The sequence below is a fragment of the Labeo rohita genome, chromosome 5 (assembly GCF_022985175.1).
Source record: "Labeo rohita strain BAU-BD-2019 chromosome 5, IGBB_LRoh.1.0, whole genome shotgun sequence".
In the NCBI taxonomy this organism is placed as follows: Eukaryota; Metazoa; Chordata; class Actinopteri; order Cypriniformes; family Cyprinidae; genus Labeo; species Labeo rohita.
In genome coordinates this window covers 34,613,210-34,738,224 of record NC_066873.1, presented here as the reverse complement: position 1 = coordinate 34,738,224, position 125,015 = coordinate 34,613,210, and the positions used below count along the sequence as shown (strand labels likewise).

The window sequence follows — 125,015 nt, the reverse complement described above, 5'->3', positions numbered from 1 at the left end:
TTAGCTCCTCAATAATTGAACGAGCTCTTATCTCAATATAGTCCTTCACATGCGCTGCAATCTCAAAAGTCCCATTTGATAATACCTGGAAAATCAAAATCAACTGTGTGCGGTAGATCCTTTTCCTATTTTTAGGAACAGACTTCCTAGTGCTGTTTGGGAGACAGGCACACACGTTGTCAGTTTAAATCTAATCTGGCATACACGTATCACAAATCACATTTCTATAATTCAAATCCATTGAAGGATTGTTAAGTTGCATTATTTAGGTCAACTAGAGTGTGACTTTGTTCAGTTGTGCACAAGTCAAAAGCATTTCAAAACAAACGTCTTGGTTAAACAAAAAAGCACACCAATGTGATAAACAGTTTGCATCTTGTTTTCATATTTCATTGAATATTGAAAAAATAACCCACAAATAATTTTTAAAATTACTTTCCATAAAAACTGAGGTGCATAAACTCAAATTAATGACGCCTACAATCAATCAGTCCCAAAAAGAAATATAGCATATACAGTGATATAACAAATATAGTGATAATATAGCACAACAAAAAATTTGTAAGCTATTTTTTGTAGGCCGGTCATTTTTGACTGCAAACAACACAAGTGTGACTTTGTTCAATTGTGCACAAGACAAAAGCTTTTTAAAACAATCTTCTAGGTTAAACATTAAAGCACACTAATTTGATAAAGTGTGCACATTTTGTTGTCATATTTTATTGAATATTTTACAAATTACTCACAAATAATTTTTTTTTTTCTCAAAAACTGAGGTGCATAAACTCAGATTAATGACACCTATAATCAATAATTTCCAAAAAGAAACACAAAACCTGAAAATTGAATCCAATATTTGGTAATAATACAGCATAACAAGAAATGTATATGCTATTTATTGTAAGCCGGTAAGCCGGAAAATATCCCCCCAAAAAGTACAAAAATGATTTAGAAAAAATGTGGGCAAGCTGTTGTTATACCCCGTATGAGCAAAGTCAGTTTTACCCCAATGAAGTAACATTAACTTAAGGGGTGGATCTAGAAAATAAATTTTATGGTGGAAAAGGGGTGGCATGGGGTCTATGAGGGCAACACCAAAGCAAGCCCCCATGCATAGTTTTAGGGGATTTATAGTCTGTCATACACAGTTGTGTTCACAAACATTGCATTGCCATTAAGTAACAAACTACACTGCTTGACATGAGAAATAAATTACTTACTTATTACTTATCCATCATGGCACCAAGTCAATGCACAACACAAAAAAAAATCTCAGCAGGTTATAAATGTTTCTGAGCTTGTATTACTAAAGAAAACATGCAGTTCTAATTACATAGGCTACTTTAGATGGTATAAATCATGTTTTAGTGCAAGTTTAAGAGCAACAAAAACTTTTGAATTTCCTAACATTAAGATGAAATACAATATTATCAAAGCACTGAAACTGGATCAGTTTTGAAGACAATGTTTGATTTTCTGTCATTAACATAGATGGGAATGTCTGTAATCACCCACAACACACTATCGACCATATATAGCATGATGATATTGAAACGAGCGTTCGGAGAATCTTCTGCCAAGCAATTACTCGATGAATGGACCTTTATCGCACTGGAATTGAACACCGGAAGCGCTTGTCGAAGCAGTGTATCGATTCTTCCGGTTATGTGTATTTTTCAATATGCTGTAATCACTACTTGAATAAAAGCCTGTTAAAGCATCTGCAGGCTGATTTCAAAATCCGGACATTTTCAGAGACAGGCGAAGAAATATTCTAATGATTACTGTGCACAGAATTTTCCAAACGCAACGGAACTTCTAATTTTAATCCAATTTACCGATCTGAGAAACTCGTGGCTCGTAAACATGCATGATTTCACCACACTGCGTCGGTGCGTGCAGTGTGTGCGAGACCTGATGAATAAAATCAGAATCAACATGTTTATTTATTTGTATTAAGTTTTAGTCTTTATTCTGTCATTTTTAATTCGCAGTCATTTCACTGTATGTAATTCACGTTTATGCCGAAATTCTTAAATAATACTCAAATCACGCTGTCAACGCGTTATACTGTCTAGAATAATTAGCTAAAATGTTCAACATTGTTATTTCTTTAAGGCAACGCCCGCGCATTCAGTCATCTATTTTAATACCGCTCTTACGAAAATTAACCATGGTATGTGTAGTAAAACTATGGCAATACAAATGGAAATCAGTCCACGGAAAAAATAAAAATATAACATGGTTACTACATTTGCTATAGTAAATCCATGGTTAATTTAGTAAGGGTGTTTATTTAAAATATTATTTTAATTAATTTTAATGTAAACTGGTATAAAATATGATGAGAAAAACATTGTTAATGAGAAGACGAAATTGACTGCAGCAGGTTAAATTGGTTTATTATTCAGAATACACATTTGAAAGAGAAATATATTAATAGGAACATTTCAGCAGGTGATATGAGATGTAGGCCTAAACATCCTTAGTTTCGAAATGCTTCCTCCACGCGAACGTTCTCCCGCGTAATATTTTAGAAGGACCCAGGGGCGTCGCTAGGGCTAATCATTCGGGGCTGGAGCCCCAAATTTTTTTTTTTTTTTTTTTTTTGTATGGCCCTATGATTTCCAAATTTGTCAAAGTTTGAATGAATTAATCAAAAGTTGGTCATTACACTTACATCAAGTCGCGATATGGACTAGTATCTGTAAATATTATGCAGCAAAAGACTATTTAAATATGAATCCTGCATGTTCTGCGTGTCTTTTTATGAATGAACGGCGCGGACGCGCGGTTTCTTTACATGTAATACTGATGCGCGTGTGACGCTCGCAGTGATTTCAGCGCCTGCCGTTTCACTAAATGAGGACATAAATACATTAACAACACCTCCAGAACTGCTCTGAGAGTCACTTCATGAGCATTTCATTGTTTCATTTGAGTAAAACAAGCGTCAAATATACACACAGAAATTTACAGGTATTCACGGCAACCCGTCAAAGTAAGAGTTCGGTTTAACTATTTAACGGAGAGTGGAAGCTAAAGCCGAATTGCAGGAAATGGAGGCGCCAGCGCAATTACTTGCATTTTTTTTTCAGTGGAAACAATTTAAAATGTTCCGTCATTTTTGCTCGTAAAGGTAAGAGTAATACATCATTCGGAACTGTTAAGGGTCTTTTGTTTGTGTGCACTCACAATATCAACAAAACGTTGCAAACGGTGCTTTTATTAAATAAAGAAAACAAACATGATGCGCTTTCTGTTGCCTCAACAGGAGCGCTTCACAAAAATTAACGGAAACTCAGCGAATACATACCTCACAGACATGATACATATATCTATAGAAAGCTTGAAATTATTACTTAACGAAACAAAACTAATGCTCTTTCACAAAAACAAAAACTCTTTCAATAAGTAATCTGTAAAGACGCATTTCTCTAAAGGCGCGTCCAAAGAGGAAATGGTGAGTCAGGATCCGCAACTTAATCCTTGGGACACTGACTCAGAAAACACTGATCTGTTGATAAATAATTAAAATATCTCCTTTCTATTTCCCCCGGACACATTCATTATAATTACGTTTGCCGGAGCTGTGTGGGAAGTTTCAGCCCATTGCGTGCGCTTGAACGCGGATCTTCCAGCTGCGCTGATTTGCTGTATAAATTGACTCATTTATAAAGTTAAATAAAATATTTTTAACTAACAACTATACTATTAATATTGTTTTTAATATTAAAATGTAGACCCCCCCCCCCACACACACACACACACACACCCTCCCCGGGCCCCCTTCTTTTGATACGTTCCGCGATCAATGGCTCCCACCCAACACCACTAGCCCCTGATGTTTTGACATCAGCCCCGGATGTTTTAAAATCCTAGAAACGCCCCTGGAAGGACCTTAATTCATCCCACTCATCTCATCCGTGTTGTGTCCAGTGATGGGAATAACGGCGTTATAAATAAACGGCGTTAGTGACGGCGTTATTTTTTCAGTAACGAGTAATCAAAAGAATTACTGTTTCCTACGTTACAACGCCGTTACCATTACTGCCAATAAAATACGGCGTTACTATCGTTTATTATAATATTATTATAATTTTATTTTTCAGTTCATCTGAATGGATGCGCAGCGTACCTGTATTTGACGAGCTGTAAACTCTAGTGTGAAGGCACACGACTAGCCGTCACTTTGTCTCACACACCCAAAGAAAGATACAGAGCGACAGAGTCTCATACCATGCAGAATTGACGCGCTACGTGTAAACGATATTCTTTATTGTATTTTCCTCTCAAAACAACGGAGCTCCTTTGGAATACTTCAGCTTTTAAGAACTGCTGTTTCTCCGGTAGTAGGCGGAACTAATGTGCAAACAGCAATCTCATTGGCTGGCGCTCACCTATTATCGTCCCTGTTTTGATTACAGCAAATCAGTTAGAGCGAACGCAGACAACGTGATTAATATTCATGAACCCAGCAGCTCATTAAATCTTAGTGTGTTTAATATTGTTATTAATAGTAGAATTCGTGGTAGTAACAAGACGTTCATAGAAACACTAAATTACAAACAATATCACCACCAGTCCTAAGTTCAGTCAACATGACAAACATGCATTCATACATGGTTATTCTAATTACTAAAGTTCTAATGGCTAAAGTTGAATGCTAATTATAATTATAATATTATATCAAATATTTAATATTAGTCTGGTGAGTAAACTAAAAATGTTTCTAATTTCATTAAAATTTCATTCATTTAACATATTTAATATTGGGGTCATCCAAGTTATTTAATATATTTATTTATTTATTTATTTATTTATTTATTTTAAGCAACACAGTAGTTACTTTCCCTTTTATAATGATGTAACTCTGTTACTAACTCAGTTACTATTTGTGAGAAGTAACTAGTAACTATAACTAATTACTTTTCAAAGTAACATTCCCAACACTGCCCACAACAACATTAAAATAGTGTAGATTAGTGTACAATGTTTTATATTTATTTTATAGTTATATTAAATTAGATTTTTTTAAGTAACGCAGTAGTTACTTTGTCTGGTAATTAGTTACTTTTATAATGAGTTACTAACTCACTATTTGTGAGAAGTAACTAGTAACTATAACTAATTACTTTTTTAAGGGTACGTGCCCAACACTGGTTGTGTCAGGAAATCGTGAACACTGAGACAGTGTGTCGTCGTTTAGAATAAAAGCAGCCAAACACACTGCTGTAACACCGGCGAAAGAAAGGAAAGAGAGGATTCTCCCATTAGTTTTCATTGCGTTGCGATGGGACCGGAATTGGGAATACACTGCTTCGCTTACCAGATATAGGAAGTGAGATAAATGTCTATTTCAAACAAATCCGGACGGGATTAGACTTCTCTTTTAGACTTATTAGACTTTTGAGTTAGCCGCGAAGCAACAATTGTCTGATTCATGAACCAATTTAAAAACAATTCGTCAGTAAACTGGGCCGCGCTTTGTGTTTTTTACTCAAAAAGAATCGGTTCATAACAGTCATTTGTAAATGAAGCCGACTACACTGGGCGCGCTGCGTGCACAGTTCTTTGAAAGTCATGTTTGCCATTATTTCGCCTTACGCTGCCGTCGCCGCGACTGAAATGTAGCACATGAAAGACTGTTTACATTTATATTTTTTTCTGCCATAAAAGTTAATATGACCCGAACACCACCAGAGGGTCAGGTCAACAACTACCCGCAAACTTGCATTCAAATCTGGCTATAGTTTGTAACACCAACTTTTATGGACACAACCAAGCGCTGACCTTCAGATGTACGTCACAATGAGCAAAAATAGGCAGTCGCAAGTTCCGTTTTTAGTCAGTTTAAATGACTTGACCAGCCAGAAGAGGATGCAGTGTTTGCTCCACCCAAGGTTTTTTCCTGCTTTTCTTTTTATTAGGTGGGGTTGCATTGGCTGGATTACAAAGAACATTAAAGCATTATTCCTCTGCTTTGGAACAGTAGCACTTGGCACAAAGAGCTATTGAGTTTAAATTATAGTTTTATTGCTTGATCATTAGAGAAATAATATTTGAGTAAGTAGCTAGTTAGCTTTTGTCACATTTCAAGAGAAATCTAGAATGAGGCAGTTAACTTTTTGTGGCCCCTAAAAGTTTTCTGCAGGGTTTAGTTCAGCTCTATACTTTTGTATTTATATTCCTGACATGAAGCAGACAGGTGTATTACAGCAGTGCTTTTTAGTAGTTAAAGTAGTTAAGTTAAAATCGAGATTTAAACAACTATTTCAATATCTGGAATCTGAGGGTGCAAAAAACTCTAAATATTCAGAAAATCACCTTTAAAGTTGTCCAAATGAAGCTCTTACTAATGCATATTACTAATCAAAAATTAAGTTTTGATATATTTACAGTAGGAATTGTATTAAATATCTTCATGAAATATGATCTTTACTTAATTTCCTAATGATTTTTGGCATAAAAGAAAAATCAATAATTTTGACCCACACAATGTATTTTTGGCTATTGCTACAAATATACCCCAGCGACTTAAGGCTGGTTTTGTGGTCCACGGTCACAAATGGGTGCACTACTCCTATAAAGTGTCATGAAACAGTGAACTACATTTTCTGAGATTTTAATAGTGCTGTGTGTATGTACACTTTGTAGAAGACAATGTTTTTATCAATTAATTCTAACTTTAGGAGAAAAATGCTTTTTTGAGCTCATTTTGAATTTTGAGCTTTTTCGTCTTTCAGGCTTAAAATCTTCATTGTGTCAATGTTTTCTTACAACATACTGTACAGCGATTACTTATCTGTGCAGGGTTATTATAGTTAACTAATTCTAAATTTAAAACCATTATTAGAGCTAACTAAATCTAAAACTAAAACCCCAAAAAAACTTTTTGTTCAACATGATGTACTTAAATAACTTAAACTGTCATAAAAACAATAAAAACTATACAGACACATAAAAACAAAAAAATAGTAAAAATGGCAAAACACAAAAATGCCTAAAACTTTAATAAAAATTTAAATAAAAACAAAATTTAAAAGTAAAAAACTAATCCAAACTACTAATAAAAAACTATAGTATCTCAACAATACTAAAATAACACTAGCACCATAATTAATTATGAGACTGCATGTCCTTATTCTCTGAGATGTTTCTCTTAATTATTCATTAAAGCATGTATTGATGACAGAAGCTTCAAACTGAGAGACTGCTTACAGTAAGTGTGAGAGACGCGTTAAGAGAAAACAAAAGAAAAGAAAGATCCATATACCCATAAGTCTCTAATACAGCGTGGGAAGATTTGCTGGAAGCTGTGATGCTTTTAACTCAATTAAAGCAGAATAAATGAGGCAGTCATGACCTAATGGTTAGAGAGTCTGACTGTAAAAAATAAAAAACACAATTTGTTGAGTCAGCTTAAAATAATTTGTTACCCTGCTGCCTTAAAATTTTAAGTTCAGTCAACTAAAATAAGTTTAGTCAACTTGAAATGTTAAGTTGTACTAAGTAACAACTTAGATATTTGTGTCTGCTAAACGTAACAGATGGGTAAGTAACCCAGCTGCCTTAAATTTTTAAGTTGATTCAACTCAAATATCTAAGTTGTCACTTAGTATAATTTAACATTTCAAATTGAATAAACATTTTTTAAGTTGACTGAACTTAAAATTTTAAGGCAGCCAGGTTACAAATTATTTTAAGTTGACTCAACAAATTGTGTTTTACAGTGTAATCCAAAGGTCATGGGTTCAAGTCTCAGGTTTGGCAGGGATTGTAGTGAATGTGCAATGACTAAGGTGAGACCACTGAGCAAGGCATTGAACCCCCAACTGCTCCTTGGGCAACTGCTCCTCCTCCTGTGTGCGTGTACCTGGTATTTATCACATTATGGGGACCAAATGTCCCCACAAGGATAGTAATACCAGTGAGGTCCCCATGAGGAAACAGGCTTATAAATCATGAAGAATGAGTTTTTTTGAGTTTTTTTTTTTTCTAGGGCTATAGAAAATACAGTTTGTGCAGTATAAAAACCATTACGCCTATGGAATGTCCCCATAAAACATGGAAACACAACTGTGTGTGTGTCTCGCTTTTCACTGCTGTGTGTGTGAACCTGGATGGGTGAAATGCAGAGTGCAAATTCCAAGTATGGTTGACCATACTTGGCCACACATCACGTCCTTTTCCTTTTTTCCTTTCCATAAAATCTGAATAAAGGATCAGAAAGCACTGTTGTGTTGTCTGCCCCCCTTTTCCCCCCTGCACTCCACAGCACACCACACTCACTTGCAACATTTAAAAACTGTGGTGAGAACTAACCACTGCTGTGACAGCGAGTTTCTTAACCATTTTGGGGGTAATTATTGCATTGAATTGTTAAAAAAGATCAAAGAGTCAAGAGTCTGAATCATTCTGAAAAATTATACAGTAGTTTTATTCACAGAATCTTAGATGGTAATGATTATCCAAACTCAGGTACACCATAAACATGTGCTTAGGGTTAGTTTAGGGTAGTATTTGATGTGGATGTGACATAATCCATGCATCTTTGAAAGGTTTAAATGTAACCTTTTTTTTGTGTTTGTTTTGTTTTTTTGGGACTAAGACGTAAATAAGTGTGTATGGATGAGGTGGTGTAAATGCATGCTGATTGGTTTGACTGTTCTGTGGTAAGCAAAAATTTCCTGTTAACTAGGTTCACAGTGAAGTGATGACACACTCGTAATGTCCTCCTGTGACTATATGTTTGTATGAAGTTGAATCTGCATTGAATGGTGCATAAAGGCTGATAAGGTATGTCAAACTATTTATATTTTTATGTTGTATTATATTCTAAAAACCATCTGGTAAAAAGATTTTCTAAATTTGAGTCTAACGTGGCTCCACGGACCTGTAGTTTATCGTCATAGGGGAAAGTTTTTGTGAGGTGACCTGCTTTACTGTGTTTAGAGCAACAGGTTGAACTAAATATCTTTTAAAAATTGAATAATGAATGTTAATTAGTATGGCTGTGGCATAATTTATGGAAGGATTTCTATAAAGAATGGCCAGAAATATTTCTGGTCAAGCTCAGAAACTTAAAAATAAATAGGTACAGGATGACCTAACAGGACGGAAATAAAGAGCTTAAGTTAGCCACTGCTCAGTGAGAAAATAAAGTTAGCTGACATGACAGTGTCATCACTGTTATTTTTTGAAAATGTGATACTGTAATACCGTTTCTGTAATTCAATAATAATTTTATATGTTTGAATGAATGAGACAAATCATTCAAAATCACACAACATCACAGATTATTTTAACTTCACACTTCTCAGTATAATAATGTATAATAATGTTACTTCCTGAAGGGTGATGTCACCACTGAGAAATGGAGGAAGTGGAATAGTTAGGTTTTTATAAAAGTTTATGTTGTATTTTCGAAGTAATATTGAATACACAAAACCCTATTAAAAATTACATATTAAAACAGTATTCACAAGAAAACAGACATGGTTTGGGGAAAAAAAGAGAAACAACTTGAACATTTCCAAGTGAGGAATGATTTAAAATCATCACTAAATTATTTTATTGAGATAAAAGAAATCTCGTTGTATTAAAACAATGGAGGCATAAAAATGTACTCTATAGGAGGAATATAGTCGCTACATTTACTATAGCACTGACTATTTAGGGACTTTCTACATGCAGTCTTACCCGGTCTCAGCATTAGATGACAGCACTGAATTACATCATGTAGACGGCCAAAGCTTTGAGTTTGTTTCTTCAATTTATTTTCCCAAAACTCAAAAACTCAAGAAAAAAATCAAGAAGTGAAAGCAGGGGATCTTGTTGATGAGGAAAACAAAAACAGTTGTGGAAGTATTTTGTGGAAGTATAGCATGTGCTGTCATGCACAATTATTGCTCAAGAGAGGGACAGGACACGGGTCCATTATAAATGCAAAAGTGACACAGCTGTCAGATGCCAAATGGGTGCTGGTGCAGTAATGCTGGAGAGATTGTTATTAGACTGAGGTGAGAGAATATCTTATTTATGATTTATGAAAACGTCAGTGTTTTCCTTTAAGTGTTATTATTATTATTATCATTATTATTAAGAGAACCAAATCTAATGTAGCTAACTTGTATTTTAATTTCAAAAACTTAGAACGTTAGTTTTAAAACAGAACTGAGCAATAATAATCTAGGACCAGTGAATGTGCTACTGCTGAGATTTATACTTGTACTTAAGAAATATTTAATTAAGACATTTGTTTTGTTGTCTGCTTACAGGAACTCAACATAAATTAAAATGGATTCAGCAGATTTTAGATTTGATTATGAATACTATTATTATGACAACGTCACCTCCTCCGGTAATTCAACTTCTGAAGAAGTTTCTTTCAACGTCCACACCACCACATGTTTCACACAAGTTGTTTGTATGTTGCTGCTGGTTATCAACGTGATCATCTGTTTGCTGGGCCTTGGAGGAAATGGTGTAGTCATCTGGATCGCAGGGTTTGGCATGAAGAAGTCAGTCAATACTACTTGGTATCTGAGTCTGGCCGTATCTGACTTCATATTCTGCGCATGCTTGCCTTTTAACATCACCTACAGCGTCACATCAGAATGGATCTTTGGCCTCTTCATGTGCAAGTTCACATCCTTCGTCATGTTCCTCAACATGTTCAGCAGCATCTTCCTCCTCGTCATCATTAGCGTGGATCGCTGCGTCGCCGTCATGTTTCCTGTTTGGGCGCAGAATCACCGCACTATCGGAAAAGCGTCTGTGTTAATCGTACTCGCATGGATCGTCTCTGCAGCTTTGAGTATCCCGTCTATCGTATACCGCGATGTCCAGAGTCACCTAGGCACAAGCCGATGCATCAACAACTACACGTCTAGCCAGTACGGCCATGAAGTCATTGCCATGAGCCGTTTTGTTTTCGGATTTGTGATCCCATTCATCCTCATTATTGTTTGTTACACCGTCATCATCCTCAGACTCAGAGCCACTCAGATGGCAAAGTCCAACAAACCGTTTAAGATCATGACGGCTCTCATTCTGACCTTCTTCCTATGCTGGCTGCCGTACCACACGTTTGTGCTAATCGAAGTAAACCAAACCTTCCACGTTGAGGTCATTATTAATGGACTAAAAATTGGCACCACTATCGCTGCCGCTAACAGCTTCCTAAACCCCGTTTTGTACGTTTTCATGGGCAATGACTTCAGGAAGAAATTCAGAAGCTCCATCTTATCAAAGATTGAGAATGCTATTGGAGAAGAAGGCCGAACGATCAGTCGCTACCTGTCTCGCTCCAGCTCAGTGGATGCTAGGACATCCACTCATATCTAAACAATAAACTGGAAGTACTTTTTGCTTTGTTTTTTTTCAGCAGGGCTGTCAGTTTAATGCATTTATCTAGTATGATTAATTGTAAAGTAAACTGAACTAAAATAACACATGTAAGTGTGCCTCCTGACTGTACATTCCATACTAAGGAAAAAAAAAACTTAAAAGTTTTAAATAGAAAAAAAAAGATTATTAGTTAATGTTTTATAAGAAAGTATGATTCATGTTTAATTCAGTGTTACTTGAATTTTCTTTGAAATTGTTTGTAAAATTTAATAGCAACTGGATGAAAACCTACATTTTTTAGTGAACTGAGCCAGAAGGCCCCAAACTTTGCTACAAATGGCCAAAAAGTAGAATCCGAAAAGTAAATGTTGCATTATGTCCATCAGGATAAGACAACATTTGGCTGGGATACGGCTATTTTAAAATCTGGAATCTGAGGATGCAGTTCTTAGCAATACATATTACTAGTCAAAAATTCCATTTTGATATGCTTAAGGTAGGAAATTTACAAAATATCTTCATGGAACATGATCTTTACTTAATATCCTAATGATTTTTGGCATAAAAGAAAAATTGATCATTTTGACCCATGCAATGTATTTTTGGCTATTGCTACAAATAATACCTGTACTACTTAAATTTTGTGGTCCATGGACACTTTTTTTTATTATCCCACATTATGGTCACAACTTTGACATCTCTGAGCAATTTAAGCTTAAAATGCCACCTTGATTGTATTTTACTAGATGCACTGTTGCATTCTAAACTGCTAGAGTGCAGCAAAATTACACATTTGAAACTACATTTAACCTGACTTTCACCACTGCATCGAAAACATAGATGCGAAAAAGGTGATGCAATAACCAAAACATCTGAATAAAAACATTTTATATGTACACAGACCAAAAATGAGGTGAATGTGGAAAACCTGTTCCGTTCTGACCTCTGAAGTCATGTTTATGATCAGTGATATGGAATTAAAACTGTATTTTGACTTTCTTTGAATATATATTCAGTTATTTACTTGTCTGCCAGAATTTTTTACTTGTTAAAGCCTTCATTTGGGGGTTTGCAATTAATTTAAATACCTTTTGCAAAGTTATTTATAGTAAGTAAATCAAACCATTTTTATGCAAATGGCTTCCTGTTGCAAGCTAGCATTCTGTAATTTTCATAACCACTTGTACAGATCTGCATATTTCTTCTCCGTGACTAATAAACAGTTTTGGTTTGACTGCAGTTATCATGCTATTAGCTTTAAAATATAAACCACTTCAGCATCCAACCACAATGGTAAAGGCAGTTTGATGCATGTTGGCCCACTCACTGCGATGGCGCTATATTCTCAGTTTTAAAACCTCAAACCAGCACATTGCTAACTATCAGATACAGATACGCAGAGCAACTTGAATAGGGTACTTGTTAGTGTGGCTGTCGACAGTCTCAGTTCTCAGAAATTTGTTTTTCATCTTACAGAGGAACTAGGTGCTAAAATGTTTGGCCAATAGCACAGTTTTCGCTTATCAGCAAACAACCCAGCAGCACAAGTTCATTTTTGAAGTACTGCAAACAGCACTGTGAGGCTTACTTTGTAAGGTAAGTTATCTTTAGATATTATGAGAACCAATGCATCAAAGATGATATATGTATTTGATCATACAGTGAACACTTGTTTCAATTTTAAAGACAGAGAGCAGCAATTAAGATGCATGCGATTAACAATTCTATGTTACAGTAGAATCAGGTATTTTACAAATTTAGGATTGCAACCACTTTTATTGTGGTAGATATCAGATATAATACAAAATGAGAAATACTACACCCTACTCACTCAACAAACATACTGAGCAGTCATACGTTCTACCTAAAGTTGTACTTACAATTCAAATGTGAATACCATGCCACTTGTGTTCTGTGGTTCAGTTTTAATGGTGAAATGTTAAAAAAGTAACAAATTAGGCAATTTCCTTCATACAAACAGGCATGCATGTAACCTATCAAAGGAAATTTAAGGTCAAAAGGATTATTAGAAAAGTGCAAGCAGTTTACATGCAAAAACAAGGGAAGCCATGGGAGAATTCTGCTAGCGTTGTGCTTTTTATTGGCCTTTTTTGACAGTTCTGCCTGTCAGAAAAGGACTGATTGGAAATGATATATTATACGTATCATGCAGAATTAGTTTTGTTATTTTACTACTGAGAGGATGTTTTTTAAAGTGACCTGCTGCAGATGAAAATTAGCTATTGGTTAACTCTGGTACATATCAGTTTGCATCAAATTGAAACTTTTATCAGAATCAGAATAGCTTTATTGCCAAGTATGCTTGCGCATACAAGGAATTTGTTTTAGTGTCATTAGCTTCCAGTACACAGAGACAGCAACAACATACAGACAATAAAAGGCAATAAAAATAATATGAGAATAAAATACACATACGTAAATGTAAACAGACTAACTTTAGAAAAATAAGATGAGAATAAAATACACATATGTAAATATAAATTAGAAAAATAAATTGGGAAATAAATAAGTGGTATGTACAGATGCGCTATAGAATAGAATAGAATAGAATAGAATAGAATAGAATAGAATAGAAAGAGGTAGAGATGCAGGGATGTGCTAGAATGGGGAGGTAACTAATAAATAAAACGTTATTGCACATTTTTATGACATTTTTACAAGTGGAGAGAGTGCAGGGGGGTTCCTCCTGAAGTCTACTATCATCTCTACAGTTATTTACATTATGTAAATACATCATCTACATTATGTTTAATATTGTAACTTGCAATGCTGAAAACAAATGTTATCTATTTTATCTTTTTGTTTTCCTTAATGTCTCAAAGTAACCTGATGCAAATTCTAGGAAAGGCAGTTGAATCTGAAATGTTTTGCATTAAGTGTATGGTAATAGTTTTGTCTTAGCCACTTTAAGCATTTTCAGAAATATGCTAAATGACTTCACTTTAAATATATTTGGATAAATTGCTTATTTTTGTTACAGAACTCTGCTTCCTGTTCAGTTATAATGGAATACACGGATTCATATAATTATGGTGATATTTTAGAAGTCCTAAGCAATCAAACAAAAGAAGAGCCTTCTCATGTGGAATTACATCCTCAGCACTGCAGGGAAGCAGCGTGTGTAATCACAGTCATCTTTAATGTGATCATATTCCTTCTTGGCCTCACTGGAAATGGTGCGGTGATCTGGATTACTGGATTTAAGATGAAGAAGTCAGTGAACACCACCTGGTATCTGAGTCTGGCATTGTCTGACTTCATTTTCTGCACTACTCTCCCTTTCACCATGGACCACATAGTTAAGAACAGCTGGAACTTTGGGCTCTTCATGTGCAAGTTCACTGCTTTTGTTATGACCCTCAATATGTACAGCAGCATTTTCATCCTGGTCATCATTAGTGTGGATCGCTGCATCACCGTCAAGTTTCCCGTCTGGGCCCAGAATCAGCGCACTGTACAGAAGGCGTCTTTAGTTGTTGTGTTAGCTTGGCTTGTGTCTTCTTTGCTTAGTATTCCATCAGCCAAATTCAGAGAGACTAAAAATGCAACAACAGTCATATGCTATAACAACTTTGAAGGTCACCACAAAACTGTCGTGTTCACCCGCTTTACTTTTGGGTTTTTGATTCCATTCCTGACCATTTTCACCTGTTACTCCATCTTGATCCGCAAACTTAGAGCAAACCAAATGTCCAAATCCACCAAGCCCTACAAGATCATGACATTACTGATCGCAACTTTTTTCATCTGTTGGTTGCCATTTCAAATAGTTTCTGTTTTAGAGTTGCACAAACACGAGCACGACCCTGTCTTTCACACAGCCCAAAAAGTATCTGCTTCTCTTGCCTGCGCAAACAGCTTTCTAAATCCGTTCCTTTATGCTTTCATGGCCAAGGACTTAAAGAAGAAATGCTATTCCTTTCTTTCAAAGATTGAGAGTGCCATTGATGAGGAGACCAGAAGTGCTTTCAGGGCAACTTCAATTACCAATTCTGTGGATATCAGACTTTCCACTACTGTTTGAAATTTTAACACGAGTCACAGACTAAAGATATTTCTCTTCCAAGTGTGATTGTAGAATTCTGTATTATAGAAATGACAAAGCATTAACAAGGAGTGCAATCGTTTTGTCTGTTTTATGTTTGAGTTCTGAAATTTACAATTATATTTTACTAGTTAAAAACAAAACAAGAAGGAAAGAAAAAAGACAGCTGAAAAGTCATTAATAAATTAATGTAAATAGAGGTTCAACAAAAGCTACTTTACAAGACAATATATATTAAAATGCCTTTTTTAAGATTTTGCAGAATTCTATGACAGCTATTTAATGTTTTCTGTTTGAATCTTACTGATTAACACATATAGTATTACCATTATGTTACTAACACATAAACATAAAAATATATGGGGGGAGGGTTGAATGTATTTTATGTATTAAACATCATTTTAGCAAGATCTATTTGTTTTCATGCATGTAGAAATATATAATAAAAATCTTGTTCTAACCATTCTGTTTCTTTAAGTGCTGGTAATTTTCTTAGTTATTTAATATGTATGTCTATAAATGAAATCCATATAAAATACATTCAGAAAATGCTTCAGCATTATTTGTTTTTGATATAGTAAACATCAATACTTCCTGCTTATAAGCATTATAAAAAATACATTTGCATGTATTTAGTAATTTATGCTTTATTGCGCATTCATAGATTTATAACGCTAAAATTGTCATTTAAAAAACACTTCCTATAACACCAAATTAGTCTGATGTACGGCTGCAGACTGCAACTCAGATAGTTGCAATGTGACAAAAGATAAAAATCTAAGCCAGTAGTTTAAAACCAAGTTGCCTTGGCATCCATGTGTTGTTTATATGTCATTTTGGTTTACTTGAGACTGCTCAGTCATTTAGTTGCAGTCTGCAGCGCTTCACCTTTGACCATTTAATGTACTGTGGCAGCGGTTTATTTTATAACCGCTGAGTAAAACAGACGGACTACTGTTTCAAAATAAATACCACACATGTTGTATGCCTTTAGTCTTAGTCGATATGATCTTATCAGCAGTAATCTTATCAACAAAGACACTTCATTTAGCTTTAAGTAATGGCCACTCAAATGCTGCTTGTATTACACATTTCCTGCAAAAACAGCACAAAACAACAAAGAAGTTGATGAAGGATTAATAAAACTTGGTTTATGGTTTTTAATATCTATGACTTGATGCAGTGTTTCAGAAAGTATGTTGCTGGCGAAAAACATTGCAGCCTGGAAACCTGTTTGTTTGTGCTATTTCCTGAAATGGTCTTAAAACCTATTAACTGTCTCTAGGAAGTTGCATAACAACTAGCATTTAACAGAGCCGTAAAGAGAGATTCAAAGGTTTTTTTTGTTTGTTTGGTTTCCCAGACATTTCACCCATCTGCCATTGGCTAGACCCAATTGGTAGACCCACCCCAAACTAAAAAAATAAATATACAGTATGTAATGAATATATGTCACACATAAATAATGTTGGGCCTCTAAGAATTTGGGGCTTTACAATTTATTGATCAGGACATCCGACGCATCATCCAAACAAGTGCAAAACTTTTCTTCATATTCCCACAGTTTTCTCAGCTTACAATAATAATAAAAATCTTGTTGCAATCATTTAATTTACCTTTGCATTGCTAGCAATTACTCTCTAATTTCCATAATTATTTGGTAGAAATCCCTTACATTCACTCTATACAAAATACATTCAGAAAGACACTTCAGTTTTGTTCCTTTTTGAAATGAAAAGCATGTAATGCTCAAATTTAAAAGCTTTTCAAAAATATAGGTGATGCTTTGTCTTTTAAAGTCATTCTCCTTGTGAGCATTACAAAAATATATATGTGTATTTACATATATGTTAATGTTATTTGTCTCTAGCTGGCAAGCAGAAATTTACCCGCTGGGTTCTTTTTATATTTTTTGCACATTGCTTCACACTTGCTTTCACCCCTTCAAGATTATTTCATATATTATAAAGCTGATTTGCTGTTTTCAATAAAAAAAAAAAAAAAAAAAAAAATCTGCAATTAAAACACTAAAAACAGAAATAACAATTCTGAACATTTCTACATGGAACAAATTAATAATTGCATCCAATACCTGACATCTAATGATATTCTGGGAGGAATTATTTGATTTTGAAGAAAAGATATTGAATGTAACTCACACAGTATGCAGTGCAACTACTCTCATAGTCTAACCTGGGACATAAATTGGTAAAGGAGTTTTTCTTTTTTTTTGGGGGGGGGGGGGCATAAAGGGATCGTTCATCCAAAAATGTCATTCTGCACTCTTAAAAATAAAGGTGGTTTTGGTTCCACAAAGAATCATTCAGTCAAAGGCTCTTTAAAGAACCTTCTTTTGCCACAAAGAACCTTTTGTGAAACAGAAAGGCTCGTCAGATGTTAAAGTTTCTTTATGGAACCATTTAGACAAAAAAGGTTCCTCTATGGCATTGTGAAGCACCTTTACTTTTAAGAGCGTGTCCTCATTTACTCATCTTCAAGTGATTTCAAGCACTGATACATAACTCTATTTCTCTGTGTCAAAAACGTAAATAACTGAATGAATTTTCATTTTGGGAGAAACTACACTATCCCTTTAACGGATTAAATTAATTGTGATTGAGAAAAGAGTAAGGGTTAATGTCGTTTTAAGCAATTTACAAGAAGCCCCCATTTTTTTTACTCTGTGAACACAAGATGAATTTTTTTGATCACCCACTGCAAATACATCTTAAAACCTCAGTGAGAAAAAAAGTTAAATCATTTAACTTGATGAAACACTCGCAATGCAGAAGTGTTCTTAACACAAAACAGAACTTGGTTGCTTTCATTTAAATCAGTATCTCAATAAGGCCTGCAATTTGCCTTCAAATCACTGTATCATACATGTTTTCCCATGCATTTTTCTAATACACTTGGAACAGCTGGAGTATTTTTTGTTGTCCATATGACTATTTCACTAATCAGTTTTTAGAAGCATTAAAACATCTGAAGGGAATTTCCAGATAACTGTGGTAACAGGAAATGAAATAGCTGTCCATATATTCCAAGTGAGACAGAAGTGAAGGGATGATAGTGTAGTCCAGTAGGAAAAAGCCAAATTTTAATGAAAAACAGATGCCATATGTTTATCTAAACAGCTGTTCCAGATGGCAGTCCTTTCATAAAAAGTGAGAACAGTCATTTCCCGTAGTGAACTAAAATTGTAGTTACCACACACTTATATTGGCCTAAGGAAGATGGATCCATGATGATTAACCTTAAAGCCAAATTGTTGCACAAGCCCATGTCTTATTAAGTAGTGTAGCTTATTAATGAAAGGGCAAACAGTTTTTCAGCAGTTCATTTGTGCAATACATCCCATTCTTAAAACTGAACAAGGAGAAGGATGAGAACAAATTTCATATTCTAGGGGAAAATAGGGAATAGCTGAGAAAAAAACAATGTGTTTTGACAAAAAAAAAAAAAACCATGAGTGAAGAGATAAGTATCATCTGGGCCTGTACTCTTCAGGTACACCAGACAGGTTTCTCTTTCTGAGTGCCGTGTCCACAGTCTTAATAAGCCCGTCGATGGTGGCACGCATCTCTGGCGTATAAGGGTCATATTCCAGCTTCCTCAGGCCAGAGCGTTTGAAGTTCCCATCTTTCTGACCTTCTACACACAGCAGGCGGTCCTCTGAGACTTCCAGGCCCAGAAAGATGACCATGCCTTTTAGCTCAGAGAAAAGGTCCCGTTTTAAATCCTCAAAGTGCACCACTTGAACTTTCTTTCCATATTTCAGCCAGTCTAGTGTGTGGGATGCCCACCATGGAGCGTAGTTCTTCACAAACTCTGGCCACTCTGATTGAGAGAGAATGAAAGAGTTGAACGTCGTCTTTAACAGTAACATCTTGCAGAAACATGGCGCCTAAGACTTAGTGCATTAGAAACCTTGACACATATCTGCAGACACGTGACACCCCTGCACACTGCCAAACATAACACGATGCTTTTGTGAAGGCCACAGTAGTGGAGCTGCATAAGTATATTTATAAGTCAATCATACTCTGAATTGAGGAACTTGTTCTTATTCAAATAACAGAATATAACACTCTGCTGATTCTCATCAGCAGAGAGAAAGAAAACAATGCAACTGCTAATGAAAAGCTGATGTCTTTTTTCACAAACTAAATGAAATCATCATAATCATGATGATAGAGGATGTAAAAAGAATGGAATACAAAAGGAAGAAGCAAAAATGCTGATTTTTTTTTTAGATGCTTCTGCGTTTTGGTTATTGTGACGCATCAGAAAAAATGAATAAGCTTGTTGACACAGCAACAAGTAAAACAATAACTGAGCAACATGGAGTGTTAAATGTTAATGTTAATGTGTTAAAAACACACACACAGGCAACTTCATAAAACTGTTAAAAAATGAAACAAAAACAGAAAGATGCTCATTTTAAAAACCAAGACACCAAAATGTCACAAGCATCTGCTTCTCTGTGGGAAAGAAATACTGTGAAGAAGCAGAACAAGAGAAACATTGCTTAAAAAGGGATTTCATTGGGGTAAAGACGACTTTGCACAATCTATGAACTAACTACTAACATAGTTCACAAACTTTTTTCAAATGCAACAACACTTTAAATAAAATGCAACTGCAGTGTGTTTTGGTTTAATGGTTATAGTCATAACTATTCAAAATGTAAACACCAGAAACCTGTATTTGGTGCCCAATAACAGATTCATGTATCTATAACATAAGCATTACATAATATATAAGTCTTTAAGAGGTTTCTCAAAAAATACGTCAAAAGGGAAAATAAAACCACGTTCAAGACAGTCATGGCTTTTTATGCCTGATAAGCACACACTCTCGACCGCAGTAAAGCAGACTAATGACACACAACAACAAGAACAAAACAGAAGTGCTTTTAAACATGTAGCTTAATTATACAAACTGAGCTGTTAGCCTACCAAACTGACCTGAAGGCAAAAAATGACATGACTTTGATACAAAAAGACCATTTTTTAATATGCCAGCAGCTGAAAAGAAAGATAAAGGAACAGTTCACACAAAAATGAAAATATGCTAAAAATGTACTTACCCCTCAGGCCATTCAAGATGTTTAAAAGTTCAAGATGTTTAATGTTTAAGACTTGCTCACCAACAGATCCTCTGCACTGAATGGGTGCCATAAGAATGAGAGTTCAAACGGCTGATAAAAACATCACAATAGTCCACAAGTAATCTACGTGATTGAAAAGTGAAGAGCTGAGTGTCTGTAATAAATACATTAGAAAGACATTTTTAACTTCAAAGCATTATTTCCAGCTAAAATACGAGGCCTTTATGCATACTGCTTTCTCCAGTAAAAGAGTCATCTCATCTCAATAAAGAGAGAAATATGCACAGATCAAGCACCTTTTACAAGCTAAAACAGTTTAAAATATTTAAAAAATAGGAATATTATTTTACATCAGGGGCTTTCACACACAAAGAACCTTTTTATAGTTCCATGAAATACTGGTGGAAGTAACCACTTTTTGGCTTGTTCACACCACAGGAACTATTTGGGTCTAGGACTAAGTTTGGAGGAACTAAATTAGCTTTTACTTCAGAGAAAGGTCTAAAACAGCACTAGGTACTACCGGTGACATAAGTGTACGTTGATTGGCCAAACAATGAAACACATGACACATGGCTACACAGCATTTTAAAAAAGCCATGTAAAACCATTAAAACCAGTTGCCTGCAGGCTGCAGCCAGTGTTAATTTTGTTTATTTTGTTAAATTTTGATATTTAGTCAAACTACACTAAACGTAAAACAATTCAGATGACTAAAATATGACTAAAACTCTTCTTGAGTAGCACAGGTATATTTGTAGCAATAGGCAAAAATACATTGTATGGGTCAAAATTATCAATTTTTTTATGCCAAAAATCATTAGGATGTTAAGTATTATGTTCCATTTAGATATTTTGTAAACTTCCTTCCATAAATATATGAAAATGTAATTTTTGATTAGTAATATGCATTGCTAAGAACCTCATTTGGACAACTTTAAAGGCGATTTTCCCAATATTTAGATTGTTTTGCACCCTCAGATTTTCAAATAGTTGTATCTCGGCCAAATATTATCCTATCCTAACAAACCATACATCAATGAAAAGCTTATTTATCAACTTTCAGATGATGTGTAAATCTCAATTTCAAAAAATTTGACCCAAATGGCGTTTTAGTCATAAGGCTAAGACATAAGGCTAAATCAAAATTTGCTGTCAAAATTAACACTGTCTGCAGCATTGTGTTCTTTTCTTGGCCTTAATTATATGTAACACTGCAAGTTGTACTAGGTGTAGTTAGATTTTCATGTTTTTTTATCATAAATTGTGCAATTACATTCCATCTCCATTATCACAAAACCCAGGACACACAACAAAAACAGCTCCAATCACGGCGTCCTCCATTCACCAGTTGTTGACGTTTCCAAATGCCATGCATAAAGACTACCGGCTACTTCAGATTTCCTGCAGCGGGTGCAAATGCAACCAGGAAAACGAGGGAGAAACGGGTTCTCTAGCAACCACCCTGTTGGCTAGTTCCTAGAATTACGTGGTGTGAAAGCTCCTATTATTATGACTTCTTATAATATACTTATTATAATTATTATGCATTATCATAGATTACTGATGGGTATTTTGACCAGAAGCGATGATTTGAAGCTAAAATGCTTTGATGATAGATGTTCAAATGATAGATCTGTTTCTAACAAACACACAGCTTTTTCACTTCACAAGATGTTAATTGATGGATTGGAGTCATGTAGATTATTGTAATGCTCTTATTACCAGTTTAGATTCTCATTCTGACAGCACCCATTCACTGCAAAGGAGCAAATGATGCAATGCTACGTTTCTCCAAATCTGTTCTCAGCAAGAAACAAACGCATCCACATGTTGAAGTACATTTCCAGCAAACTTTCATTTTTTGGGCAAACAATTCCTTTAACAGAGAGCATCAACATCCACATTTTTAATGGCTTTATGCAAGAACTACTCTTTGTATTATGCACTGAGTGAGCAATTATTACGCTTTAGAACAAGCCTTCATCTCTCACCTTTCCCCCTCCAATGAGCTTGAGAGGCAAATCCAATATGGCCGCCATACTTTCGGTTAAACTCAGCCATGAGGGCTTTATAAGGGTTCCGGATCATGAGGATGCTGGCATCAAAGGCCTCGATCTCCTTCCTGCCACTCTCATGGGTCTTAATACATATGGTTCTACCACTGCGCCAGTGATCTCTCTCCCCTTTGAAACCTGAAAGATCAAAGAGAGAGGAAGGCCATCAGCAAGCAAGAGACAAAAAGATGGCCTTAGGGAGAACCAAAAGTTAAGTTAACCTTTGTTGTACAGTGAGCCATCAAAGTAGTAGCTCCCAGTGTAGTAACCCGTAGCCAGCTCAATAAGGTGACGGGCCCATGTATTTCCTGCACCTGGGAAACTAGCTAGCGCCATCAGGTGCTTGGAACGAGTGGGTAAAAAGCGCCGGTCCATACAACGATTATCTGTAGAGATAAAGGAGAACACGTATCAGACCAAACATAAGATACTAAATTGAAAAAAAACCTGTAACGCTCTGAGTCAAGGCTAAAGGATAGCTCGCCTAACTCAAGCTGCAGCAGAAATGAGCCAAACCGCACACAGGTCGCATTCCACATCTTGAGCTTTATTCTCCTGGCAACAGTGTTACTTATTAAAAGAAGACAACTTAGATGAGCAACAGAAATTAAAAATAAAACCATCGCACCCGCACACATGCAGTACTCGTGGCATCTGTGGCTGCAGACTGTTCACCGAACGGAACTCTGCTCTTAAAGGAGCCACAACATTTTTACTCGTTACAAACCCTTAGAACTTAAACTTTAATTTAAGTTTACTGGCTTTAAGTATGAATATGTTAGCCTTAAGGTTATCTACAGGCCGGTGTGCTCCAAAACAATGCCAAAATTCGCATTTAGAAGATATAAGCATTCAAAACTAACATCTCTAACTTCTGCCAATAGAGGGTATGCACGTGATGTCACCGTCAGCTAAACTGAGTGCGGCTCTGCCCACTGAGTGGCAAAAGGCCTGAGTGGCAGCATTGGTTTCAGTGCGATCGCTGTGAACGAACACACAAAACACCTCTGAAACCAGAACGAGCTTTGCGATTGACTGTACAAAGAGATTTGACAAGAAACCTGAGGTATATTTTTACAGGCTGCCAAAAGCTACAGAAAAGAAAAGCAAACTGATAGCTGCAATTCAAAGAAATAAATGGATTCCTGGTGGCGAAACACAGATTTGCAGTTTCATGTTAATACATTGAATATTGTGGGAAAATCACACCCTATCGCCATATATCATATTGACAACTCATCAATTAAATATTTACCATCTTAAATTCTGCATAACTGGATGTTTTTAAATAAACACTGACAAAAACTATATTTTAAGATTTTTGGATCATTAGACCCTTTATATAACATCGATATAAGTGATCACCAGGGTTTAGACCAGCCTATTTTGTATTAACAAAATGTGTTCACAGGCAAATCTGCTTTGTTTATTTCCCCGGCGAGAACTGGTATTTTTTGTATGGCACATAGTGCACTATATATGGGAAAAGAAATGATTCAGTGTAAATATGCTTTCCTTTGGGGCGAATGAAGTCTGGTTTCATGCTCTGCGCACACACAGTCTGCTCTGGTCCAGAGACACGATAGCCCGGAGCGGATCATATGCGCAAGTAAGAGCAGACCACAAAAGGTATCGGACCCATTTGAATTCTACAGATATAGCAACATGGATGAGGCTATCATACACTGTCAAATCCGGCTTTACCGAGCTCAGCAGCTCTGGTACAAGCTGTGAAATAAACAAAGAACTACTGGCTATTTAAATAAAGGGGCGGGGCTGCTTAATATGTCCCACCGTGTCTTCCTGCTTAAGTTGAAATTAAATCAACACATGAAATAATGCTGTGTTTCAAAGCACTTCAGTGGACCTTTAAAGTTTCCATTACGTTGCATGACAAGTATATTAGCATATACGTCAAAGCTACCATATATGGACAAAAAAAATGTGAAAACAATAGTCTTCAAATCATAGAATCTTTGCATTCTGTAAAAGACAGGTAAATGTCTCCATCAGGTTTGAGAGGTGTGATAAACAGCACATCATCATGAACATATGCTGCTATTTTGATGAAGTGAGACAAGTTGATCTCAGAAACCACTTCTGAAAACAATCTGATTCAGTCTTTTTAAATGTTGGCTTGCTTAGATTTCAAAATTGGTTTGAAGCAGTACATGATGACCATTCAGAATTTGCACCACAGGGTAGATGACTTTTAGACTGAAGAGGAAATGAGATGATGCGTTTGCTTACATTTGCTTACTATCCTTATCTGCGTAAAAGCTGTAAATAAACCTATCTTTGCTGTCCTTGTGCCTAATTAGTCATGACTTTGCACAGATAATAACAAAATTAAAAGTCAAAATGCCAAAACTCTTTTTTTTTTTTTTTTTACTTTTTAGTTTATTATTAGACTCCAAATGCTTAACGCAAAAACATTTTTACTTTAAAGGGTCCTGTTTGTTTTTGCTTTGCAAGAGTGTTTCCATGGCATAAATTATCTTCTATAGTCAAGCCGCCTTTATTTATATAGCACTTTTTACAATACAAATTGTCAAAGCAGCTTGACAGTATTAAACAGGAATATAGTGTATCAATAATGTAAAAGTTTCAACTAAAGTTAGTTCATCTTTGATTTAGACCTTACAGATTCTTAATGTACGTGATCAAATAGCTTATATAAATGGCAAAAAATAAACTACAAAAGTCAATAAACTTGCAACCGTGCGTTCTTATATATTTTCTACGCAGAGTGCAAATGCAAACGCCTGTGCATTTATGTGTGCATTTCATTAGAGCTCTCACAGGAGGTGTGAATTTATGTAATGTACAATGAGCTTACAAAAGCTTACAAATTGCAGTGTGCATCTGAGTGAAGCTTTGATGCTTTTAACTCATTTTGAATTCAAAGATGCTGTTGTGTTATGCCTCCCCTCTGCAGTGCACCCCACCACTCTGCACCCACTTTTGCAGCATATTTAAAACCTGTGGTAAGAGCTAACCAGTGCTGAAACTGGGGTTTCATGACACTTAAAAACCAGCATACCTCCCTCCCTCAGAGTCAGCTAAGTGATCCTATGTGGTTTTGTGGCTGAGCACGTTTCTGTGCATTTCGGAAGAGGGGTTTACTTGCACAAAAGGACAGTTGCGCCATTTAAGTGTCACATGCACGCATTTACTGAAATCATCTGCAGATACCTGTAAATGCATGATATATTCTATGAATTTAGTGCCACATTTGGTGAAGCCATCACCTTTGACCACTATTGAAACCAAAGCTTACTGTTAAAAAAGAAGTCACATTGTTTTGTTTTTATTTTTTTACTTGACAGCAAACTCAGAAGAAACATAGAGGAAGTATGAACTTAGCAAACGTGAGGGGTCGACCTAGATAAGTGACACGCAGCCACAAAAGCTCACTTAGAGCTCATCACAAATCTGAAACAACTAGAAGACTGAATGTGCTGATGCAGCACAACCAGGGCTATATTTTGTGCTTCTATAGTGACCTGACATGTTTGTTCTTATCCTAAAGAAAAAAAACTATTTTGCATGTGGGCTGCCTGTGCATTGGCCTGAGCACAATGTTTTGGTCCAAGCAAGCTAATGTTACCTTGCACCTGGGTCTGGTATACTACAAAGAAGTCATTGTTTCCACAGCTCTCGAAGTCTTCTCCTGCACAGCGCTGGAGACACATTTCCTCGTCCTCACGCTCGTGCAGAGTGAAAAGAGGAGTAGGAAATCCACAATGACATTTTTCACCAGCCAAGGCTGCCAGAGAGAATTCCTATTACACACAAAGGAAGAGATCATATAGGACAGACTATAAACACAGTAATATGAGAGAGACCAGACGCACACATACTCACCTTCTCTGTGCACATGTCAACACACTTGTCCACTGACATGTTTTTAATAATGGCACTAGCAGGAAGCGCCAGAGTCACATTGTCTGGCCTCTTGAAACATCCCTTAAAGATAGCACTTCCATCTAGAAAGCAAAATAAATAAGTATGCATTTTTAAAAGGTAAAACAGCTACTGTCTTGTAAAAACAAAACAAATACACTGAACCCAGGTGAAAAAGTGCACTTCTGTAATGTACTTAAAATGCACACTAATTTTGTACTTAATATACTAAAAAAATTTATTCTTTAGTACTTTTTAAGATAATCTTAAGAACATCTTAGTGTACTCAAATGTGGTATTTTAGGACACTATAAACTAATTTAGGTAACACTTGTAGTACAATTGACCCCCATTAGTGTATGAAAGGACATTATGGAAGTGCATTTTTTCACCTGGGAACTTTAAATTGTATCGGACACTATTTGCGCTTAGATAATGATCTTATCAATTGATTTATAAAATTCTTGGGCACACAATGGTTTCATCAAAGGCCAAGTTGTTCCTGCACAACTATTGTACTCCCTCGCAGGGTTTATCACATAACCTCTCATACGCATACAGACATCCTGTCACATGAGAAAAGTGCTTATTCAGGATGCACAGGGTGGAATGTCACAAGTTTCAGCCTGTGCTATTTTTTGATCAATAAACATGCGGCATAAGGAAATGGGTGAAAGACGTGCCATAAAGATCTGGAAATTAATATGAATTTTGTTCTATGAGTAGTTTATTATAAAAACAAATGTATAAATATAAATAAACACAAATTAGAAGGAAAAAACAAACAAACAAACAAAGTGATAGAATTTTTCTGCAATCACTACAAGGAAAAGAGTAGAAATCATTCTAAATAATCACTCCCCGGAGAGCCTGATGGTGGCGTATCATGCTTTGATTATAAAAACAGCTTAAAGATAGTAACCCTGGACTACATTTCCCATGTTCCATTGCACTGATTACTGGCTCACCTGCAGCCAATCACACACTTTAAATACCAGGCCCTAAACACTATTCATGGCTGAGTATTGTTTGCGCTTATCCCTCAGTCAATGATAGCAACTTTAAGGAGCCAGTTCTCTGTTCTAGTTTTTAGTCCTAGTCTAGTTACATCTTGGTTTGCCTGGTAGCCTGTTTCCTGATCACCTGCCTGTCCTGGATTTCCTTTTGTCCTGCTGTTTCGGACTCTGTTTGCCCCTCCTCTGAACTATAGCCTGTCTATTGCATTACCCGTTCACCACACCCCCTGGATTACGTTATTAAGACTGTTATTAGGAGGATAACAGGATTATATTCAGGAGTATCTGGACATTACTTATTATTCTGATCAGACGGACTGTGTTTTGATGGACTTTTTTTCTGTGAGGGCATTAATCAAACACTAAAGTCTAAGCTTATTTGTTCATTACTCAGTCAGTTTAATCGATAATGCTCTGGCGACTGTTGGCTCTTTGTTTAATGGCTATGGTAATGGCTAGGGGTGGGGGAAAAAAAATCGATTCTCAGATGCATCGCGATTCTCTCTTCAATGATTCTGAATCGATTCAGAATATTTCTGCAAGTTTTTTCCGCAAGTGGCATGTGTGCGTGCTAGAGACATGGTGGGCTTCATTGCACCGAATTTGCGCTGTGAGAAGCGGCTTTCATAGCCGCTGAACGCGGAAAGAGCTGCGCTGGCCCAGAGCGGCAAACGTTTAACTATTTTGAACTTTAAACACAGCTTGCGCGCCAGTGGTCCACTCCACTGCGCGTGTGCTTTGGTCAAAGTAGAAACAAGCCGTCCTCGTGCAGTGCAAGCAATTGAACTGAATGGGTTTCATAGAGCAGCGCTTTCCGCATTCGGTGTGAAAGCCGCTAGACACGTGCACATTGCTTGATAGTGTGCACTTTGTGTTTGTTGTAGTGATGGGTCGTTCTTGAACGATTCGTTCATTTTGAACGAATCTTTAATGTGACTCGGGACGAACGAGTCGCCTCGGGGAGTGATTCGTTCAGTCGCGCATGCGCAACATCCTATTAGGTTCTGTACTGGAATTAGTTCACCTGTTTTAGAGTCGTTTGTTCACCTTACGGGGCTGTCACGTGATGAACGAACGACTCAAACCCGAAGACTCATAAGATGAACTAATCAATTCTCCTTCCGGCTCAGACTGCATAGGTTAACATTACGGGGATGTCACGTGATGAACAAACGACTCAAACCCGAAGACTCAAAAGATGAACTAATCAATTCTCCTTCCGGCTCAGACTGCATAGGTTAAAATTACAGGGATGTCACGTGATGAACGAACGACTCAAACCCGAAAACTTGTCAGAAAGATGAACTAATCATAGACTAAAGACCCAGGTAAACAATGAATTAATCTTTTTTTGTTTCTTATAGCATTATAGTTTTGTTTTGTTTGTAGTGTGATCAAACCCGTTTTGTGTAAGCAGTAGATGTGTTAGGGAGGTAAACAATGAATTAATATTTTTTGTTTCTTATAGCATTATAGTATATTTTGCTTGTAAAATTTGAACAGTAAATGAAAATGAACGAAATGACTCGAAAAAAGATTCGTTCATTTTGCTGAACGAGACTCAAAGGACCGAGTCGGTAAAATGATCCGAACTTCCCATCACTAGTTTGTTGTTCTGAAGATCGATTGCGGCTGCGGTTAAATGCACGTCCATTTTCAAATAATTTTATTGATGTTTACACAGTCATGTTTTCAGAGCAGGACAAAACATCTGATATATCAAAATAGATCTGTGAATTAGCATGAATACAGTCTGTTAACACTGCCTTTGTCTACAATCTTATCAGTTATAATCAGATGGCAATAATGCTGAGGAAAAAAGAAAAACCTATAACTATTGTCTGAAAACTTTCGGATACTTAAAGAACACTTATTTTAAATAAGTATTTATTTTAAAAAGTAGCCTGTTTATATAATAATAATAATAATAAAGTTTGCACAAAATAAATTTTATATAAAATTTCGATGAAAATGTAGCCTTAGAATATGAGAATATGCTGATCGCAACTCTGGTGATTAAACCCGCTTGTGAAATTGTGGCCTCCCCGGATTTCATTTAATGGCGGCAACAAGCGGAGCCTGTTGGCAAGATGGCGACAACAATGACGCCCTGTCATGTCACTGCTGCCATCTCTGAGTCAATCACATCTGATCTTCATGCGTCACGTCATTATACAGCTGATTTTTCTTAGTCAAGTCAAGTCACAGCAGATCTTCCTCAGCTTACAGCTCAGTTACAGCTGATCATCCAGAGTCTGGTCACGTCTCAACTGATCTCCCAGAGCCTCGTCACATCTCAACTGATCTCCCAGAGCCTCGTCACATCTCAACTGATCTCCCAGAGCCTCGTCACATCTCATCTGAACTCCTAGAGTCTTGTCACGTCTCAGCTGATCTTCCAGAGTCTTGTCACATCATGCCTGTCATCACAGAGCCACATCCTGTCATGGTTGTCTTGCCACTCTCCACAGTACTGTCAGTAGAACTTGTTATTAAGCATCAGAGGTTGGCATCCAGCGTGGAGGAACCAGCGCTCTCAAACCCTTCTGTCCCAGAAGTAATCCCCATGTCTTCAGCACTTCCCATATGGGGATTGCGTTCTGGTGTGTTTAGGCTGCATAAACTACCGCCGGTGCCTGCTTCAGACTCCCCAGAGGTAGCGGCATATGCTGCAGAACCTCCTGAGGCGGTGCTCTGGTCACGGTGGTGGGGTCCACTTATGAACTCTTGTCCTGTCCTGTTACGGCCACAGAGGCAGTCTATGAACTCTTGTCTTGTTTTCGACATGCCCATGGAGGCCGTCTATGAACTCTCTCTGTGCGTTTCAAACGGGATATATCGTCCACCGAGGGGTACTTCAGTGTGAAAACAATCATGGTCACCAAACTGAAGGGTCGTTCCAAACCGAAGTGCTCAAAACTAGCCATTTCAAAGAGTCAGTATATCCAGTGTCAACCCATTAATCTGTTTCTGAATTATCTGTCTGTCCAATTTCAACTAATATGTTTGAACATTATGTCAGTCCTGTTTTAGTCAATGAGTCTGCTGAACCATTTGTCTGTCCAGTTTCTATTAATAGGTCTGAGTATGAATTGTCTTCCTGTCCAGTTTCAGTCACTGAACAGTTGGCCAATCTAGTTTCAGTCAATGCTTTTGAATTTGAACTAATCGCCTGTTGAGTTTCAGTTACTGATTTTGGTTATGAAATGTCTACCAGTCCAGTTTCAGTTAATACATCCAATTTTGAACTGTCTGTCTGTCTATGTTGAGTTTTGTTTTGAATTGTCAGTCCTGCCAGTTTCAGTCAATAAGTATAGTTGTGAACTATCTGCCTGTCCAGTAACCACCAAGGCAGCCATCAATGAACTTTCAACATTGTCTGCCATGGCCAAGAAGACTGTCAAAACCTCAGTCCTTAGGAACATAAAATACTCTGTCTGTTTCTTATGTTTCAGTTCCTGTGGGGTCTTAGTTTCAGCCCTGGTTTCCTGATCAGCATGCTCTGCCGTAGGGGTCCACAATCCCATCTGCTCTATCATGGGGGTCAACCACGCCGTGGTGGTCTTCTGCTCCGTCTGCTTCGCTGTGGTGGTCTTCTGCACCGTCTGCCCCAGCCTGGTGGTCTTCTGCTTTGTTTGCTCCACTGTGATGGTCTTCTGCCCTATCTGCCCCGGATCACATCTGACATCTGATCCACTGTGGTCTCCCAGAGTCCCATGTTGAAATTAACTTTAGGATTAATAAATGCTGTAGAAGTTTCGTTCATTATTAGTCAACTGAAGTAGTTAATAATAACAAACAAAACATAGTGGAAAGGCTTAACCTAATTTCATTTAAGAAATGAGCTGGTCTTATCTATTAAAGTCACACGTTTCTTTCCGCTTTTGAGATTGCCATCAGTGTTGAGACATATCTGTTTGCCTGTCCAGATATAAGTGAGTGTAAGCTTAAAGATGCATGTGTGTATGTGCAAGTGTATGTATGTGTCAGGATACTCACATCTGCAGGCCAACTCCTGGCTCAGCTCCAGTCTATATATGGACAGTTAATTAGGCCCTCCACAAAGGTAACTTTTCTCCCCTTTACACTCCTTATTTCATATACTCTCTGGAAAGCATGCTCAATCAGGTTGATCTGTTTCACAGATGATGTTGTATCCTTTGGATCATGAGCTGTTCCAAGCCTTCCCCATACTTTTTTCTTTCTGTCATTCTGGTACAGGTTGATCTTAATTTCAGCCATCCAAAGAATGCTTTTCCAGAAGTGGTCTAACTATGTTGTGAACCCTCTGTATTTGCTCTTGTGAAGTCTTCTTTTGATTGTACACTTTGACAGTGACACGCTTACCTCCTGGAGAGTGTTCTTCACTTGGCTGGATGTTGTAAAACGTTTTTTCTTTACCATAGAGAGGATCATACAATCATCCACCGCTGTTGTCCTCTGCGAACATCCAGGCCTTTTTATGTAGCTGAGCTCACAAGTTTGTTGCAGATTGGATATTGCATTTTTAAGTTAGTGTAAAACAAGTCATTTCCTGTTGCCAGCAGGTGGTTATGATAGGAACAGAGTATTGGCCTTTAGATAGGTTCAGGCCAGGACTCTTATTGAACGTGCAAAGTTTGGGGCAGATCAGACAATGTATAACTGAGTTACAACACCTTTTATTTCCACGGCGAAACATTGAACTTTGTCAGGCCGCAACGAACACGCCCTCCAAAGAAAACTCAAGATCTTCACAATTTAACATCACAAAGGCCTTTAGATTAGACTGACCAAATATAATGTTGATGTCATTAAATCTCCATGAGGAGTTTATTAGAGCGTAAAACATGCCACTTACTGTTGCCGGCAGATGGCGCTATGGCTACAACTGAATATGGTCACGGGCATATATTCAGAACAGGACTCTTATCAAACATGCTAATTTTGGTGCAGATCTGACATTGTATGCCTAATGACATCCTTTTTCATAGCTAAACGCCACAGACAAGCTCTTTAGCAAGTAACTCAAGAACGCAACACATATGCATTATTGCATACATGTTCACTGGTTCAAGATGTATCCTAGTAGTTTCTGTGGTGTATCTGAGGTGGTAACTGAAAAGTTGTAGGTTCAACAAGGTTTTTTTTCATCATCTCAGCTGAAGTGGTTAATAATAAGTGGTCAAGATAAAAGCGAGTGTGATGCTTGAAAATGCACACACACATGTATGTGTAAATGTACGTGTGTGTCAGGATGCTCACATCTGCGGGCCGACTCCTGGCTCAGCTCCAGTCTATATATGGACAGTCGATTAGGTCCTCCACAGAGGTTGCTCTTCTCCCCTTTACACTCCATATTACATTCACTCTCTGACACGTTGGGCGCCTGGATCTTATGGCCACAGTAGCACTCTGCTCCAAACTCCAGACCCGCATAGAGATAACCTCTGAAAACATAACAGAGAGAACATGTCATTACTATTTATTAAATTCATTGCAATGTCAAGGTACTGGAATGCCAGACAGTGTTCCAACATGCTGAGTTATGGTTCTTATGAAGAAATGCAGTGAGAGTCTGCTTATTCTGTTCCCAAAACTGACTCTTCTCTACACTATCACAGTTAATAAAAGTGCCCAAAATATACACAAAATGTGAATAAATACATGCAAGAAATGTTTCCACATCTCAACAGAAAGAGAAACTGTACAATAAACTTTTACAGAGCATACACAGAACACATAGATAAGTCGGGTAATATTCACACATAAGCTCAGATCAATGAGGCCTACAATCAATTAGTTCCAAAATTAAACATTGCTAATAATATGGCATAATGAGAAATTTATTAGCAATCTTCTTTGTAGGCTGTTAATGTTTTGATAGGGAAAAGGTACAATAAGTCCAACTCTATAAAAACACTTTAAACAATAGCAATGAACAAATACACATAAAAAACAATGGGAGGTCCAGGATAAATTCGCAAAGGCATTGTTTTTAAACAGATAATTATTGACACATACACACATATGCATTACTGCATATGTTTACTGGTTTATGATGTGGCCTAGAACTACTAGTCTACATCATGAAACAATGAACATTTGGTTCAAGTACAACACGTGGAACAAGTATCTGGGGTGGTAACTGAAAACATGTAGGTTAAACAAGTTTTTGTTGTTTTTCATGAACTGTCATATTTGTGCTCTTGGCGCTGCTCAAGGGGGAGTGTAATAAGTGTACTGCAGTTTCCTTTACACTGACAGTTTACAGAATGTGGTACACATGGGTGTGTATGTAGATACAGATCTTGTGAACGGCAGAAGGCTTGCGGTTTATTGTTCTAAGATCTGATCTGATCAGCAATGTTTCAGAGCTGGACACAAGTTCCACTGTTTTGCTTAAGAAATTAGTTTCGATTCAGCTAATGCCCTGGGTGAAAAGTTTAGTTTCCGAGGGCTAGGCAAGGCAAAGTTTATTTATATAGCACATTTCATACACAATGGTAATTCAAAGTGCTTTACATATAAAAGGAATTAAAATATTTATAAATAAGCACAATAAAAATAAGGAATTAATATATATATATATATATATATATATATATATATATATAAAAACACTCTTTGTTTGAGGTTTAGCTGTTAAATCTAAAACATCTGACTGGATCGTAGAGTTACTGTGCACTCAAGTCCTCAAACCCTCCTTCTCTCCACAGTTATTTTCAGATAAAAAAAAAGTAAGAGCTGTTTCAAGCTGATTCCCTTGTTTAAAAGCTTTAGAAAATTGTTGTCCATAACACTTTGAAACATGATATTTGAGGTCAGTTTTAACATGGATGATTTTTTATCAGAGGAGGACAGTAAAAGAATGTCTTTCTTCAGTTTCTGCCTCATTCCTATTCATGCTGTGTCTACTAATGACTTCAATATGTATGGCAGGATTCTTGAATGTTACAAGTGGGAGCACAGCACTGAGAACAAACAAATGTGCTGTTTCAGTTGACTCTCTTTCAGATTGCTCCATCTGTAACTCTCTAAAGCAGTCCCGATGACAAAATCCCTCAACCCTTTTTCCTCCCTCTCTCTTTCTGTGGCTTTTCCAAAACAGAGATTGATAAGATAAGAATCAATAGAAAGCACGTAGAGATGAGGAACTGAATGAAGAGGAAGTAAACAAGAATGCTAACAGGAATGAAAAGTGAAAAGCAACAATAATAGTTCACCCAAAAATAAAAATTCATTTTCTCATCCTCAACCTGCATGTCTGTGAAAAAAACTGTTCATGAAATCTATTTTCATGAAATAACAATGAATGGTGATGCAACAAAGATGCAAAAGCAGAATAAAATTATCATTAAATTAGACCATAAGACATTTCACGACTTCTGAGAACATTGCATTGGGTATGAAGCAAACCAAAAAGTCAGTATATTCACTGATAATCGATCAAGTGAGCTGTTGTGAGTGAAGTTGCAAAATGGTTTGTCTTTTCATATTATTCTAATGTATTATCTTAATTATGAACACACTGGTTTGTAGTGCAAACAGTTCCACCATTTACTGCACATTGTTATTCTTTTCACTATTTCCCTATCGCAGCTGATCAGTCTCACGTAGCCAGACCTTCAGACTGACAGCCGCGGGCCACTTTGAATGACCAAGGCCCGCCCAAGAGGCCATATGATTGACAGTTGCAGCAACCAATCACATTTCATTTTGTGCCGCATCATGTTTAGGGGCGTAGAAATGTCGCCACAATAACAGACTGGTGTGTAACTATTTTAAAGATTCTATGATGTGAACTTTAAAATTTTCACATACTTTGGAAAATTCAGCGTTTAGTTGATCCTGATAAGCGCTCGTTGTCACAGTTGTCACAGTAAACACGGTGGCTTTCTTCTTGAGAGGGTTTGGCACCACTGCATTTTTGTTTCCAGGCGGAACGTTAAAGAACGCAACACACGTCTCCCAGAAATCCTGTATTATCTAACCAATCCGATGACGACTTCGAAACTCCTGAAGTGTTTCCAGTTAAGTGTGCCTTTTGCATCAGACGTTTAGCCAATGTTCCATGGACGTGACCAGGCCCGTAGCCAGCTATGAGGTCACCTAGGTCCTCATTTGGTCCTGTAATTTGTATTTAGACACACTTGTGGCAAATAACAGGTGTGGGCAATATAGTAATCACACTTGCAACCAGTTAAAATGGAGAAAAGTTGACTCAACCTTTGTGTTGTGTGTCACACTGAGCATGGAGAAAAGAAAGAAGTATACAGAGTTGTCTGTGGATGTGAGAGAAAAAAAATATGGAAAAACATGGACAATCTGAAGACTACAAGTCCATCTCCAGAGATCTTCCTGAGATGTTCCTGTGTCCACTGTGCGCAATATCATCAAGAGGTTTGAAGCCCACGGCACTGTTGCTAATCTCCCTGGACGTGGACGGAAGAGCAAAAATTAATGAAAAATTACAACAAAGGATTGTTTGAATGGTGGATAAAGAACCCAGATTAACTTCCAAACAAATTCAAGCTGATCTGCAGTCGCAGGGTACAACAGTGTCAGCTCACACTATCCATCGCCATCTGAACGAAAAGGGACGCTACGGTAGGAGACCCAGGAGGACACAAAGACATAAAAAAGCAAGACTGGAGTTTGCCAAAACTTATGTGACAAAACCACAGTCCTTCTGGGAGAACATACTGTGGCCAGATGAGACAAAAGTAGAGGTTTTTGGTAAAGGACATCATGGCACAGTTTACAGAAAAAGAAATGAGGCCTTTAAAGAAAAGAACACAGTCCCTACAGTCAAACATGGTGGAAGTTCCAAGATGTTTTGCAGTTGCTTTGCTGCTTCTGGCACTGGATGCCTTGACTGTGTGAACAGTATCATGAAATCTGATGATTACCAAAGAATGGGGCACAACGTAGTGGCCAATGTCAGAAAGCTGCGTCTCCACCAGAGGTCATGGGTCTTCCAGCAAGACAATGACCCAAAACACACTTCAAAAAGCACTCAGAAATGGTTACAAACAAAGCGCCGGAGAGTTCTGAAATCTCCAGCAATGAGTCCAGATCTGAATCCCATAGAACACCAGTGGAGAGATCTTAAACAGCAGTTGAGAGAAGGCATCCTTCAACTCTGAATGACCTGGAGCAGTTTGCAAAAGACAAGTGGTCCAAAATTCCAGTAGAGTGGTGTAAGAAACTCATTCATAGTTACGGGAAGCAATTGAATTCAGTTATTTTTTTCCAAAGGGGGTGCTACCAATATTAAGTTAAGGGTGCCAATAATTTTCTCCAGTGCAGTTTTTGGGTCCTGTGTGGAACTGTGTCAGATTGTACTTTTCTTCTCAGTTTTTTGAGTTGTTCCAATGCAAACAAAAAAATAAACATGTGAGTACCAAAACATTTGCAAATGCAGCAATTTTCTGAGAGAAGTAACTTGTGAGTGAGGGCGCGGGTGCAGCCTTAGTTTTCCCAGATCCAGCTATTATAAGCATTTTTGGCCTTGTCTTTTCCATTTAATTTGACACTTTCGAAACTAATTAACTAGAAGTCTCGCCCATAGGCTTACTTCCGCTGTGAAGAATAAGGTGGAGAGCCTTGGAAAACTTGAATATATGAAGAAGCCTAATGTTAAAAGTGAGATTGCTAGACTTGGAAAATAATGTAAATTAATAAAGTTTTCAAGAGCCATATACACTTTTTTATAACAAATACACATTTTCCTAGTTTTTATCAGGTAGAAAAATAATGTGAGTAAAATATTTGTAAAAATCCACATATTTTATCATATTCCTTATTGAGTAAAACACAGCAGCTAGAATGTAATGTCAATTTAGAGACTAAAAAGAGTGCATTCAGCTATCAAAACGTCTGGAATCATGATTTAATGATTTTATTTTATTTTTTTAAAATGTACAGAAACTACTAGTGTCAACAGAAAAAAAGTTTTGAAAGCACAACTAGGGCTCAAGGGCCTTTAAATATTGAGGTGAACAATGGGGGGCTTTGGAGCCAAAAAAGGTTGCGAACCACTGATCAACTGATTCATTAAAAAGATCCGATTTTAAAGTTCAGTGAGTAATGATTTCAATTTAGAGCAGTAATATGTCTTGATCTGACTTTCACTCTAATGTAATTTACACTAATACATTGCATCCTTTTGACAGCTTTAACTTAGTCATTGCTATTCCACAGAAATGAACAATCAGTGCAGTTCTTTAGTATCTCTCCGTGTGTGTTCCAAGGAAAAAGAAACTAATTCAGATTTAGAAAGTTATTTGGGTGTGGTAATCTTTTTCATTGTTGGATGAACATAGTTGATAGTTTAGCTTCAACTCTAATTAAATATCTATTCAAAGGGCATTAAAATGTGCGAGACGTGAATTTATATTGTATTTATTTACAGAGGTATATGATGTCACATTTCACACTTTTCTAGTAAGTTTCATCTGTGTGTGAAGACGTTGCAGGCAGCGGCGCAGCGCAAATCCATGAATGAATGTTCCGAAGTGAAGTAAACTTCAACGGATTTCCCCTGCTCAGGGAGTAGGGAACAGTGAACACTGTGTAGGGATCATATCAGTCGGAACACAGTTCATGCACGTAGCTCTCTTCTAACAAGCTGGTTATCAGAATCACGTTTATTACATGTTTATGATGACTGAATGTGCATTTTTTATGTATCTGTATATGATAACATGGGCGCTAAGTTTTAACCAACATTAAAAGGATATTAAAACTTGATCATTTGATTTGTGGGGAACTGTTACCTGCTTATCACCACAAAGAAAGTTTTAACAAACATTGTGGTTTGTGGTTAGGGCACAGGAAAGATCTTTAGCAGAGTCATTTGACTTACAGTCAAAAGAAAGTCATAATCATGATAGCACTGTGTGTGTTCTTTTACAGTACATGGGGGAAAAAAAGTTTCAATTGACTTACCTCTCAGCGCAGTTGTCCTGGCAACGGAAAACAGTCATTTTTTTGTAGTCAAAAAAGGAAACCCCTCTAAGAGCCCGTTTTTGCGTGTCATCAACATAACAGCCGATGTACTTTGCTAAAAAGAAAAAAATGTAACAAAAAAAAAAAAAAAAAAATCACTGCTAATTCGAGTACCAATTTAAGAATGCTGATTTGAAAACTCTTGATCCTGTTGATTCAAGAAAGGAATAACATTCAATGCTGTAAAGCACATTTAATCATTTTTTAACATTGAAACACAACACCATCTAGTGGCCAAACTGTAAAATCACAACCAGATCTACATGACACTACTCTGGACTTTTTTTTTATGAAAATTCATTTTAAGATCGCAAAGCGTCATATTAAGGTAGTTCAAATATGCTGAAAACTTTTTTTAAAAATTGTATTATACATTTTCTATTAATAAAAATAACAGATAATTGTTATAGATCTATACGTGTAAAATACAGTGAATGTTATTACATAGTTTTTATTCTATTACACTAGTTAACATAATATTTGGTATATTAAAGTATATTTAAGACTGCAATAATTAACTAATTTGCGTGTATTCTAATGTTTATTCAGGCGCAATGCTTTTCCCCATTGACTCCCACTGTAACTGTATTATGCAAACACAATTTTGCTTGGCTTTAAAAACTGAGGGAATAAAACGCAATTATCAACATTCGTTCGTAAAGAGAATATAGAGCACAGAACATTCCATTGAACGTTAACATATTGTGCATATTGTGATTGGTAGATACCATTTGTGACCCTGGACCACAAAACCAGTCATAAGGGTCAAGAGATTTATATGCTTACATTTTATTTATATGCTTTCCATTAATGTATGGTTTGTTATGATAGGACATTATTTGGCTGAGATACAGCTATTTGAAAATCTGGAATCTGAGGGTGCAAAAAAATCAAAATATTGTGGAAATCACCTTTAAAGTTTTCCAAATGAAGTTCTTAGTACTGCATATTACTAATCAAAAATTAAGTATTGATATATTTACGGTAGGAAATTTACAAAATATCTTCATGAAACATGATCTTTACTTAACATCCTATAAAATCGATCATTTTGACCCGTACAATGTATTATTGGCCATTGCTATAAATATACCCATGCTACTTATGACTGGTTTTGTGGTCCAGGGTCACATATAGAGAACGCTGTTTCATATGTAAACATCCTGTGACATAAGGCATTATAAAACATCAACAGTTTAGATATTGTCACATTGTTCTGGGCATTTTGTTCTCGAAAACATTCACAGTCTGATGCACGATGCATCATCTGCTTCATCAATCTCATCATTTGTGACATACACACACACAAAAAAATGACCCAAAATGCCCTGTTGCATGACATCCGTTCTTCCTCTGTAATCTCACCCATTAGGACTTTATGTATTTTCTAATAGCTGAGATGGGCTGTTTCTGACTGTCACATACACACACTAACCAGTACAACATTACAGTAATTGCAATTGTCTAAAAAGCAGCGAGTAGGATCACAAGCTGTGAGTTAATCGTATTCCAGGTGCAGAGGGCAAGCTCGGTAATCTGCTTTATCTACCAGTCGAGCTCTATTCACTCATTACTGGATTGCCATTCTGTGAAGCAGCTAAGTGCATGGATGAAACTCTCACTAGCAGCACGACTACAGAGATAATGATGCTCTGCTGTACTCACATGATGAGGTCTCTGCATGAACCGTTTGCTCTGGACATATGATGTATAATGAAGAGGGGAACAGGGATGAATTCTAATGGTTTCACATAACATTTACATAAATCTCAGTTTTACAAAATAACATAAAACTGTAATTAAATTAAAGGGTTAGTTCACCCAAAAATGAAAATTCTATCATTAATTACTCATCTTCATGTCGTTTCAAACCCATCTTCTGAACACAAATTAAGATATTTTCCATAAAATCCGAGAGCTTTCTGACCCTGCATAGACAGCAATATAACTACCACATTCAAGGCCCAGAAATGTAGTGAGGTCATTGTTAAAATAGTCCATGTGACAACAGTGGTTCAACCTTACAGCCGATGATCTAAAAAAGATGGACGTTTTACGTCAGAACGCCGGCCCTTGCGTCAGCAGCACCACACACGTGTCGTGTTGTTGTTGTGATAAATGATAATGGTTCAAAACATTATGTCACATGGTCTATTTTAACAATGTTCTTCCTACCTTTCTGGGCCTTGGTTTGCTACGATAGGACAATATTTGACTGAGATACAACTATTTGTAATCTGAGGGTGCAAAAAAATCTAAATACTGAGAAAATTGCTTTAAAGTTGTCCAAATGAAGTTCTTAGCAAAGCATATTACTAATTAAAAGTTCTGATATATTTACAGTAAGAAATTTACAAAATACCTTCATGGAACATGATCTTCACTTAATATCCTATTGATAATTTTGTCCCATATAATGTATTATTGACAGGATTTTTATTTTTGGGTGAGTTGTCCCTTTAATTTTAAGATAAAATTAATTATAAATATAATTATAAATATAATTAATTGTAAATATATATATATATATATATATATATATATATTATAAAGTGTCTATTACTAAAATGTTCTATACATTTAAAACATATAATAATAATAATAATAATAATAATAATAATAAAATACAGAACAAGAGTTTAGGGAACACCGGGGCTAGTTGTCACAAAATATTTTTTTTGGGACTAAAAGTGTTGTGAGCTCCCCAGTCTCCCTTAAAACAATAACTACAGTAATAACAACATTACTATTACTACTACTATGACAGACCATGAAGATTGTAAAAGTTATAAAAGTGTCCTGAAGGAGGCAGAGTGGAGACAGGAATGACACATGCAAGAGAAAAAAGGAACATTGTATGTCAACATGACCTCAAAATTGATCCCCTTGTGCTTTAATACATATCCATGGTATTCATGATTTAACGGTGCATGTTATTTAAAAAACCTAAATATAATACTTATATGTAAATGTCTATAGGAATATTAAACAAATATAACTTTCTTTGCAATTATTCAATCATTAGTTCTGTCAAATCAAGTTCTGCTTTCTTTCCACTCATTCAGTATCCTGTTTTGCCCAAAAATACATAAGATTACAAAATTCAAAAGGATTTTACTTTCACACGTCTTACATGTTTTAAGAACACTACTTTGTAACCTCACACTTCCTCTCTCTTTCTTATATCTTACGTCTCTATATATTTGGTTATAAAACTAAAGGTTTCTATGTACTTGTTTTAAATGAGTTTTTGTGTAAAATGCTAATGTGTTTTTAATGCAGATCCTAGACTCTCGCAGAAAGACCACAAAAGATACTGCAAGATAAGAGAGTGACAGTCATGCATTTCCACCTCTGTACTTTCAGCCCATGCGCTGCTGTTGCTATCGCAGATATTGCAGAGTAGAGAAAAGGATGTTGGGGGTCTGAGATCATGTTCCTGTCTTTGACTTCCTTTAGATTAAATGTGTCTTTACAATCATGAAGACACAATCTCCACAATTATTATACAGCGGCTTCCTCTTTATCAGAGATTGATGGCTAGTCATACCACATATGACTGGCAAAGTTGAAGAGTGCTAAGTTTTACTAGAGGCCCTTGAGAGTTACACTTGAGAACCATCTGTTCAAACCTCTTAAACCTCACTGAGGATAAAGGTAATGACCCAAGACTCCAACAATCCACTAATTGGCTTTCTTTTGCCTTTTTGTGGGTTTCTGAGTGAACTATAGTCAGTTAGCACAGGGTACTGTGGTGAGACTTTGCCGGATGCAGTTCACCTTTCACACTTTTCACACTTTTAGTGTTTAGAAAAACACTTTAATTTTGCAGGGACCCACATTGGCAATTCTATCAAGCCGTTTCTTATGGTTTAAAGTTCACTATGATAGAAGTAACTTGCACTTGACAAAAAAAAGATTGCACATGAAAAAGAGGTTGTATTTCTGCTTCTTGCATGCAAGACCTTCAGCACACAACCTTGAACACACTTTCATAAAGGACCAAATATGATGCAGGTCACATCATGTATATTTAAAGATATCACCTCATAGAAGAAGCTTTTATTTTAAAGATTAATGAACTGACTTTACGTTTATGTACAGGAATATTGGGTGTGATTTTTCCAGCTCCACAAGACTTACTCATAACTAACCCATAAAACATTTCCCTTGGATCATTCAAATGAGGTTTTATTAAAAGCATCAAGGTTATTTTCTTTATACTGCTTAATCTGGTAATTAAACAAAAACAAGATTTTAAGACTATTTTTGTGCTGGCTGCTCAGCAACAGGATTTAGGAGCTATGAAACATCAACCAAAGGCTATGAACTAACAGCTCTCAAATGTGCTACTCTACAACCATTAGAAAAAACCCACACACATTCATTATTTACTTCAACAGTCAGCAAAAGGGCACTTCATTCCTCCAGCTTAAAGCTTTAAAGACACAGGCGTCTTGCCATACTCCACTGAGCTTCAACCAAGGCCTTCATACCATGATGACTGTCTGCAACAACTGACCACTGACATGCTGAATCATTCTCTTCTGATCTTGAAGGGCCAGTCAGCTTATTCTAACTAATAGCTGTGTTGTGCTTCACAGGCACACAGTGTTTACTTCTCACAACACCCTGGGCACTTCATCTGACAAAAATGAGCTCATTTGGGAATTGGGGTGCCCTGCAGCACTTGAGTCACACAGATTATCTTTGAATATGATGATATCATGTAAATGCATAGAATTCTAAATATACAATCTAGGACGTTATAAATCCATGTTTAAAGGGATCATGACATGGATTTTTTTATTATTATTTTAATATGTTACTTGAGGTTTACTAATAATGCTAATAATGTTTTTTGCAAAAAACAAAACAAAACAAAAATAAATAAATAAATACATAAATACGAGGAAAAATGATTTTTTTTTTTTAATTGTTTTTAAGGGACGGGTCCTTTAAGGATTCTCAGTAATCGGCCAATGTTATGATTAGCTAACATATAAATACAAAATAAAAATACATTAAATCAGTTCATTATTTATGCTAACAGTAATATTAAAGAAAGTTTTTTTTTTTTTTATATCGGCATGTATCCTTTAAATATTTTCAATTAAGTGTTGCTTTAAAGGGGTCATCGGATGCCCATTTTCCACAAGTTGATATGATTCTTTAGGGTCTTAATGAAAAGTCTCTAATATACTTTGATTAAAAATTCTCAATGGTTTTGTAAAACACCCTTTTTACCTTGTCAAAATGAGCTCTGCAAAAATCATCTCATTCTAAGGGGTTGTTCCTGCTCACCCCGCCCCTCTCTTCTCTCTGTGGAATGATGAGCTTGTTTACTTTTGCCGCATTTAGCTGCGTTTAGCTGCTAAACTACCATGTTATAAGGAAAGCCGATTGCAAAGATTCATAAAAAAACGGTTATACACACTTCTGCTGTAAGCGAAGCTGGATCACGAATGATCTGCGCGAACAGACGGATATATGTAGATATGTAGATGTAATCTACTGCATCTTCAGCGGCTCAGATGTCGGGAGTAAATGACGACCACTATGTTCATTATTACATCCAGCAACACAACACCTCAATCGCTCAATCGGAGATATTCTTGTCTAACTTACATCCCTGCTTCGGCATCCAAACAAGGAAAGTTACTGGACTGTGACAGCTGGTCTGAGGTAAGAGCTCATGACAATCAACTATCATGGGAGCGGCCTCTGTTGTTGTGACGGCACACCGACAGGCATCTGAGAACGGCTCGATTTGAAAAAGGGGATATTATTTTTACAGATTAATTAAAAACCGCTGCATGGATTTTTATCATTATAAGGTAGATTTGTACATACACTGCCAACACACATTAATGTTCAAACAACATGAAAAAGTGAAGTTTGCATCCGATGACCCCTTTAAAAGGGTCAAATGAATAATTAAACACGTCTGATTGGCCATTGCATATCACTGCTCATAGAAAATGATATAAATATTCACGGAAGTGTTTGAAAGCAGCCACCTATCAGCAAGTACGAACTGAGTCTGTATTAGTACTAGTACAGAACTGCAGAAAGGCTATTATTGTTACAGTTTTTTAGAAGTATTAATAGCCTACTTTTGACAATAATCAAAACCATTAGTTAACAAGTTACTGAATTACTGAAGTACTTTCCAAATACTGAAGTGTTTCCAAATAGAAGGTTTGGAAACACATCAATGTTCAAACTGTCAAAAATCAGTAGTGATGCACCAATCTTGATTTTTCATGGCCAATTCTGATTTTTACAAGCAAATTCTGATTTGTTCATTTTCTCTTAAAAGAATGAAAATGTGACTATATGAACAAGATGTTTTTTGCTCTATTACAGGGCAAACTTTCTGTAGCCATTTAAAATTAGAGGTAACCACTGCATTTTAATCATGATCCAATAGGGCTGGACAATAATTCAATATCAAAACATGGCGCAGGTGTTTTAAATTAATGTATCTTTTAAGGGAAGCGACTGTCTTTAGAGAAGTTAATTTCAAAATCTGAAGCAAAAACAGAATGGTCTAACTTTATCTTTGTAAAATTACACTGCATAAAAATATCTGCAGGAAACAAAAACAGACTGAAAGCACAAATTCACTCTCTGACAGCAGGTGGTGCTAATGGAACAACAGTGATGCAGAATTCCCTGGTTACTGTAGTAAACAAAGCAGCACCAGAACAGAAATTGGCTGAAATAAAACAAAAGAGCTGACTGCTAATCACACATTTGGAGCAGAAACTGGCCAGTTATGATTTATGTCAGTTCAAACATTTTCTGCTGCTACTGGCTAAAGGAGAATACAATTCCATTTGTTTTTTAAATAATAATTTTCCAAGACAACTACAAGATTTTTCAAGACATTTTCCATGTTCTGTCATTTTCCATGTGTTTTGCAGGACTGGAACATTAGTCAATTAAAAAAATAGCGATTTTCCATGTTTTCCAGGACGTGTGGGAACCCTGCTTAAATGCCAAAAGATCAAACCAAATTTGATTTCACATGACATGACCCCTTATATACGTATATGTGACCGTGGACCACAAAAGATCATGTTGCATGAAGATATTTTGCAAAATTCCTACTGTAAATAGATCAAAACTTAATTTTTGATTAGTAATATGCATTATTAGGAACTTCATTTGGACAACTTTAAAGGCGATTTTCTCAATATTTAAATTTTTTGGCACCCTCAGTTTCCAGATTTTCAAATCGTTGTATCTCGACCAAATATTGTCCTATCCTAACAAACCATTCATCAATGGAAAGCTTATTTATTCAGATGATGTATAAATCTCAGTTTTGAAAAATGTACCCTTATGACTGGTTTTGTGGTCCAGGGCGACATATACGCAATGATTTTACTCTTCACTTCCTGTGAAATATTGATACTGCATGTACACTTATTCCCGATGCTGTTAGCAGTGCCCTTCAAATTAAATATATATGCCATATATGGAATCTCACCTAGGATGACTGTTTTTCCCTGTAAAGTCTCTTTGCAGGACACTATATGCTCACTGTGTTTCTATAAATTGCAAAGTTCCTCCATTAAGACACTAAATTGAGACTCCACTGAGAGTGTCTGACGTTGCAATCATTAGAGGAGAACTGTGCTCTATGGTTTTACGTCATGACAGAAGTGCAACATTAATCACTTCTTTTTTTAACACACACAACTGCATGTGCCATGTCTTTGTAAGAACATGTTAGGTATCCTGTTAAATAAGGAAAATCCTCTGTGGATACCAAGATGAAAAGACAAACATGGACAGCAGTGTTTTAAATGCTTAACCAGAAAGAGCTCCTTGTTCAGCTTCATCAGAGAGACTGTGGGTCAATGTATAATTGTGGGTACATCTCATGTCCGTGAAGTATATTTTTAATATTTTTTCATCAATTTAAAGCCCTGATGCTTAATGTTCTAGTACACAATTATATAATTACCCATTCTCACATAATTTGCACAGTATGATGATACCTTCTCTAGAAGCACATGGATGAAACACTAGAAGTTCTGTTCTCTCTCCTTCTCCTAATATTGGTTAAACTAGCAAACCTGCGTCAGGAGTGGATTAATTGACTGTCAAAAGTGTTACGCAAGTATTATTGCTGCAAATTTTAACACGACAATTTAACTAAAAATTATGTTTTGTTTATGAAAATACATTTATAAAATACCATATGCTTAGTAGTTCTATGCTTCCATGTTGAGTATAGGCCCAAAACACTAAAAATGTCAACTAAGTTACCTGTCAACTGGTGGACAGCAGCAAACATAGATGGTATTTTATGCACATATTCCTACAGATCACCTTTGTTTATATAGCACTTTATACAACATAGATTGTTTCAAAGCAGCTATGTAAGGTCATGTTTGGGTTTTTGGGAAACAGGAAAACTTTTTTCTTCACACTGTCAAATTCTGTATGTACCCCTAGTTATAGAATGACCTCTGTGCTTGTCAACTAACTTCACCAGCAAAATGACTGGTGAACATTTAGGATTTTCCTTATATAACAGAAAAATCTATAGTTTTCTAAAGTCAAAATCTAATCATCCTTTAAACAATATACATTTAATATTTAATATTTTTCCAGATTTTTCAAGATTACTTTTATTTTATTTTATTAAATCTAGCAATTTTTGTGAGATTAATGTTTAAAACAATAAAATGGCAATATGTTTTACTGCTTTTAGCAGGAACCTTAAAAAAATTTGGTAGAGTTTGCTAAAATAAGACTTAAATCTAACTTTTCTTTTCAAACGAATATCTTGCTTTTAAGATACTGTGATTTTTTTACTGAAAACAAAATGAGACACAATATGACGTGTCTATTTACACTAAGTGCAAACAGCCCGCCTTGTTGGCAGAGGCTATTCACACTAACTCCACCCACCAATGTGTGATTGGGATAGTCAAGAATACAAAAACGACAGTAATTGAATGTCAGCTCTAGTGCCAGAGGTGGTAAAGTGTGTGACGTAGTCTTTTTGACGTGATTAATCCAAGTTCAAATCCACCTTTTGACAAACTTGTTTTCTCTCTTTTAAAATAATACATCAGAAAGGCATTTACTTTCAATAAGAATTAAGGAAATATCAAAAAGTTGAAAATAAAGTATCTTGTGGGGTTAGGCTAGGTGTTTATTTTGGTGTTTATCTTTATTGCCCAATAACGTTTCATCCATTTAATAATTTAAATTAAAATTATCATTTACACTCAATACATTATTATTGCATACTGTTTTATAATGTACCACAATACCGAGGTGCAGATAATTGCCACTATTTGTAATAAATATGAATAGCAGAAAATCCTGTTATTTTAACACAGTGTAAATGAATCTATAGCTATTTGCACGTAGTGTTAATATCATCTATCACTAAGAAAATATGCTATTAATAGACATCAAAAACTCATTAATTTGCTTCAAAGAATGAAACAACTAAAAACTGGTTGCAGAGGAAGTGGAATTGAATCTGTCATAATGATATTGTGTCACAATGTTACTTCTTAGCATAGCAAAAAATACAGCATTTTGATAAAAAGAGCAGACCACTGCAAAAATTATTTTCTTAGTATTTTTTTGTAATAGTAATCAGGTTGTATTAGAATGGAAATTCATTCAATCCTACTGGTTTGGCCAATAGTTGGTCATTAACATCAGGGCATTTTCTATGACTATAACTGTTCAATATAATGTCTATGACAGATTTAAAACAGATGTTAAATCTTGGTGACATGGTAATGGAACTGTTCCTACCTCTCCCATCATCCATCTCTTTGGTGGTTCTTCCTTTGGCTCCATGGCTCCAGCTGCTGGTATGATCGAGTCCTCTTCCGGCCCACTCCGGTGCATCCTGTGCCCCATTTTCCTTCATCCACGGTGGTCCAAATCTCCGGGGGGCTCTCCGAGTCTCTTTAAACACCCTTCCTAGGAGCCCGAGACCATCAGAGGTAGAGCTTCCACCACCTGTGCCGCCCCCACCTTCAGATATAAGTGGGTCACGGCCGCTTCCAGAAGCTCCAGTAGTGGAAGTATCGCTGGAGAATCCGGAGTGGAGGAAAACAAGACTGCCAGCGGTGAGGTAGAGGAGGATGAAAGAGAAAAAGCGTACCGGTTTACGCCGGAAATAGCGGTGGATCTTCAGCAGCGGTCTGGCCATGATGGGCTCTCGAGCCACACGCATTGGCCTTTAATGTTACACAGGAACATATAAAATCAGAGACTGCACCTTTCTAAAATGTTCATTGTACTATGAGTCATTTTAAATCACACAATTCCAAAACCAGGAAACAAGAAACAGTTTGTTCATCTGTAAGGACCTCAAAGTCTGAAGACACTTCCTCAGCTTTCCTCTGTACCAGTACGCAGGAATGTGTCCATGTGTCCCGTGTCTTTCTACGTCCCCAAAGAGGCAGCGACAGAGGAGAACGGTGCTACCGCAGAGGCCATGTTGTGAAAGACGAGTGGCGGTGAAGACTGAAAGATGATATTGCCGTAGCGACGCTTTCACTCCTGTTATCGGACTCTCACTCTCCCGGGGCCTTGTTTCCCACCAAGCTGTCCGTCAATCAAAAGCAGCGCTGATTCACTCCTGACTCAGCCCTCACTCACAGACTGAAAAACACAAAATGACAGATCCTGAACTAGAAGTAAATACTGATGAGGTCTCTGTGCAAAGAAAAGCACTTTATCCGAAAGCGATTAAGACTATAGAGTTAAAATTCAATAGCAGGCTGCAGAAGCATTATTCATGAACACCTAAACCATCAAACACAGAAGCGAGACACTTTTGAGTAACTGGCTCTGTAGAAAGCAGAAATTTTCCAACAAGGGACTGCACCAATTTATGCAACACTGAAGAAGACAGAAGTTGGTTAACCTTAATTACGTCCCAAAATGGTTCATCTTGTGGACTTTTGTCTGTTCACAGTTATCTCCGAAGCACAAACCTGCTATTTCAAATTCAGATCTTGTGATTTAATTAACATCCTTAGGACATTAAAAGAGTCATTTAAAATGCACTTGTTCTTCTGCTGATCTCTTATTTTCTTGTAACAAACATTACATCACTCAGAGATACACAGCGCCAAAAACTCATTCATTTGCTTCAAAAAATGAAACAACCAAAAACTGGTTGCAGAGGAAGTGGAACTGAATATGTCATAATGATATTGTGTCACAATGTTACTTCTTAGCATAGTGAAAAATACAGCATTTTGATAAACAGGGCAGACCACTGCAAAAATTATTTTTTTAGTATTTTCATTTTCAGTAAATATATCTGAGCATTCTTAAAACAATAACAATTCACTTTATAAAAAAATGCATAAGTTATTAAGACTCATATTCACAGAATATAACCTTGAAATCTATTTTCAAACCCAATTAAAAACATCCCAACATCCTTACAACCATATGCATTCATGCGAAAAGGAAAATGATAATGTTTTAGGGAAATCTACAAAATGTTTTAAAAGAAATTTAGATAAAGAAAAAGACTTAATGTGTACATGTGTACATTTGTGAATTTTGTAAAATGTCAAGAAAAATGTCTTAAAACAAGCAAACAAGTAAGTGAAACAATTTTGTTATACATATATATATATATATGTATATGAAAAAAATGAAAACTGGAAAATTTACTTGAGAAACACAACTGCATAAGACATTAAGACTTGTATCTTGAATATGATTATTTTTAAAATCTTTTTTAAAAACTGGAAACCTTTTTGCATCATAAATTTATTTTAATCACACATAGTCAGATTTGCATGGAAGCCCGTTTCCACCACTGAATTTTTCACTAAATGAAAAATAAAAAAAGGTAATTGCAACTTTTTACCTCACAAATTCTGAGTTATAAAGAGTTGTGAGAGATAAACTCGCAATTGCAAGTTATAAAGTCAGAACTGTGAGATATAAACTTACAATTTGGACTTTTTTCTCAAAATTGCATTTTTATATCTTGCAGGTGTCACTTTTTTTCTTCAACTTTTTTTCTTGCAAATTAAGTCAGAATTGTGAGATATAAACTTTCAATTTTGAGAACATATCAGTCTTTTTTTCCATAAAATTGGACTTTATCTCACAATTCTGAGGAAAAAAGCAGAACTGCGAGGAACTTGCAATTGCATGAAAAAAGTGTTTATATCTCGCAATTCTGAGATAAAAAGTCTTGCAATTCTGACTTTATAGCTCACAATTGCAAGTTTATTTCCCACAATTCTGACTTTCTCAGAATTGCGGCCTTATTTCTCAGAATTGTGAGTTTATAATATATCTCACAATCCTGACTCTATAACACGCAATTGCAAGTTTATATCTCACAATTCTGAGGAAAAAAAGCAGAATTGTGAGATACAAACTCACACTTGCTAGAAAAAAGTTATTTCTCGCAATTGTGAGTTTATATCTCACAATTCTGAGATAAAAAGTCAAAATTTAGACTTTATATCTCTCAATTGACTTTTTTAGAATTGCGACTATTTCTTAGAATTGTGAGTTTATATCACACAATTGTGACTTTATAACACGCAATTACAAGTCTATATCTCACAATTCTAAGGTAAAAAGTCAAAATTGAGAGATGTAAACTTGCAATTGGAAGAAAAAAACAAATTTTAGCTTCAATAGTAAAATTCAATAGCAAAATTCAACTTCATTCAGGATATATTGTCAGAAATTTTGTGTAAGTTTTATCTTACACATTTTTGCTTCTTGAGTAAATGATCTAGTTGTAGGTGATATTTTAACGTGACAAAAATACTCGTTGGAACAAAATTTTGCAATGAATAAGCTGTAGCGCTAGACAGGATGGAAGTAGTCCATTCCCGCTCTCTCAAAGACCCCAGTGTCCATAGTGGGCAAAAACATTCAGGCAGTGAGTGTTTAAACAAGCAGTCATAATCAGCCTCCTTCCAAGGGTAATGGAATTTTCCGTAGCTAACATCTCGCTACAGACTTAACGTGAGCGTGCATGTGAGAGTGTGTGTTTGTGTGTGTGTTTGGGTATACATTGACCCAATGTCACCGTTACCTGACCCCTGGGCTCCCACCTGCCGCAGTCAGAGTCAGGCTGATGTTATCGTGACAACATTCTCAACCAGCAGCACACAGACTTCATTCAGAGCAGATATAGCTCAGTTCCTATAGAGAGGGGAGAGGAAGAGGGAAAGAGAGGGAAAATTAATTTAAATTCATGTTGCACACCAGGGTGTCAAGGATTTCACTTAGTGTAGGCTCTTTATACTTAATTTTTTTATTTGCCTTAGGCACATGTTTTTTTTTAAACTCTGTAGACCCAGGCCTTTAAAAGGGCTTGTAAATGTGTATGTGTGTGCAAATGTGTTTTTTGTGGTAAAACCCATAGACTGCTTGGAGACATATGGGCGTCTGCTTGGAGACATATGGGCGTCTTCTTTACTGTGACACAGTAAAGAAGCATTCAAGACTGCAGATCATTTTAAATAAAGACACCAATAAAAAAAAAACTACTAGACCTACAATCACAGTACAAATACAGTGGCTCCAAAAAGTCAGTTAAAAAATAAGAATGTAATTGCATTAGGTAACAAAATATCCATTTATTTTATTTTATTTTTTTGTACGAAAGTTAAACACACCTGTCACACTATACAAATACTTGATTTTCTAACTGTCAGACATGAATGGAACATGTTCCTATTTAATATTTTATATTAACACTGATCTCTGCACTCTTTTTTAATAATTTGGAGGACATTCTCAGTGAAGCAGGATATTAAAATGGAAAAAAAATGGTTTGACCGCTATTTTAATTAGGCAGGACTGATGGGTATTTTTCACATTCACACCAAATAAGACTAAAAATGTTCACTCTGAGAGAATCTCAGGCAAACCATGTCAGAATTAATCTTGGTTGCTTGAGTTAAGGGCCATGACCTTAGGTTACAGTCCACAGGCTTTTCCATAAATACACACTCCATTACTGCTGGAGAGGGCAAGCAAAGCCACTGCACATCAGCATACAGAGAGCCACAGTGCCATTACAGACCCTTCCTGCACATGCCCCATTGTAAATAAAAAACACCATCGCTCCTGTGGGACCACTCGCGCCGTCACGGTCACATACACACTGTACACCTTCAACTTTAACTCTATATATGAAGAGTTCAAATGCAAGCCAGCTAAATCCATCTGTCGTATTTCTTTAAAATTAGCATTTCTTTCTGGCTACTTTGTATAGGTTTCTATGTAAGCACTGGTACTTCTGATTGGGCTGAGGCTGGAATTTAGCAAGTCAGAAGCAAAAGTATTTGATGGATGTGTACTATGTGTCAGGAGCATTCACTCACTATCATTATCTCATTTTTGACCAAGATGGCTTTTAGCTGGTTTTTTTCTTCATATGTACCCTATATATCGCCAGGCCAGTGAAAAGATTTTTTTTAACAATATAAGCAGTGTTTACACTACCAGTCAAAATGAATTTTTTTTTAAAGAAGTCTTTTCTGCTCACCAAGCCTGCATTTATTTGATCCAAATTACAGCAGAAACAGTATAATTCTGAAATATTTAAAAGAACTGTTTTCTATTTTAATATATTTTAAAATGTAATTCCTGTGATTTCAAAGCTGAATTTTTATTATCATTACTCCAGTGACACGATTATTCAGAAATCATTCTAATATTCTGATTTGCTGCTTAAAAAACATTTATCATTATAATGTTGAAAACAGCTGAGTAGAATTTTTTCAGGTTTCTTTGATGATGTTCAGAAGAACAGAATTCATCTGAAAAAGAAATCCTCTGAATATTGTGTCTTTATCATCAAATTAAAGCATCCTTGCTAAATAAAAGTATTAATTTCTTTCAAAAAAATAAATAAATAATAATAATACAGACTCCACGCTTTTGAATGGTGTGGTGTATAATGTTACAAAAGCTTTTTATTTCAGATAAATGCTGATCTTTGGATCTTTGTACTAATCAAAGAATTCTGAAAAAATGTACTCAACTGTTTTAAATATTGATGATAACAACAACAATAATAATAATAATAATAATAATAATAATAATAATAATAATAATGTTTCTTGTACAGCAAATCAGCATATTAGAATGATTTCTGAAGGATCATGTGACACTGAAGACTGGAGTAATGATGCTGAAAATATAGCTTTGATCACAGAAATAAATTACATTTTAAAACATACTCAAATAGAAAACAGTTATTTTGAACAGTAAAAATATTTCAACATTTTACTTTTTTGCTGTATTTTGGAGCAAATAAATGCAGTCTTGGTGAGCAGAACTTCTTTTAAAAAGACATTAAAAATCTTACTGTTCAAAAACTTTTGACTGGTAGTGTACATGGCACAAAAACAAAAAGGATCACATTTAAAATGATAAATTTACATGAAATGAAACAAAATATGCATAGTTATATAAGTGAAAATAAAATATTCTATCCAAATGAATTGGTAATAAAGTTTTCAATAACTGGGATGAAAATGTATTTAGTGAAGAATCTGAATGAAGTTTGGAAGTTCTGACTGAACTAATTAACTAAAATGAACCAGATTTTACAAAGAGACAAAGTGGAGTTTTTCAAAGAGTATATGCTCCTGACTCACTTCAAAAATGATACTGCAACCGATATGATATAAGACAGCAATGACAAAACCAGTAGCGTGATCCAAAAAACAAACTGTATGGTTTTGAAAACGGCTGAACTACTGAAAAATGTAGATAAGTTAGTGTCATTATCTTTAGTTACTCTGATAAAACACTGATTTTAAACATTAAGGAACAATTTCAGAACAGTGAATTGTTTAAATTCCTTCACGTTCTGGATTCAAGCACTGGCAACAAGTGTAGCATCAGAACTCCCTTGTTTCCCCATCTGACCGATTAAGCAACATACTGCAAGTAAGGAATAGAGGCTCTAAGGTCAGGTGGGGAAAGTCCATGGACATCTTTTCATACTCTCCACCCAAGCAGTTCGCACGATGAGAAACTGTATTTTGAGGTTTGTTTTCACATGTTGAACTGTTGGAATATATCTGAAAAAAAAAAAAAAAAAAAAAAACTATAGCCCATTTCGTGCATAAATCCATCCCAAAATCACAAAGGCAAACATTCACAGTAAATTAAAGAAACATTTTCTTGAGTGAAAAAAAAATGTTTGATAATAAAGCAACTACAATGTATCCATTTCAGGAAAGCAAATGTTTCCCATCATAAATGATCTAAGTGATTCTCTCCATATGTGAATGTGGTTTGGACACAATTATGATCCTGTAGAGCATTCTGATGGATTTCAACAAGTTGCCAAGAGATGTGGTTCTGTACTAAAGTTACAGGAGGGTGGGGGGAGCTAACAAGTCGACCCTTATTTTGGTGTGCATTTTATTTTCCTTTAATTGTAATTAAGATTAATAAGCTACTACATTGACATGAATGCACACATGTGCTGATTACCATTCAAACCAGACTTACAGCAGGGCTCGACAATAAGAACTGCCCAATGGCCTGGGGCCAGAGTGAAAGACACTTGGGATAGTTGATTTATAGCCTGTTTGGGTATGTTCACTGCTACGCTGACACAAGCGTAGCATTTTCATGTGTTTTTAAACCTTGCCAATTTAAACATTCATGCAATTTTAAAACATTTAAGCGCATGAAGATGTGATAGAACTCAATTCAGTACTTAGTCAGTCAGATTCAATGCAGAGTGCAGTGTCTTGTCAAAACAGTTGGGTACCCCTTTAGCGTCATTTTTCGACATGCAGGGTCCTTCATTGCTTTAAATAATAAACCCTTGGCGACACAGTGCTGACGCAAAAGGCACTGGGAATTTTATCATCATGATTACATTATATATTAGGTAATACATCCATTATTGCATTTATGTTGGGGTGTGATTTTTTTTTATGTAAACAGTCAAAACAGTTTTATTTACATTACATTATTTACACATTTACGAGCATGTAACCCAATTTCTGCCCCTAAACCTACCATTTGTCAATAAAACACAAGATATAACAGGCATATACAGCTACAGTCATAATTTATTAAAAAAGTATTAATATTCCAAGTCTTCTGAGGCAAAACAATTGATCTCAGAGACGAATAGACGTGTTCGCCGTCTCCGTCCGCCATAAAGCTTAGTCTGTGCGTAAATTCAAAAAATGCCGCCAGAAGAAGCATTATGTCAGCCTTGGTTGTGAAATGCCATTGGCTCATGTGTGTCTTGTGACTGATTGTGTCATGCTAATGTTCAGGAGTATCTTTTGAATGAGATGTGCGCGCGTTACTGAAGCGGGACCATTTTCAGCTATTATACCATATGTTTTACTTTCGCATAAAGATATCGTATGGCTTCAGAAGACTCGGGATGCAACACGACTCGTTTGTAATGCTTTTATACTGCTTGTTTATGGTCAGTTTCTGCAATAAATACCTGTGACTGTACTTATATTAGCCTGTTATGTGTTTTATATTTTTCAGAAGTGGGTAAGTTTAGGGTAGGGGAGGTGCTCCAATTAAAGTATAATTTTATATAAAATTATTTATATTTTTTTTACAAATGCATGCAAACCTTTAAATTAAGGCAAACAAATCAATGGAGGAGCCTGCACGTCCAAAACCTTGAGGGGTACCTTGAGCGTCAAAAAGCGACGCCAAAAGGTCCTGACCAAGCGTCGATATGGGACGAGTTGGGAGTGAGAACGTGTTGTCAAACGCGATGCCTCAGCGAGTTAGATCGAGGACATGCATTGGGAATGAGCACAATTTACAATGGAGGCCGACAAGCCTTACACTCCAAGTTTGATGAGCTATCCTCATTTTAATATGCCTCTGGTCTTACAACTTTTTAGATTAATGCTGAGGCTTTTTAAGTCGTGAAGAATCTGTGATCTATGTATGTATGAAAAATATATGTACAGCACCTTTAAGTGAACATAAAGAGTTGAGAAAGAAATCAGATGTGTTATTATATTGGACACATGCATTGTGTCTTCAAGTGACCACTGATCACTGCTCCTGACTTAATAACTTTTGTGGCTTTATTTGTGCTGTTTCTTGTCATTTGTTTATTTGTTCTTATTTTATTACTGATTGTTCACTTATATTTAATAATGTTTGAACTTTGTATTTGTTAGGCTAGCAGTTTATGCTGTGGCATTGAAAATTGAAATTGACAACTGTAACCGGTGACTAAAATGTTGGTGTCATATAAGCTTATTTATCAGAATACAAGCCAGATGGGTCAAATAAGCCTATGGGTCAAAAACAATGAAAACAATAACTTTCATTTTTCTACCACAAAATTAATGAAAATGTCCAATGAAAAAGTTGTCAGGGCAATTAAAAATTTGAACCACTGGCCCAACCTGGCCTGACTGGGCCAGCAGCCAAAATCTTTAGAGCTGTGCACATTACATTTTTCACCTGGTGAATGATAAAACAGGTGAAAAAAGTCCCATAGAATTGCACTGAAAGGATGACGGGAGTGAAAATACAGCCTTCTGGTTGAGCTCTTTTGAGTTGGACCACCTACTGTAACAATGACCATCAACTAGAAAATGTAAAAACTGCCACAGTCTCTTTTCATTTTTTCCCCCCTATGAAACCTTCAAATGACAGCAGGAATTTGTGATGAAAATAAACTAAAATAAAGTGATAAAATAAACAACTACCCATCATAACAATAGAAGCTGATTCTTCTGCCTGACAAAATTGGAAATTTGTTTTTAGGTTTTTGTTGTAGTAGAGGTTAAAATTATTCAAAGCACATGAAATTTACTTTAGCCGAGTAAAAAGCAGACATTCTCCAATCCCTGCCAACAGTTCAGACGGGACCTCATGTAGTGTGTTAAAAATGACAGCATCAGCATTTCCCCATTAAAGTGCCGTGACCCCAGAACCACAGGGGCCCTTTTCTCGGCCTCGCTCTCTCTCTGCCTCCTTATGTTTTCTTTGTTTCTGCTTTCTGTTCAGCAGTTATGACTTTCGCTTCAGGATTAAAGGCAGAATTCCACAGACGCTGTAATGATGTTTACATTAGAATCTACAAGCCCGCAGGCATCTTGCCATACGCCAGCACGTGTCAAACTCTTGACTACCACTTACATTTGCCACGAATACCCAAGTGATCTACTTAACATCACTTTGGTGTATTTAAACTCTGCTTTACTGTCGCATTTTGACATATCAAACCATATTTTACCCAAAATATCATTTTCTTACTTTACTAAACACTATGTACCAAAGGTGCACCATTCTTTTACCTACACAATAAACTGTAAGGAAGTGTGCATTTGTCCAGTACATTTTGTGCACAGAATAAAAACATTAAAACAATAAAATATGATTAAAAAAATAAATTAAGGTTCTTAAGGTTAACAGCTTATTTTATACAGAATAAAAAAATAATGGGTAACACTTTTTCATTGTCTGTTGTTACACGCTGCATATACTTACTATTGTAAAAACAGTAAATTATGCAAAACCCTAAACCTAATCCTATAGTAAGTACATGTTGTTCATTAATATTACTAAGTACTTTATACTGCAAGGACACTGTAAAAATAAAGCTAGGGCTGTCAGTCGATTGAAATCTTAAATGTAATTAATTACATGATGTTTCAATTAATTCATCTAATTAATCGCAAAATAAATTTGACCGTGAAAATACCCACAGAAGATTATTTACAGATATTTTTGGGTTAAATGAGTAAGTATCAAGTAGACATTACAAATTTTAGTTTTAGAAAGAAATATTATATTTGTTTTAACACAGAAATTATTACACATAAACATTTAGGCTGCAGTGGCCTAATGTAAACTATGGAACATAAAAGAAGATAATTTGAGAAACACCTCAGTATTTTTTGTTCATACCATGAAAGTCACTGGTAACCAAAACAGGTTTGTTACCAACAGTCTTCAAAATACCTTTTCCTATGTTCCACAAAAGAAAGACTTAAAATGACATGAGGGTGAGAAAAGTTATGACAGAATTAATTTTTGGGGGGAGAACTATCCCTTTAATATTTAGTATTTTTATTCTTTATTCTCTATATAAACTAAATCTGCCAGCCGCTGACAATGTGAAGGTCAATATACGTACCTCAATGCTCCAAAGTGTAATCTTGTGTTTGATTATGGTTTAGTCTAGATTTAGTTTAGGTGTTTTTATCCACTTCATGCATATGGCCAAATACATATCAACAGTTAATAGTTTACAATAAACAGCTTAGAAAATGTCAACATGGCTTTCTCAGATGTTGACTTGAGTCTACAGACTTTTTCAAAGAGTTTTAAAGCACTTTTACCCTGGATGTTTGAGTCTGACAACATGCGTTTGGTTATGAAACCAGTTTTCTGAACTCAGTTGCCCACCGGCAACCTGTATACTTTATTGAGGAATGATTTATCTTGATAGTGAACATCCACAGGGTAAACGTAAAATTTTCAGCCACACAGTGGCCTTTCATTTTCAGAAAACAGTGCACAAAAAATTGAAACACTTCTCAGCATCAGTGCACAGAAAGTTTTAACACTTTTAAGCGTCTCTTGGTGTTGGTGCAAGCAGCATCTGCAATGTGTGACAGAAACATACTGGAAAGGACTATTAACCAGTCTGTTGGGAACATATCTCTCCGCCCATATCCCGATCTACACCCATGCACTGCACTTAACATCATATCTCTTGACTGGATGTCTTTTTTATGGCCATACCCCGTTTTAGGCACACAAAGCTTGCCTTACCCTGTCGTTTTCATGCCAGCCATTTTAATTAGAGGGATGTCTGATCTCTTAGCATGTGCCTGTTATTGGCTCTTTGCCCAACTGCAATTAATTACTAGTGTGCATGCTCAAACGATCTGGCAGCCAGATAACAATTTCTCAGCGAGAATCCGCAGGGATTTCCTCTCCTCAGTTTGATCCTGCTACTGGGGTTTTTCACGCCACTTAAGGTCATTTTTCCTGGGTGTAGCAGGTGAGAGGAGAAGTGGGTTGTCAGAGCGCTGTGGACAACCTCGTTCAGATCTTGACAAGTGTTTCTGACTAACAATAACTGGATAAACATTACTTTTTCCCTCAATAAAGTATACAGACTGCTAGTGGTTAAAAATCTAGTGTAGAAGTACTCTAAAAAAAGACTCAATTCTCATCTGAGAAACCATGTTAACATTTTAATTTTCTAAGCTGTTCATTTTGTTGCATTAAAGGATTAATTCACTACAGAATTAAAATATCCTGATAATTTACTTGCCCCTGTCATCCAAGATGTTCATGTCTTTTGAACGGAAATTAAGGTTTTTGAGAAAAACATTCCAGGATTTTTCTCTAAATAGTGGACATTAATGATGGCCAACGGGTTGAAGGTCCAAACCGCAGTTTCAGTGCAGCTTCAAAGGGCTTTAAACGATCCCAGCTGAGGAATAAGGGTCTTATCTAACAACACGATCAGTCATTTTCTTTAAAAAAAAAAATAATAATAAATAAAAATATATATATGTATATATACTTTTAACCCCAAATGTTGGTCTTGCACTAGCACTTTGGAAAGGTCATGTGTGACGTAGGCAGAAGTACCGACCCAGTGTTTACAAAGCGAATGTAAACAAAGGTAAAACAATGATGTTGGATAATTTTGAAGTTGGAGGAGGAGTTTTTTACCCTGTAAGGTACACAGACGATGAACTAACCACCCTTGACCTTTCCAGCACCTTTTGTGCATGTAATGTGCATCGGAGAGCTAGTGCAAGACAAGCATTTGTGGTTAAAAAGTACATAGGCTACATTTTTTTTTATTTTTTTAGAATATGACAGATTGTTTCTCTAGATAAGACCCTTATTTCTTAACTGGGATTGTGTAGAGCTCTTTGAAGCTGCACTGAAACTGCAATTTGGACCTTCAACCAGTGGATCCCTATTGAAGCCCACTATATGGAGAAAAATCCCGGAATGTTTTCTTCAGAAACCTTTTTGACTAAAGAAAGAAAGACATGGACATCTCGGATGACATGGCAGTAAGCAAATTATCAGGAAATTTGAATTCAGGAGTGAACTAATCCTTTAAACAGCATTTTGAAATATGTAAAGCTCAACACAAAACCAAAAAATACAATGTTAAAATACATGTCATGCAAGCATGGCATTAAAATGCATTGCAGGAAATTAGATACAGCTCATTATATCAAAAAAATAATCTAGTAGGAATCGAGTCATACCGATTGAAACAAAGAAGGTGAAATATATATTTAAAATGTACCAGTCCGCAAAGGTAAGAGAATATCTGCTGTACTGTATGTCTAATTGTTTCTTTTTCTCTATTGTGCTGACACTTAGCAGCTATTTCAATCAATCAATGTCTAACATCAGCTAATAGTGGCTGCACTGCTTCTGTGGCCAGCACAATAAGAGCATCGGCTTTTATAGTGAAGCTTAAACCGAGGGATTGGAGAGAAGTGCCTCATTGTAATCTTCATAATATTACATAGTCCATTACCCTCAATCCTCATGCTTTTATTCATCTGGGGAAACAGGAGGAGGTAGGGACAGGGAGAGAGGGAGCTAACAAAACGGGGTTAAAGGTACAGTAATCCCCACACATATATGTTGTACAACATCTTGGATTACAAGGGGGTGAGTACATTATCTGTAAATTTTTGTCCTGGAAGTGGACTTCTCCTTAAAGTCCTGTATCTTGCATTAAAATGTGTGTAAAGTTCCCCGAACTGTTCAGAGGCTACAGAATTTTTTTTTTTAGGCTTTTTTAATGAATTCACATTCCTATTCATTGTTTGAACACTAATAACCAAAAGAGTTTCTATAAACAGGACAAAATTGACCCACCGAAAAACAAAAAAGACCAAAATAATGGCTGCTAATACTGTTAGATTACAAATTACATTACTGTTTCTTGTATTTTTGATCAAATAACTGCAGCCTTGGTGAAAATAAAAGAGTTCAGAGTTTTCTAAAAAAAAAAAAAAAAATCTTACCAACCACAAACAAATGGTAGTTTATTTAAAGAATGTGATAAGGCACATGTCATGCATGGTGAACTTCGTCAATCTATCATAAATCAAATCAGGCCAAAGTCCTAGCAAACTATATTTGATAGCAAACAGATCTTTTGACTTATTCCTTAGCAGGCATCATCCTAGACTACTGCAGACATAAAAGTTAGTGAATAAATCTAGAAATATCTGACCCATAGCATGACTGTGATGCACCCTAGTAATAGCTGTATCTCAAAAATAACTGACCTGAAACACTCTCATGCTACTCCAATCAGGATAATGAGCAGCACAGTGGTTTGGGCCATTGAACTGATTAGATATTTTGCTGTTGTTCTCATGAAACCACATATACTGTATCCAATGAAGCCTCACGTAAGCATGGATTGGCTTTAAAGATTTTATAACAACCGCCCTGAAGGTTGCTATTTTTATCAGACGTATTACTGCTCTTCGTATCAGTCATAAAATGCAATTAGCTTCTCAAACAAACATTGTTTTTATTACGGAGATGAATGCGAGCTGAATCTATGTACTAAACATGCATATCAATAGATAAGCTGAAGTCGACTCAAGCAGCTACAGTCACGCAGAGTTCGCTACGCCAATGTTTCCTGTGTCACCTTTGGTCAGCAGCGTCATTAATTAACTTAGAGGAACAGTCTGTTTTTCCACACTATAGCCAAGCCGGAAAAACACTTCACCGATCCTTCCCGAGAGGAGTGTGGCTCTCCCTTCCTGGACGTTGTTTCCCAACCTGGTGATTTCCCTTTCTTTACAACTCATACAAATTACTCTGTTCGTTCTTATCATGGTTAAAAGCTCACTTGGGTGTAATTACAAAATATGGATTTTATATTCTAAGAACATTAAAATCAAAAACTCTTAGGACAGAGCAGTATTCCAAAATCAAAGCACCACACACAAACACACAAGCATGACCATCTACTTCAATCTGCCACACACTGACCTCTGCATATCTGAGTCAGAGAGGGAGAGGGGCAACAGGCCAGTGATTATTTTTATTTTTGAGCCTGGCCAGAGGAAGGATTTTGTTATCTGACTACTGTCAGTCAAACACCCACGCACACAGACCCCCAGATCAGAGCCAAGAGCCTTCTGCCTTGAAACAGATCAATCCACAACACAACGCCAGTATAATCCTGCACGTCTTTGGCTCAACAAAAACAAATCAATGTACAAATCTCAGCTCTAAGTCCTAAATTATTCCACACCAATCCACTGGGGCTTGAAGACATTTTTGTTTTAGTATTTTTAATGTATGTTTTTATGTATATATATATATATATATATATATATATGATACACATACACACACACAGGATTTATGTCTCACCCATATTTATCTTCTTATAAATGATTATATTTTTTCTTATAATATTATATATATTTTTTTTTTTCTATTTTATTATAAATGATTATTGCAGATATCGTAACAGTTTCAACAACGTAAAATTAAACACTACCAGTCAAAAGTTTTTGAACAGCAAGATTTCTTTCTCTTCTGCTCGCTTTTATTTGATCCAAAATACAGCAAAACAGTAAAAATTTGAAATATTTTTACTATTTAAAATAACTGTTTTCTATTTGAATATATTTTAAAATGTAATTTATTCCTTTGATTTTACAGCTGAATTTTTAGCATCATTACTCATTACATCATTACAGTCACATAATCCTTCAGGAATCATTCTAATATTCTGATTTGCTGCTAAAAAAACATTTGATATTATTATTATGTTGAAAAAGCTGAGTAGATTTTTTCAGGTTTCTCTGATGAATAGAAAGTTCAGAAGAACAACATGTATCTGAAATAAAAATCTGTAACATTATAAATGTCTAAATTGATCAAAAGTGATTATGAAAAGTATTGATTTCTATAATTTCTTACCAAAAAAAAAACAGACTCCAAGCTTTTGAATGCTATAGTGTATAATATTACACAAAAGCTTTGTATTTCAGATAAATGCTGATCCTTGGATCTCTCTAGTTATTTTAAATAGCAAAAATATTTCACAATATTAATTCTTTTGCTGTATTTTGGATCAAATACATGCAGGCTTGATGAGCAGAAGAGACTTTTCTAAAAAAAAAAAAAATTACTGTTCAAAAACGTTTGACTGGTAGTCTATATGCATATAATAAAAATGGATATTATTTAAAAACAAATTTAAATAACAATTATTAAAACATAAAAACATTCTGATAAAAGAGAGACATTCTAAATCTCTAATAAGCAGTGGTCAAAATAATAAATAATTTAAAATAAATTCATTTGTACATTAATATTAGTCAAACAATCCTACCGGTTTAACTCTGAATGGTATTGTATCCTAAATAAGCGTGAGTCGAAAATGACATCTAAACTTTACAGTAAACTGACTGAGACACTATAATCCTGTCTGTATTTTGTTCCTAAAGCCTCTTAGTCTAGACAGTCAACAGGTTGAGAGAAAACAACAGTAAATCACCTCCTCAAGCAAATTATGAAGACAGCTTTCTTATATAAGTTCCTTATATACGTCATCACACAAGAGAAGAGAAGAGAAGAGAAGAGAAGAGAAGAGAAGAGAAGAGAAGAGAAGAGAAGAGAAGAGAAGAGAAGAGAAGAGAAGAGAAGAGAAGAGAAGAGAAGAGAAGAGAAGAGAAGAGAAGAGAAGAGAAGAGAATTCAGAAAGTGCTTTTTGTGAATGGCGCCTTGTTCTGGCTTGCTGAATGAGTATTTAACTGTAATACCTTTATTTCAGCTGGAGCTCTAGTTAGAGCTGGGTTAGTCTCATTAGAGCAGTGAGACAGCAGGAAGAACACACAATTTGGCTCTTGATGTGTGTCAGGAGAGCACTGTGTCTCTCAAATCCTTTCAGAGCTGAGAGACTTAGAGAGAGAGACAGAACCAAGAAACAAATAAAGAAGGTTTTTATCATGGAGTCTGTCAGTGTTACAGGGATAGCTCAGCCATAAATTCTGTCATCGTTTACTCCATGTTGTTCATAACCTGACTTTTTCTTTAATGGAACAAAAAGGAGAAATTCTTAAATGAATGTACTTGTCTTTTTTTACATGCAGTTACAATGAAAAGAAATTAACACAATGAAAGCATCACTAAAGTGGTCCGTTGACAATTGAGAGAAGTAGCAATATCCAGTTTGTGAAAAAATACTCTTTTTGACGTGATCTTTCCAGCGAACCAATTGATCTGGTTCAGGAACAAAGAGCATTTCAAGCCTTTCATGGCAGACCTCTCATCCAAACAAGTATCATCATATTTTGATAGCACTTTCATACTGTGTGGATATATAGCTAAATGATTTCTTTTCATGCAGCAGGGAGTTGTTCACAACCGCACATGCAAATGATTCATCGCTGACAAACAATAGAAGTCATTTGCAGCTAATAGCTTGCTGGAAAGGAAGATTATAAATCAACTACAAGGTAAATTTTGATCTGTTTCCCCAGTTGCTGTATGAACCACTTCTATGACACTTTTATAGTGCTTTTGAAACCTGTTTTGAAGCTTGGACGAGGTCGATTCATTTCAGCCACATGCAAGAAACGACAAGCACAGTCTTTTTTTTGTTTTGCACCAAGGAAAAGCCATCATACAGGTTTGAAATGACAGGAGGGTAAGTGAATGATGATATACAGTTGAAGTCAAAAGTTTACTACACCTTGCAGAATCTGCAAAATGTTTATTGTTTCCAAAATAAAAGGCATCATACAAAAATGTTATGTTATTTTTTATTTAGTACTGACCTAAATAAGATATTTCACACAATAGACGTTTACATATAGTCCACAAGAGAAAATAATAGTTAATAATAATAATACACTTGATTCTTAATACTGTGTTGTTACCTGAATGATTTTTGTTTTTTGTTTAATGATAGTTGTTCATAAGTCCTGAACAGGTAAACTGCTGTCCTTCAGAAAAATCCTTCAGGTCCCACAAATATTTGCTTTTTTAGCATTTTTGTGTATTTTAACCCTTTCCAACAACAACTGTATGATTTTGAGATCTTTTCATACTGAGGACAACTGAGGGACTCATATGCAACTATTACAGAAGGTTCAAACACTCACTGATGCTTCAGAAAGAAAACACGATGCATTAAGAGCCGGAGGGTAAAACCCTATTGAAGATAAGGGTAAATTCAATTTATTTTGTCTTCTGGGAAACATGTAAGTATCTTCTGTAGCTTCTGAAGGGCAGAACTAAATGACTAAATAAAAAAAAAATAAAATGATATTAGGCAAAAATCTTCAATCTGTTCAAAAGTTTCCATCCCCCAGCTATGCATTATGTTTCCTTCTGAGGCATCAGTGAGCGTTTGAGTGAGAGTGAGAGTTCATCATACAGTCATGTACCCTTGGAAAGGGTTCAAATACACAAAAATGCTGAAAAACCAAAGAATTTGTGGGACCTGAAGGATTTTTCTGAAGAACAGCAGGCAGTTTAACTGTTTAAGACAAACAAGGCACTGAACAAATATCACTAAAAAATACCACACAACGCAACTGTGGATCATTTAGGTAACAACACAATATTAAGAATCAAGTGTATGTAAATGTTTGAATGGGGTAATTTTTTTATAATAATAAATTCAACTATTATTTTCTCTTGTGTACTTTTATGTAAAATACCTTCTTCAGGTCAGTACTAAATTAAAAATAACATGCATTTCGCATGATCCCTCTTATTTTGGTAAAATAACATTTAGCAAATTCTGCAAGGTGTATCTAAACTTTTGACTTTCACTGTAATGTTAATTTTTAAGCAAATTATTTGATTACAGAGAGGGAGGAAAAAACAATGCTCGGAGGCTACATGTGGTTTGCATACACGCACACAAAAAGCCGTCTGTCAGTGTTAGTGAGATATGCGGTGTAAATGTCCTTGCTGCTGAGCACCTGCATGCAGCACCAAAGTTTCCGTTCTTCCTTTCAGAAACCATTCTGAATATGAATAAAAAATGAGCTGAGAGCACAGGAGAAAGAGAGACTGAGAAAGAGGGCGAGAACAAGACAAAGAGCTGGTGAGTCTTGAGAGAGTGGGCGGAAGATAAATTGCAGAAGTAGGGTGAACTACGAGAAGAACGGAAAAACACATACGGGAGGGGGGGTAGAAGCAGAAAGGTGCCTGCATGAGAAAGAAATGACTGCAGGTTCCTTTGAGAGTTGTGGCAGAGAGACTTCTTGTTGCTAAGATGCTATATATACAAAAAATTCTGCTGTGGAAATGTATTAATACATTAGCCGTGGGAGAGGCAAACCTCAGATGTCTAATGAAGTTCACACATCCTCTTCTTCAGCACTATTAACATGCTTCTCCCAAGATGGTTCAAAAGACATGAGTTCAAAAAAAATATTCAATCAACATTTTTTTTAGTGGTTAACATGAAAAAAAGAAAAAATGCCTTTCAAAATACTACAAAGCTAGAGCAGAACATTAGGCCTTTTATTGATTATAATGATAATGAACAGTAATTTTCCATCACTATGAATTCAAGTTCAGAGATCAGAGCTGTATGACGCAGACGGATGCCATTTTGATCGATTATGTGGTCTCTATCCTGAGCTGTGTTTATTCAGCAGGTTTATTCAACAGAGGTGAAACGGTAAGATACCTTTGTTGATAGAATAATCGCACATCACAATTGTTTGTACTCATTACGTCACTAAAAGCCAGACCACCCCACCTAGCATGCAGGAATAGCTGTTGACATTCCTAATGTACCAGCATTGTTTAAGCTCTCCTCTTTGGCAGGAGCAAAGTGCTTGATGATTTGTCCAAAGCAAATGCATTCTACAGTGATATGAGAAATACCTCATACCATTGTAAGCTGAGGCTCACTCATTAGACCACACACTGCCATCACAGAGGTTTACATTTTTTGTAGTCCCCAATTGCGTAAATCTAGAATCCTGTGTATATAACAAAGTGTTAATGATGTTAAACAGAGTGCTACTGACTGTTGTTATTTGTATATGGTGACTTATTCCTGACTGCAGAATAAGCTATGCAGGATTCATTTATTATTTACTTTCTCTTAATGTTGCTCATATTTACAAAAGACTGTTGATGGCAAGGCCACATTTTGGAGGGCTAAGCCCACCTACCTGAACATAAGCTGTTTTGGCTTAGAAGTTTTTTTTTTAAGTAGTGTTAATGTTGTTAAAGGAGAAGTTCACTTCCAGAACAAAAATGTACAGATAATTTACTTACCCCCTTGTCATCCAAGATGTTCATGTCTTTCTTTCTTCATTCGCAAAGAAATTATGTTTTTTGAGGAAAACATTTCAGGAATTCCCTCGATGTAGTGGACTTCAATGGTGCCCGCTAGGGATGTCACAATACTCAATATAATATCGAACCGTTCGGTACGACATCCATGGTTCAATACGCGCTTGTGAATTGCGTTTTTTCGGTTTTGCATTTAAATAATTTATTTCTCTCGATATTTGCTGTGTGTGCCCATGGTTTCACGTGCTGAGATGAGGAAACGCTTCCACGCTTATATTTGAAAAAGCAACACGCAGAGCATCTTCCATTCTAATGACATGCAAAGATAAACCTTTCTAAACCTGTTGTCCAACAAAAGAGAACAGTATAACGTATTTTTACTTCACAGCATCAGTCGAGTGTTAGAAATAACTTCCTTTTCTGATCTGATGTGGCTTCTTATCATAGAATGAGGCAGACAATATATTCTACACTGTCGATTATGGCTTACATGTCGATTATGGCTTACAAATATCATTATGAAAATCATTATGAAAATACCCGAGATGGCTTGAAGAACTCAGATAAGCCATATATTATTGCAGACGAGTGTTTATTGTCCTTACATTTCATCAATCAAAACGTTTAACGTTATATCTTGTTTTTATTCAGTTACAGCAATAGCGATGCCTTTTATCCATATTAGAGAAGCTGGAACGGAACGTAATCAGTGCTGCTACTTTGACGCATGTGTGAATTTTGTGCTTGAGGGCGCCCTCTGGCGTCCAGTATGAATGAAACCCATTCTATTTTGTTGTTAATTAGATGCAAAAAAACACTTCTATCTATTCTAGCTATCAGAACCGAACCGAACCGAAAACCGTGGTTAAAAACCGAGGTACGTATTGAACCGTGGACTAACTGTATTGCTGCATCCCTAGTGCCCGCAAGTTTAAACTTCCAAAATGTAGTTTAAATGCGGCTTCAAAGGGCTCTAAACGATCCCAGCCAAGGAAGAAGGGTCTTATTTAGCAAAATGACTGGTTGTTTTCTAAAAAAAAACCTTACAATTTATGTACTTTTTAACCTCAAACGCTCATCTTGTCTAGCTCTGCGTGTTCTCTGTGTATTCCGGTTCGTGACAATTAGGGTATGTCATAAAACTCCCATCTCATTTTCTCCTCCAACTTCAAAATCGTCCTACATCGCTGTTTTACCTTTTTCGTAAAGGCCGTTTGATCTTCTTTGCACATTTACTTTGTAAAGCGATGTCGGATGATTTTTGAAGTTAGAGAAGAAAATGAGATGGGAGTTTTTAGACATACCCTAACTGTATTGAACCAGAATAGAGTTCATGCAGAGCTAGACAAGATGAGCATTTGAGGTCAAAAAGTATATAAACTGTCAATTTTTTTTTAGGAAATAACCGATCATTTCGCTAAATAAGACCCTTCTTCCTCGGCTGGGATCGTTTAGAGCTCTTTGAAGGCGCATTTAAACTGCATTTTTGAAGTTTAAACTCACAGGCAACATTAAGGTCCACTATATGGAGAGAAATCGCGAAATGTTTTCCTCAAAAAACATAATGTCTTTACGATTGAAGAAAGAAAGACATGAATATCTTGGATGACAAGGGGGTGAGTAAATTATCTGTAAATTTTTGCTCTGGAAGGGAACTTCTCCTTTAACAATAACTGTTACTGTGTTCGTTGACAAGCTTTTTTCCCATGACTAAAACGAGACGATGACTAGACAACTGTAAGGACGTCAATAAACGATAATTGTGATCAACATGCAATATTGTTGACGATAAAAGACGAGAATAAAATGCATTTTAAAAAATAAAAACTATACAAAAATCTCATTTTATTCTCGTCGGAAAGAAAAGGAGACAAATTATTATTGCAGACTGCTGTACGTGCCTCTACTACACAAGCTTTCATGTGTGCGGTTGCCAGATATCAAGAGTTCAAATTCTCAAATTAGAGCTTCTTTGTTAAAAGCATACATTTTGTTTACTTTTTGGTGTTTTGTTTCATTTTTGCAATCTGTCAACCATGCACACGTGAGTACTCTTCATAACAGAAATGCTGACGATGATCTGAAAACACTGACAAAAAAAGGAAGCTGATGTGAGATGTCCGGCTGAGAGTGTAAGTTTTCTTTGACTAAAACAAGACTAAATGCTCAGACATTGACTCTAATGTACATGATACTGACACAGGACTAATAAGACTAATTTAAAAGACTAAAGCCTGGTTTCACAAAACAGGGCTTAGACTAAATCAGGATTAGGCCATAGTTCAATTAGCACATTTAAGTAATTTTGATAAACATGCCTTAGAAAAAAATAGACAAAAAAGACAAAAAGGCACTGACATGTTTTTGTGCAAGTTTCTTTCAGTTAAAACAGCTCTGATTTACATTTTAGTCTGGGACTAGACTTAAGCCTTGTCTGTGAATGCTGGATAAGGCTAATTTAGTCTGGGAAAGACTAAATTAAAGAATGCTGACAAAATTAACCCTATTTAGGATATTAAGAAATAAACACTTTCATTCAGCGAGGATGCAACTGATCAAAAGTGATATTATTTATAATGTGACAAAAGTTTTATATTTCAAATAAATGCTGTTTTTTTACACTTCCGCTTTAACTGTTCAAGAAATTCTGAAAAAAGTATCATGGTTTCCACAAAAATATTAAGCTATACAACTTTTCTACATTGATAATAAGAAGAAATGACAACCAAATCAGCATTTTAAAATAACCTGTATAATTTTCTTCATGTGACTATGATAAAGTAATTAAACTAAAGCAATGGCTCCTGAAAATGCAGCTTCGCAGGATGGAAATAAATTCTATTTTAAAATGTAACAATATAGAAAACACTTATTTTGAATTGACATAATATTTAAAGGTATTACAGTTTTTACTGTATTTTTTATCAAATAAATCCAGCCTTGGTTAGCACAAGAGACTTCTTTTAAAGACATTAAATATTTTTAACAACCCCAAATATATAAACAGTATATCTTTACTTCAGTGTGAAAAATTGCATGTTCAAATCTTGTACAACTTTTAAAAATAAATCAATTAAAATAACAGGTGTCAGTACATGTATATATCATTAACAGTGGTGTGTTTGGTTGTGAGGGTTGGGCAAAGTTCAGAACTGAAGAATGAGCTCCCTTTCAGTGAATGAGTTTGACGTTAAATTGAATTGGCCACAGTCCACATGAAGCAGAATTTGAATGAGAGAGAAATTTAGTTGATTTTTAAAAAAAAATTAAACACAGCCAGCCGATCCATTCTAGGAAATGCAGTGTTCCAGCACCCTAGTTCACAAAAGTTAATTAAAAGCTGAAGTGCATATTTTATCCTCAATCCTTGAACTTTTTAAACTTTTTCAAACCAGGCATTGTCAAGCCAGCATTCAAACACTGCTTAGGTAACAAAAAGTGTTGAACATCAGTTACAAATATGAATAACATTAAATTCCAATTAATTTGGATTCTGCTTCCTTGCATTCGAAAATGGCAAATCTGTAAACTGTATTCCATCTCAATTCAAATTCAGGAATTCAGAAGCTGAATTAGAATTTTAAAGGTATTCTCAGTTCTAAATGGAACACAAACCTGTCAGCTGCATTTTCTTACTTCTCTGGAATAGAGGGCATTCAGATGCAGAGCACTTGTCTGGGACAGCTATGTGTGGCTCAGGCTCCACCACTTACTAAAAAGAAAGAAACAACATTGTTACAAACCTACAGATTTTCAAAGTGAGAATTCACAGCAAAATCTCAGGTATCTTACTACAGCCACTACATCCAGCAAACGTGAAAAGTGAGATCACATAAATCACAGATCTTCAGGGAGGCTGAGATAAAAGACAAGTCCTCCAAACAGGCTTTTAGAACCTCTTGTTGACAATATCTCAAAACAAAAGTAAATCTGTAGTGTACGTAAGCAGAATTCATGTAAGGTCAGCAAAACAAGGCAAAGCAGTCTTGCTTATGTATGCAAATGTAACATTTACAAAGCAAAATTCACTAAATGGCTCATGTTTTCCAACTAACAAATGAAGTGTTTTGTGCTGTGCACATTTACAGCAACCTCCCAATAGTATTTTTACTCTTAGTCTAAATTGCATTCTGTTAACAGTGCTCTCGGTTGTTATGGTGTTGGATTCGATCCTGCTCCATTAGCAGGTGATTACTAATGTGTATAATGAGTGCATTAATAAAAGAGACACAGCATATGGAAAAAAGACAGAGGTAAAAACAGCAGCAGTCTGTTTATCTTTCCTGCTCAGTCCCACTGATCTTCTCCCTCAGAGTGCATTAATTACTTCAAAATAGGAATTAATTTGAAGGAATTAAGCATAATACGGCTAAATTCCACTGATCGGGAAAGCTGTGTGCGCATTACTGTACAAGCGGATTTTACCATCCTTCCTGTCTTATTTATTTCCTTCTATTCCCTTCATAGCATTCTATTGTTACACATAATGTGCTCCACACTATTCTATTTCATTGCATTATACAGAGTGCCATTCCTACCCATTTAAGTCCATTCATTTTCATTCTGTTCTATTCCATTCCATTGGCGAAAGCCGATATCACATTGCCGCCATTGTGGCTGGTAACTGCATCCAGCATCCTGATTGGATTGAAAGTGGGAGTGAAGACTGGCAGGACCTCAGAGTCTGGTGGCCCTGTGTACGGCCACCCTCTCAGGTTCACACACACCCACAAAGGCCGTCCTTTGAGGCGACAGAAGAGTTCACTGTCGAACAAGCTCAGGTCTGCCATTCCCAGTGGGTAATTATTGCTTGCTGCAAGCCTACTGACATGTTGAATGTTATCTCAAGACCACTTTTAAGTCCCTATTATTTGCTTTCTCTATCCCTTTCAGGGGCATCTTTCTCAGGGTCCTCTGTGTCTCTCACACACAATCAGTTCTTCATTATCCCGGGTCACATTCAGTAACCGGCCTACCCTTCCGTAAAGAGACTGAAAAAGAGTGTGAGATGGCTGCTTTACTGCTGTGAAGGATATCTGATAAAACAGGTTATAACTAACTGAATTAGTGAATGAATCTACAGATTTCAATTCATCAAATTCAGGACAATCAAGACTCGCTCTCATGGTGAATGAGGACAGAGGCTTGAATCATGCAAAGGTTTTGTGAATATTATTGAAACTGAAAAACAGAAATCAGTTACTACCTTAGTGAAAAATAAATATACTAAAATGTATTTTAAATACATTTATTTCATGCTACGTATGCTACAAACACATTTACATACTTTTATTTATTTGTACTTTTAGTATATTAAACCGGTATATTTAAAGTCTGATAAACTAGAACAACTAATTTTGTACTTAATGCACTTTAATTTTGTTGAAGTAGTGCTGAAGTCCAACTCTAAAAAAAAAAAAAGCTGTAAAATTTACGGTAAAACACGGTTGCCTGAATTTTACCGTAAAAAATATGGTAGCAATGTTTTTCGTTTTACGGTTTTAACTGCAATCTTAAATTTAAATACCGTAATTTCAACTGACACAGTATAATAATAATATACCAACCTACTGAAGTACTGAAATCTGTTTTGTACCTTTGCAATACACTAACCACCAAAAGCAGGTGGTGATGAGAAAGTCACATGATGAACAAAAGCCCATCCCAAGCAGCTTTTAAATATTAACATATATAGAAGCTGCATTGTGTCATTCACACAAACACTAAACACCATCATGGTAACACACATGAAACTGAAATAATGCAATAAACATTCATTTAACAACATTCGATGTAACATACAACCCTAATGTACAAAACTGATAAGAAAAAACTAAGAAGAAACATAGTTATTAAAAAAAAAAACACATCAAATTTGAAATGTAATGCAGGGAATTATTCTAATTCTGCTACCATAAAATTACATGCAATGTCCAATACAGATTTTCACTTTATACAGTAAGGGAACTTACTGTTAACCATTTAACTGTTTTTTTTACTGTAGCATTTTTACAGTCTTTTACTGTTAAATTCATGGTCACTTGTTGTACAGTCTATACTTCAAGTATATTTGATTGTGGTAAAGTGGAATAATTGCAAGTGTACTTCGGGTACACTTTAAATATTTTGTATTTAAAGACTGATATTATTTTAAAGATCATACAATCCTCATCAACTGTGACAGTAAACATATTTCTTCTTAAGCAATATATCAGTAAATACGTTAATAAACTTGATCAACTTAGTATAAAATAAATGCATTTTAAATCTATTACTTTTTTACTTTTTATGTTGCTTCTTGCAGGCTACTCCATGACGGTCTTATGGCACTTTTCCAATGTGTGGTACAACTCAGCTCTTTACTTTGGCTCGTTTTACTTTTCCACTGCAGTTTAGTACCACTTCAAAGTGCGTGGGATTATAGATGATTGTAATACTTGTGCCACCACCTTGTCTACTGACCATGACACAGCCATTTCTTTTTTCAGTTGTGTGTGACAGCCGTTTAAAGCAAGTCATTTAAAAAACAGTAATATGAACAAATGATAGTTTACTGATTTAAATCTATCAAGTTTAGTACTTGTGTTGTGAATCCAATGACACTGGTAGTGACAGTTCTCTGTGAGCAATCAAGGATTTGCACTGAAGTGGCAGTAAAAAAAAGGTACCAAGTACTAGCTACTGTACACAGTGGAAAACCCCCCCAAAAGTGAGCTGCACCATGCAGTGGAAAAGCACCATTATTGGACAAGTACTCTACTTCAAACTCTCACTGGACAATGACACTTTCTCCTGCATTTGCTAAACCACATGGACCACTGCAGATCATTACCAAGCGTTCAAGGCCCCTTGAGACATAAGAAGACTGTGAAAGCTGTCTGCATTAGTCCAGTCTCAATCATGAAGAGCAGACCAAAAGACTGACCTTGAATAATGGCCACAACACCATTAGTGCACCATTATAAATCTCTAACTGTCAGCAGCCAGCCTCTTTATCTTGGTTATGTGTGATGAAGTCAAAAAGCCTATAATTAGCCTGGCCAAGGTCCCATTAATTCCACTTTAAAGTATATGAACCACAATACATAGCTTGTTTTGATTTCTTAACTATATAGTGATATATACCATTGTGTTCAAATAAAATGACTGAAAACATAATGTTTTGATCACACTGTCCACCCCAAGAGCTTTACAGAGTCCCATTAATTCTATTTTGGACTTTATGAACCACTAGGGCCTACACTTTCCTCATTTTGTCTTCTATATTAGACCCTTTATTACCTATATTGTGATATACACTAGTAGGTTCATGTGAAATGACTAAAAACATCTAGATCTTTATAAGGTATTTTAGAAGTTTCACTTCAGATCTCCTACCTCCACTGTGACAATCTAACCTCCATTATGATCTTAAAAGTCCAGATTCTCAGTCCCCCCACAGAGTGCTTTAACATGGTCATTAATCAACTGACCTACGGTTCATCATCCATGAAGTAAAAAAAAATAATGTGTCACAGCTCAGAGCTGTGAAAAGTCGACAAAACTTAGACTCAGAAGCATCTGGAGGCCAGATTTCAAACACTCCCTGTTCACACCTTCACAATAACACACACACACACACACACACACACAACTCCAGACTGCACCCTGTAGTTAATTCCAATGGGGACAAGGAAGTTGTTATGTATCAATCACTGGGGATTTGAAAAACATCTGGCCATCCTTTTTAAATTTTGTGTTTTGAAACAAAAGCTAATTAAGATGCAAATCATTAGATAACTGGTCAGAATGCCAAGTAATTGATTCATAAAAACAGTTATGCATGAGGTAAGTGTAAATTACATAAGATATAACACACAGTCAGCCAATAATTACTGCAAAAAATAAACTTCAGTGACTGGTAAGCGATCAAGGCCTGATACACTTGCCAAATGCACTTTAAATTTTCATTTAAGCTGACCAATGTGTATGATGAGAGATATAAAAAAAAAAAAATCACATCTTTGCAAAAAATTAGTTGGCAGGGACAACTGTCCATTTTAGATTTAATTTAAAGAAGTTTTATCATTTTACAAATCTGCATAAATTTAGGAAATCAACATTAACATTTTTTTTAGGATGCCAACATAAAAAAAGAAAGGAAAAGAAAGAAATACAGCTCTGTTCTCTCATATCCCACCACCTGTCCAAACAGCGATTACTTGAGTATTATTTACTGAAAAAGCTCAGTGTTGCTGATAATCCGGGACTAAGCTGAAAATCTGGCTGAGATGTATACGGCTGCTCTGCAGTCAACCCATTCTTTAGGCTTTCCTTGTAACAGATCAAAAAAGCTCAATAGATTATCCTTTCTCCATGGATGAAGAGAGATATAGAGAAAAATATGATCATAAATGCTTGTTAATAAACAATGCTTTTAGGATGACTGAGTACAGCATGTTTATTGTGGTGAACATTTATAGTTTGTGGTGAAGAGTATAAATTTTACACTAAGCATCAACTGCAAAAAGTGATTGTTTTCAAACAGATTTCTTAAACATTTCCCCATCCTACAATTGGTTAGGCAAACTGTTAGCCCCACCCCAAACTCACACCACTGGTTGAGCTGATGTTATTATGCTGGGCTGGTTGGGATGCTCAAACAAACAAAACATTTCTTGAGGCATTCAACCTTGCTTATATTTGTCTCTGCATGTTATGCTGGAGTAGGAAAAATACTAAGTATTTTGGAAAAATAACACATTTTCTAGAGTTTCTGTATATCCAGATAACTCAATCAGTGCTAAAGGTTCCAGAGTTTCATTGAGTGAACAATAAAGCTGCTGAATGTTTTAGCTATAACCCATTTTCTGAGCCAAGCACTAACTGGTTTAACAGATTTATGCTTATGCTGGCATGACTGCACATCCTCCGACAGCCCAGGCATCTTAAATGCAAACATTACTTACTGCAGCTCAAGAGTTCAACTCAAAGAGCTTTAGTGTGGTCTTCCTCAGGTTGATTTCATCTCATACTGATGTTGAGAGTCGATGACTGGTCAAGCAAAGGATGGGGATGATCAAAGAAAGATATTACGCATATACAACTGACAAAAAAAATATTTAAAAGCTTGCACAGCCCTTCCCTTAATCTTTGAAGTAACATGAAATAAAATATTTGAAGTTAATATCTAAGTAGTCAAACATGTAGCCAACAATTCAAGCTCCGTTCCAAAAGCATCAATAGCACAATCCTTTTCTTTAAGGTCGACAACTTGCATATAATGCCTAAGATGCCTCATTTTTGGCCAAATCCCAAATGCAGTATCTTCCCAGTAAAGAGATTTTTCTAAAATGCATTGTAACAAGCTAAGGGAGATGTCAGTTATATAGTAAATATATTTAATAAATAACAAAACTATAAAATTCAATTCAGTAAGTTTTGGAGCAGACCGTGTATTACGCCATCACAAGCAAGGAAATCTCAAGAAACATCTTCAGGACATGCACATTTGTATGCAGGCCAAGACACAAATCTGAGGCAATGCAATCAACGTCAGTTCTGCCAAGGTCAAGAAGAGAGTTCAGCAACAGACAGTAAGTCTTCAACTCATACAGTACACTCAGCACACTGATAACAGGAAATTAAAAGTAAAGTGATGAATACAGTGCAATAAAAGCCATAAAAAATAAATCAAAGAGAAACATTTGCAGTATCACAGAGCTCAGGGGACCAACTGTTAAAAAAACAGGATATTCTGTTTTATTATCCATGCAATTTTGTTCAGAGACTTTCAAACTCGAAGCAAACTCGGTTAGGAACTGAATGAGAGTGGAGCCCTGTTTATACTTTACTGTACCTACTATTAACATCAGTCCTTACAAGTGGCCAGTGCTAAATACCTGTGTAAACACACTCCAAAACTCTTTTTCAGTCCTTGAAATGTTAACCTTTAAGGCAAAACGTATTGAAAACTGATATGTCTACACATAAAATACCATTATTTATAATCTGTCCAACTGGTACTGTAAACAATATGAAATGATGGTAAATAATAACAATAAAAAAGAAAAATGGGCCTTGAATTCTGATCGTCCCAGATTTTTCAGAGACACACTATGATGTTGTAGCTCTGTCTGTTCCACATTTGGCTACAAACACATAGAAAAAGTTCAATATGACATCCAATGTGCACTCAGCAATTACAACCCCCAGGAAAAAGCAAATCGAATTTCTCTACCGGATAGTTGAACTCTGGGTTAGTTCCTTACCTAACTGTGCAACAGCAGAGATTTGACACTTTCAGGCCAGATTTACCAGCTGATGAGGAGAACTGAATAATTCATTTTCTGAATAGCGGTTCAGTGCTGAACAGGCAAGATCTCCAATAAGAGAGACAGCAGTTCATCACAAATTAAAGTAAAATATTGCAGTGTCATATTTAACCCTCTGGGCCTCTCTGGTCACATTTGACCAAAAAATATTACATTTCGAGGTCAAAAATGGCCGTTATAGGAAATGAAAGGAAGAGAAATTCTTGCTTCATCAGAATGTGATGACACTTGATCTTTCATTCTATCGCTTTAGCTATGTGAAAAACACGATTTGGATACGCTAAAGGGTCAAAAAATAAAAACACTTGGCACGGTCGCAGTCAAAAATCAACACTGGAAATGAATGGGAAATATATATTTAAAAAAAACATAGTGGAAAAAAACAGCTTATAAAAGTTGTAGAAATATTGCAGCATATCATAAAATCCCTCCAAAATTCAAAATATTAATCAATAAATATTGAACAAAAATAGATTTTAGCTTTTCCTGGGGAATAAATACAATTTCAAAAGTTACATTTCAAGTGTGTTTACCAAGTGTGACCACAACTGAAGAGGCCCAGAGGGTTGATCAGTGATCAAAGTCTAAATTCTAAATACATATAAGATTTTAATTGACTGCTTTAAATTAATTAAGTGCCCTTGATTAATTGAGTGTACCTGAGGCTGAGACAAAACCTGGAAAGTATTTAAACATGACGTGAGATTGCATGTCTATCTACGAATGTCCAAGTACGAAATGTAGATAATACACAAATCTTTTTAATATTAATTCAAGTATGAAATACTAAAATCCTGAGGGGGGGAAAAGTATTGTAAGAGTTTTGATGTTTTTTTAACTTTCTTACATTTTGGCAAAGTGCAGGTTCTAAATGGAACCAATCTTGGATAAAAATGAAGTGTTCTAGTTTGAAAATAGAGCACCCAGTTTATGACAGAAGGTCTTAGAGTACATCACTGATCTAGTCATTGAAATGACACATGCAAACATCAAACATGTCCTAAAGACTGTGTAAATCTGGCGCTTTGTGTCCGATAACAAGTCACATGGAACATAGCCTCTGATCAGAGGAGTTTCATACCTCCCAGATACACAGACTAATTAATCTCACACCCCACTGATCAAATAAAAAATAACAGCCCGCAGCACTGAATCTATGACGAACACAGCAGATTAACATGACACAGCCTTGCAGCTGGTCAGTTATGTAAAAAAAATAATATAGTAAATTGTAATCTACTAATCTATTATGGAAATTCTAATATTCCAGAACAGCATTAGTATTGAAATTCATAGGGAACGAGCTCACGTAAGGCACCGTTGTGTTTGTCCTCTTATGCAAACTAAAATCGCCCCCAGCTGTTTGAAGGTTCATGTCGGCTTCATTACTTCTCTGCGTTTTATCTTTGCTGGTTTGGTTTGGCACTGCTTTAGAGCATGAAAAAGATCTCTTTAAACAATAGTCTGAATAGAAAATGCATTCCAGAAATGACACATTAACAGGAGTTTGATTAAATTACAGATGTTTTTTAGCACTTAAAGGGCACTGGGATGAAGCCAGAGAGGCTGAAAGAGAGGAGAACCATCCTTCATTTCAGAAAAAAAAGATAAATCAATGTTCTCGCAGAATCTGGAAATATGTGGATGGTTGGAGGCTATGAAGAGGACCACTCACTATAGCAACTGCATCTCAGCGACAGAATGAAGAGAATCATAAAACACACTGTGCTGCCAATTTGCAGAGAACCTTTAGAGACAGTAGCAAGTTATTAAACCTTGTTACAAGTCAAGCTCTACACAACCGCTCTCAAATTAGTTACAGACACACGCAAGACATTCAGATGCTTGTAAATGTGAAAGGACCCACTTGCTTTTGTAGTTGAGAACTCTCTCCGTTTGAAAGTTCTGTTTGATGTGCAAAACTGGCTCTTGAGAATATTTACCACCGGTATTAGGGTCATGAGACACAAAGAGTCCAACTCTTTTTGAACATTCCACAGCTTTAGAGTCCCTCATGATAAAGGAATTTCTTCAACATGAGCATCGGAGATCATGCAAAGCAGAACTGCTGTCAAAACACTGATCCTGTTACAGCAACAAAGACTTATATTATGTCATTATGAATCAACACATTTATATAACCACAACAGTGCAACTGAGTTGGGTAGAGTGGCAGATAGGACTGTGTCAAAGGACAGAGAACAAAAGACAGTTTTCCTTTGAAACGTAACTTTACAGACAATATATGTGACTCTGGACCAAAAAAACACTCGTAAGTAGCACGGGTATATTGGCCAACAATACAGTGTGTGGGTCAAAATTATCAATTTTTCTTTTATGCCAAAAAAAAAAAAGGATATTAAGTAAAGATCATGTTTCATGAAGATATTTTGTAAATTTCCTTCTGTAAATATATCAAAACTTAATTTTTGATTAGTAATAAGCATTGCTAAGAACTTTATTTGGACAACTTTAAACACAATTTTTGCACTCCCAGATTCAAAATCTTTAAATAGTTGTATCTCGGCCAGATATTGTCCTTTCCTAACAAACCATACATCAATGGAAAGCTTCTTTATTCAGCTGTGAATTTATTTATACAAACTGTGAAAATGCACTTATATACCAATATCTAAAAAAACGGTTACAATAATACTTTACAGTAAGGTTCAATATGCTAACAGCAGTTAACATGACCTATCAATTTAAAAACTTCTAAAGCAAAATTTGTAGTCTTAGTTGATAGTAATTTTACTATTTACTAACACATTACAAAAACCAATGGACCTGAACTGACATGAACAGATAATGAACAGCTGTATTTTTATTAAATAACATTAACAAAGATGAATAAATACTGTAACAAATGCAATGCTCATTGCAGGTTAAGGTTAATACATTAAATAGGACCTTATTGTAAAGTGTTACCAAAAATGACTTAATTTACAGCAAAAAAAGGTTTCAATGGCTTGACAACGTCTAAGTAAATGTGTTATTTGTATGCATTGTAGGTATTTAATGCAGATGTGACTAAGAAATTATTTTATTCCATTTGTTTTGTAAAAATAAATAAAATAAAATTTAAAAAAAAACAATACAAATCTAACATGCCTCCAGTAAAGCAACGTGTGGTTAAACGAACTTGTTACCATTTACACCAGCTAAAATATGTACTGTCACGATTTTGGTTTTATGCTGAACTGCGATTTTCTCTACAAATCAAAACCCAGACGAGGAAGTTAACGGTGCAGCATACTCGACACATGAACTCTGTACCGGCTGACAAAATTCACTTTGCTCCTAAAACGTCTGACGGCATGATAAACTTGCACATTAACGGCTTACCTGACTGTAAGGTCTTTCCAGAAGCCTTGAAGTGAGCAGGACAGAAACTACGGAATCACTTGCACCGCACGCACCCCTTCGCATTCAAATGCTCTGTGTGTCTCTTCCACTGTGGTAATCGATCGAACAACGGGGCGCCTGGAGGCGCACACAATGAATACGTCTGCGAATGATTGTCTGGTTGATTATTTGCTCAGTGATCAGCGTGGTTTTCCATGCCTCGCTGAGTTTTCCTATCCCAGTTATTCCCAATCACAGATGCCGCAGAATCCGCACGCGCTGCCTTTTACATCGTCGCGCGCTCAGAGCCGCAAGCGCGCACCCAGAACGCGGCCACATAGTACCTGCTACTCGCCTCCTCTTCTTAACGGGCGGTGAATCAGGTCAGAGAGGAGGTGTCCTGTTTTTTATAATGTGGTCAGGAGACCTCCCTGTCTCTTTTCTGCTCGCGTATACGGCGCGTGTCTCACATCTCTGCGGTTCTCAGCAACAGCAGCAGCGCGTCAGATCGCGCTCCGCACAGCCCGACAGCACTGCCTACAGTTCTCACACAGACACAGCACGACACATATTATTAAATAAATAAGCAGAGATTATATGAATAAAACGCGACTGCTCGAACAGTACATTCTGCTCTGTTTTTTAATAACACTGTGGCAAGTAATCAAAAATACTTTTTTGTCACAGGGCAGTAGCCCAGGATGAGAAGTCAGGAAGGCAATCTGCTTTTAGTCAAAAATACATTACATTAATTTAATTAACTAAATGGACAAAGCTGCGTTTTAGTGTGCTTAGTTGTGTGTGTTTGTGCGTGTGTGTGTGTAAGCGTTATATTGCAAAGCCATACAATAATATTGGGTTATTCATTTAATTGCATAGTCTCTACTCTTAACTTTGCATACACGTGCGTTTGTGTGTTGCCGGTATGGCTAATGTATGGCTAATGTAATCTATACACGCAGTACTCGACTTGGACATATGCGTTTAAATACGAGAAACAGACATGCCGAGATTTATTATATAAATCTGAAAATCACTTACTTTAAGGATAAACTTGTCTTGAAGCACGTGTTTTTACAACGCCTCATCAATCGGCCATATTGGCGCCACTGAACGTAAACAAAGCCAGTCAACCAAAGGGAACTCGCCAATTTTGAAGATTACTGCTGTAGAAAATGGTCAATTATTGTCATGTTTTGTGCTGTACTAATTGGTTGAACCGGGAAAAACATTTGGAGTCCTATAGACTGAGAAAACTTTTTAACAAATCAAGGAGAAGAATGCAAAAAAACTGTCTGAGGAACGAAAGGTGTTTGTGGTTGGCCAAACTGAACTGGGATTTCTTGACATTCATGTTTGATCTTATCATTTCCAGTCAGGTAGGTAAAATATTAGGCTAATACTGCTTGTACATATCATTACCATCTGTTTAGTTTGTTAAAATATTGTGCTTTCCTGATATAGAAGTCCTTTTCTATATGATTTAGCAGCTTCCACACATTTGTTCCATGGTTTAGACAGCATAAATAAGCACAACAACGTAATCAGTAGTGCATCAACCATGCAACCAATGTTGCTGTCTACATCTGAGTATCTCCAATATGGCCGCGCATCTGGGTAACTGACCAATTTGTGACGTAAGTGCAAACTCTCTACACAAATGCTGATTGAACATCACATTGACATCACTGTCTTCACAGTTGTTGGTACATCACAGTATTAAATTTTTCTTAAATGCCCACATACTGTTACCAACAGTTGCCGTCACTCATGTTGCCAGTTCATTGAAAATGAATGATTTTAGTCGTTTTGCCACAAGTCGCTTGCGTAGTGATGTCAGATTCATAAACAAATTGATTTAGCTGAATCTTTTTGTTTGAACTGATTCACTTGAACCAGTTCACAATTTCACAAAAGGCTGAGCGCGGTTCTTTGGTCACGGACACACTAAACAACACCTCATTTGCATTTATTCATTTAGCAGGTGAATAATCTACATAAGATACAAATGAGATACACCAACTCAGTGATCCGGGTTAACAACTCACCGAATCATGAACTCATTAACATGTTGAGTGAAGGAATTGAATTCATAAATAAATAAATTAACATTTTGTAGGCCTATTTCCACAAATACATAAGATTGTATTATTTAAAGTTTTAGTTTGTTTATTTAGTACTTTTCTTAATTAATTAATTTAGATGCACATTATTTATACATTTAGTAAAGTTGATTACACCATATATATATGTATGTATATATATATATATATATATATACTGTATATATATATATATATATATATATATAATTATTATTTGTATGTTTGGTCCTACACAACCAAGAACGGTCTGTTTGTTTGTTTATATCCATGCACATTTATTTATATATTTATTAATGCATGCATATGTGAAATTATTTAATGTTTTTGTTAAAACTGAGAACAGTCTATTTCAGACATGTCTGAATCTTAATAAACTGAGAACTAATAAGTGCTGTGATGCAAGAAATCTGTAGTGAACAGAACATTTGAAATGTAGGATGAAAAGATCATTTTTTAGCAGAAATGTTTAAAATAAAGCACACTGGCAGTGTTTATTTGATTCTCAGATTCCTTCGAGCTATATGCCTACATATTATGGAGTTTAGGCTGGCATGAAAGTTTGTCATATTATGAAAAATATTAATTTTGTCTGTTCACCCACCATGTGCCTTCTACTTTTATTCATTTGTTCAGTCTATATATCAGTGCCTGACTGAGGATTATTCAGCTCTATGATAACAATTCACATGTTAACTGTTTCCCCTGCCAGCTCATTGGAATGAGTGAAACTTTATCCCTTCTGATCCAAGGCTGATCTCATCCTTCTGAAGAAATTTCTAGCCCACAGACCCCCAACTCAAGAGGGAATACAGAGAGTTCATGCAATACTTCATCTAAGCCCTATTCATGCCCTGCACTGAATAAAGCTTCTGTTCGGTTGATCCATTCGCGTGTTGAACTGTATGTCTTATTTACTGTGTGTCTTCTGGTAATCAGTTCAGACAGTAATGGATTTCATATAACAACAAGAACGACTGTCATTTCTGACATGAAATTACATGTAAAACTTCTGGAATAATAACATTTTTCTTTGCAACCAGTTCTGTTTTATGATGTATCACCCGATGACTGCTGAACAGCTATTTCTCGTTCTAATGTGATGATTCATGCTGATCAGACATTTTTGCTAAAAGCATCTTACTGCCAGCTGACCCTCTGTACAGGCCAGTGAAATGCAGTATAGGATACAGGCTATTTTAGAGGATGAATTATTCCACTGATTAAAGCAAAGCACATTCTACATGACGTCACAGTTTGGGAGGGAGGGAGTGGAGGAAGGGTTAAAGGTTGTTTTCTTGCGGCTGTTGGGCCCCAAGTAACTGTCAGGTCTGATCAGTCTTCTCCACTTTTACTGGTTAGAAAAAAGTGTACCCAACCTGGAGGCCAGAGACGGGGCCTCTCTACTCTTCTTCATTCGAAACATTCATGCTGGACAGACAGAGACATTTCACTCCCTCAAACCATGCAGAGTCACTTGCCGATCAAACAAGTTCTGAATTACTTGGGAAACATTTCTTATCAAAGTTCAGTGCATATGATTTTAAAGGGATAGTTTAAAATTCTGTCATTAATTACTCACCCTCATGTCAAAGACCTTTGTTCATCTTCAGAACACAAATTAAGATCTTCTTATCTTTTTGATGAAATCCGAGAGCTTTCTGAGATTTTTGAGCTTTCACGAGAATATTACAATGCATGCGTGTGGTGCTGCTGATGCAGGAGCTGGCCTTGAATGTGTCAGTTGCATTGCTGTCTATGCAAGGTCAGAAAGCTCTCGGATTTCAACAAAAATATCTTGATGTGTGTTCCGAAGATGAACAAAGGCCTTTGGGGTGAACTATCCCTTTAAACCTGCAAAATTCTATTCATTTTATATAGTGAAAATCATCTGGTGAGGAAAAATGTCTGACAGACTCACAAATATGAAAAAAATTATTCTCTTTTGCTCAAATAGTTGACACCTTACGTTGTTTCATTGGATGATTTAGGGACAACGTTTATTTAATCAGAAACTTCCCCTCAGCCAAATATTACACTCTAAAAAATGCTGGGTTCATTTGGCAACCAAGTGCTGGATAAATATTGGGCAGAGCACATGCTGGGTTATTTTGACCCTGGTTGGGTTAAATGTTTTTACCAAACATGCTGGGTTATTTTATTTAGGTCAGCTATTGTTTAAAAATTATTATATTGCTGGATTAAAACGCACTGGAACTTATTAAAAAAACACACAGAAGTACTAGAGGCAACAGCAATAATCAAAAAGCAAAAGGCGTTTCCATCATGCGAAACAACCTCTGCTGACGCAGCTGATTGACATCTTGCCCTTATGTTGTGCTGTGTAAAATAATACAATTTACAGTGAAGACTATAAAATACATACAAACCTTTATTTCGCTGAAAAAGTGCACCAAATCGACGGCGCTGAGAACCACTCTCTCCTGTGAGGACTCAAAAAGCCAGCACTCTGACTGACTGTAATTTAGCAGCTGGGTTGCAGGGTTGCAGGCCTGGCATCAAGGGGGGGCTTAGCCCCCCTATGACATCCTGAAGCCCCCTGCAATGATCTGAAGGACCAACCCCTTTACCCCCAGAATTAGATTTCAAACGTAAAAAAAAAAAGCTAAACCGAATGTGATTTCAAACTAAGGGGTACCCCTCCGATCTGATTTGTGCCACCTCAGATTCGATTTGACCCACTCTAACCCCCAAAACTCATCGATTTTAACCATTAGATTCGGACATCACCGTTGTTTTTAAACTTTCACTGTTAAATTTAAACGTGCTTTTGCGCCTTGTCTGGCGCTGAGCCAGATAGACGGGCTCAGTGTTTTTAGCCTTATCACAAAGATTCAGTGTTTTCAACCACATAAAAATAATGTTTCAGTCATTTAAATTAATTACTAGCAAAAAAAAAAAAAAAGTTAAATACACAGCGATGTTTGAGTTTGTTAAATGTAGTGGTTTGTTAAAGAAAGCGGCAATAATCCTATCAGTTAAAATCTGACAACGTGTTTTATTCATATAGAATACACCGCACCCCCGTTAGCCCCCCTTGAGAATCATACAAGCCCCCATGGGTCACGTGTCCTTACGCCGGGACTGCAGGGTTGCCAGGTTTTCACAACAAAACCTGCCCAATTGCTACTCAAATCTAGCCCAAAAGTAGCCCAACGGCGTTGCGAGGGGGGTCCTTCTATAAAAAAAAAAAAAAAAACGCGCTCCGAGGGGTAAAATACATGTTTTTTGGCTCAATTCCCTGGGTAAATTTAGCCATGGAAGCGTTCCAGGGGCTAAATATTAAGTTCCCTATCTGTCGTACACTCCGAGTTGTGTCGAGTAGTGTACGACACTAGGGGTCGCTCTTGAGAGCCCAAACACCTCTGACAGTTTTGAGAAAGGCCAATGAAAATTGGGTGTGCAGATTTGCATAGCTGACCACGCCCCCGGACGTCCGGGTATAAATAGGGCAGCGTGTGCATCTGCTCACTCGTTCTGTTTTTCGGAGCCGAATGCAGCGTCTCTGCGTGAGAAGCGGCAACATTCACCTCTCTCGTCGTTGGATCTACGGCACAGACAGCGGTCTCTCCCTCTCTGACACTTCTCGTGTTGTGAGAGTCCCCTGGGTGCGTCGACGGCGATCTTCAAGAGAAGATTCTCTTCTGCAGAGAGCAAATTTTCTCTAAAAGAGCTCCACAGACGGATTGTGTGTTTCACGATGCCTTTCCGTCTGTGTCCTACTGGGTGCGGATTCTACCTTTCCCCGAACGATCGGCACGAACGCTGTGTTCAATGCTTGGGGCGTGAGCATGCTGACGCAGCGTTCGCTGAGGGAGGTTGTCAGCACTGCGAAGACATGCCCTTGGGCACACTCCGCTCGAGAGCCGCGTTCTTTTCGAAGAAGCCGCGGCGCTCCTCATCTGCTTCCCGCTCCGGTCCTTCTACTTCCGGGTACGAGGCCGTTGCGATGTGCGTCGAGGAAGAGCGGCAGGTGTTGAGCGAAGTTTTGCCAGTTGCGTCCTCGCAAACCGCTCACCCTGTGTGTCTACCGATTGAGTCTCCGGACGATTTTGAAAGCTCGTCTCAGTATGGGCTGGATCTTTTGTTCGGGGCTCCTGCTGAGGAAAAGGCAGCGTCCGTAGCATCGGAGGGAGAGCCGTCAGAGGCTGACGTCACAACCGAGTTCGCCGCTCCGGCGGTTGAATCTCAGTCTGTGGCAGACGCCGAAATGGCCGCCGCACTACAACGGGCAGCCAAGGAGATCGGGGTTGCGTGGGTTCCCCCGCCCAGCCCTGAGCCTTCAAGGCTGGATGACTGGTTCCTGGGCAGGGGGCGTGACTCGAAGCCACGCTCCTCCCGGTCCCGTTTTTCCCGGAAGTGCACGAGGAGTTGACGAAATCGTGGAAAGCCCCTCTGTCGGCTCGTTCACGGTACGCTAACTCCCCGTCCCTCACCACCCTCGATGGCGGTCCAGCGAGGGGGTATTCGGAGGTTCCCCAGGTGGAGAGAGCGGTTGCGATGCACTTGTGCCCGCAAAACGCCGCCTCCTGGAGGGGCCGCCCGAGACTCCCGTCCAGGGCCTGTAAGTTTTCGTCTGCGCTTGTAGCGAAGGCTTACGCGGCCTCTGGGCAAGCTGCGTCCGCCCTCCACGCTATGGCGATTTTGCAGGTCTATCAGGCTAAGGTTCTTAAAGACCTGCACGAGGGGGCTCCCGACCCAGAGCTGTTACACGAGCTGCGCTCAGCGACCGACTATGCCTTACGGGCTACGAAGGTTACTGCGCAAGCTCTGGGGCGGGCGATGTCCACTATGGTGGTCCAGGGCGCCACCTGTGGTTAAACCTGGCCGAGATGCGAGACGCCGAGAAGGTTCGCTTTCTCGCTCCCATTTCCCAGGCTGGCCTCTTCGGCGAAACCGTGGAGGAGTTTGCCCAGCAGTTCTCCACCGTGAAACAGCAGACGGAGGCCATCAAGCACATCCTGCCTCGGCGTGCAGCGAGTTCCGGCCCAGCTCAGCCGACGCAGCAGCCTCCGCCTGCTCCCCGCCGTGGAAGGCCCCCTACGAGGGTGGCTCAGACCCCGCAGCCTGCCGGGTCTGCAGCCAGACCCGCCCAACGGTCCAGCACTCGTAGGAAGGTGGCACCGCCAGCTCGTCCTCAGGCCACTAAGAACCCCCGGCAGGTTTCGAAGCGTTCCTGAGACGGGCAGCCCAGGGAGGAGGGATCGTTTGGCCTGTCCGGATCCACACTCGACGAGGGGACGAGCGCTGGATTCGGCTTCCACCCGGCTGTCTGCCACCCGGCAGACGGCCACCACTTGGTCAACAAAAGAGCAATTTTCTCCTTCTCTGGGCATATTACACAGCACCCCCGACCCTCCGCTCGATGGTCGGATGCTGTCTCCTCCCGTTCAGGGCATGCGGTCACACACCTTCTGTGCTCCCTCATGCTCTAGAACAATGGGCTTGGTCAGACGATCTCCCCTGTCGGGTGGATCCTCTGCTAAGCTCGCACGGCTCGGTCTCCCTGGGCAAAGCAGCCAGTGGCCTTCGGGGCTTCTTACCTCCGACCACACGCTGTTTTCCCAGCGAAGGTTCCCCCACCCTTGGTACGTCGAATGTAACTCCTCTGCGGCCCCTAGCGGAGAACTTTCTGGATTGGCTGAATCTCCCCAACCCTTCCCGCTGGCTGCTCAAGACCATTCGGCTCGGCTATGCTATCCAGTTTGCACGTCGTCCGCCCAAGTTCTGCGGTGTTCTCACTACCTCGGTCCAGGGCTCCAACACCGCGGTTCTTCGGGCGGAGATCGCAGTCCTTCTGGCGAAGGGTGCGATAGAAACTGTCCCCTCAGCCGAAATGAAGAAAGGGTTTTACAGCCCCTACTTCATTGTACCCAAGAGGGGTGGTGGGCTCAGACCTATCCTGGATTTGAGGGTTTTGAATCGGGCCCTACTCAAGCTCCCGTTCAAAATGCTGACCCTCAAGCACATTCTTACGTACGTCAGGTTCCAGGATTGGTTTGTGGCGATAGACCTGAAAGACGCGTACTTTCATGTCTCGATCCTTCCAAGACACAGGCCGTTTCTACGGTTTGCCTTCGAAGGACGGGCATATCAGTACAAGGTTCTCCCCTTCGGCCTCTCCCTGTCGCCCCGCGTCTTTACGAAGGTAGCAGAGGCTGCCCTTTCCCCCTCAGGGAAATGGGCATTCGCATTCTCAACTATCTCGACGACTGGCTGATCCTGGCTCACTCGTTGGATACGGTTTGCGTACACAGGGACATGGTTCTCAACCATTTGGCTCGCTTGGGGCTTCGGGTCAACTGGGAAAAGAGCAAACTCTCCCGGCGCAGAGGATCTCTTTTCTCGGTGTAGAACTGGACTCGGTCGGCATGTCTGCACGTCTCTCCCGGAGCGTGCACAGTCAGTTCTGAGATGCGTGGCAACGCTCAGGTGCGGCTCAGCGGTCCCCCTAAAACAGGTTCAGAGGCTCCTAGGGCACATGGCATCCTCAGCCGCGGTCACGCCGTTGGGTTTGATGCACATGAGACCGCTGCAGCATTGGCTCCGTACCCGAGTCCCCAGGAGGGCGTGGCACCACGGCACGTTCCGTGTGAACATCACACCATCGTGCCGCCAGACACTCAGCCCTTGGACGGACATCGTGTTCCTTCGGTCAGGAGTGCCCTTGGAACAGGTGTCCAGACGCGTCGTTGTCACCACGGACGCTTCCAGGACAGGCTGGGGTGCCACCTGCAACGGGCAGGCAGCTTCCGGGGTCTGGGCAGGCCCCCGGCTGCATTGGCACATCAATTGTCTGGAGTTGTTGGCAGTGCTTCTAGCTCTGAGGAGGTTCTGGCCTATGATTCAGAACAAGCACGTGTTGGTCAGGTCGGACAACATGGCGACAGTAGCCTACATCAACCACCAGGGCGGTGTACGTTCCTTTCGCATGTCACAACTAGCCCGCCACCTCCTGCTCTGGAGCCAACACAGACTCAGGTCCTTACGGGCCACTCACATTCCGGGCGATGCCAATCGAGTGGCCGATTCTCTGTCACGACAGGTTTCGCTCGGAGGCGAGTGGAGGCTCCACCCTCAGTCGGTTCAACTGATTTGGGATCGATTCGGCCAGGCGCAAGTGGATCTCTTCGCCTCACCGGAATCCACCCACTGCCAGTTGTGGTACGGGCTGACCGAGGCTCCCCTCGGTATAGATGCACTGGCACACAGTTGGCCGAAGGACCGGCTCAAGTATGCGTTTCCCCCCGGTGAGTCTGATCGCACAAACTTTGTGCAAAGTCAGGGAGGACAAGGAGCAGGTCCTCTTGGTAGCCCCCTTCTGGCCCAACAGAACCTGGTTCTCGGACCTGGTTCTCCTGGCGTCAGCTCCTCCCTGGCGCATTCCCCTGAGGAAGGACCTCCTTTCCCAGGGGAAGGGCACAATTTGGCACCCGCGCCCCGATCTCTGGAACCTCCACCTGTGGCCCCTGGACGCGACCAGGAGGACTTCAGAGATCTCCCACCATCAGTGGTGAACACACTCATTCAGGCAAGAGCTCCCTCTACCAGGCGGCTGTATGACTCTAAATGGCGCGTGTTTGTGAACTGGTGTTCTGCTCGGCTAAGGGACCCACGGAGTTGCGGCATCGAATCAGTGTTATCCTTCCTCCAGGAGGGCCTGGACAGGCACCTATCTGCCTCGACACTTAAGGTTCATGTGGCCGCTATATCGGCTAATCATGACCTGGTGGGTGGCAGGTCGGTGGGAAAACACGATTTGGTAATCAGGTTTCTGAGAGGAGCCCGGAGACTGAACCCTCCTCGGCCACATCTTATCCCCTCTTGGGACCTTGCTGTGGTTCTCCGGGGCCTACAGCAGGGTCCCTTCGAGCCTCTTCAGTCAGTCAAACTCGATGCTCTCTCCCTAAAGACGGCTCTCCTGACTGCGCTCGCCTCGGTAAAGAGAGTGGGAGACCTCCAAGCCCTCTCCATCAACAGTTCGTGCCTGGAATTCGGACCAGCGGATTCTCACGTCGTCCTGAGACCCCGGCCTGGATACGTGCCCAAAGTCCCCACCACTCCCTTCAGAGACCAGGTGGTGACTTTGCAAGCTATCTCTTCCCAGGAAGATGACCCCAACCTGACCTTGTTATGCCCAGTCCGTGCCCTGCGCATCTACTTGGAACGCACTCAGCCCTTCAGACGTTCTGAACAGCTCTTCGTCTGTTATGGGGGACAGCAGAAGGGGAAGGCTGTCTCCAAACAGAGGATCTCCCACTGGCTGGTGGACGCAATTCGGGTGGCCTACCAGGCCAGAGGCCTACCCTGCCCTCTGGAGGTAAGAGCCCACTCGACTAGGGGCGTCGCTGCCTCGGCAGCCCTGGCAAATGGGGCCTCATTAACAGACATCTGTAGAGCTGCAGGTTGGGCTACACCTAACACATTTGCCAGATTTTACAATTTACGCATGGAGCCAGTGTCAGCTAGAGTCTTGAATACCAGCTCTTGACTCAGTTCTCTGGTTGGTGTAGAGCTTGCTTTAAAGCGCTTCCCCTAACGGTGATTACGCTTCTGAGTTTCAGTAGGTTTCCTAGCGTGAACCCTGGACACCATCTCCATCATTGGCACCTCTGGACGTGGCAGAGTTTTGCGGAGGGACTCGCTACGAATTCGGTCACAAGGTATGGTCACCTTTGTTCTGATTGAATTGTGCCCCATATGTAGTGGCTCCTTATGTGGCCCCATGTGTGTATCCCCACCTATAACTCCTGTAGTGCGGTGTTTCCCCTGAGGACTGGTTTGTCTCTAGGGTCTGAGTCTGGTGGTCTCCCCCGGTGTGAGTCCCACCTCAGCCCCCATGTTTAATGTTGTCACTTGTACCCCCCCTGTTGGGCAGGTTGTGAACTCCGTAGCGCCGTTTTTCCTTCGGGGGAGGCGCTTTCCCAACGCTCGCAAGACACTCGGCCGCTCTACTGAGGAAGGCCCGGCTGCAGAACCCTGGTACAGGTCAGTCTTGGACGTTGGATGGTCACGGAGGAGGTGAGCTGCACTTCGTTAACACGTTGCCTGTTACTTCTGCGCTTATCACTCGTGACGCGGCCAGTAAGGTGGCGGTTTTCTACGGGGACCCCTAGTGTCGTACACTACTCGACACAACTCGGAGTGTACGACAGATAGGGAACGTCTCGGTTACGTATGGTAACCCTCGTTCCCTGATGGAGGGAACGGAGACGTTGTGTCTTCCGTGCCACCTTCCTGGACCGCCTCTGAGTGAGTTGAGACCCTCGGCTCCTCAGATCAGAACGAGTGAGCAGATGCACACGCTGCCCTATTTATACCCGGACGTCCGGGGCGTGGTCAGCTATGCAAATCTGCACACCCAATTTTCATTGGCCTTTCTCAAAACTGTCAGAGGTGTTTGGGCTCTCAAGAGCGACCCCTAGTGTCGTACACTACTCGACACAACGTCTCCGTTCCCTCCATCAGGGAACGAGGGTTACCATACGTAACCGAGACGTTACTGGGGTAGCTTCAACCCAGCTTCAACCCAGACATGAAAAACAACCCTTGGCAGCAAAGTAGCCCAATTCTGAGGGAAAACCACCAACTTGGCAACACTGCTGGGTTGTTTCGTCAGAGAAATGACCCAGCGACTTAAATCTACCCAGCACCTGGGTAAAAAAAAAAAATGAAAAAAATAAAAATAACCCAGTAAAATGACCCAACAATTTGAACCCATCATTTGGGTTTAAAAAAAACCCCAGCACCAGGGTAAAAATATTAAAAATAACCCAATAAAATAACCCAACAGGCTGAACCCAGCATTTGGGTTAAAAAAAATAACCCAGTATTTTTTTTATAGTGCAAGTATTCTAAAAATGTTCAAAAAGCAATGGTACAGGCCTTATTTAATTAAAGTATGAAAGTCATACAGACATCACATGAACAGGCAGAACAAAAGCCATATTATGCTGATAAAAAATTATGTTTCAGTAAGTCCACAGATACTTACCAGGGAAAACAAGGACATTTGGACATTATAGTGATAGCAACCAACATTGATTACAGTCAGAGACGTCTGTTGGGATAAATTATTCATCTTGGCACTCAGAAAATGGCAGAAAAATATAGGGTGTGAATTATTGAACGCACATGCAGAATTAATTAGCAGTCAGATGAATAAATAACGAGATTATCCTAAACTCTCGCCTTTAATCCACACAGCCCTCAACAGAAATATCCAGTAGGTGATTTCTATCAGGCAGGAGCAGGGAGGAGAACGAATTAGAGTTCTGGAATGTAGATCTCATTATCAAAATTCAGCAAACACTCAGTGTTTGGCCCATAGAACGGGATCAGCTTTTATTAGGCAAATCATTCAGTGATGGCCATGGATTCATTCCACGAGGGAGTGTCAAGATTCCAGTCAGCACTTTCTTCAGATATCACTAAACTCCCTTGGCATTAAAGACCTCTCAGGATTTCAGTTTGCAGTGAATATTGCAGTGGTTTAGAAAAGTGAGGGCATTATAATCACAATTTCTGAGATTTCTTTCACATGCCAGGCAGCATTTCTATTTCTTCAAGAAGCTTTAAACACACTGTGCTTTGTTCATACACAAAAGCAGAACAAATTTCTGTGTAAAATACTCATAAAAGCATTCTAACAATGTGCTACATTCAACTGAGTGCAAAAAATTACATAATATTTGGTTTGCAAAGTCTTACTCAGAAATTTGTTCTGCTTGTGTTTCATGAATAAGGTCCATTGACAGTCTGCCACACTTTGTATGCCTCTTTATGTTAGCACATATGAGTGTCTTTATGTGCAATGGCAATGCTTCAAGTTCAAGATCCCACTATGCACATCATTTATAAAATGGTCTCTGCAATTATTATTGACTGACTATGAGGTATTAGGGATGACTTTGTAACTGCAGTAATTTCAGGCCATGACCCTCAAGGGCAGCAGTCATTTAAAATGAGGGCTATTATGGAAGAACAAAGGCCAAAGAGGATTATTTTAATAAAATACATCCTACACAACTAATAATAGATAATAGTCCTTTTATTTGTGAATTACCAATAGTATTCACAGAGAGATGTGCCTTCAATCAAGCTAATAAGTTTCCACAGTTAACATTTACAAAAACAAAACATGAAATTAAAGAGATTTACAGTGCCCTCTGCAAATATTGGCACCCTTGCTAAAGATGAGCAACAGTAGCTGTCAAAATAAATCTGCATTGTTTATCTTTTTGATCTTTCATTAAAAAATTCACTTTTTTTTTTTTTCATTTTTTAACATTTTTTTAGCTACCTTTGCTCATATTTAGCCTACCAATGGTGCCAATACTAGAGGATAAGGTTACAAATTATTTTTATTCCAAATAAATATTGTTGTTTTGAACTTTATATTCCTCAAAGCATCCTGAAAAAAGTATTATGGTTTCCATAAACATATTAAGCAGCACAACACTGATAATAAGAAACGTTTCAAAGTCAGCATATTAGAATGATTTCTGAAGAATCATGTGACACTGAAGACTGAAGTAATGATGGTGAAAATTCAGCTTTGCCATCACAGGAATAAATTACATTTTAATATATGCTACCAGTCAAAAGTTTTTGAACAGCAAGATTTTTAATGTTTTTTAAAGAAGTCTCTGCAGCAAAAGCAGTAATATTGTGAACTTTTGTTTACTATTTAAAATAAATGCTTTCTATTTAAATAAATTTTAAAATTAAAGTAATTTATTCCTGTGATCAAAGCTAAATTTTCAGCATCATTAATCCAGTCTTCAGCGTCACATGATCCTTCAAGAATCATTGTAATATGCTGATTTGCTGTTCAAGAAACATTTTTTATTAGTATTAATATCAATATTTAAAACAGTTGAGTACATTTTTTCAGGATTCTCAGGTGAACAGAAAAATCCAAAGATCAGCATCTATCTGAAATAAAAAGCTTTTGTAACATTATACACTATATCATTCAAAAGCTTGGAGACAGTATTTATTTATTTATTTATTTGGGGAAAGAAATGATAGAAATTAATACTTTCATTTAGCAAGGATTCTTTAAGTTGATCAAAAGTGATGATAAAGATATTTGTTACAAAAGATTTCTGTTTCAGATAAATGCTGTTCTTCGGAACTTTTCTATTCATCAAAGAAGCCTGAAAAAAAACTATTTAGCTGTTTTCAAAATAATAACTCTAATAATAATAATAAATGTTTTCAATGAGCAACTCAGAATATTAAAATGATTTCTGAAGGATCATGTGACTGGAGTAATGATGCTGAAAATTCAGCTTTGAAATCACAGTAATAAATTACATTTTAAAATATATTCAAATAGTTCTTTTAAATAGTGAAAACATTTCAAAATTGTACTGTTTTTGATGTATTTTGAATCAAATAAATGCAAGCTTGGAAAGCAGAAGAGACTTTTTTAAAAACATCTGACTGGTAGTGTTTATTAAAACAGAACAAAAGTATTTTAAATTGTAATATTATTTCACAATATTACAAATAAAATATAAATTATCCTTTCATTTTTTTAATGGAAAAAGACAAAAACATAAGTTTTGGATGACATGATGAATATGACTGACAGAATGTTGACATTTTTGTGAACTGTTCCTTCTAGATTTCATAATGAGACGTTTCAGGTAAAGGTTTCAGGTAAAATTTGAATGACAGAGCTGAAGCCTTTTCTGAATTTACTGCAGGGAATCATGGGAGCGTTGATGAGGTCCTGTGACAACTCATATATTCACTGCACATACGCTCCGTATCACAGCTCATTTTCAGGAATATAAAAACATGATGAATTGACCCAACAGTACAACATCTCACATTTAAATCAAGGCTGACAAATGCTAATCGATGCACTGATTTGTAGACATGCAGTCATGTGTGAAATGGGTCTGCCATTTTCATGTTAGCTCAGGGTTTGACTCACCAATGTGTCATTTGCTGTTTAAACCTTCATGAGCATCACATAAGAACTTCCCTGTAAAGAGACTTTCTTTGTTTCTTCAAAACTTCATATGACCTTCGGTTGACAATCTGAAGAGAACTACAGTGAGCCAAGTGGCTTAAAATTTTGAAAGGACAAATTAAAATCTGCTTCAGTTTCATATAACATGTTACAGCCTGTGATATAAATAGCCTATAGTTAGTCCAAAAGTCTGAGAGCACATTAAAAATCGGTTTTCTGGATTTAAACCTGAACAGTTTGCTGGGAAGAAAACAAGCTTTTACATAAAATCAAATATCTGCATGATTTCTAGGTCAATAATAAAACAACATTTGAACTGCACTATCTTTAACTCCTTTGTCCAGGCAGTCAGATGTTCCTGCTTCCATTAAAACACAAGATCATTCTCAAATCATGCTGGAGAATGTGATCATCAGGTTTCACAAACACTTGTGGAGTTCATGTCCTCTTACTTTTAAAACCCTCCACCCCAGCAGACAGGCAAATGTCTGTCTTGTTTAAAGAGGGCTGAAACTGAATACATGTAATTTGAGCGATCTCATTTCCTGCCAGCACATCTTGATATATGGCTTCTTAAATTACATGTATTACAAGTACATCGCATTTCACTTGGACCATGCTGCAATAGATCAGATCGAGACATTTAATCTGAGGCCAGTGCATTAAGAGGAACTCCTGGAGTTTTATATTACTAAAGGAAGTATGAGAGATATCGCTAAACTATGTTTTACTTGGAGAAAATGGAGACTTATGCCTTAAGATTAAACTGTAAATTGTCCAAATATTAAAGATGAAAATGAAAGACAAAGGATATGATGTTAAATACTTAAGCTATAATTTAAAACATGCAAGCAGGAAACAACTCCAATGTAGTGACAGAATGCATGCATGCACCATGCATGACTATGGTCAACCAATGTATTCACTTGACTCATATTTCAACTGCCTAATCTATCTTGACATAAGCCTTTCTAGGGACCTTTTTGGCAGACATAAAGACACATTTGCGCGCGTGTGTTACGACTTACCTTTTCTTTCATTTCTTTAAGATGCTTCTTTCCATAGCAGCTTCCAAATCATCCATTTAGTGTGGTCATGGTTGTGATACACACCTCTGCAATCAACAGGGAGCCCAATTTGAAACGACAGACAAAGAAATGTTTCTTTAAATGTATTATTCACAGTTAATTTAATTAAAAAAACATCAAAGCAACCAAATAGTAACTCTAACATTCATCCGCCCCAGCAATCACACACTACAGCCTTGTAAAATGGGTTTCACACAGGCATGTACAACTAACCTTTTCTTTAGAGAAAGTTTAATCTACTTTAAAATGTTAAAATTGAAGTTAAAAATCAAATTTTGAAATCAAAGTTCATAGGAGCATGTTTAAGGGTTAGTTCACCCAAAAATGAAAATTCTGTCATTAATTACTCACCCTCAAGTTCCAAACCTGTAAGACCTTTATTCTTACCTTTCTAGGTTTTTTCATAGCATCGGTTCAGTAGTAGTATCATGATATTTTAGTCAGGTATTATCGAAGTCAAAATTTTGGTATTGGTATTTGGTATTGTGACACTACTTCAAACAGAAAACAAACTATTAACAATCGATCTCAGCCTGAGTGCCATACATGAGCCCCTGTCTACTTTTAAATATTTTATTCACCTAAACCCGTGAGCTTTACAGGTTTTTTCCACTATGGTGCGTAAAAATTATTTTCAAGATGTGCAGTGCCACGATGAAGCAGCTCACAGTGCCTATGCTGGGATATGTGATTGGCTCATGGCTCATGGCTCATAGGGATGATGAGGTCAGTCTACTATCTGCATTGCAGACAGGAAATAAGAGCTTAAATCTCATTCAGCAAGCTATATGGGACCCATAGAAAGAAGCAGCAGCCGAGAGGAAAAAGACCCTCATAGAAAATGAGAATAAACTGTTTGGGCAATTGAATTAATGCAAAACACCAAGCACTTCCGTAGTTATTTCTGCTTTCAGCAGGCTCCTGTGTTTTTATTCTAACAAGTCATCTGACATAGATGAGAAAAAGGATTATGTTTACATTAGGAATACATTTTTAGCAGATTGCATTGCGAAAATAATCAGTGAAAATGGTAGGCTCTCAAGCACATCAAAAGGTTTGCATCAAAAGCACTAGAAAACAGAACCATGTTTTATGATTATGTGAAAAGCAAAATACACAAAATTACCAGGAGACCTCAGAAGTGTCATATCCATTTAAATGAAGTGCCTTAAGGAAAGAGAGCAATTCTCTGAAAGCTTTTCAGAACCACAATGTTTACAGTTATCAACGAAATACAAATAGCTTTCACACTATCTTAACGCTGAAACGTTTAGCAGGAGAAAAATAGCTGCTACAGGCTGTAGTTAAACAGCCAAATTAACCTTTAAAGATGTTATACCTTGATTTATATTTTTAACTAATCATAAATATATATATACACAGTACTGTGCAAAAGTCTTAGGCCACTAGTATTTTCATCAGCTAAAAAATGGTTTAAAGTCAGTTAAAGTCGGTCTTTTACTGTAGTGTGTCAGTAGGAAATATCAGTTTACATTTCTAAACATTCATTTTGCCATTAATTATAATAATCCAGTGAGATTTTTGTATGGAGCACAGGCTGTTGTCAGACTCCTTGTGCAAACAGAGATCTGATCTCTCCATCATTCAATCCAGTCTGTTTTAAGAAACAGAAAAAACGGAGACAGACAAAATCCAGAAGAACTGTGGCAACATCTCCAAGATGCTTTAAGAGACCTACACCTACAAAGCTACAGTACTGTTAAAATTTTTAGACAGTTAGGCACATAAAATGAGGATGCTGTCAAAAACAATGTCATAATTATCAATGAACTTCTATTAACTAAAATAAATCAGCATTTGGTGCGACCATACTTTGCGTTTAAAGCAGTTTTTGCCCTATGTGCACTTGTGCAGAGTTTTTCAGGTAGCTTTGCAGGTAGGTTATTTGAAACATCTTGGAGATGTTGCCACAGTTCTTCTGGATTTAGTCTGTCTCAGTTTTTCTGTTTCTTCATGTCATTCCAGAGACAGACTGGATGATGGTGAGATCAGATCTCTGTGTGGAGCACTGGCTGTTGTCAGACTCCTTGTGCAAACAAAAATCTCACTAGATTATTACAATTAATGGCAAACAGAATGTTTGGAAATGTAAACCGATATTTTTTACTGACACACTGCAGCAAAAGATAGAAATAACTTACTTTAAACCAATTTTAGCTGGTGAAAATACTAGTGGCCTAAGACTTTTGCACAGTACTGTATATATATATATATATATATATATATACAGAACAGTTCTTTCTTATTCTTGAATCTGATTGGCTGAGAGGAGTGCGTTATTCTAGTGATATCAGAAATCCAACTGTTTCACTGTTTGCATCAGTCCGATTGTGGTATTTCTCACAGCAAGTGTCATGGTGGATACCTAAATCCACTATAATTTTCTAAATTTTACTTTTTGTGTCACAGAATGTAGTTTTAAGTCTATTTAGGCAACTTCAAATATATAATACACAATTGAGATCAAAAGTTTACATACATCTTGCAGAATCTAAAAAATACTTATTTTACCAAAAAATGAGGGATCATACAAAATGCATATAGTCCACAAGTCAACTGTGTTGTTACCTGAATGATCCACAGTTGTGGTTTTTCTTTTTGTTTGTTTGTTTTTTGTTTAGTGATAGTTGTTTACAAGTCCCTTGTTTGTCCTGAAGAGTTAAACTGCCCGCTGTTCTTAAGAAAAATCTTTCAGGTCCCTCAAATTCTTTGGTTTTTCAGCATTTTTGTGGGTTTGAACCCTTTCCAACAAGGACTGTATGATTTTGAGATACATCTTTTTACACTGAGGACAACTGAGGGACTCATATACAACAATTACAGAAAGGTTCAAACACTCACTGACGCTTCAGAAGGAAACACAATGCATTAGGAGCCGGGGGGTAAAAACTTTTTGAACTTGAAGATCTGCGTAAATTTAACTTATTTTGTCTTCTGGGAAACATGTAAGTAAATTTTGTAGCTTCTGAAGGGCAGCACTGAACGAAAAAAGTATGATATTTAGGCAAAATAAGAAAAATTTACACATCTTCATCCTGTTCAAAAGTTTTCACCCCCAGCTCTTAATGCATCGTTTCTCCTTCTGGAGCATCAGTGAGTGTTTGAACCTTCTGTAATAGTTGCATATGAGTCCCTCAGTTGTCCTCAGCGTGAAAAAATGGATGTCAAAATCATACAGTCCTTGTTGAAAAGGGTTCAAATACACAAAAAGCTGAAAAACCAAAGAATTTGTGGGACCTGAAGGATTTTTCTGAAGAACAGCAGGCAGTTTAACTGTTCAATACTGTAACACAGTATTAAGAGTCAATCATATGAATGGGGTCATTTTTATAAATTCAACTGTTATTTTGTCTTGTGGACGAATCATCTTTCACGTGAAATATCTGATTCAGGTCAGTACTAAATAAAAAATAACACACATGTATTTGTATGATCCTTCTTATTTTGGTAAAATAATTAACATTTTGCAGAGCCTGCAAGGTGTATGTAAACTTATGACCTCAACTGTATATACACATTGAATTCATGTAGATTTAGGAATATATTTAGAAAAATAAGAATATCTTCTTTCAAGGCACTACCAATACGAATAAACATATTAAATGGATTTTATACATTTATATATTTTGATAATATAAGTAATACAAGTAATACATAATACAATGACTAGTAAACAGTTTAGTGACAATATTTTTATGCGAGAATCTGTCCTCTGTATATAAGCCTAACACCAGTATCACAATTTCAGAAAACATATTTGTAGACTCAGGAAGTGAAGATGTGGCATTAATAATGTGAATTATTTTCCAAGTATTAAACAGCGAATATTAATTATAAAACTTAACATGTTATTTTCCCCAGCCCTAGTCAATGTATAATACATCAATATGCTGATTTAAATGCAAAATTGACATGTGTAGATATGTGAAATGATATGTGATATGTGTATGTGTTTAGATATTAAAATTAAACATACAGCAGATCACAGCAATGTTTTTCAATCCACAGCTCATGGCGTAGAACAGAAGTGTTATTTACAAGACTATTTTTAACAGCACTATCTCTTTGAAAGCTGATAAGCAAGATGCTACTATTAAAATGCAAAGCAAACTGAAAGTATTTGCTTTACTCTTGTGGACTATGCGGAATAAAGAATTGCATTCATTTGCTAATTTCCTGTAACCAGAAAAGGTCAGACCTGAGGTCAGCACAAACTATTGTTGTTGCTTCCTACATGGAGACAAACACCACACAACTCATTCTCTCATAAGACTGTGGCAAACAATAAACTTGCTAGCAGTGTTATGCAGAGTGGGAGGAAAAACCTATCCAAAAAATTACACAATTAGCTGACCAGAGGGTAAAATTCAAAGATCTGCACTCAGCTAAAATCCCGTGAACAGTAGAGTCACACAAATATGCACACTTTAGGCAAGCTCTATTTTAGGAGACCAAAGCCTGGTTTATAGACTGTACACACATACAAAACCCAGCACAAATGTTCTTAGCAGATTCATCACCATAGTTAGCAGAGACTCATCATAGGACTCTTTCATCCAAAGGTCACATCTGCATGCCGCTCACCAACTCACCAACATTTCAACTGCCAACAAATCTAAATCTTTTTTTTCTTCTTCAAATGCACTTGTGCACTGGGTTGTGCAATGCAGCAGATGTGGGGGGAAAAACAACGTAAAATAAAGCTCGAAAATACATAAAAGTCACTCACAGTAGGGATGACGGTTGTGAGATCCTATTTAGTCCATCCACCCAGCGATGACTGTGCGACCAGATCAAGCCTTTGACCTCTAATCCATGACCAGTCAAATACAATCAACACAGATACAACTATATCAGGGTGCTCCGACAGGGAATTATATTTCCCAGTTGTTGTTTTTGTGTCTGTGTAAAGCAATATTAATATTGTTCTGAGTTTGTCACGCTACAGAAAAAATGTGTTAAGCCAAATTTGAATGATAAAAAAACACACCAAGTAAATAAAGTAAGTTGAATCTTGAAAAAATAAACAATATTCTCTGCTCTCAAATTATTATTATTTTAAACTACTTCATTTACTTTATGACTTAAATCTTCTACCATCATATGCTATTCTGTGTATTTATATTTTTCTAACCCTAACCATATATTTGAATTCATTTTTATTTTTTTGCTTGCATTTTTAAAATATATTTATTAAAAATATATCTTTTTTAAAATATGGTTTTTAGTCATTATTATTTCAGTTTTAGATTTAGTTCTTTTAGTACAACAAGTTAAAGTAAAGTGTAAAAAATAAATAATTTTCACCAGGATTATAATAGCTAACTAAAACAAAAATCATAAAACATTTTCGTTATTTTAAATAATATAAACGTGAATTCATTTTTATTTTTTTGTTTGCATTTTTTATATATATTAATTACTTTTTTAAATATATATATATTTTTTAAAATATAGTTTTTAATCATTATTATTTCAGTTTTAGCTTTAGTTATTTTAGTACAAGTTAAAGTAAATTAAGTAAGTGTAAAAAATAACAAATAATTTTCACCAGGATTGTAATAGTTAACTAAAACTAAAATCATAAAACATTTTCGTTATTTTAAATAATATAACCATGAACTGAAATAAAAATAAGTTTAAGGGTTTTTAATTATTATTTCAGTTAACATTTATTTATTTTAAGTCTTTAATCGTTTTAGTTTTAGAATAGTACATACTATATTAACTAAAATATGTTTTTTAAAAATGTTTTTTCATATATGTTAAATGAAATAAATACATTTTTAAAAAATATTTTATATGAATTAAATTAACATTTATTAGTAACTACAATGTTTTTATTTATTTATTTTTGTTTGTTTTAGTTAAATATAATAACCCTGATCAAATTTATTTTTCGATTTTTTTTATTTTTTACACAAATGATGTGAGTTATTTACACCATTAGCAACAAAAATGCCCCTAATAAGTTTTATGAAAAGTTAGTGTACTTGTTCAAAAAGGAGACAAAAGTGTCATAAAATAAAAGGCCTGCTGGAGACAAAATATGAGTGAAAAAAACATAAATTTAAATTGTTGAACATAACATTGATGTTGTCTTTTTGTCAAATTATACAAAAATTATTGGAGTATTAATTGTGTGTATTTTGGATATCCGCTACAACATTAGCCGTAGCAAAACAAAGGAGTCAACCATTTTATTCCAAAGATAATAAACATAATTTCCACCACAGAATGACATGAAACACAATTCATACACAGCACAGTTTTAGATGTAGTGCAAATGATTCTGTGGTCAGTGATTGCATTTATATTATTGTTATTAGATACATTAAGGAAACCAGTTAGAAAAGCTTGTTGCAAGAGAATTGTGATGAATGTGGGCATAAATGAAGTGCCACACCACTGGCGCCAACGGTCTGTCAGAAAGACTGAAGAAAGAGAAGAGAACATCTCCTCCAGTGATGCATCTGAGAAGGACACAGACAAACACTCTGGCACCAGACGGTAAGTTAAGACTAAAGGTGACTGAGTGAGTGTGTATTTTCAGCCATGCTTTATTTCTCTCTGTGTCCTTTGAGCTGCTCTGATTTGTCCTTATCATGGTTTTCAGACACACAGCTTCACTACACAAACACACACAACTTCCCCTTCAGCAAACTCTAAGACAGGCACAAACACAGAGATTGCCAGACCACGTACACTCAGCTGTTTACGCTAACACAGCTGCCCCTTCATTGCCTAATGGGAATACACAGTAGCAAGAGTCTCATTTGTTTAAACACTCATTCATTCATTTCATCACTTGCTTGTAGTTTTATGTAACTGGTCTCAGCCATTGCTGTCTTTCTTGATTAGCATCACAGAAGAAATATTTACTGCTCAGAGGTTGCCGTTTCGTAACTCAAGATGCCTAATTCTTAGTTCCAGTATGTTTTATTTGAGTGTCAACTATCTCTCATTTTCAAAAATCCAAAAATGAATGCAAAAAAATTTAAATACACATATATGCTGTGCAAAAGTCTTGGTTTAAAGTCAGTTGTTTCTATCTTTTGCTGTAGTGTGACAGTAGGAAATATCAGTTTACATTTCCAAACATTCATTTTGCCATTAATTGTAATAATTATGATAGTTAATACTATCACTTAATAATATTAATAATATATTACGTAATGAAATATAAGTTTACAAGTATACAGGCACCAACATACCATTCATAATACATGAAACATTGTCACTGTATTTTTACTGTTAATTTCTGACAACCACAACCTGTTTTTTTTATATATATTCTGTAAAGTTAAAGAGTTAGTTAATCCAGAAATGAAAATTCTGTCATTAATTACTTACCCTCATGTGGTAACACCTTTGTTCATTTTCGGAACACAAACAAACTAAGATATTTTTGATGAAATCTGAAAGCTTTCTTACCCTACCCTCTACATAGACAGCAACGAAACACAAACGTTTAAACGGCCAAGAAAGGTAGTAAGGACATTGTTAAAGTAGTCTATTTGACATCAGTGGTTCAACCTTATGGACCTTTTTCACATTTCCGGATTTCTCAGCCGTTCTCAGTTGGGTTAAAGGAAAAGTTAACTTTCACAACAAACATTTACAGATAATTGGAAAAGATTAGTTTTTATCACTTCTGTGAACTGACCACACAGAATATGAAGAATATAAAAAAATTCAGGAGTCGGCTGTCAACGGTAGTCCTTAAAGGAGAACTCCACTTCCAGAACAACAATTTACAAATAATTTATTCACCCCCTTGTCATCCAAGATGTTTGTGTCTTTCTTTCCTCAGTTTTAAAGAAATGATATTTCTTGAGGAAAACATTGCAGAATTTTTCTTTTTCTGTTCATATAGTGGACTTAAATGGTGTCCACGAGTTTGAACTTCCTAAATGCGCAGTTTTAGCGTAGCTTCAAAGCGTGGCTCTAAAAGGGCTTCCCAGCCGAGGAAGAAGGGTCTTATCTAGTGAAACGATCAGTTATTTTCTAAAAAAAAAAAAAAAAAAAAAAAAAAAAAATGACACATACTGTTTTAACCTCAAATGCTGGTCTTGTCTATGGACCTTTCTCACATTTCTGGATTTCGCATAGCGGAAGTCGTCATAGTTGGATAAAATCTGAAAGCAATGAATGGACGAGTACCACAAATATATTTTTTTCACATTTTATCAATTAGCAAAAGAAAAACAACAACTATAGCATTTTCACAACTTTCAATCAAAGGAAAAAAAATGATGCTAGACTGATATCGGCAGTCAGAAGAGAGAACACTGTCAAATTTATCGTCCCTCCCATAGACACAGCATTGGAACACCCTTCGCATAGCGTTAGCTAGTTTTTTTGTAACTTGATGAAAGGGTTATATAATGCAAAGTATAGCGTTATAAATGTACATACACATTTTTAACGCTTTTTACAAGTTGGAATCTCGTAATTAGGGGAATTTCGATATGGTGTGAATGCACCTCGGGTCAATATGGTTAGGGTATGTTGAAAAACTCCCATCTAATTCTCTCCTCCAAATTCAAAATTGTCCTGCGTCGCTGCAGAAGTACTGCCTCAGTGTTTACAAAGTGAACGTGCAAAGAAGACCAAATGCCCTTTACAAAAAAGCTAAAACAGCGATGTACCATGATTTTGAAGTTGGAGAAGAAAATTGGAGGGGAGTTATTCGACCTTCCCTAACTGTATTGTACCCGATACAGAGTTTGCACGCGCGTCGCAGAGAATAGACGAGCGTTTGAGGTTAAAAAGTATATAAATTGTATATTTTTTTTGGAAAACAACCAATTGTTTCGCTACATGATACCCTTCTTCCTCGGCTGGGATCGTTTAGAGCCCTTTGAAGCTGCATTGAAACTATTTTAGAAGTTTAAACTCGCGGGCACCATAGAAGTCCACTTTAAGGAGCGATGCTTCATCACTATACAACTGACAGCAGAAAATTGATCTTTTTTGCCTGTGAAATTTCGCTGTGACCGCAAAAGAGAAACAGTTTTTAGAGTTAGCCTATTACAACAGTATCACAGAGGACCAGCACTTGAGCTAAAACTGGACAACTTTGGAAGTAGTTACAGTTGCTATCTTTGAAGCCAATGTTTACAATACTGTTAAGTCTATGCATAAGCTCTAATGCCTTTGTTTTCTATCTGAACTGCATATGTGTGCATATGGAGGGGAAAAAAAGAGGGACATGTGTCTTCATTTCCCTTTACGCCTGATTTCCTCTATGACTGGATGTGAACCCTCCCCTGCAGCGACACTGAGTGTGATCTAGCGCACCTGCGCTCTCCCACGCCAGGGAAGAGAAAGAGAAGGCCGATTTGGCTGGGCTTCATTTGCAAAGGTATCCCACAGGTCAGCTAGAGGTCAGCCAGAGGTGAGCGAAAGGTTGGCCAAGCCCTTGGGTATCTCTCCAAAGACCTGCGCTTCTCCCACAGCGCTTCTCTCATTGCATCCGGCCCTGTCAGGTCACAAAGATATCAATTCCCAACGCCACACAGATCCAAAGCCCCACATACTCTCAGTTATGCAGATGCATTCATGTGCCTTTCCATTCCTTAAAATGCTAACACACATGTCGTCTCTGTTGTAGACACACACACATGCACACAAACAAATGTCCCTGTCCTCTGCCTGCACACACTGTGCTATTTCAGTGGCGCTAACAGCACATCTCTCCCACTGAGGCACTGCTCTGTCACAGGCTGCAGTGTATTGATCTGCTGCTGGCTATAAATGAGCTGCTGTGGTGGCATCCAGCCTGTTTTTGCATTGAGTCAGGGTATCGATCTGCCATCCGTCTCAACTGACTTCTATTAGTGCTTCCGCTTTTCAGTTACGCAGTGCACAGACAGGAAATGCAATTGATCTAGAGGAAGAAATCATCAGAGGTCATATTTAACTTATACAATACCCATCAGGAATTGCAATGTGACAAAATAAATGCACATTTAAATCTGTTGCATTTATCTTTATTTCTAGGGCTGTTACTGAAAATGGTTCTGATACATTATAATTTAATATTTCTATTTTAATTTAATATTTCTATTTTCACTTTAATAAATATAAATAAAAGGTTACATAAATAGATTTATAAAAATAATTAAAATTAATATTTAATTATTTAAAATAATAAATTAAAATATTATAGTTACTGCATATAAACGGTGTGTTTGTGACAAATGAATGGCTTTGACATCAGTAAATTGTGCTGCGATGACATCTTGTGGTGAAACGGCAGAACTACACGTCATAATATGAAACGTCACAATACGCAAGCAAAACGAATCTGAAACTGACAAGCACAAAAACTTTTATTTTGGAAAGACACTTGCATATAAAACTGCCAGTCATGACATAAAAACAAATTTTAAATATATATAAAAATGTTTCATCTTCATAGACAGTCTATAATGACAAACAAGGGAACAACTATCAGTGATTGTCCTTCTGTAGTATCATTAAAAACAGAAATAAAAAAATAAGTATGCTGAGATAACAAAAAGATGACATATGACAATGATAGGCATACATTAAAAAACTCATGCAGGTTTAAAAAATACAAATATTTATACAATATAATTATCAGTCCTTCAGTGGATACTACTATTTATGACGTATATGTTATTACTTGCAATATTGTGCATTTAAAACAAATGATTTTATTTCTAAATATGCATTTTAGTGCTGTCAAACGATTAATCACATCCAAAATAGGTTTTTGTTTACATGTGTATATACTGTGTACATTATGTATATATAAATACACACACAGTATATATTATGAAAATATTTACATGTATGTTTATATTCGTAATTGATATTATATAATAAATATTTTTATATATAAACACTTTTCTTAAATATACATGCATGTGTGTGTGCTTATATATACATAAGTCATTTATTTTGGATGCTATTAATCGCGATTCATTGTTTGACAGCACTAATTTTGATATAAAGACAACTTTGAAAAAAAGTTTTTCTTTTTTCTCCAATTTCAAAGTAGTAAAATAGTAAACATGAATTTTAGTACAGTACAATCTCTATCTATATCAGAATGCATAGGCCTTACAGGTGACGTCAGAAAGTGCTTACTAACAAGGACACATTTTTACTCACAACCTTTATCCTTTCCCTCTTTCTCCTCATAAACTTGGGCAAAGTGTTTTAGAATATGTGCCACAGTTCAAGTTACAAAGTAGAAGGCAAAACCTGCATGAGTCACAAGCAGCTGTATGTGTGGAGTTAAATTCATGTAACCTTGGTCCTCTTTGAACACAAGGGCATCTGATAGCAGCTCTCTGTATTTCTTTCTTTATCTATGATCTATTGAATCTAAATGTGCTAAAGCCCATGAGAGTGAATGTTGTTGTACCCATAACAAAGTGATGCTGACATTTGAGGAATGGACATTAAGGATGCTGACATTTGAGGACAACTTTGTGGAAGAGTTTCATGGAAACACTGACATGCAGGCATTTGTCAGAGCAGTGGTGTCAGTTTTTGAATTCTGAAATTATGTTTCGTAAAATCAAGTACATTGTCTCTAAAATTTTAAACATTTTAAGGTGCCATCAGTCCTTCAGATCAGTGTATCAAAAGATACAGCTGAAGTCAAAAGTTTACATACACCTTGCAGAATCTGCAAAATTATTTTAGCATGTCATGCATGTTATTATTTATTTAGTACTGACCTGATAGGATATTTCACATAAAAGATGTTTACATACAGTCCACAAGAGAAAAAAAGTTGCATTTTCAAATGTGACCCCGTTCAAAAGTTTAAATACACTTGATTTGTAATACTCTGTACTTAACTGAATGATCCACAGCTGTTTATTTATTTATTTTTTGATAGTTGTTCATGAGTCACTTGTTTGTCCTGAACAGTTAAACTGCCTGCTGTTCTTCAGAAAAAAATCCCTTCAGGTCCCACAGATTCCTTGGTTTTTCAGAATTTTTGTGTATTTGAACCCTTTCCAACAATGACTGTATGATTTTGAGATCCATTCTTTTACACTGAGGACAACTGGCAGCCTCATATGCAACTATTACAGAAGGTTCAAACATTCATTGATGCTCCAAAAAAAAAAAAAAAAAAACATCACAATGCATTAAGAGCCGGGGGGTGAAAACTTTTGAACAGAATGAAGATGTGTACATTTTTCTTATTTTGCTTAAATATCCTAATGCGTCGTATTTCCTTCTGGAGCATCAGTGAGCATTTTAACCTTCTGTAATAGTTGCAAATGAGTCCCACAGTTGTCTTCACTGTGAAAAGATGGATCTCAAAATCACACAGTCATTGTTGGAAAAGATTCAAATACACAAAAATGCTAAAAATAACCAAAGAATTTATGGAACCTGAAAGATTTTTCTGAAGAACAGCAGGCAGTTTAACTGTTCAGGACAAACAAGAGACTCATGAACCACTATCACTAAACAAACAAAACAAAACAAACAGCTGTGGATCATTGAGGTAACAACACAGTATTAAGAATCAAGCGTATGTAAACTTTTGAACGGGGTCATTTTCATAAATTTAACTATTATTTTCTCTTGTGGACTATATGTAAACAATTTATGTGAAATATCTTATCAGGTCAGTATTAAATTAAAAAAAAAAGCATGCATTTTGTATGATCCCTCTTACTTTTCAGCAAGGTGTATGAAAACTTTTGACCTCTACTGTATGTTCCATCAAAGCTCAAGCTTAATGCTTAATTATTTTAAAGCTTAAATAACAGAGAAAGCCAGTCCTTTCTTTCTCATTAGATTGTCAAATTTTACATTTCTTTACTTGAAGAAAAATATTAACAAAATCTCTCATCTCTTTTTTTTAACACAAAAAAACCTGTCAAATAATCAAATAAATACATATAAAAAAGTAATTCAGTTAGGAAATAAAAAACAGATTTATCATCATTAAAAATGCCACGTAGTAAGTCTGGGACCTTTTTGATGTTTGTACTTTTCATCATTAATCTCACATACAATAAACAGATTATAAACACTAACATAAAATTATACTTGTTACAGTTTAAGCAAAGCTACTTTGCACTTCTAGTGAGTAAACACACTAATAACACACACGCAGGTGTCTAAGCAGCAGTAAACAGCGCAATGGACTCAGAAGATGGTTTCTCTGAAACAGACTCCAGATCTACAGTTGGGGTTAGGGACTTTTTCAACCTCTGCGACAGATAAAGAGAGGGATCACTTTGACATGGAGAAACAAAACAAATATTGATATAGTGACTGTTTGTGCACCGAACACACCTGCAGCAGAGACCCTTCTGTGGTCCAAAGCTCATGTACAGCCCCCAGGGGAATCCAGATGATGGAGACGAGAGAGATGAACCAGCCCACCACCTCTGCCCACAGCGGGTATGTGTAGGACTTACCGTATCGAGCTGGAGTATACTGAACAATACTTGAGATCAGAATACCCTGTAGAGAGAGACAGGAAGCAGGATGTTATTATTAATTTAAAGCAAAGCATTACACCCATTGTGACCTTTCAGATATGCACTTGAACAGAAACACACCAGACTCTACTTTATAAACATCTACCACTATTAATGCTTTAAATGTATTTTCAATGTTAAGATTTGAAGGACTTTTTAATATCTTAAATAGTGAATTTAAGGTAAGGTAAGGGCATTTAGGATGCCCAGATCCCATGTATGTTGGGAAAAAGTGACAGAGTGGTCAATGTTATGAGATATGGAGGATCCCAAAGTATATTTTTCTTTTCCTTACCAGCACAAGCATGGGTGACAGGAACTGCCAGCAGACACGGAAGAAGAGGTTTGGTTTTTTTCCCAGCATATTCTCCACCATTACACTGAGCCGTTTCACTCCTGTGTGTGTGAGAGAGAGCAAGAGAGAGTTGAGATAAAAGCATTAACCTTCACATCTCAATAGGAGCAGAGGTACAGTGGCTACATCTGATCTGAGTTTCTATGATGTTGAAATGCAGACCGAGAGAAGTGAAATTCACCAAATATAAGAGTGATGGCGAGCACCTCGAAGAAGGCCAGAAACATAAGAGACACCACAGCTGTGTAGTGATCCATCAGCTGAAACACATATATCCCACCCTGCACACACACACACACACAATATTATTTCATTACAATCAAAATGAGGATTAGGTATTTAGGTATTTGGCCTTTAAGCTTCCATTATGTTTTTATGATGTATTTAATGGTGTCTAAACTTTAGTAGCAAAAACATCACTGGGTAATTTGGTTCATTTCACTAAATCAGTTCAAAATATCCATTTCAGCTGAGCTGATTCAAAACTTTGATTCTCTGATTCATTTGCTTCATTATATGCCCACTGAAGGACATACAAAGCATTTTTCACATTTAGTTAAAATAAGTCCAAATATAAAATTAGTTAAAATATGTAGCTATATATTTTGCCTTTTATTACATGTACTGTTAAACTGGTTCACATAATAACATAAAAACTTAATATAGTTTTCTTAAAATATTTTGCTTCTGTTCATTTTGTGAAAAAACATGACTTTTCATACACTGCCGTTCAAATGTTTGGGATCAGTAAGATTTTTAATGTTTTAAAGAAGTCATCAAGGCTGCATTTATTTGATCAAAAATGCAGGAAAAAATACTATTTTTGAGATATATTATTGCAACTTAAAATAAGCGGTTTTCTATTTGATTATACTTTGAAATAGAATTTATTCCTGTGAAGCAAAGCTGAATTTTCAGCATCATTACGCCTGTCGTCAGTGTTGCATGATCCTTCAGAAATAATTCTAATATGCTGATTTACAATCAGTATTGGAAACAGTTGTGCTGCTTAATATTTTTTGGGACATGTGACATTTTTTCATGATACTTTGATAAAAAAAAAAAAAAAAAGTGAAAAAGAACAGTGTTTATTTAAAATAGAAATTTTACAAAAAGAAATTAATACTTGTAATCAGTAAGGATGTGTTAAATTCAGTGAAGTTCCAAACGTAGGTTCGGGAGGAGCCTAATCATTCAGTCCTGTCAATCATCATTACAAGCCTATCCACAAGTTTCCTACGCCCCATGAGGCCTTGCGTCAAAAGTGGGAGCTTTTTCCGGTTCAAAGTAAACAAGCGGGACGTGACACTCATTCATTCAACAGCTGACAGGAGTGATGGCCAAATGAAGCCTCGTGAAGCACCGAGACTTTCCTCTGACTGTTTCGGGAAAAGATTCAAAGCTTCGAGAGTGACAAAAACAGTGCGATTTGGTGGTTAGTAAAAAATAAAGCAGCCAAAATACTAAAGCTCCATAGGAATAAGCATGCACCACAATTTTCGTAGATTGGTCCATGTTATATGCACAAATAAAAGCCTTACCGTGTGTATGTTTGTTTGTTGAATTTCTGACTCTGATAAATTAATTTACCCATTGAATAGTGTCATTAAATGTCAGTACGATATCAATATGATGTAATAGAAGAATAATGTACACATATATTGCATATATATGGCATATATTTAATTTTCCTGAAATAATTTGTATTCCTCACATTACTTGTATGACTGGGTATTTAATAATGTAATTATAAAATTCAGCTATTTAATAATGTAATTATAAAATTATGAAATAGGTCCCAATGAAAATGTACTCAGAAAGTAAGATCTGGGGGTCGAACATTAGGACACACAAAGTGAATCGCGCACATGACTGGACAGAAAGTGAGGCTTTTACGAAAGGGATTTTTATGTTAACAAGCCTCGCCCTTTAACACAAGCTCTGATGTCTCAGTTCAAATGTCATTTCACTAGTTGACAGTCATTCAAGATTTAGCGATCCAAACTTGCTAATGATGTGGGAACACAAATTCGAAAAGCATATGTTGTGCATATAAGAATGTAATGACATCTCTCATAAAGATGTGCATCTTTACAAAGTAAACAATGGCCTAAAAAACACTTTGCTAATTAGCACACAAATACCACTGGTATACTACATCCGCCGCCTCACCGGAAGTTGTACCCACGTTCTTTTTTACAGTAGCGCCCCCTGGAAACTTGTGGATATTTTTAATTTTGAATCTTCATCGCGGCCTAACCGGATCCCGGAAGTCTCTATAAACACTGCTTAAGGTCTATACATCGCTTTATATTGTGAATAGGCTCGTTTGATTCGAGATGAACTGCTTTAAAATTGCGATTATTATACCTTATATTTTGTGTTTTGTAGAGTTATAATCTAAAACGCTGCACAAAGAATACTGGGTTTACCGTTTGCATTCATGTAGATGGCGTTTTTGTAAACTTTTTGATCTCCAACTAAATCAAATTTACTGGATGCATTTCACTAATTGAGATTTTAATATTGTTTATCCTGACCATCCATTATCATGCTTTTTCAGATCCCCATCAACTAAAGTGGTAATTCCCATTTTCATCCCGTGAAAATTAAGCCATTCATTATGTTAGCAATGTTTAAAGCCATTGCGAAGAATGACCGGGCACTCCCTGTCCACGACTTTGGGTGGTTGTTTTACCTTGTTTTACCTTGCTTCACCCAAAACACACCCATCTTTGCTCGCCTCCATTTTCTTCCTCCTCAGATGTCTCCAAGGTGGCCCCTAGCATTAGACTGCCTCCGCAACAAGGAATCGCTCTGGCTGCTCCTTGGTATATCTCTCTCTCTTTTCTTCTTAGAACCTTTCTTCCAGAAGTGCCCTAGCGTGAGGCTGCCTCCAAAACAAGGAACCGCTCTGGCTTCTCCTTGATATACATCTCCCTTCTCTTCCCAGAAACTTTCTTCCAGAAGTGGCCTAGCGTGAGGCTGCCTCCGCAAAGATCTTTACAGCCTCTCACATAGCAGCCCCAACCCATACTGCTGCTGTGGAACCTCTGCCTGTCTGGGTGTTTTCTAACCTTTTCTAACATGTTCCTCTGGATTTGGCCCATATGTCAGCACTAAAAATATTGCAGAACTTTGTAAACCAAGCCCATCTTGGAGGTGGTCCGAGTATGATTCAGTTTCAGCCATCAATATGGTTCTTTAAACTGTGCATTGTGAACACAAATGGCTCCAATCTTACTTCGTGTATGCAAAATCCAATTTAGCACGTCATCAGATGCTTCCGTTTCAAAGTGAGAACTTACATTTTCGTGTCAAGCCAACAGCAAGATATTTAAAAATTTTACTAAACCACTGTATGAATATTTGCATGTGAATGTCTCAGTTGGTTTCATCCCTTAGTGAATCAGCAAGTAGAATCAGCGCTACCACAGTTCTCTGTTATGTGTGTAAACCATCTTCTTTTGCATGTTTCTGAAGATGGTCCGCTCAGTTCAGGCTAACTAAAAGTCAGCCATGCGCTGTGATGCTACATACTTTGGCTTATGAAGTAGGATACTTTAAACGGCTGTATCATCAGTACTTGATGTCTCAACCGTTTCACTAGCACATTACATTTCTTCATTACTCCGTTTTACAGCAGTTTCATGATTACATTTTGTTACTTATCTGCCTCAGCAGAGATTTCTCCCTGGGCTCCTCGTGTCCACTACCCTATGGTCAAAGAATGGCCACCTAAGCATTTTCTTCCATTGGAACAATTCCATGGAGTGCACCGTTATCTATTGTCTCAACAAATGCAGATTAAGTTCTGTCGAACTAATACAGTTATTCTAAACTTTGGTCAGCAGTGTCCTGCTATTAATTAATTAATAACCCATACACATTCCTCCTTTTTAATACATCCAAAAATTTCTACCCAGTCATCTGGATTCTCATTCGCCATTTCTCAACCACAGCAGGATTCCCATTGGGCAGTTGCAATCATCGCAATACCACGCTATTGACAAACCAACCGCAGAGGTTCGCATGTTTTTGCCTTTTTCTGTAAGGTCATGCCCTTCTTGTTCTACGCCTATACATAAGTTAATGATAATGTGTACCATGCTGATTTCTACAGAGGTTACGTAGATTTATTCTTAACAAGCCCAAACAGACAGCGAAGGAAAGAGAAACTGACTGAGCGTGGACGATTACCCGCTTCTGACCTTCAGGCCGAGTCATATATTCGTGAAAATAGCTTGTCATGCTCAAAGAAACCCTGTCTTGGCATTGTCGCATTGCTGGCCAGATGAGCTTTCTAAAGTCGCACTTAAACTTAAAATGATTTCAACAGTACCGTGAGCCATCCACCTTGAGATTTCTTCAGGCAACTGTACGTCTTGGACCCTCGCTTCCCTCTCATTGGGTCTGTCTTCCAGAAAATCTTCAGTATGTCTCTGCCGCAGCAGTGACATTTCCCACCATTCTCAAATCTGCTCTGTTATTTCTTAGTGACACTGCAGTGATTTGCCCTAACAAATCACTTATTACTTCACTTATTACTAATTCTCCCACCGGCCTCAACAGATGTAATACCAGACTCTATTGCTCACTGCTGCAGCAGTGAATTCTCCCACCGGCCTCAGCAGATGTCATACCAAACTCTATTGCTCACTGCCACAGCAGTGAATTCTCCCACCAGCCTCAGCAGATGTCACACCAAACTCTATTGCTCACTGCCGCAGCAGTGAATTCTCCCACCGGCCTCAGCAGATGTCATACCGAACTCCATTGCTCACTGCCGCAGCAGTGAATTCTCCCACCAGCCTCAGCAGATGTCACACCAAACTCTATTGCTCACTGCCACAGCAGTGAATTCTCCCACCGGCCTAAGCAGATGTGATACCAAACTCTACTGCTCACTGCCGCAGCAGTGAATTCTCCCACCGGCCTCAACAGATGTCATACCGAACTCCATTGCTGGTGGGAATTCTCCCACCAGCCTCAGCAGATGTCACACCAAACTCCATTGCTCACTGCCGCAGCAGTGAATTCTCCCACCAGCCTCAGCAGATGTCACACCAAACTCTATTGCTCACTGCCGCAGCAGTGAATTCTCCCACCGGCCTCAGCAGATGTGATACCGAACTCTACTGCTCACTGCCGCAGCAGTGAATTCTCCCACCGGCCTCAACAGATGTCATACCGAACTCCATTGCTCACTGCCGCAGCAGTGAATTCTCCCACCAGCCTCAGCAGATGTCACACCAAACTCTATTGCTCACTGCCGCAGCAGTGAATTCTCCCACCGGCCTCAGCAGATGTCACACCAAACTCTATTGCTCACTGCCGCAGCAGTGAATTTTTCCACTGGTCTCAACAGACGTCTAGAGGTCAGTATTTCTTCCAATGGTCTCAGAGAAGTTTCCATACTAAAAACTATTTCTCACCTCCGCAGCAATGACATCCCCTCCTCTCTTGCAGCAGATGTCATATCAACCTCAATATTAACTTGTGAAAGGAATAGCAAAAACTTAGATTGTTAGAAAATATTTCTCTTTTAAATAAATGTTGTTCTTTTAAACTTTTTATTCATTAAAGAATCCTGAAAAAAGTATAACAGGTTCCAAGAAAAAAAAAAAAAAAGCAGCACAACAGTTTCAACACCAATAATAAATCAGCATATTAGAATGATTTCTGAAGACTGGAGTAATGGCTGATGAAAATATATTGCTGCATAATAGATATAAATTACATCTAAAGTATATTAAAATAGGAAACTATATTAGAAATTGCAATAATATTATACAATATTACAGTTTTTATGCAGCCTTGATGAGCATAAAAGACTCCTTTAAAAAAACATTAAAAATCTTATTGAGCCCAAACTTTTGAATGGCAGTGCAGATGTACTGTATTTTACTCTTTGAATTAAACAATTTTTTTTATGATTGAATAGTAAAATGAAAAAACCCTGAGAAATACTTTCATACATTATTCTTAAACTAAAATCATGTTTCAAGTGTGAAGTGTCAACAATTCCAGGAACAGTTGTATAAAATCCAGCTGATCCAAGTATAACAAAACCTCAAGTGTAAGAACACAATGCTTGTTTATGAAGTGAAATTAGATCATATTTACCCTGGTAATGTGAGGAATCCCCAGCAGAAAGCCAACGCTGCACACCATCAGAACAATGATCTCCTTCCTCTTAAAAACTTGCAGAACTTTCTTGCCAAAACCATCCATGATGAATGTTACAGCCACTTCCACCATGGCAAACTGCACAGTGTATATGTAAACATTTAACAGGTTAAAACGCATGTTTATAGCTCTGTTGAAAAACCTGGTGAGTTGGGCACTTCCCTCATTCTGATCACCTTTCCACACACAAGAATAAGACATTTTCCTGCTCCATCTAAACACATGGGACATGGAATTTCCTACTGTGCTTTTGTTTCTAAACCTCATTTTGTTTCTTATTTTCACAGCTCAAAGATAATATAAGAATCCTGTGTGATCAGGTCCTTAAAACTCTGAACTATGATTTTTGGCAGCTGGGAAACATAGCAATAAAAGCAGATGATATATTCAATCCTTTTTTAGCCCAACAGATTTGCTGAATTTCTGCTCGTCAACAAACCTTGAGAACACACATGGACATGGGAGGACTGGAGTTACAGCTGCAGATATGAACAATACAGATAAAAGAAAATGAACAATCCGCCATCTGTGGCTTACCAAATTTTACCAAGCACAGAAGACAGTTGCAGCATGCACAGTAATACTGATCCAGTAAGGTGGACCGAAAGACAAAAGGGGTCATGAACACTTTTTTTTTTTAATTATTTCATACTGTTTTCTGCGGTCCATTTGGTTGCAAATGTTTCAAAATGATTAACAGTTGAAAATATTAGAAATTTAGAAAAGTAATCAAAAAGTAATTAAAAGTAATGTGTTACATTACTTTAATAAAGTAAAGTTACACTACTTATTACATTTTAAATCAAGTAACTAGTAATCTGTAACCTATTACATTTCCAACGTAACCTTCCTAACATTGTTGACGGCCTACATACTTCACAGGTGAACGCATATATAGTACATAGCAAGCAATCTGGAATAACAGACAAACCAATAATGACCACATAATAAAAACTAGGGGTGTGCGATAAAAATCCTGATATTTTCTGGGATTTATGATAATGGTACAATTATGATAACGATAATTAGACTATATTTTGCTGAGTGTGTTATTGTGCTGGTATCTTAAAGGAGAACTCTACTTCCAGAACAGCAATTTACAAATAATTTACCCCGATTTTGAACTTCCAAAATGTAGTTTAAATGCAGCTTTAAAGGGGTCTAAACAATCTAAGTTTTTTCGAAAAATAAAAATTTGTAAGCTTGTGTTGCACTAGCTCTGGGATGCGCATCCATGACGCTATGTACTATTGAATCACATCAAAAGGTCACGCAGAACGTAGACGGAACTACAGACCCAGTGTTTACAAAGTGAGTGCGCAAAGACTAAGAAAGTGCAAGTAAGTCAAACGCTGTTTACAAACAAAAAGGCACACCGATGTTGGACAATTCTGAAGTTGAAGGAGAAAATACGTTTTTCGCCATACTCTAGCTTTTTAAGCCGGAGTGCACAGACGATGAACTTAGACTTTTTCTGGCCCCATGTCATGAATTATGTTATCATTCTAAATGCATTTTATTAGGCTGAGTGCATGCACTCTGCAGGTGTGTTTTGTTTGCTTTTTGCAATATATTCGATAATGTCAAAATGCACATCAGTAAAATAATGATTATGATATCAAAGACGAAATATATCAGAAACCCCTCGTGTGGTGTGACATTACTGTCGGATTCAAAAGAGTAGGCACAGCATTGTCTCTTAGTTTCAATCTTTCTAAAAATCCCACATTGAATTGTTCCTTGTTTGCAAACGAATCCGCTGTAAATTGAATTGAACACAGGACCTAGTTCTCACTGACACAGTCTGGAACTTTATTAACAATAAAGTTCATCCACTCTTTCCTAAAGCTGAATGACAATACAAAACCTTTTTTACAACTTGGCACTGCACAGCATCCTGTTGTATTCAGAGCCATCTTTCTTGTTTGGTTTCTGCAGAGACCTGAGGTAACCTCTCTACACACTATATGTGGGAATTGGTGGGCAGGGCTAAATAGGCAGTGATGTAGAAGCACACACTGTTCTTTTCCGGAGGCAGTGTTTAGTCACGCTATTACATTCTAGAGTTGCATATTCCACAACCTGTCGTTTTGACAGACTGGCTTCAATAAAAGCTGATTTTAGACTAACAAGAAAGTTTTGAGTTCTGAAACTTACAGAATGTGTTTAAAGTACAATGATATCTTATATGTCAAAATATCAAGGGAATTTTGGTTTCTCAGTTCATGACCCCTTTAAAGACATCAGTTAGCACATGTTGACAGAGAAAACAAGAGTGTCTCCTGTGTAAATGGCTTCTAAGATTGTAGCTGCCCGCTGTACGTAGGTATTGGTTTGAAAGGAAGCTTACTAGGGATAGAAATTGTGTTTTGAGGCTTATTCTACCTGACTGTCCAATCCAAGGCAGAGTAACATGATGAAAAAAAAGAGGAGCCCAGAGCTGAGAGACTGGCATAGTGGAAAACACTTCAGGATACACCACAAACACCAGACCAGGCCCTGCAAAAAAACACACACATTAACAAAGATAACACCAGCAGTTATGCCAAGAACAACTAATTACAAAGGTCTCAGCAAACAAGGAGAACTAGATCTTTCACTTTTTTAGATAATCTAATTGTTTTCAAATCCCTGTGAGCGATTAGTGCTCTTAGCTCTGCTTAACACATTTTCTAATGTTTAACAATTCAAATTCTGCACTTTTAACCCAAATCAGTGCAGAAATTGAAGAGGAGATTACAGCAGAGCAGATTGTAGATTCCTACAGTACTCAAAACTAAAAATAAGAGAGGAAGAGAAGGAGACTAAAAAGAATGGGAAAAGAAACTGAGAAAATTCTTTTTGACTTTTAAGGGAATCTCCTATTGGAGAGAGAACAGAGAATGAAGGAATGAAGTTGACAAAGACATTAAACGATTTGCTATGATGAGAAATACTCAGCAAACCCGCTGAGTATTTTTCTGTATTTATCAGAAGAAAACATCAGCCTGCTGTTCTGAGAGATGAAGGACAACTGGGTGAAAATCTTGCTGATAAGGTGGCCATTGCTGAGTCAAGGGTGTTTCCTTCGAGAAAGCAAGGGAGTACGTGCCTCAAAATAAATAAATCATACAAAATATGATATCAAACAGTGCCAGATGGTGTTTCAGATGGGCAACATCATCTGTGTTCTCTGTTCTTCTTGAGGTCTTAATGGGCTAAACTGGTGGAAACTGATGACGACATGTTTTACTGAACAGTGCTGTAATATGAACACAAAAATATTATGATATTGTAAACTGCTGAGAAGTTCTCTTGAGGGCAGCTCGGCTCAAGGACGTGCTTTTATCATTGTTTTTTGTTTCGACACTGTTCTACTCCTACCTTCGTCCATTTCTTCCTGATTCTGTTTCTTTCATGAATAGTCCCTTTTATTCTTCTCCTCTGGCATAATCCTATCTACCCTTCACCTCCTCTCACACTTATCCTCACTCCAGCAGTACAGAATGAGAACTTTTCATTTAATATCCTGTTTAATCTCAACTTCCAAAGCTGGAATTTTCCCACTGCATTCTCATTTCATTAGCTTGGCATTGACTTTCTTTAGGCTTGTTTTGCGAATAAAGGTAGTGCATATTTATATTAAAATGTCCATATTAATATGTCCATCTGTTCTGTGTAGATTAATTAGGATTTGGATGCAGTTGTGAATGTCCTACTCAGTGCATGTGATTTTCTAATGAACGGAAGAGCACAACAGCAAAGAGCTCAGAGCAAAAAGATAACAGAGATCCTTTGTGGTCCTCTGGTCCTTAAAAGTAAATTGTGATTTTTGGCTATACAGACACAAGAATAAAACCAGACAGTAAAAGAGCTAAAAACCTTGAAACACACAAGGACAGGGGAGGGCCTGATTCACAGCTGCACAAACAGATATTAGAGAGAAAAAGATAACTTACCATCTGTGGCAATGTCATCTACAGGCAGGTTGTGAATGTGGGCCATGTACCCAATGGCAGAGAAAATAACAAACCCGGCCACGATACTAGTAGCTGAATTAGCCAGAGAGACGATAAATGTATCCCTGTAAAATAAAAGGTGAAAAGTGGAGAGGAGAATGAATAGGTTTTCCTAGAATATAACCAACCTTCTTAGCTCTGATCAGTGTAATAAACTTAAAAGCAAATTAAAAAGTTTGAAAGCTACATTTTTACTTTTTTTTTTTTTTTTTTTCAAAACTAGTTTATTTTAATTCAGTTTTATATTTACTTATTTCAATTAAATAAGCCTTTAAAATGTAAAATAAGCACCTGGGACAAAACCAGCCCTAACCTGTATTATTAAACACCATCACAGCTTCACTACTCACCTGAGGATGTTGTTGTTGAACTTGTTGTAACTGGCCATAGATATCATAGAACCAAAAGAGATGCCGATAGAGTTGAAGATCTGAGCAGCAGCATTGACCCACACCTACAACATAAGATTAACAAAGACAAACATGCACAAGGTTTTATTTTTGTCCTTTGTCCATATATTGTTAATATGTACAGATATCTAAAGTTTTAAATTTTAATAAAACATAATTATACATTACATATTTCATGTTTGACTGTAAATTGATCTTAATATTTATTAGCAGTGTAATCACAACACATCTATAGTTAACCTTTTTATGAAAAAAAAAAAAAAAAAAAAAAAAAAGTAACGCAATTATTGGGTTTGGTTATTTGTATAAGCATTTATATAAGCAACACAAATAGAAATAGGGGAAATATGTGTTATCAGAACTAAAACCTGACATTCATTCAGTGCCACAGATTTTACAATAAACATGGGTGTTTTCAAAGATTTTCCAGTATTAAAGTTATTACTTCAAACCTACTCCATACCTGTTAATTTTCTTCACCAAGTGCTAATTACACGTCAAATGGTACCACAATTCCACCACAATTCCCAACCAAAATTGTTGCTGTTTAGCAGTGGTATTATAGTAATGATGTGGTAGCACGTAAACAGCTCCTAGTTTGTTTTTAATAGTACATGACTTCATGTACACTGCCGTTCAAAAGTTTGGGAGATTTTTAATGTTTTTTTAAGTTTCTTATGCTTAGTTCCATTTACTTGTCTGAAAATACAGAAAAAAGTAATATTATGAAATATTGTAATTTAAAATAGTTTTCTATTTTGATATACTGTAAAATATAACTCATTTCTGTGATGCAAAGCTGAATTTTCATCAGCCATTACTCCAGTCTTCAGTGTCACACAATCCTTCAGAAATCATTCTAATATGCTGATTTATCATCAATGTTGAAAACAGTTGTGCCGTTTAATATTTTTTTGAAACCTGTGATACTTTTTTTTCAGGATTCTTTCAATAAAAAAGTTAAAAAGAGCAGCATTATTTAAAATAGAAATCTTTTCTAACATTTTAAGTGTTAACTATCAATTTTTATCAATTTAACATCCTTGCTGAATAAAAGCATTAATTTCTTTTAAATAAACAAAGATAGAAAAAAAATTACTGATTCCAAACTTTAAACAGTACTGTGTATTGTTACAAAATATTTGTTGTAAATAAATGCTGTTATTTCTACCATTTTATTCATCAAAGAATCCTGAAAAAAGTATCACAGGTTCCAAAAAAAATAAATAAATAAAAATTAAATAAATAAATAAATAAATATATATATATATATATATATATATATATATATACACACACATGCATATTAGAATGATTTCTGAAGGATCATGTGATGCTGTAGACTGGAGTAATGATGCTGAAAATTCAGCTTTGCATCACAGGAATGAATGTTATTTTAAAGTATATTAAAATAGAAAACCACTATTTTAAATTGCAATAATATTTCACAATATTACTGTTTTTCTGTATTTTTAATCAAATAAATGCAGCCTTGATGAACAGAAAAGCTGCAAAAAAACATAAAATATCTAACTGATCCCAAACTTTTGAACAGCAGTGTATGTGTATTCATGTATGATCTCACCTGGACCTCCAAGAGTTTACTCCAGTTTGGCATGAGGAAGAAGAGGATACCATCTTTTGCTCCAGGCAACTGGACATTATTGATCAGCAATGCAAACAGTATGAAATAAGGGAACGTGGCAGTAAAGTACACAACCTATGGACAGAGTCAACAGAGGGATTTATATTTGTGATAACAAAGCAAATTATATATTTTTGTCTTTAACAAATAGGCTGAAATAGATTGAGGTTTTATTCTCCTAAAATGTTAAATACAGTTACTTTTATAGTTAACATACTAAGCTTTACTGTATACACACAAACACATGGTTTATATTTTTATAAAGACAAAATCTTTAACTATCCATTTGTTGTTTAAATATGCTATTGTGTCCTATTCTAATGGCTTAAGATCTTAGATCTTTGAAACATTGCATTAATTTGTAAATTATGTGAGCTTTGAACTCTGACCTTTCCAGTGGATTTGACCCCTTTAAAGATACAGAAATAAACAATGGCCCACGCCAGGATTAGAAGGCCAAAGAGCTCCCAACGAATCCCTCCAGAATGCTCAATCCCTGTGGTCATTTCTAGCACCTTGTGACTAAAAAAAAAAAAAAAAGAACAGAAACATTATAATTTTGTAAAGCACAATCACACAACAGGGCAAATCAATATCAGTCTCAGTGACTTAGATTAACTTAATTAAATGAATTAACTTAAAAATATTTTTTTAAACGTTCACTAAAGCTGCATTAATGTCCATAATAATTTCACAGGACATTTCCCAATACTACACACAACGAGACAGCACTTATTGCAATAACTTTTCCAGATGTTCCATTTACATTGTTTACAGGAAATTCAACAATACACAACTATAATCAACCTCTGACAAAAGTCAAGCATTCTCACCAAACATGGCATAAACATTAAAGACAGTAAACAAACTAGATCGGTTACTCACTCAAAGAACTGTTGACTGGCTGATTGAAGATGTGTGGCATTGCCAGGAAAACCAGTGGAACAGTTGCCAACTGAATTCCACGTGTTGTTGCAGGACTGCCATGGCAGGGAGGAGCTGAACGAGTGAAGCAGGTAGTAGAGAGCCCAGGTCATGAGCACATTGTAGTAGGTGCAGAGCACGTAGGAAATCACCACTGTGGCAAGCCCCACACCTGAGGACAGACAAAGAAAAAATGAGACACCAGAAGATACTGCCATTTCCTGTCACCTTCTCCAAGTCTTTCACTGCTGAACAGACTCACATTGGAACGGGACCTAGGGCTCTTCAGAGGGTCTGAA

General features: G+C 36.9%; 5 protein-coding genes across 12 annotated transcripts in view; 3 read left to right on the top strand and 2 right to left on the bottom strand.

The window, feature by feature from the left end:
* The first annotated feature begins 9,891 nt into the window (after positions 1-9,891).
* On the top strand, positions 9,892-12,357 carry cmklr1 (chemokine-like receptor 1). The gene is made up of 2 exons (XM_051110676.1): positions 9,892-10,022; positions 10,281-12,357. Exon 2 carries the CDS (start codon positions 10,300-10,302, stop codon positions 11,347-11,349), a length of 1,050 nt encoding a protein of 349 aa, XP_050966633.1. The 5' UTR covers positions 9,892-10,022; positions 10,281-10,299; the 3' UTR covers positions 11,350-12,357.
* A 136-nt stretch (positions 12,358-12,493) lies between these two features.
* Positions 12,494-15,884, top strand: LOC127165779 (chemerin-like receptor 1). Its single transcript, XM_051110677.1, has 2 exons — positions 12,494-12,948; positions 14,354-15,884. Exon 2 carries the CDS (start codon positions 14,378-14,380, stop codon positions 15,395-15,397), a length of 1,020 nt encoding a protein of 339 aa, XP_050966634.1. The 5' UTR covers positions 12,494-12,948; positions 14,354-14,377; the 3' UTR covers positions 15,398-15,884.
* A 1,017-nt stretch (positions 15,885-16,901) lies between these two features.
* wscd2 (WSC domain containing 2) lies at positions 16,902-82,597 on the bottom strand. Of its 7 annotated transcripts, none has more exons than XM_051109812.1 (11): positions 82,524-82,597; positions 71,440-71,536; positions 51,581-51,690; positions 48,301-49,158; positions 38,443-38,557; positions 32,755-32,939; positions 26,456-26,577; positions 26,199-26,373; positions 22,810-22,974; positions 22,526-22,726; positions 16,902-19,258 (listed from the first exon to the last, which is right to left on the bottom strand). In XM_051109812.1, the coding sequence occupies exons 4-11, from the start codon at positions 48,725-48,727 to the stop codon at positions 18,906-18,908; spliced, it is 1,743 nt and encodes a 580-aa protein (XP_050965769.1). In that variant the 5' UTR covers positions 48,728-49,158; positions 51,581-51,690; positions 71,440-71,536; positions 82,524-82,597; the 3' UTR covers positions 16,902-18,905. The 7 variants fall into 7 exon arrangements, with proteins under 7 accessions (XP_050965769.1, XP_050965768.1, XP_050965773.1 ...); XM_051109811.1 differs by lacking the exon at positions 82,524-82,597 and adding an exon at positions 81,483-81,980; XM_051109816.1 differs by lacking the exon at positions 82,524-82,597 and adding an exon at positions 81,483-81,980 and having other exon boundaries at positions 71,461-71,536.
* Positions 82,598-89,982: 7,385 nt separating this feature from the next.
* On the top strand, positions 89,983-93,068 carry LOC127166107 (uncharacterized). Of its 2 annotated transcripts, none has more exons than XR_007827855.1 (2): positions 89,983-92,268; positions 92,484-93,068. XR_007827855.1 is itself a non-coding variant. In XM_051111194.1 (2 exons), exons 1-2 carry the CDS (start codon positions 90,087-90,089, stop codon positions 92,170-92,172), a joined length of 1,842 nt encoding a protein of 613 aa, XP_050967151.1. In that variant the 5' UTR covers positions 89,983-90,086; the 3' UTR covers positions 92,173-92,511. The 2 variants fall into 2 exon arrangements, 1 of the variants encoding a protein (XP_050967151.1); XM_051111194.1 differs by having other exon boundaries at positions 89,983-91,925; positions 92,170-92,511.
* Positions 93,069-109,817: 16,749 nt separating this feature from the next.
* si:ch211-225b11.1 (uncharacterized protein LOC561694 homolog) overlaps positions 109,818-125,015 on the bottom strand; it is a 21,535-nt gene continuing 6,337 nt past the window's right edge. Inside the window, 12 exon segments of the mRNA XM_051109606.1 lie at positions 109,818-110,922; positions 111,008-111,178; positions 111,491-111,591; positions 111,732-111,831; positions 117,677-117,817; positions 120,125-120,163; positions 120,165-120,238; positions 121,678-121,802; positions 122,088-122,191; positions 123,733-123,867; positions 124,182-124,314; positions 124,678-124,888. Of these exon segments, the coding sequence (XP_050965563.1) occupies positions 110,830-110,922; positions 111,008-111,178; positions 111,491-111,591; positions 111,732-111,831; positions 117,677-117,817; positions 120,125-120,163; positions 120,165-120,238; positions 121,678-121,802; positions 122,088-122,191; positions 123,733-123,867; positions 124,182-124,314; positions 124,678-124,888 (1,427 nt within the window). The 3' untranslated portion in view covers positions 109,818-110,829.

Excerpts from the sequence above, each read along its gene's own strand:
- cmklr1 (XM_051110676.1), top strand. The coding sequence starts at position 10,300 with ATGGATTCAGCAGATTTTAGATTTGATTATGAATACTATTATTATGAC.
- LOC127166107 (XM_051111194.1), top strand. The coding sequence starts at position 90,087 with ATGGCATCCTCAGCCGCGGTCACGCCGTTGGGTTTGATGCACATGAGA.
- LOC127165779 (XM_051110677.1), top strand. The coding sequence starts at position 14,378 with ATGGAATACACGGATTCATATAATTATGGTGATATTTTAGAAGTCCTA.
- wscd2 (XM_051109812.1), bottom strand. The coding sequence starts at position 48,727 with ATGCGTGTGGCTCGAGAGCCCATCATGGCCAGACCGCTGCTGAAGATC. Across the intron at positions 32,940-38,442 it reads CAGGACAACTGCGCTGAGAG|AGGTTATCTCTATGCGGGTC; the intron begins GTAAGTCAATTG and ends TTATGTTTTCAG. Across the intron at positions 22,727-22,809 it reads TGGCTCACTGTACAACAAAG|GTTTCAAAGGGGAGAGAGAT; the intron begins GTTAACTTAACT and ends TTGATCTTTCAG.